We start from the raw sequence: 144,179 nt of genomic DNA, 5'->3' as shown, positions 1-144,179 counted from the left end.
ATAGATAGCTGAAAACTAATTTGTAACCACTGTTCATATGATGTAATTTTTTTGACGTTACTAGTAAAAAAAAAAAAAAAAAAAACATAATTCAATAAATATTTATTTTTGTTATTGCCTGATTTCCTTTACAACATATATGACATTTCACGAAAAAAAAAAAAAAGATGGAACATCACTGATCTTGAACCAATTATTCGATTATCCATTGACACCCCCCCCCCATCCTTTCCCGACATGTACTTGCACGGTTTATTTCATGAATAGTGTATTTTTTGTGCATAAAATACATTTTTTTTTAAAATTTCAGTACACCGTGTTTTTATTTATTTCATTTATTCATATTCTGCACATCACATCGCAAGTTTCATTCCTAATAACTGGATGCAGTATAAAATAATAAATACAAGTGGTCATCTTATAGTTGAACAAATTCGTATCGTAATGATATATCAAACGTATATAGAGTTAAAAATTTGAAAAGGTGTGAATATCACATTAAAAATACTCCGGTGACCATGTATAAAAATATAATTAATAAAATATTTTATGCAAACTATGTTGTGAACCTAATCCTCCCCTTCTCTATAAACCCTTTCTTGTCCCCTTGGATTCTTGAGCTACAAGAAATAGTTCACAAGCAAGTACAATGAAAAAATGTTACGTCACTGAGATGAAAATTTACAGCCAACCAGAAATGACTACGAAACTAACACCAGAACCGGTTTTCTTAAATTAATTGAAACAAGAAGATGTAATATATCGCAATATTTGATTTTAGATGCAGAGTTTTCGAAAGAAAGTAAAAAATATTGTAGTCATACAAAACTTTTGGTCGCCGAATAAATATCTGACTTTCTAATTAATTAACTTGTAATTTAATTAAATTTTTTTTTTATATAACACTTTCGTTTAGGATTTTCTTCCGAGGTTTCCAGCAAACTGTTATCGATGGCTACTTACCGTACGTACCTTACACTATTTATTAATTGATAGTTTTTTTTAATTAAAAAGCGAAAGCTTGAAGTAATTTTAAAAAATGCATATGCATATATTAATCGATGTGGCTAAATAAATAAATAAAATGTCATAAATTAATACGCAGCATTTTCAGAGTAGAATGTTACGCACAGAGCAGACGACCGTGGTGGTTGCTAGGTAACGTATTTAAATATTTGACAAGTAAATGGGCTAAGTATACACTGCATGATAACAAATTACAAATGCAACAATTAATTGAATTATATGAATATAAATAAAATATGCATATTTATCTAGGTCTACAAATATAATGAATAATTTCAAAAACTAAGCCCTATGAAAACGTAAACGTATTGAGTCAAAATAGCAGAGAAATAGAGATATTTGAAAGGCATTGCGAAATAGAAATAGTAGTAGTGGTAGCAGTAGTAGGTGTGATGCAAGAAAGCAATGCAAGAAAGCAAGTGTATGAGCTTATCCAGCATCAAGCCAAAAAAAAAAAAAAAAAATCCCAACTTCTCCCCAAACCAGGTGGATCAACTAATCCAGACTCTAGGCAATCTTTCTTCCCTGAAGGTCGTTGTATCTGGCATTTTTACCCGATGGAAGGCTTTGAATGTCAATGCCAACCAAAACCAGATAAGGGATTCTCAGATTTCACTGGTGAAAATAAAGGATAAATTAAAAAAAAAAAAAAAAAAAATTTATATTTATTGATTTTGTTATTATTTTTTTTATTTTATTTATTATTATTTTTTGATAAATTTGCCATACTTCTTCATCTTATTATTTTTATGTATATATTTTATTTCTATCTACACTAGCTTTTTTATTATTATTTTTTTTAAATTAATTTATTTATTATTTTATTATTATATATTTTTTAAATTTCACAACCGGCACCACGGGATTTTTCCCCCCTCCTCTTCTCTCTTCCCTCTGGAATGGGTCCCCCAGAGGATCCTGGCCCAACTGCTGACAACATCAAGTGGGTCAGAGTCTCTTTTGAGACGGTACGTGTTTTTCTAGGACTGGCCCATCTTCCCGTGGTGTGGATGGAGTATCCAGAATCATCTGTCCAGGTGACTGATGCTTCTGGGTAGCCAAGAGGCTAGAACAGAGGTTCCCAAACTTTCTCAGTTCAATGCGCCCTTGGTGTCCCAGTAATTTTTTCACGGCACCCCTAGGCCAAAAGAAATACCTAACACAGTGGTTTTCGACCTTTTAATATATACCTAACTTAAACCCAAATTACACGACACCCCAAGAATGTTGTTGCGGTACCCCGTTGAAAACCGCTGGGCTAGAACACACAAACCTACATCTAGTGCAGGTTTCTGTGTATTATGTGTGTGGACATGTGTATAAGTCTTAGTATTAGTAAGAAAATAGTAGTGACCTCGCGGACCCCCTGAAAGGGTGTCGGGAAGCCCCAGGGGTCCGCGGCCTACACTTTGAGAACCGCTGGTCTAGATCATTTTCGATCTCAGGCAACCACTGAAACAAAGTTATTGATTTTCATTATATTTTAATTATAGACTAAATATAGGTTTAAAGTTGATAGGAACAATTATCTGTATTAAGGTCAAGACGATTCAGTTTTACCTCAGCATTTGACTATAGGGGATTTCTGAGGTGTTATTTTTTAAGTAAATAAAGTTTGAGTTCTATTACTTTGGTATCACCTTATTCGTTTTTATTACAGTAATTACAAAACTACATTACTATTCGCAATTATAATTTTATTATGTAGATGCTTAATGTATAATAGAGGATCAATATTTAACGAGGAACATTTAAAACAATTACGTCTTCGAAACATTTGACCTTGGATATTGCGCAAGACAGCGCACGTACGTCGTATAAATTACATCATGTCAAACTTCCTATTTATTAGATTAAGTTTTTTTTTTTTTTTTTCATGTGAAAGGTGTTTATGTCATATTTTATTTCGTAATATAGAAGACGAGAGAAATTTCAACGTATCTCAAATAAAAAAAAATCGAAATGATTCTTTTAAGGCAATATTTATCAAGCTTTTTGTACTAAAACCTCTTGAAAGTTCTAATTATGTGACTTTACTCCTAGAGATCAATTTGTTGATATGTGAATATTTCAATAAACATCCCCTAAAATTGTTCTCTGGTAGTATCCAGGCATTAGTTTCACGATGGAAGACATGTACTGTATTACAAGTGGAAGAGACCATATTGAAAAATTAAGAATGTCGTCATTGAACCTCGCAATTCAATTCCATCAGGCAGTTTTTAAATTCTGTACAGTGGGATCGACTGATGACGTTGCCAACAGCAAATTCTTAGTGGGAAGCATTCAAAGAATTAATGGCGGAAACTACTAAAAGTTTAATACCTATTAAGAAATATTGTTCAACGTTTAGGCTTAATTGGTTGTCAGATGAACTAATGAGACTCGTGGCAGAGAAGAAAAATGCATGAGATGCATATAAATTATTAGGCGACACAGAAGGCTATGATAGATATAAGCTAGTCTGTAATGAAGTCACAAAGGAGATTAGGCAGGCGAAGGCAGATTACGAAAAATCTTTGGCAAAGGATGCTAAGAAAAACAGCAAGGATTTCTTTACTTATATAAACTCTAAAAGGAAGGGAATGAATCTGATTGGTCCACTTGCTCAGATCCTGCTCAGATAGCAAACAAACTGAATGAGTATTTTGCATCTACATTCACACATGATGAGTTAATAAGGTTTGAAAATGCCAGAAGGTTATCAAATTTTAGCAGGGTGCTTAATGATCTTGTAATAACTGAGAACAAAGTGGAGGAGAAATTGTTGAAGTTAAACATAAGAACGGTACCTGGGGTGGATGGGATCTATCCAGTTATATTAAAGGAGGCAGCAAAGGAAGTAAGCAAACCCTTAGCCATAATTATGAGAGCATCCTTGGATTCAGGGGAGGTCCCCACGGACTGGAGATGTGCAAATGTATCCCCAATTCACAAAGGGGGATCGAAGGGTGACACGAGTAATTACAGACCAATTAGTTTAACTTCTGTTCTGGGTAAAATAATGGAGTCACTGGTTAAAGATGCATTGCGGGATCATCTAGACAAGACTGCAGCAATAATTCAGACACAGCATGGGTTTGTTAAGGGAAAGTCTTGTCTGACAAATTTGATTGGGTATTATGATGTGGTTACAAAGCAACTGGATGCAAAAAATAATTTTGATATCATATACTTGGATTTCAGGAAAGCTTTTGACACTGTTGCACATGGAAGACTACTGTACAAATTGGAGCAGAATGGCATTAAGGGTAAGTTGCTACAATGGATAAAAGGATGGTTGAGTGGGAGAAGACAGAGGGTGGTAATTAATGGGTGCTGCTCTTTGTGGACTAATGTTATTAGTGGAGTCCCACAGGGTTTGGTGTTGGGTCCACTGTTGTTTTGTATATTTATCAATGATATTGATGAAGGTATATCAGGCTTGGTGTCAAAGTTTGCAGATGATACAAAGATTGGCACGGTTGTTAATGACAGTGTGCTACTGCAACAGAATCTAGAAAATTTGGGTAGATGGGCTGAGAAGTAGCAACTGAAGTTTAATATTGACAAATGCAAAGTACTGCATATGGGTAGAAGTAACTCCAGAGAACCGTACCAACTGTGTGGTACTACACTTCAGGTGGTAGAAAATGAAAAAGATCTGGGAGTAATTGTGCAGTCAGATATGGAGTTTTTTGGGCAATGCAGAGAGGCTGCCAGGGCAGGTCATGGGGTTTTTGTCAATGATATACAGGAATTTTTCTAGCAGGGAAAAGGAAGTGATTGTCCCTCTGTATATAGCAATGGTCAGGCCACATCTTGAGTACTGCGTACAGATCTAGAGGCCTAATTTTTGGAAGGATGTAGATTTGCTTGAGCGCGTACAGTGAAGGACAACAAGATTTGTGAGGGGAATGAAGAGATCCTCTTACCAAGAGAGGCTTAAGTTCTACAAATTGCAGCGGCTGGAAACTAGGCACCTGCGAGGTGATCTGATTGAGGTGTATAAGGCCATGAATGGGTTGAGCACGTTGAATTCTGATGGGATTCTTCCACTTGTTCAGATTAGAACCTAATGGGGCATAAATTCAAATTGAAGAAAGAGAGATGTAGACTAGATGTGTGGAAATTTGCCTTTAGTCAGCGGGTGGTTAATTGCTGGAACAAACTTCCATCCGTCGTTGTGGAAGTTGATAGGTTAAATAAATTTAAGGAGGAACTGGACGAATATTTAGAGGGAATTGTTTTGTATTTTTTTTTTTGGCTGATGCTGCATAAGCTCATACACTTGCTTTCTTGCATCACATGCCATTGCTAATACTACTACTACCTTATACCTGTGTTATGAAGTTAAAGATCGGAAAAGTCTTCGAAATATTCAACCATCGTATAATACCTGTTTGTCCACTTTCAACTTCACGTCATTAGTTGACCTGATATATAAGGTTTTCACTTTCGAGATTTTACACAGCTAAAAAGTTAGCAAATATATTATGTTATGAAAAACATTTGCAAATAAAATTTTATGCTAATTATTGACTATACAGAAATTGGAAAAGATAGTGTTGTAACACAGAAGTAGACCTAGAAATGAATCTGCATAAGACAGGTGTAATTCAGAAACAGACTCAGCGAATTTGAACGTGGAAAATTGGCGAATACCATGGAGTAGGATATACTCCATGAAAGATTTTGGAGCTTACAACGATCCGAAGAATTCTATCTAAAACATATGCAAGTAGAAAGCAGATGGCCATGCTTAAGTTGAATATCGAGGAAGGAGACCAATCCATAGAACATATTGAAAAGCTCTGCATTTTCTCAACTTTGAAGCACAGTGGTAGTGTTGGCAGGCTGATGGTTTCGGCCTATCTTTTTGTAGTGTAGTGCCGGATCGATTATGTCTATGGACGGTACGTATTTTGCGATAGGAGGGATATTATGACATCTAGGATAATAAGGATGAATGTTATGCTAACATGCAGTTTTATGGTATAGGACCTTTACGTTTACCCCAAGGAATGTAAAGGTCCTTCATCATAAAACTGCATATTAGAAGAAAAATACTATAATAATCTAGGGACACAAAATTGTGCTCGGTCTCTCTTCCTGAAATGCTTAAATGGGTTCTATAGTCAGTGGCAGACTAAGGAAAAATCGGACCCTAGGCAAGATTCTCATTTCGGTCCCACCTAGGGTTGCCACCTTTGAGAAATTGTAATGGAGAACATAGTTTAATGGGTTAAAAAAGGTCTTCTATTACTAAATATAAAAATATCGGTCCTGTATTATGTTGGAAGCTAAAAAGAATCCTCTGCCTATAAAAATTTATACTATAAAAAATGTATAATAAAACTATAGTCAGCCGTTTTACGGGTCCCCAAAAAATACGGGACGGGTCCTAGGCAGTTACCTAGTCTGCCTAGGCCAAAGTCCGCCCCTGCCTAAAGTGTGCGAAATTTGATGTAAATATATGTATAATATTGAAATACACTCTGTCATAAGTCGGGTGTATTCCCTTGTAACGTTGGCGTTGATGGTTGCCTAAAAAGGTAATTGAACAGCTTTGTAATGCAGAAGATCAGGAAAATCATTGAAAAGGGTATGGATTTCCCAACGAAGCTTTGGGACTTATGTTTTAATATGTATTTATGAAGATTTAATTTAAAATAAATAAACTTTTGTTAGATTTTCAGGAATGTGTGTAATGGAGGGGAATTGAATAATTATAATATGTACAAATGCCTTTGAAAAGCGCCTGGATGCGGTTGCTTTCAGGCACAAGGTCTCGGGGGCATCACAATGATTGTTAGGAACGATAAAATGAGCACATTATTACTAGGACCTTTTCATCTTTGCAGTCAGGCAATAAAAAAGCCTTGAAACTACCCTGAAATGAAAAGGAATTAAGATAACATTAAAATTACTACGGTTAGTAATATAATTAAGGAGAAGATATAACGATATTTAACATGCTTCTCTTGAGTCCAGAATATCAACTGTGATTATCTTTGTGATCTTTGTGTAGGATAATCTGAGACCTCGTACCAAGGTATATTTTTATAAACACAATGTTTTACGTTACAAAATCGTTCAGCTCTTCCATTGTATTTCAACACCGTTCAAAATTCCTTCCATTGTATTCCAGCACCGTTCAAAATTCCAAAAAATAAAACTCAAATTCTTAATTTGTAGGTCACGTTCCCTTAGGTCTTGCGCATGGGGTTTCCAGGGAGACAAAATATTTTAAACTAATCAAGTTTGCCTTGAAATCACACATTTTTTTTATGAAATGGAATACAAATGTCTCTGTTATCTGCAGTTTTCAATTCAAATATATTTTCTTTTCTTTATTTTTATTTTGTATTTTTCAATGTAAAATTGGATAAACAGAAAGTAAGTGTTAAATATAGTTAACCAGATGACTTAACTATATTTAAGTGAGTATCCATATCCACCCGTTGGTCGGATACAGACACTCACTTTCTGGCAGCACCTTCGCCATTCATTTCTCCACAATCACCCAGCAAGCATCCCAATGCTTGCTGCAAACTGCAACAGCATTATCTGTTGCAGATTGCAACACAGTCCCGATTCACAAAATTATTATTTTCTGAATTGGGACTGTGAACCGAGCAATATTCCAACAAATGTTCACAGAGGTGCCTTTAACTGTCTCCACGGTCCGTAGAGAGCTGGACGGTATTGATTTTTATGTCAGAACTGCTACTCGCAAGCTCCACCTTTGACTAACGAATGCCAGATATCGTCTTAGTAGTCTCTAGTCCATCGTTCCTAGATTATGGAAAGTTGAAACAGTTCCTATTGAGCGACGAATCGCATCAAAATCTTCAGATCAGGCACGGATGCGAATAATGTACTCGGATCGTTGGTTGCAGCGCCAAAATCCATTAATGCTGAGTCACACTCAGGACCAATCCTTAGGGAGGTGCGATGTACCAGAGCCCACTATTTAAAGGAGATAACATATATAGAAATAGATATATAATGTCATCAAAATCGTGGTACGGGTCTCGAACACCAGTATTTGCACCCGGACCTCCTGTGCTCTGTATACGCTAACAGTACGCTGGCAGTTCTATTTAATGCTCCTTACTATACAACAAAAAGTGTAGAAATCTGGTTTGAGGGAAAACGAAATCCAAGAACTCTCTTAGCTGCCCCCCCCCCAGTCTAAACTTGAACCGCATTGGTTGGTTATTGTCAGTGCTGTAGTCGCAAAATTAGCAGAACGTACTGTGTACTCTATGAATGTTACAATAAACATAGAGTATACTGTGCATATCTGGCTTATTAATCGAAATCCAGAGGGTATACGGCGTATACCAGCGTATACTCTCCACTACAGTTCTGGTCACTGTAGGGTTTTAGACGCATCAGGAACTTAGGCGGTATTGCGCCGTATATATTACCCGTGAATTGTGTGTTCTGTGATCGATTTGCTGTTTCACTGGACGAAAAACCAAAGTTTCCAGAAAAAAAAAACAAAACAAAAAAAAAAAACATGCTACCCTTGCCTGAGACCGACTAACTCAACTACGTTGTGAAAAAGGTCCATAAAAATTCCTCGAGTCATTGGCAGGATTCGAATTCAGGTCTTTCTCACCCGGTGTGGGAAGGATTGCGATTATACCAACTGTGCTATCCATGAGAGTGCTGAATCGCATTAAACGAAGGCAAGATGTCAGATCAGAAAGAAGCCACAAGAAAAAGCCTATACCTTTCTTGCACTATATTGCTAATACTAACACTAAACACTTTTGGGACTCCGGATCAGAATGCAGTCAATATGCCCTTCTACAGCCGAACTGGTGATTGTCAATAAAGGAGGTTGTTGTTGTTGTTGTTATTTGGTTTTTAGGAGCATTAGCAACTAAGGTAATATTGCTCCGGGGATATGCGGTGGTCATTCCCTGACCTTTCCGCATCCTCTGTATTTGGTGGTCACGGGTTCGAACCCCGGTCTAATCAAGAAGCGTGTGCTACGCACTGCTGCTCCTGCCCACCTGGCTACGGAGGCGCCCAATGAAGGCGGAACGGACACAAATTCTTGCTGTCTGCTACAAGGAGATTAGGGTGGTGCATGTGTAACATTTTAAATTTAGAATTTGGGTCGAGGTATAGCTACAAATTCTGGATCCTCTAGCGAAGTTTCACAATCATACTTTATATTAACTGTCAGCCTTTCCTGTAAAGGCGAACCTGGCTCTGGATTTCAAAGCCCTATAGCTGATAGATCCGTCTCCCGTCTTACCGATGTCCAAATGCCACTACTACTTGTTCATCGAAACAGTCTGCGTGGGTAGCACAGCAGTATCGTCACCGTCCTCCACACTCTGGGTGGAAAAGGCCCGGGTTCGAATCCCGTCGATGACGCGAGGAACTTTAATGGGCTCATTTCACTCCGGTTCTGAGTTAGTCGGTCTCAGGCATAGATAGAAAGGATTCCCCCTGGCAAAACTGGGGATTTTCGTCCAGTAAAGCAGGCAAATCGACCAGAGAACACACACAATTTACAGACACAATACATATGGGTAGTTGAAAGTATTTTTCCAAGTGACGCTAATACAATAGTTTAGTTTTTTTTAGTGTTCATCGAAACTATCTGCAGGGATAGCACATTGGCCCTGTGTGGGGAGGGTGGTTATAATCACCATCACAAGATAAATTTTTAAGAGAGTTAATAAGGACTAGTGATGGTCCTGGAAAAAATCCCTCTCAAGGGATTTAATCCAATTGTCGAGTACTACCAGATAGGGCATGGATCGGGTATTTCGAGGGGTAATATACAAGCTGATTCTGCTCCATATAGAAGATGAGAACCAATTAGTGAAGGAAGATGAAGCTGTTAGGCTGATAAGATGCTCAATGTATGAAAACCCCCACGTTCTGGAACAATTAGGTTCTAGAAATAGTGTAAATAAAACCCGATTTTGGGTTAGCCCGTTTGAGCCACTCAACAGCTAGCAGGTTTTTCAGATTGGAATGAGCGGCACTAGACCAAGCTTCAGACCAGGAGCGGTTTAAGGTCGGTTGAGGCCCCAGGCGCAGAAGAAAATATTGGGCCTCTTAAAAAAACAGAGAGAGACAGGGAAAAGAAAAATACATGTTAACCATTTTTTTAAATAAATAAAAAATATTATGTACTATTAATGTGTTATTTCCAATAAAATTTGAATATATGTATAATATAATTAATAATAGCATAATAATAATCACAAAGTTTTGAACTAATAGTTGAACTAATTTGTTGGAGTTTTGCGTGGGCCCTTCAGAAGTCGGGCCCAGGGCGCGCCCGCCGTTAAATCCGCCTCTGCTTCAGACTCATATAGAATAGATGAGTAAACAAATACCACGATATATTTTTGGATAACAGCTCAATTGTTAATGTGTACCATATTTTGCCCTAATAGCCTCTACTTTTTAGAGAGGAGGTGTTAAGTTTTTGTACATGAGTATTAAAGAGAAATTTTTAATCAAAGTATATTCCCACGTCTTTATACACAGGGACCTTTGGAATTTTTTGGCCAGAAATATTCGAGGAAATTAAGAAAATAGTCTTCTTTTTGGGGTTAGTGAGATGACACCATTTTTGAGTATTCAGAGTTTTATATATTTATAAATAAGGAATATTTTTTATAATTGCTAAGTAATGATTATTTAACTAGCTGTTGGTAATGCCCTCCTCAAGGGTTGTAGCAGTGGCCCAGATTTTCAAGTCATCTGTGTAGGAGACGAACGAACTCCAAGAAGAAGCAAGAGGGGAATTATGGATTTTCATTCATAATTCCCCTAAAGAAAAGCCAAAAAATCCACAGAATACCATTTGAAATGATTTTATTACACACATCTGACCCAATGGAAAAGAACAGTGATTTTTAGATTACACTCTTTTTTCCAATGTGAACCCACGAGCCTCCTTCGAAAACAAAATTTCTCTCCACTGGTCACTATTAATTACAAATGCTAGCGCATTTTTTAAAATTAATAGTGGTACCCTGAGAATTAGAAACAATGAAAAGTGGAAGTGTATTAATCTTATTTTTCTTGCCAAATATTAAATATTTCGCTTGTTAATATTTTCCAGTTATATAAATATCATACAAGCAGACTTCCGGTAATACGGTTTAACCGAGCTTATCTACGAGAAGCTACACGAATTGCGAAGGATTGCTACGTGAGACTAAACAGAAGCTGACACAATGTACACGTCCATGAGGAGAACAGTTAATTTAAATTATCGATATTTGTAAACTGTCCTACTTTCACTAGAAGATTCGCCTATTCAGTTGCATGAACTGCTATAGGAGTTTTGGAAGAACTATGAGCAGCGTACAGGATTTGTACGCTGCTTAAACCAGCAGACAACTAGTTCATGTTTATATAAACTGCGAAGGATGATAAGTAGAAATCCATATAATAACATTCAAATTAGTTCAGCAGTTATAAATATCACCCAAGTGTCGGTCGGGAGACACGCGACCTTTACTACTGGATCATTTCTGAATCGGTACGTAAAACTTGTTCTACGATTTCCCATAACTCAAAAAAAAAAAAAGAAAAGAAGTTGGTAGGATTGCCGTCCTCCCCATACCGGGTGGAAAACACCTGAGCTGGAGTTCAGTCGATGAAAGGAGAAATTTTTATGGGACTTTTTCACAACGTGGTTGAGTTAGTCGGTGTCAGACGAGAGTAACATGGTTTTTCGTCCAGCAAACAGAAAATCGACCTCAGAACACGGAATTTACAGACAATATACACGGAACAATATGGCTTTAATCGCTGATTCTCCCAAAACCCAACAACAACAACCTGGCTTCACAGCTTGGAGAGCCATTAGCAGACTAGCAAGATAGGTAAAGAGGCATGTGCGCTCTGGATTCATTATGGTAAGTAATTATGTACACGGAACAATATGGCCTTAATCGCTGATTCTCCCAAAACCCAACAACAACAACAACCCGGCTTCACAGCTTGGAGAGCCATTAGCAGACTAGCAAGATAGGTAAAGAGGCCATAATAACTTACCAGACTAGCAAGATGTACAGTAGGTAGCATAAGTATACCAGGTTATCAAAACCATAGGGATACCATACGATAATCACATGATATGTAAAGTATCGACTATGCTAATGATGTAGAAGGCATTATAATAGCGCATTGGTATAACTTTAACTTCAAAATGCATCTTATTCATCTTAATGGAGATGCCAAGTGGAGTGGTGCTTAGTGAGTTCGTACGTGGACAAGTAGTTGGGTGCCATATTGTAGGACTTGTGAAACAAATTTCGCAAAATAAAGTTCCCATGGACCACTGTGTGGATCCTCATACGAAAGTCGAAGACAAAAAATGCAAAACGTTGACTCGCAAAACAGGGGATCATTTATTTTAATAAATAGAGGCCATGCGGAACGGTGAAATGTGTTTCCAAACAAAATCGATGCTATACTTGCAACAAAATCACCCAGGAACGTTGGTGCCTCCATAGCCAGGTGGACAGGAGCAGCACACGTTTCTTGATTAGACTGGGGTTCGAGCCCGTAATCACCAAATACGGAGGATGTGGAAAGGTCAGGGAATGACCACCGCATATCCCCGGAGAAATATGGCCTTAGTTGCTAATGCTCCTAAAAACTAAATAACAACAACAACCCAGGAACGAACAGGAAAGACTATCAGGGCCATCACCTGAAGCAGGGCATTGCATCTAGATTGCGTTTATGGATGCGGCGCAGAAATTCATGATTACAAAAGTCAATTCTCAGATATAGTTAAATTGGTTCCCTGCTCTCAGAAACTGGACGTTATAAGGGTGTAGATGCATTCTCTAGAGTATTAGTATTAGCAGTGGCAAATTATGCACAAAAGAAAGCTCATAAGCATCAACCAAAAAAAAGAACTTCCCACATCACCTGTCCATTCCTTTCTAGAATTTGTCTAGTTCTTCCCTGAATTTATTCAAACTACCTACTTCCACAACAGACGGAATCATAGTATACGTTGTGTTAATCTGACAGAAAAATTTGGGTCTGGAGACAACTAGGACAACATTTGAATACGGACCAATCGCAAACTGTGAGGAACAGTATCGGAAATGTGTTGATGTTCTCAAATTATTATTCAGTCAGTTTTTAACCCTGTACAGCGTTTAAGCTAGGAGGATAAGGCGCTGAACCACTGATTTTTGTAGACAAAGCAGTGAAAAATTGCCCAACCACATACGAGCAAAATACTGCACTTTCTGTGCTGATGGAATTTTTACATTGGAGAGTCAAAATTTCAGCAGGACCACGCTATGCTTCTGCCACAGAACGGAATGCGTGATGGCCAAAATCTTAGCAATATTCAAAGATAAAAACATAAACACCTCACTAGATACATCCAAACGATGCCTATACCTTGTACATCTGTATGTATCGATAACTTGACCTCCCACTCCTCCAATCGCACCTTATAAAGTTCTTCCTTAGCCCTGAATACTGTCAGTGTTAAGGAAGTAATTGAGCATTTGCCAACAGTTCGAATTTGACGCCTTGCAATTTTCATGTTTTCAAAGAATGAAAATATGAAACAGTCGTCACCAATGTTAAAACAATGGTGACAACAGTAACAAAAGACTCTGAAGGGTTTGAAAAATCTGGTGTACAGATGGAATAATAGAGATATAGATTTTTTAAAATAAGTATGTTATTGGTAGCAAATAATTCTTTTCTTTTTGATTCACTCTCATAGCCCAGATACTAGTAAGTAACTGAGCACTGTTTAAATGTGATATAAAAAAAAAAATTATCCCCAGGGGCTCAGATCTGGTGACTATGGACTTGGCACACCCAGGGTCCTGGGCTGGATATCATCATTCTTTTCTTTCTTGGTGATTCCCTTCTATTTCTGACTTTCTGTCTCTCTCAGGGATAACTCAGAATTTTTTTTTTTGGCTGGTGCAGCAAAAGCCTTAGGCTTCCTTGCACCGTATGGCTAATAATAATAATAATAATACAGTATACAAATTAATGCTACGGAAATCAGAGGTTAATATTAGTATTAGTAGTGGCAAATGATGCATAAAAGCAAGCTCATAAAGCATCAGCCAAAAAAACTTCCCACATCACCTGTTCATCTTCAAGAATTTGCCTAGTTCTTCCCTGAATTTATTCCAAATACCCACTTCCGCAACACACAGAAGTTTGTTCTAACAATCAATCACCCGCTGGCTGAAGGCAAACTTCCACATATCTGTCCTACAACCATCCTCCCTCAATTTGAATTTATGCCATCTCATATAATTAGCCTGAGTAAAAGGAAGAATCCCATCAGTATTGAACTTACTCAATTCATTCAAGGCCTTAAACATCTAAATTTGATCTCCTCGCAGGTGCCTAGTCTCCAGACACTCAGTGGCGGACTAAGGAAAAATCGGACCCTAGGCAAGATTCTCATTTCGGGCCCCACCTAGGGTTGCCACCTTTCAGATATTGTAATGGAGGACACAGTTGAATGGTTTAAAAAATGTCTTCTATTACTAAATATAAAAATACAGATCTTGTATTATGTTGAAAGCTAAAAAGAGTCCTCTGTCTATAAAAATGTACAATAAAACCGTTTTACGGGCCCTAGGTAGTTGCCTAGTCTGCCTAGGCCAAAGTCCGCCCCTGCACACACTGCTACAATTTGCAGAACTGAAGGCTTTCTTGCTAAGAGTGCCCTTTTATTCCCTTCATCAATCTCGTTGCCCTTCTCTGAACCCGTTCCAGCAGATCTACATCCTTCCTAAAATGAGGCCTCTAGAGCTGTATATAGTACTCAAGATGTGGCCTAACCATGGCCTTATACAAATGGATAGTCACCTTAATATACCTGCTGCAAAGTTCCTGTGTATCATTGACAAAACCCCATGGTAGCCTGTCTGCACCGCTCAGAGAATTTCATATCTGACTGCAAAATTACCTCCAGATGTTTTTCATTTTCCACTACGCTGAGTGTAGTGGAACGTACACAGTTGGTACGTTACTCTGGGATTACTTCTATCAATATGCAGTACCTTGCCTTTGACAATGTTAAAGTTCAATTTTTGTTTCTCAGCCCATCTGTCTAATTTTACATTCATTTACGATATTCATATTGTTATTATTTGAAAAGGATGGAGGTGGGGAGCTTGAAATTTTGAGTCCCCCCTTCGAATAAGAAAACCAAAATATGGTTACTGATTTTTTTTTAAGGTCTTTCATTTCAAATTGATTACTAATTTAATAGGACACTTACACACTATTAAAGATTTGCAACGTTAACTCTAACATAATGTTATACAGGGTCATCCATCTATCGCGCATCCCATCGGTCGACAGTGTATACCAAGGTAACTATAGCAACGGAGCACTTAATGAAATAGGATATGAAGAGGAATATTTTTAGACAGGTGGCAGAAGGCAGTTTCATTGTGACAAGTGGTATTTGAGGAACAGTACATTTTTTAGAGCACCACATAACATAGATTTTCCATTGAAAAACGTGTGTTAGTTTTTATCACCTCCGAATAATTATTCTTAGGGTGTACTCAAAATATAGGCTTATGCAAACAACTCGCATATTCTGGATGAATAACTAAATGTTGAGAATTGCATTTGCACTATTGATGACATTCTTGGTAGAGTTTCATCAAACGCATTAAAGAGTAAATGCGCTTAAGGTGGACACGTAACTGTAACAAATTCTGTAACTGTTTTAATTAAATTCTGTATTTTAAAAATATTTAGTTGTATTGTAAACTGCTTTTCATATAAATTGAATTATTGAAAACTGGGCTGCATATAAATTGGATTATTGTCAACTAGTCTGGCTGGGCACACAATCGTTGACTGAGTAGTATATTCTTTCTCGTCAGATGACATCGATCTCTGAAGTGCCTTCAAATTCGCGGCTATAATTGCAGTTTAACAGTACGACAACCACGGTAATCGAAATTTTGGTATGTTCCCCCCGGATACTTGCAGTTAGTATGGACAGCTGTAATTTGCATTCAAGATTGCTTGATATGACCTATATGCAAAATTTCAGATTAGGTTTGGACATGACAAAGTTGATGGTTTCCTGGAGGGGAAAAAATAAGAGTTTTAAATGTATAATCATTTTATATATGTAATAGTGATAGTAATAGTAATCGTGGCATGTGATGCAAGCAAGCAAGCGTATGAGCTTATGTATCATCAGCCAAAAAAAAAAAAAAAAAAAAAATTACACAACCATTCCCTCTAAATGTTTGTCCAGTTCCTCCTTAAATTTATTTAACCTATCAACTTCCACAACCACAAATTAAGTTTGTTCCAGCAATTAACCACCCGTTGGCTAAAGGCAAATTTCCGCACATCTATTCTACAGCTGTCTTTCCTCAATTTGAATTTATGCCCCCTTAGGTTCGTAATCTGAACAAGTGGAATAATCCCATCCGAATGCAGCGTGCTCAACCCATTCAAGGCCTTATACACCTCAATCAGATCACCTCGCTGAAGACTAGGTGCCTAGTCTCCAGCCGCTGCAATTTGCAGAACTAATGGTACAATTAGTTAAGTAGCTAATTATACCATTAACTTAACTAATTAATTACAATCTTCAAAGCATTACCAAAACAAGTCAAAACAATGCACTGTCCATATCTATATCAACTGGATGCACTTCTTTTGATTTTATGTTTTTCTTAATTAACAGCATAACAACTCCTCCCTTCCTATCCTGTCTATCCTTTCTGTACACATTGTACAGAAAGGAAAGATGTATACATTTTGACTCACGAATTCAAGTCAAAAACAAAAACCAACGACGAAACGAGCTGTACTTGACCTACTTAATCATGCACGCTCCAGTAAGCTGTTGTGTCCAAAACACAACCGAGTCCTTTCTATTTCCTCAGATCTATTTTAGGTAGGACTCATTACTTTTACCACTTTGAGCCATCTGGATATTACATAAAAATATATCAGCAAAAAAGTTGTTTTGGTTGTCTATAGTTGTTTTTTCATGCTGTTCCTAAAAATCGATTTCAATGTTTAGCAACTAGTATTAGTTAACTTGTAAAATGCCAGTTTTTATTTTTTTAACACACGTTATTACATAGAGTGAGCAGTTACGTTTTTATTTGGATACGAACATTTTTCTAGAGAATTAAGAAGGAACATTAAATGTAACGTTGTTTAAAATTTAAGAGGAAAGTGTCTTTGCTCAGGATTGGACTGGGAAGATTCCTAGGAAAAAAAAAAAAAAAAAAGGAAATTTCTTTTCTCAGGGGATATTTTCTTTCCAGCCTGACTTTATTCTTGCCTTTCCTTCCCTAATGATGCCCACGTTATCCTGCTTTGTATCTTAGCAGTTTTAAAATATAATGTAGTGGGTAATTCACATAATCCTCCCCCCAAGATTTTCACTCTCATTTTTCATTTATAAGGTTGGCAATACAATAATTAAAAAATGATAAGAGTAACGTGATGAGCAAGATACACAAACACACACACACACACTTCATTTTTCAGCACTTATTAAATGTCTATAGCAGTGGTTCCCAAAGTTTTTTTGGCCATCGCCCCCTTAGTTCCATTAACTCATCCTCAGTGTCCCCTACCCTATAAAAAGCATTATTCAGGCCAGCGGTTTGCTCGATTCACTAAGGAAGGCAACAACACAGGTAACATTTAATTGCACAATTATTCAAAATCCATTTAAAATTTTTTAGTTTAATTACAGTAATTCAACAAAATTGACGAATTTGATACAGTGATACCAGCTTTTCAAAGTCTGATAGTCATTTAGTAGAGATTTTAGATAACACATTTAGTAACCACTTCTCTGTTCAATAAATTCTTAATGAGATGAATGGGCTTGATGAAGTGATACCGGTTTCCCAATGTTTGGTTTAAAGTCACTTAACAGGAGTCTTAATCACCACGATTAGTAATCTGGGGAGGATTTCTTTGCTTGAAGAGAAGTTGGATGATCACACTAAAACCAGCATGAAATATTTACATATAACTGCTTACCAAACATGAACAAACCTTCACTGAACACAGATGTACGCTAATTAATCTATAAGAAGATCAATAGCTATTTCCAATAATTGGCTACCTTGTGGCAACTGCAAATCGTAACAAAGCAACCAAAGAAAATAGCTGGAAAGCGATAACAGCATTAAAACTTTTAAATGTCAAGCTAGGAAGGCTCTAGCCTGGTTAATCGTAAAATGCTCCTTAGCATCCCCCTAGGTAATCTTACCACTCCCAGGGGCGGTATCGCCCACTGTGGGAACCACTGGTTTATAGGAAAATAATAAAAAGTACAACTCAAGTTCATTTACATTACTGTATAACAAGGCGGGTTTACACGAGAATCTTCAAAGCATTACCAAAACAAGTCCAAAATAAGTATATATCAGGGGTTTACCAACCAGCAGATTACAGACCGCCAACAATATTGCACAGCCTACAAGCGAATAATTTGTATAAAGTAATTATTTTACGTTTGCATTTTTATGTTCCCCTAATTTATCGTGTGACATTTAAAAATTTGATCATATCTTATACTGAATGCACCTTTCTTTGTGATCGGTAATAAAAGAAACTAAAGATATACTGTATTATCATAATATTTATTTGACCATTTATTAATCTTATATCAAAACCGGACCTGGAGTGTGATGAATAACGTATCTTCTACACGGTTCATGAAGAAAATTAATTGGTAGCCCCTGGTACATGAGAACGAACTCAAGGTCACCGCCATACATAATCTATAAGACGTGGAGGGATCAGTGAACTGGAGATAAAAAAAAAAAGGGTGATACAGATATTATCTTTATATTATAGAGAAAGCTCGAAAAATTAAAATTAATATAAAAATGAAAGTTCCCTAATCATTTCTGTACAGTACTTCTAAAATAGATTGCATTTGTTGGTGACCTTGATTCATTCTTGTGCTGCTACGACTATAGGGAACTTAAACAAGCTCCCTCCCACTGCACTCCGCACTTGCAAAGGGGATTTTATTGAGGCGCGATTGCTGTAGCCTTCCCAAGGTCGCAGGAAATCCCGAGACAAAGCAATTACTGTTGGTACAGTGCCTCTGAGACTATTTTTAGGAATGCTTACCAGGGTCCTAGAATTACCACTGTCCCCATCCACGCGATTTTGATCTACAGGAGCAATAATTGCCATGTTAGTTGGGGATTCCTGTTGATTTAACCGTCGTGTACCCTTGGAACCCTGCGGCGGCGCATCTGCTTTACGGTAGTTTTGTCACTGTGCAGATTTGTTTTTCCAAGAGAAGAAAGGTTAACGGACAGTGATGTATGGAAGAGGTCACAGTTCTAGGAGGCAAGAGTCAATTTCTGCTTTCCCTTCCCTTAATTTCCAGTAGCACTTTCATGCCAAAAGGCAATTTGGCTTCCAACGCTGAGTCCAAGGGCAGTCCCCTCATCTCCGTCGCACCACATCGATCCCTAATGAATATATGTGGGCTGGATATTTCAGAAACCTTGTGCATTACAGAGACAATACAGAGACTTGATCAATCGTTATGGCAATTCAAACACGATTCCATTTATAACACACAGTAGCAGTTGTTGAACTGATTGTCGAGGTTATAAATGATTGCTAAGATCTTTACTGTACATTTGTGTGTGTCGGACTAATAACCAGAAACAGGGTGCAAGTGACGCTGTTAATTACTTATTTCTGAATAAATTCTTAATCATCTCGCTAGGAACTGTTTGCGTTTGTTCCACACCGCAGAATTCTGCTCAAATTTCCCTTCGCCTCAACCATGTTACTAAACTCAGAACGTAATTTTACGAATTTATAACGAAATTAATTGCGTAAAGATAAAAATTCAAAACGAAACATGACGGATTAATGACTGGACTGCTTTGTGTCCAAATAATTTCATCCTACTAGCATAACACTGACAGACACATTATCTAATCACGAGGTTACTGCCCTTCGTACAAAAGATATAAGTTCTAGAAATTTAGTTTGTGTCCACCATGCATGGAATACATTAACAAAACACACTTTTGGAATGATAAGATCGTTGTTATGGAAACGACGTAATATGCTTTCGATTTTTATTGTTTGCTATCACGCACTTTTTCTGCAGTGTGACCGAATTGATGGGAAATCCTGAAGTAGAGTGGGTCGTAAATTATGGCAAAACATGATACACGAAACTTTTAAACTGGCAAATCACGCATCCGTTTATGCTTCCATTTCTTGCTGTCAATTGAGAGCATTCACCAACTATTGGGTGTTAAATCTGTACAAATAAGTGAATACGTATCAATATGCGTAATTTTTGTCTCGTGTGGACTCTGTATCAGAAAGGCTAAACTCAAAAGTGCATGGGTACGCGAACGCATTTTTTATAATTATATTAATATATAATAAATTAATTAATACACTAAAAATATATTAATATAACAGGTCATTTGAGAAAAAAGTCAATATTCCAAATTAAAGGCATTTATTTATAAAAGTACAAAATAAAATTAACTACGTAAATAAATTACAAAAATATAAACTGATCAAACTGCATCCTGAAAAAAACTTGAATTAGAAGTTTTTTCCCACAGAAACTTCGCACTTCCTGTTTCCACTTAATTTATTGAGGTCAGGCTTAATATTTTCTGTAGATACAACTTTAATTTTTGCTATTCGTGATCCCCTTGGTGTCATTTCTTTTTATGAATGAAAATAGCTGTTTGCATAAATGTGCTGCCAAACATGACGTATATTTGACAGGCAAATTGAATCCTTTGGGGATTGTTCTTTAAAAGAAATTCCAGTGGGTAACAATAGAAACTAATGGGGCTCACATCTGGTATGGGCTTGGCACACCCAGGGTCGTGAGCTGGATATCATCATTCTTATCTTTTTTGGTGATTCCATCCTACTTCTCTCTCTCTCTCTCTCTCTCAGGGTATTCAAATCTTCCTTGCACCATATGGCTAATAATAATAATAAAAAAATTATATTTCAAAAGATCCACACCTACCCAGCACACAGCATGTTGCAATTTTGGTGCATTCATCAAGATCATTATCACCTAGGTTGGAGGGAGTGGATTGGTTGGTTATTGTAGGGTTTTAGGCATATCAGTAACTTAGGCCATATTGTGATGTATACACTGATGAGCCAAAACATTATGTCCACCTACCTATGATGTTGGTACTCCACGTGCAGCCAAAACAGCTTGTACCTGGCTAGGCATGGACACTACAAGATTTCTAAATGTGTCTTGTGGTATCTGGTACCAATACGTAACCAGCAGATCCTTTAACTCTTGTAAGGTCCATGATTGAGGTGCCGCAGATCAGAGTTGCTGTTCCAACAGAAACCACAGATGCTCTATGGGATTGATGTCTGAGGAATTTGGAGGCCAGGGCAATACCTGGAAGTCTTCCTCATGTTCCGCTAACCAGTCTCGAACAATCTGAGCAGTGTGGCATGGCACATTATCTTGCCAAAAGACGGCAGAGCCAGAGGGGAAGACTGTTGCCATGAAAGGGTGTACCTAGTCAGCAATGATGTTTAGGTAGGTGGTAGACATCAGCATGCCAGGCACATGGATGACTGGAGTTCAGGGTATCCCAGCAGAACATCACCCAAAGCATGAAACCACCACCAGCTTGGTTTTGTCCCACGGTGCATCTAGGTGCCATTACTTCCCTAGGAAATGACACACATGTACCCGGTCGTCCACACAGGAAACGTGATTCATCGGACCAGATGACCTTTTTCCAATCACTCAAGGTCCAGTTTCGATGCTCGTGTGCCCATTGTATGCACTATCACTGGTGAACCGTGCTTAACATGGGTACTTGGAGCAGCTGGGTTAGATGTACTGTGTTGTGACACGTTACAACACAGTACACATTTTCAGCAGGGTTAGATGTACTGTGTTGTGACACGTTACTCCTATCACCAGCATCCCAATTATCGTGAGTTGAGCTATAGTCGCCCTTCTGCTGTCATGTACCATCTGGGAGAGCCTTTGCTCACCTCGTGGTTGTCCAACACCTCACCGGCAGTTCGTGGGTTCCCCTCCTCGGACTTTTGGTAGGTACTAACCACAACTGACAGTGAGCTGTGCTGTTTCGGATATGCTCTGACCCAGTTGTCTGGCCATTAGAATTTGACCTTTGTCAAACTCACTTAAGTCCGCTGCCTTTCCCATCTGAAGAACAAGAGTAACACTGATTAACGGAGCTCAGTATCAGGAGTTATTTATATCGCATCCCGACCCGTGCTGTAGTTCACCTGCAGTTGCTTCGATTTGCATAACTACTCGCTGGTCATAATGTTTTGGCTTATCCATGTATATCTGTAAATTGTATGTTCTGTGGTCAATTTGTTTGCTTGTTGAAAAACCAGTTTCCAGAGGAAAAAATCATGCTACCCACACCTGAGGCTGTCAGTCATATTGATACTCATAAAAATTACTCTCGTTATTGACGGGATTCAAACTCAAGTCTTTATCACTTTGTGTTGGGAGGATGGCAGGAGTGGATTAGCAGTCAGGCAACCTTTAAAGAAGACAGTCTATTGTGTCCATAAACTGTTTTCAGAGTAGATTTATCAGTGGGTAAATAAAACTGGAGAATTTGTAATAATATCAGTGACATAGTGCAAGAAAGCCACAGGCTTTTCTTGCACCAGTAAAAAAAAATTATGAAAAAAAATAATAAAAATAAAATATATAAAAAATAAATTGCGTATTTCCCTCCTCACATCTGTGACCGTCCAATTTGCCTCTGAATTTACCCAATGAGCTCAAAGTCTCGACCATAAAAGTAGCTTATTCCTGTTATTAAAAATTTTCTGAAAAGAAAACTTACAATCCAGTTTAAATCTCTTTCACAATAATTTGAATTTATGGTCTCTAGTTCTGGAACCATTTATATTAAAAATTTTGCCTTAATTCATATAACTGTTCCCTCTAAGGTGCCTGGTTGCTAAGCTCTGTAGCCCACATATTTTTAGTCTTTCTTCATAATGGCACCCTATTGCAGATCTCTCATCAAGAAAGTCACCCATCTTTGGCCCCTTTCAAGAAGCTTAATGTCTTTTTGTAACTATGGTCTCCACCACACCTTTCATGGTATTCCAAGTGCAGCATTACATTTGCCTTAATTTTTTTTTTCTTGCACTATATGAGCCACATGGTGCTTTCAAACAACCCTGTCCAGCCTAAGAAAGTTCGCTGAGCAAAAAGTGTTGGTAAACAAATGGTCGCTTGTCTCTTCAAAAACAGTGGATTTTTAGATTTTTTTTTTTAGTTAGTTGTTGGCACATCGGTGTCTGTGGCCATAATGCACCTCCAAAGGTTTTTGCAGTACTCTGATCCAAGCCCGAGGCGGGATTCGAACCCGCAACCTTTGGGTTTTGCCAGGCAGGCACTTTACCCACCCGGCTAGACTGGTCGGATTTTTTAGAATTGTAAAGCTAGAGGATCAAAATGCTGTCAACAATGAGTGGTATACTACTAAATGTCTTCCTAAAGTGTTTGAAAAAATCATTCAAAACAGACCCAAAAAAAAAAATCTTACAGGGATCTTTGCTTCACCAAGGATAATGCAAGGGCTTGCACTTCAGCTCTGACAGACTCTTTAGTCACTTCTGGTGTACAGTTAGTCATCTTTCCACCTTATTCTCCAGACTTGGTATCTTGTGATTTCTTTTTATTCCCAAAAGTCAAAATTCTCAAATGAAAAAAATTTGGGAGGGATGAAGAAGCTTGTATAGATTATTAGGGTGAATACTTTTGAGAAAGTGTAAAATTTTGAAGTATGAAACTTATTTAATAAAATTAAATGTCTAAAAACTTTGAGCCACCTTGTATACAAGGTGTCTCAAAAATATTGGTACAAACATTTAGGAGAGGTAGGTAACATCTAAAGGAATGTGAATCACATAGGAACCCATAACCGGAAATGTCACCGTAACTCGGTAGACAGTTTCACCAAGAAAGTGTTCAAGACTTGAATTTTCTAGTCTATGTTTTGTTCACAGATGAGGCTAATTTCACTTGGGAAGGCTTATTCAATCAGCACAATGCTCATGTGTGCGCCCCCATGCGGCACAACATCGCTTCGCAATAAATGTGTAGGCAGGTATAGTCCGTGACTGCTTTTTTTTTTTTTTTTTTTTTTTATGTGAACCCCAAACACGAGAAGTATTAGAACCTATAGTACTTAGTACCGTGCTTGAGTTTGAGGTTAAGAAGACGAAAGAAGATATTTGTTGACATTGGACTTGAACTTCTGTAGATTGTAATTTTCAGGAAATATGTATGAAGGAAGGTTGTTCCAGAAAACGGCAGTTGAATGAATAAATGAGGAAGATGAAAAGTTGGTTCTGTGGGTTTGAAGTTGGACAGTAAATGGATGTTGGCTAGTGGCGGCACGTGTTCGGACCGTTTTGAAAGAGAGAGCAGGAATTATAGAAGCCAATTCAGAAGAACAGTGCCCATGGAAGTATCTGTAGAAGAGGCATGCAGCAGAAACAGTGCGTCTATGAGAAAGCGAGTGGAGAGACTCTGTTAGAGATGAATCATTAATTAACCTAACTGCCCTCTTCTGAATGGAATCAAGAAGCCTGAGAGAGGTTTTGGGGGCACCACCCCAGATGTGGGAACAATATTCCATGGCAGGGCGGATTTGCGATTTATACAGAGTGAGCAGCTGTTTGGAAGAAAAGTAACGCCGAGAGCGAAAGAGAAAACCTAGTTTTTTAGATGCAGAGGAAGCTATATTTGTAATGTGCTTGTGCCAAGAGAGATTAGAAGTCAGGGTAATCCCCAAAAGAGATATATCATTTTGCCTAGAAATCGGAGTGTCACTAAAGATAAGCATAGGAGCAGAAGAATCCTTTTTGCGAGATATAAGACAAGACTGAGTTTTAGAAGGGTTGAAATCAACTAAGTTGTCTTTGCCCTACTGGAGAATTACCTGAAGATCGGCATTTAAGGAATTGGTAGCAGATTTTGGAGAAGTTGAAGCTGATTGAGCAGGACAAGGTTTCTCAAAATGGAAAGTTGAATGCAATGTGCTATCATCGGCAAAACTATGGATAGGATTTCCAGTCAATGGAAGAAGGTCATTGATATACAAGAGGAAAAGAGTGGGGGGAAAGAACTGAACCTTGGGGGACACCGGCATTAGTGGAGAAGTTAGAAGACAGAGAGCCATCTACCATCACCCTCAGTGAGCAGCGATCAGAGAGAAAACTGGATAACCAATTACTAAAAACAGTTGGCAAACCATAAGATGGAAACTTGTTTAGAAGACATTTATGCCAAACATGATCAAAAGCCTTTGAGATGTCAAGAGCAACTACTTGTGTTTCACCAAACCTTTCCATTGAATTAGTCCATAAATGGGTAACATAAGCCAGAATATCTCCAGTGGATCGACACTAATGGAATCCATACTGGTGATCGTTGATCAGACGGAAGGTTTCTAGGTAGTTTAAGAGTTGGCGGTTAATTGATTTCTTCATTACTTTAGAAAGAGTAGAAGTAATTGCAATGGGACGATAATTGGATGGGAGGGATTTGTCACCCTTTTTAGGAACTGGCTGGATATGAGCAAATTTCCAAGCAGAAGGAAAAACACCTTTGGAATAAGAAAGTGAAAAAAGGCGGCAAAGAATAGGAGTAAGTTCAGGAGCACAGGTTTTGAGAACAAGTGGAGAAATACCATCAGGACCTGGAGCTTTCTTAGCATCAAGATTCATCAAAATCCTTCTGATATCCTTTTGACGGAAGACCACAGGAGGCACTGAATGGAGCGTGTTGGGAATGGTGGGAGGTGTTTTACCAAGATCATTAATACATGAGCTGGAAGAAAAATGGGATGCTAGCAGGTCAGCTTTATCCTTGGCTGAAGTGGCAACAGAACCATCTGGTTTCGACAGAGGTGGGAGCAAAGATGGGCAAAAGTTGCGGCCAATAGCTTTGGCAAGAGACGAGAATGCTCGGCTACCATTAGGGCAAGAAGCAAGTTTTCTACTCTTAGCCTGTTCAAACTCTAGTTTGGACTGATTAATAACTGCTTTACAAATGCTGCGAGTTTTGGTGTAGGCAGAAAATGAAACTGAAGAATTAGAAACAAGCCAATTACGATATGCAACATTCTTCTCTTGGACAGCCTTAGCACATTTATTGGAAAACCAAAGTTTAGATAAAGGACGAGATTTTAAAGTGGAGTGTGGGATAAGGGATTCCATTCCTGCAAGAATAATTTCACTGACACGATCTGAGCAAACGTTGACATCAGAAGTTTTGAAACAGTAGTCCGACCAAGGAAAAGAAGAAAAGAAGTCTCGCAGGTCATCCTATTTTGCGTTCTTGTAATGCCAAACAACACGTGGTTGGGAATAGTCATGAGATAAAGGTTCCATTGGAGAAGAGACAATCACGAAGTTGTGATCTGAAGTGCCTAAAGGACCTCTCACTTCGACCGTGTACTTAGAAGGGTTGTTTGTGAGAAAAAGATCAAGCGTATTGGCTGTATGATTAGGATTGTCCGGTATTCTTGTAGGTAAATGAACAATCTGTGCTAGGTCATTAGTAATTGCAAAAGCCTCAGCATCTCGACCTGCTGGGTCGGTGTGACTAGAAAACAGAAGCCAGCTGGAGTTGTGAACATTAAAATCACCAGGGAAAATTACTTCACTGTTAGGAAAGTTGGACTGGAGAAAGTCAAGTTACAAAGAGAGGAAGTCAAAGAGCTCCAAGTGATTAGTGGAGTTGGGAGAACGGTAGAGACAACAGATGAATTTGACACAATGAGGTAGAGAGATTTTAAGTCAGAGAAGATCAAAGAGAGGAGATTCCAAATTGCCAAGTCTCTGACAGGGAATATCAGAATGGATATATGCACAAGTACCACCTTTAAGGCGAAAGGAATCATACAGAGAATAATTTGGGCATCTGAGATGAGCAGTAGATGAATCAACCGATAACTGAGATTCTGTCAGAAAAAGTACATGGGGTTTGGCAGACTGCAAGTGGAAATGGACATCGTTGAGATTAGAATTGAGACCACGTATATTTGTGAAATGAATTAGGAAGACCTTGGGAGGTTTAAATCTTTTCGCAGATAAACTTGCTCTATTAGTTTGACAATTCATGGTGTATTCAATAGTAAGAAAAAGTAGGTGGGCCATGCTGTATGAAGTAATGAAATTTTTGGATATGTCTTACATGTGGTAAGAATATACCCAGATCCTTGACATAATGTGGCCTCGACAATGCTCCCCGCATACACACTACTCGGACTCCCTCCAGTCACTATCTGGCAGAGTAGAGGTAGCAAGATTATACACTAGCTGATCTGGAAGCATTCTAGAGAGTTACCAATAGGTTCAGTCTGGTGTACTAACTAGCGGCCGGCCTGCGAACACCGTTTTAGAGCTGTACCCTCGAAATGTAAGGAATATTGGATCTCGCCACGACGTTCATCATAACCTCAAAAGTCATCAATCATACTGCATGATGGAAGAGAGAGGGAAGGGTTGACCAGAACTTAGCTCTAGAGACTAAACATGTGTTCCACCACTTCAAGCCTCCAATAAGCAAAGTGGTGGTATTTCACCGGTTGATGAGAGTCATCTACCACCTAGTACTGCCTGGTAACATAGAGGAGCGGCGTTCCTCCATGTGGTGTGGGCGCCACACCTCGACCCCTGCTTACGTTGGTTCACACCTGGGTGGTCACCCACCATGTACTTGTGCATGGAGGTTATACCCAGGATTACTAACAGTCCCACCATCGTGAAGGTGCAAGCAGAGGATTTGGCTGTCAGAGACCGTCCGGACTTCACCGAAATTGGGTCCACTTGACTTGAGTGTCACCCGAATATCAGTTCCATCAGCGTTTTAGACTCCCGGGTAGCAAGTACAGCTTGTCTGGCATGTCTGAGAGAATGTCTGTGACAACCTCAAGGACCTTAGTCGGCCCATACCTGTTACCATCCCGTATGAACTCTGCTAAATATTGGATCTTTCTTGAACAAGTTCTACCAGGGTTACTTGACAATGTTCCAGCAAATGTGAGACGTAACATTTGGTTTCCACATGACGGGGTGCCTGCCCATTACGGAAGGTGTTTGTGACCATTTGAACAGGTGTTTTGGGCATCGATGGATTGGCCGTGGTGGACCCGTTGCCTGGCCCCCATGCTCACCTGATTTATCGAGCCTTGATTTCTTTTTGTGGGTGCCCTCAAATCTATCGTGTATGAATTGCCTGTGGAGACGGAAATGGATCTCGTGGCGAGACTCGTCTGCGCTGCTGCTGTCAAAGAAACTCCAGGTGTGTTTGACCGTGTCCACCAATCCATGCTGTGGTGTCACGCATCGCATCTCATGGTGGAACCTTCGAGCATCTGTTGTAACATCATGAAATGCATCCATCTCGTACTTCATTGTTAATATGTCAAATAAATGTTTGCCACTAATTACTGTCTTGTGTCATTTCTGCTTCTTGTGCCTCTGCTACTACTTTCCCGTGACGTTTCCAGTTATGGGTTCCTATGCAATTCACATTCCTTCAGATGTTACCTAGCTCCCCTAAACGTTTGTACCAATATTTTTGAGACACCCTGTATATATGCATTTATGGCTTCCATGACTATTACTTTAAAGATATTCCCATAATTCTAATTCATCCTCCTCCTATCTACCCAGTTGTCGGAGGCGGTGTAGCATCTTAAAATGTCACCAGAGTACCCTTTTCTGAAATTAAAACCCATGCTTTTATCATTAACTGCTATTTCTTCATCTTTCATCTAAAAACTTTGTGATTACTTTCTCTTAACGGTTCCTGTATTGCAAAGCCCTATGACATCATCTGGTTTATGGGTGATGATCAAGTCTAGAATATACTTGTTCCTAGTATTTTCTCTAATGTGCTTATACATATAAATAATAATAATTTACTTTAAAATTGTCTCCCCCCCAGTTGCTCCAATCGATAAGGGACAAATTGAAATCACTCACAAGACATTCATACTTGCTTGCTCATTCATTTGCATATAGAGGCTCTTCACAATCTTATGGTCTAGGGTACTCCCACTTTACTTTTGCATCCAACAACTTCATATCACACAGATTTTATGCTGGCATGTGCAATCTAAGGAAGCTCTTGTCATGCTTAGGTTGCTTTTAAAGCTGACCCCACTAACCCTATTATCTCACTATCCTTTCTAAATATCGTACAGACCAAAGTGAAACTCACCATCCTTTATTTTTTGTAACGTTAGCCCTATTATTTCAGCATTAATTGTCCTAACCAGGAGTTTGAATTGACCCATTTTATCAATAGCATTTGTGACATTTACTGTAGACACAGTTAATATTAAGTGTTCTTGTAAGGTCACCACTCTGACAAAACCCTTCAAGTTATTTAAGCTTGTTTCCGTAGCATTAGTTTCCCATTTCATTATTCATGCATTAAGGATTTGCAGATAAAAGAACCACTGGGTTGTTGTTGTTGTTGTGTTTAACGACAGATAGGCTGCTAGGGCCATATTGTGTCTTTCTAATAGTGGATATAACTATATTTTATGATATATTCCGATACGATTTAGGAAAATAAATAGTTCTTTTTCATTAGAATCATCACCCAGAATCTGTAATAAATTTATTGATGACTGTGTATTAGCTATTGATTTAAAGGTGTTTAAGCGGATATTTTGAAAGTGGGGACAGTCCACTAATAAATGGCGAATTGTCAGTTGTACTTGACAGAATGTACATTGTGGAGCGCTGTCATTAGTTAATAGATATAGGTGAGTGAGGTGCGTATGCCCAATCCTTAGCCTTCCTAAAATTATTTCATCTCGCCTGTTTTTGCTGAAGCTGGATTGCCATAGCTTTGGTTCCGGTTTTATTTGGTAGAGTTTATTTCCTGGATAACCTTTCCAGATTAATGACCAACTGTTATAACATGCTTTACAGATAATGTGTTTGTAATCTGTATATGGAACTTGAAATTTCTGCGTAATGGTGGTTTCTGGTTGTTTGGCTGCATGATCCGCTCTTTCATTGCCAGCTATTCCAGAATGTCCTGGGATCCAGCAGAATGTCACAGTTTGTTTCAATTCCTTACAGGCAAGTAGCTTAGAACGGATCTGTTTTATTACAGGGTGAGAAGAGTTGTTACCACTTATTATAGCAGTGACAGCACTGAGTGAGTCGGTGTATATTAAAGTGGTCGTAATTAAAAATTCAGTTATCCGGTCGAGAGCTAAATTAATAGCATAAAGTTCAGCAGTAAAGATACTGCATTCTATTGGTAATGAAACAGAAATGGTGACTGAAGGGAAGACTGCTGCAGCACCTACTTGGGTCTCAGTTTTTGATCCATCTGTATATATTTTGCAGGCCTCTGAGTTAGAAGAGTGAGTTTCATGTAATTGTGCAATATTGGAGGGCGACAAGGTGTTCTTACCCCACTGTTGAAAATAATCGTCGTAATTAACAGAAATATTTGTCCAAGGCGGATCAGGAAGTGTCATGTCCTGAAATATATCGCTGATGTCTATATTCCATGCTTGAGTGAGTTCTCTAAGTCTAAGTGCAGCAGGTCGGTTTTCATTTGGCTTACTGTTGTAAAATGACTCCCATTCGGTATTATACAGATATTTCCAACTAGGGTGGGAGGGCAAACTGCGAATTTTTGCGGCAAACATCAAAAGTAATGTTTTCCTCCGAAGATGTAAAGGTGGCTCATGAGCTTCGATATAAAGGCTCTGAACAGGGGAGGTTCTGAAAGCTCCTAGAGAAACTCTCAGCGCACTGTGCTGGATCGTGTTCAATTGCTCTAAAGTAGTTCTTCTCGCAGAGTCATACACTGGAGAGCCATAGTCTAAGCGGGATCTGATGAGGGCTCGATAAAGATGGATCAAGGTATGTCGATCAGCACCCCATGACATAGATGACACACACCGGAGAATATTCAACTTTTTCAAGCAGATAGTTCTAAGATAAGCTACATGTGCTTTAAAGTTCAGTTTCTTATCCAGTACGAGACCAAGAACACGGACAGTGTCAACAAGAGGAATTGAAATGTTATTGATCTTTAGCTCAGGATCGGGATGCAGTGACCGTAATTTGCAAAAATGAGTAGTGGTGGATTTCTGCTCAGCTAGGCGGTATCCATTACGTAAGGTCCACGATTCTATTCTGGAAAGAGCAATTTGTAACTGTCTTTCAACAGTATTCATACTTTGTGACTGGCAGGATATGGTGAGGTCATCTGCATACATGTATATTTGTATGGATTTTGGAAGTTCTTCCAATATGTGGTTGACCCGAACAGCAAATAGGGTAGCACTCAGTATGGAACCCTGGGGAACACCCTCTTCTTGAATGTGAGTTGCTGATAGCATGTTTTGGTATCGGACTTGAAAGGTGCGTAATCTTAAAAAGTTCTGGATGAATTGTGGAAGGTAGCCTCTCAGCCCCAACTGATGTATATCTTTAATAATACCATGACGCCAAGTGGTATCAAATGCTTTCTGAATATCTAGGTTCACCATCACCAGATGTTGTCTCATGACAAAAGCGTTACGTATGTTAGATTCAATTTTGAGTAGTAAATCTAGGGTAGATCTGTTTTTACGGAAGCCATATTGGTGATCGGAAAGAACGTTTTGGGAGTCTAGCACCCACATGAGCCTCTTATGCACCATCCTTTCAAAGATTTTGCCCAAACAGCTTGTCAAGGATATTGGTCTGTAATTCTCAACTATGGAAGGATCTTTACTTGGTTTTAGAATAGCACAAATGTAGGAATGACGCCATGAGAGAGGATATGTATTTTCTGAGAAGATCCGGTTGTAAAAGAGTAATAGTATGTAGAGATCAGCTTCACATAAATTCTTCAGCATACTGTAGTGAATGCCGTCCGGTCCTGCTGCACTATTTGGAGATTTGCTCAAGGATTCTTTGAGTTCAGCTATAGAAAAGGGTTGATTATACGGAAGTGAGAGTCTAGTTGAAAAATTAAATTTATGACGTTCCTCAACAGATTTAATGCGTTGAAAGGAGGTGACATAAGAGGAGGAGGCGGAAATGTTATAGAAAGATTCTGCTAAAGCATTTGCAATGTCAGTAGAAGAGGATAGGTCCTGCCCATTCCATTGTATTATCGGGGACTGCTGAGGAGGAAATTTTCCATTGAGAGCTTGTATTTTTTTCCATATAATTCGAGTGTCAGTATTTTTGTTAATAGTTGATGCAAAGCTTATCCAGGAGTCACGTTTTGCTTTCTTCCTAATTTGCCTTGCTTTGGCTCTGAGTTTTTTGTATAAAATTAGGTTGGCAGTAGTTGGGCATTTGCGGAACCGGTTCCAAGCACGGTTTTTTTCTACTTTTGCTTTAGAGCAATCCGTATTCCACCACTGGTTTTTGTGTACATGTTTGCATTGGTCTGATTTTGGGATGGAAATTTCTGCTGCATATAGGATTTGGCTGGTAATGTGGTCAGTTACGTCATCAATATGTTGATGTTGAACATATTGAGTGTCGAGAAGGACACAAGCTGAGTAGTTTACCCAGTCTGCTTTATAAAAATTCCAAGAAGTACGGCCTTTTGGACATGACACAGCCTGGGTTTCAATTGAACTGATAATAGGAAAATGGTCACTATGGAATGGGTCATTCAACACTAACCATTTCATGCTTGCAAAAAGAGATGCTGAACAGATGGACAAGTCTATGGCTGAGGTAGTACCTGTAGGTAGTTGTATATAAGTCGGAGAGCCAGAATTCAGCAGAGTCAGGTTATGGTTATCCAGGAATGATTCAATTAATTGGCCTCTCCTATCCATGGTGGAAGATCCCCACAATGGATGGTGGCCATTGAAATCACCGAATAAGCAGACAGGAGGTGGCAGTTGTGCAATTAGATTGTCAAGTTCAGCCAGGGAGCAAGGATAATTGGGCGAGATATAAATGGATGCAAGCGTTAATGATATTCCCAATGCCATCCGAACTGCAACAACTTCTAAGGAAGTTTGTAGCTGGAGATGTCTTGATGGTATAGTAGATTTTACAAGAACAGCTACGCCCCCACGGGCAGGACCATCAGAATCTCTGTCTCGTCTAAACATGGTGTAATTTTTGAATCTGAGAGAGACTTTTGGTGATAGAAATGTTTCCTGTAAGCATACACCTACTGCATTTGTTTGAAAAAGTAAATCACTCAGGTCATCAAAATTACTACGTAATCCTCTACAATTCCATTGTATGAATTTATTCATTGTTTGGATTTGATTGAATAAGATTGATCTGACTGTTTTTTCTGAGAAGGTTTCAGTCTGCTTTGTTTTGATTTTTCATTCTTTGAAAAGGTTGGGCGTCCTGTTTCTATGGTATCATTAGCATATAATTCTAAAACTGACTCTTCATCCTCTGGTTGAATATCAATTTCCATTTTCCTATTGCATTGTTTCCCTTTTTCTTGGTCTTCAACATTTGCTGATTTTGCTGTTTCGGGCAATGATGAGATAGCATCAGTTGGGATACTAATTGGTGTATTGTTGGTCTCATTGACTGTAAGTTTCTTTTTGGATGTTAGCAGTGCAGTTTTGGCCCAGGTGGAAAAAGAACTGCTTGGTTCTATGGAGACATCTGTTTGTGTTGCAATTGAGCGGCTACTTCTGGTCACTGATGCGTATGATCTGCTAGGCATGGTTAATAGCACTTGCTTTCTTGCTTCAGGATATGTAACTTTATGCTCCACTTTATATTTCTGGATTTTTTTTCCTGTTTTCCAGAGGTCACATGCTTTAGAAAATGCAGGGTGGCTTCCTTTACAGTTTGGGCAAGTAGGAGTGGAAACTGTACACTCTCCTTGGGAATGCTCCTTAGAGCCACAAATAGGACACACAGCATCGCCTCTGCATGCAGTCTGTGCATGGCCGTACTTCTGGCACTTAAAACAGCGAATGGGATTCGGGATGTAAGGTCTAATCTTGCAGTTTAAATAACCTGCTTTGACAGAAGATGGAAGATTCGGAGTGCTGAACGTCAAAATAATAGACCTAGTTGGTAGTAGGTTGCCATCTTTTTTGGTCATTATTCTCCGTGCATGTGTCACCTTTTGTTCGCTAAGCTCTTGTACTATTTCTTCTTCAGAAACAGTTAATAGGTCCCATTCACTGATAACACCTTTAGACGAGTTCAGGGTGTTATGGGGCGTAACTGACACTGGAATATTGTTGAATGTTGTTAAATTTAACAATTTTTCCGAATGAGATGTTTTTGAGGTTTCAATTAAAAGGTCTCCTGATTGGAGACGCTTCACCATTTTAGGGGATCCAACAACCGATTCTAAACATTTCTGTATCAGAAAAGGCGATAGCTTGCCGACAGGTTGTGTGGACAATGAGTGCATTATAAGAAATGCTGGCATATCTGAAATCTGTTTTTCCGTCCGAAGTCTCTTCGGACGATTGGACTCGTGTTCTGAGACAGAGTTAACAACTTTGCCACCTGTGGGCTCCAGAGATGGATATTCATTACAATCCATCGTTGCTCCTTTCAGCCCTGGAAGAGGGAATTCCTTCTCCCAGGTTACCGACCCCGCCACGTGGAGGCAGGAGCAGTGCCAACCAGTGACCAAGCGATCAGCAGAAGAAGAGAACCACTGGGTGACAGTGATCACAATGTACTGATGTGGGAATTACTTAAAGATATAACTACCATCAAGGCTAAAGGGAAGGGCTTTTGTTTTCGTAAAAGTGACTACAGGTCTCAGACAGTTTTTAAATTCTGTACAGTGGGATCAACTGATAATGTTACCAATGTTGAATTCTAAATGGGAAGCCTTCAGGGACTTAATCTTGGAGGCTACTAGGCTTTTCATTCCAACTAAGAAATACTGTTCAAGGTTTAGGCCTAAATGGAAGTCAGATGAATTAATGATGCTTGTGGCAGAGAAGAAAAATGTATAGGATGCATATAAAGTATCAGGTGACACAGAAGCCTATGGCAGGTATAAACTAGTCTGTAATCAAGTCAGAGGTTAGGCAGGCAAAGGCAGATTACAAGAAATCTTTGGCAAAGGATGCAAAGAAAAACAGCAAAGAGTTCTTTACTTATGTAAACTCTAGAAGGAAAGGAATGAATCAGATGGGAACACTTAACATAGATGGGTTGACTATTGATGATCATGCTCAGGTAGCTGATAAACTGAATGAGTAATTTGCATCTACATTCACACATGAGGAGCTATTCAATGAGGGGAGTGCCAGACATTTATCAAATGCTAACAAGGAGCTAAGTGATTTTGTAATAACTGAGAGCAAAGTGAAAGTGGAGGAGAAATTGTTGAAGATAAACATAAGGCACTTGGGGTGGACAGGATCTATCCAGTTATATTAGAGGAGGCAGCAAAGGAAGTAAGCAAACCCTTTGTTGTTTTGTATATTTATCAATGATATTGATGAAGGTATATCAGGTTTAATGTCCAAGTTTGCAGATGATACAAAGGTTGGCAGGGTTATTAACAACAGTAAAGACAGTATGCTACTCCAACTGGATCTAGATAAGATGGGAAAATGGGCTGAGAAGTGGCAACTGAAGTTTATCATTGACAAATGCAAAGTACCGCATATGGGTAGCAATAACCGGAGAGAAATGTATCAACTGTGTGGCACTACACTCAGGGAAGTGGAAAAGAACTGGGGGTAATTGTGCAGTCAAATAGGAAGTCTGCTGAGCAGTGCAGACGGGCTGCCAGGGCAGGTCACGGAGTATTGTCAATGATATATAGGAATTTTGCTAGCAGGGACAGGGAGCTGATCATGCCGTTATACAAGGCAATAGTCAGGCCACACGTAGAGTACTGTGTACAGGTCTGGAGGCCTCATTTTAGGAAGGATGTAGAGTTGCTAGAACGAGTACAAAGAAGAGTAACAAGATTGGTGAGGGGAACAAAGGAGTGCTCTTACCAAGACAGTCTTAAGTTCTGCAAATTGTAGCACCTGGAGAGTAGACGCCTGCGAGGTGATCTGATTGAGGTGTATAAGGCCTTGAATGGGTTGAGCAAGCTGAATGCTGATGGGATTCTTTCTCTTGCTCAGACTGAAAACCTGAGGGGGCACAGTTTCAAACTGAGGAAAGATAATTGTAGAATAGATGTGCAGAAATTTGCCTGTAGCTAGCAATTAGTTGATTGGTGGAACAAGTTTCCATCTTTTGTTGTGGAAACTAATAGCCTAAATAAATTTAAGGCTGAGCTGGACAGGCATTTGGAACAAATGGAGTTTTTTTTTTTGGCTGATTCTGCATAATCTTGCATTGTATGCCTCTACTAATGCTAATTTTTTGAAACATAGCTACCCTAGGTAGATCTTGCCAATATCAGTTGTTGTAGCAACAACTCTTAAGATATATGCAAGTGTTACTTTGACCCATATCATCAAATAAACATGCATCTATATTACTACTGGCCTCCCTAATTAGCCATTTCCATGAACCTTTATTAAGCCCTCCTCAATAATATTGGCAAAGACCCATACATCACCTTTGTTCATATGTATTCCACCTTGACCAAACATTGATTTTACCTAAAAGAGTAGACTAAGATGATAAAAATTTCACCACCCATGTCTTTCATGCATATAATCTCTCCTGTCATGCTTGGGAATACTTGCAGACACCCACATTCTGACCAAACTTGGTGCAATTTTTCAGCATGGTCCTGTATTTATTCAACAAATTGAGTTCATTTAATTTCATTAGTCCCCACATGAATAGTAATGCTCTTTTTAACCCCCCCCACACAAAATCTGACAATCTTGTATTGTAATCTTACGATAATCAATTGTAAAACCAATTGTTGATCTTGGCAGATACATCCTGATCCTAGTCCACCTATCCTCATTAAAAAAAATTACCCATTTCCCCTGACATGCTTGAGTTCCCAATGAGTCTCCAGTTTTGTCTCAAATGATCGCCCACTTCTTCAGTGACTCAAATTCATCTAGTAATGCACCAAGTTTTAATTTGAGATCAGTACACAACTCCTTACATTGGGAACAAAGATAAGACTTGCCAGTTGAGCTAGTTTTATCTATTAGACCAGTGGTTTTCAACCGGGGTGCTGCGGCACCCTAAGGTGCCGCAACAGCATTCCAGGGATGCCACATAATTTGGGTTTAAGTTACATAAACGTATTATTTTTTAAAATTTATATGTTTATTTCATTATAAAAAGGTGTACAGTATCTTTTTAATTTTGTGGTGATCTATAATTGATGTTTACTTCATACCTCTATTTTATTAAAGAATAAAATTATTATATACTGTATATATATATATATATATATATATATATAAATATATATATAATTTGTATTATGAAATTTAATTTATTATATTATTGTAATAACTATCATATAACATATATATTTTTTAATATTAGATATAGGTGCGCGCGCGCGCGCACACGCACACACACACACACACACACACCTAACAAGCAGAAAATTGAGTAGGGTTGGCGCAAAATAAAATAAATTACTTAGGGGTGCCATTTTTAAAAAAAAGGTTGAAAACCACTGTATTAGACCAACCTTTGAAGATATGCCACAGGCTATACAAGTGAAGAACTCATGCCTCACATGGGAATCACCCTACAGCCACTTCAGTCTGAGTCATGATGTCTGTGGACAAAGTATTGGAAGTGGATCTTGTAGCAATCGGTATTAAGGTAAGAATTATACTAACACAATATTATCTCCCCGGCTGCTAATTAATAAGCGGAGAAGCCAGAGACTGAGTCTTTGGCTTCTCCAGTTTTATTCTCCAGATGAAAAGACTCCAATAAGTTTATTGCATTATCACCAGCAAAATTTTAGCTTTTTCCAAATGGGTGTAAAATAAAGTCATATAATTCTTAATAGAGGTTTAATGATGCTTAACACTAATTTCATAATTATTTAAAAATTTTATATATTTTATTTTGCCACTTTTCTCTCTGTATACCACGTGAAAAATGAAATACAAAGAAATACATAAATTAAGAATTTATAATCTTCACTTCTCAAAAGTATACAAAAATGTTTCGGAAGATAATTTTCCCCAATCAAATCTGAATTCTACATAGAACACTATCTTGCAACATGCATTCATGTGCACTCACACCTCAATGTGAGAGTTTAACATTAGTGATAATAACTCCTTACACAAACACACTAGCAAGCAAAATGTTTTTAAAACTTTATTACAAAAGCACAAATATTATGTTAAACATAAAATTCATGTCACATAAATTTTATAAAAGGGCAATGTTTACAATAAAATTAATAAGAAATGACATTTAATTCACAGCTTTTAATTCCACTTCAAAATGTAGTGTACTATTAGGTGGAATCGCAGTGTTCTGTTTGTTACCGTATCTGTCAAAAAAAATAATAGAAAAAATAAAAGAAATTTATTTAATACCATGAATAACAAGGTAAAACTCAAATTATATATGCAAGTAGGAAATAAGAATAAATAAAATATCACATATTCTGGCATATAAGCCAATTTCTATTTTTTTTCCCATGAAAATTTGTGCTCAATCATATTTGAAATGTTACAGTAAAATGTTTTAAGAACTACAGGAATTTTAATTAAATTATTTTTATTCCTTTTAAAGGTTTATATTGTAACATTTTATTACAGCTCATAGAAAACTAAGTGTATACAGCATCTATATATATAAAAGGTCATGAACTAAATCCTACAGGCATAGGTGATGCAATATCATTTATTGATTATGGTGTGTGTGTGTGTGCGCGCGCGCGCACGTGCTTGTACAGTGGACCCCCACTTTACGATATTAATTCGTTCCAGAGACACCATCGTATCGTAAAAATATCACGTGAACCCAATAACACATTGTGTTTTGGTAATTTGTTCCAAGACCTCGGAAGTTGAAATTTTCATTATATAACTATGCTATTTATTATATATAACTTTCATTATATAACTAAAAGGTGATTTTTATAATGGAAAGTGTACATATTGATTAAAAAAATTGATAAAAACTAATATATTGATTAAAGCACAACACAAAAACTAAAGAATGCAAACTTCAACTAAATGATACAAAAACAAAACACGTGGCCAACTTGTTTCCAAAGGCTGCTGCTAATGGCTGAAGGGAAGGACCACGTGGTCTGGTCGGAGACAATCTTAAGTCCATCCCATTGTAAAGTGAAATAAGTAGGTTAATAAGTGAAATAAGCCGGTTAACGTGATCACTGGCTAGTGGAATCAGTCACTTTAATTTCAAAAAACCAATTCAAATCATTAAAATGCACTACACTTTCATCGTTATCACATGTTTGGTTATAAGAATCAATTTGGTTATTTGAATTGCATTTGCAATAATACTGATAGTTGGAATCCTATGGGTTTTTACATTATTATGGTGAAACATGTTTTCCCTTTCCATGAAATCTTCAATCATATAAAAAACAAATTTTCAGAATCTTCTCTTCATTCCTATTTTTTAAGCTTTGTAAACTTGTTACTCTACTCTGAATCTCACTTGATTTATCGTGTTAGTTGTTGCAATTTGTGTGTGCTGTGTTCTTTGTTATTGATTGTAAAATTTAAAACAGTAAAAAAGATAAGCAATCTCCTTTCCCCACAAAATGTCAGTGAACAAAAATAAACTATGTATATATATTTGTTAGTATGTATATATATATATATATATATATATATATTTGTATATTTGATATTACTGTACATATTACTTAAGCTATGTACGTAAGCGTAAATTTATTATTTTTTCCTTAACCTGTGGAAAATATTCTTCCGATTTTCACATATTTAATTTTGTTAATTGGTAATGTAATAAAGTGTAAATTTATGATCTTTACTTTTATAGCCTGTGGATAATATTCCTCCTATTTTTGTTTATTAGAATTGCCATTTAATAGAATTAAAATTCAATTTGCAAACGTGATCACAATGACCGGCACTTATCATATATCCTATAGTGAACGGTATTTTATTATAGCAAATCCATCGTACAGTGAACCAATCGTAAAGCAAGTTTGTTTGTTTCAGGATCTATTAGGCACATCCGCAACTATGGCAATAGTATGCCACCATAAAGCAGGGGTCCACTGCATGTGTGTGTGGGGGGGGGGGACCGAGGCTTATATAACTGAGCAATTCCTTGTTGCCTATTTAGTCTCCTGAAAAATAACTCCCAATGAATTTATCTGGCGAACAAATTCTTGGGTTTTAAAAGGTTGACTTTTATACCACCACAGTATGTGGCATTTTTCATAAAATAAAGTTATGATAAAAATATCAAATAGCGAAAGGCCTAATTACAGAGAAAATATTCCTATAAAATACACCACTCTGCATTTTAAATAAAATTCATTGATGTTTTCTCAGAAAAGGGCATTTCTGAATCATTTTCTAATGTTGATTTCAAAAATGACTTGTTTAAGTCAAATTTCTTTCAAAATTGCAAAAGAAAATTTGATTTTTTTGCAAATTTTATGTGCAAAAAAATTATAACAAAATGCTACTTTTAACAGACTTTTATATTTAAATACATGTGGAAAAGGGCAGTGTGGTAAAAAGTCTACTAAATACTCACCTCTCATTATAACCGATCTATGATGTGTCAAATTTTTGTTTCATTGATTTTCCTGCAGATCTATTTTACAGTCCCTCTTCACCATCCAGTAATGGTCAGCCATTATGATAACATTCCACCGACCCAATACCCGTGTCTTTAATGTTCTGGTGAAACCTCTCATGCTGTACTTCACTAACACTTCCTAGATTTTCTGGAGGAAGTCAATATGGGAATTGAAAAAAAAAAAAAAAAAAAAAAATGTATCTTGACACATGTTGCAGCCCAGCTTCTTGAAGTTTGTCAAAATATTTTCAACAATATATTCTTGTAGCCAGGATCCTTGTTGTTTAAGTTCTCAATAACAGACCAAGCTAATCTATGCCTGTTCTCTTTATTCATAGTTTCCTCAAAATCTCGGTCCTGCATTAGTTTGCAAATTTGAGGTCCAACGAAATTACCATGTTTTAGTTTCTATTGGGTGATCGATGGGAATTAAGTACAGGTAGTTGAAGCAAGGCCCTTCCTGAGGTAAAGCTGTCAAACTATTTCTCAAAACCAGTTTGATGTGCAAGGGTGGAAGGAAGAAAAGGGTTTTATGGTCTATCAGTGGTTTATGAACTATGTTCTTTGATCCAGGCAACAAACTACCCCTCTTTGGCCAAACATTGACATTCCAGTGCTTACTCTTTGGCCAACTTTTTCACTCACACAAAAAGCAAGACATTTTTGTGTAGCCAGATTGCTGTCCAAGGAACATGCCTATCACTTTAAAGCCAGCACAGACCAACCAACCATGTTCTTCATACTTAATATTTGGCAACAACTTCAAGTTCTCATACATTCCTTTCAATTCACAGAGTGAGCTACTGGAATCGACGCATATTTATTTTCATTGTGGAGGAACACCCCTTTGAATTAATAAAAAAATCTACAGTGTATAGGGTTGTAACTAATTCTTAAGTAGTTACTTAAGTCATTTATATTACTGCAAAAAACCACGAATCGTTCTCAGAAAAGTAGAGGACTAGTTCTATTTCTTTGAATCTGTATCATGAGAAAAATGCCCCATGTGCTTGAAAGTTTTTTGACTCAAGTCTAGAACCAAGGAGTTCTGCAGATTCCTTTGGTAAATTTAAATCTCTTACCAGATCATTTGAGTTCATGCTGTGAAAACAGTTGAGGACTGGACTCAATGTCTTCAGGTGTGTAGACTTCAGTTTTATCTTCAGAAGTTTCACTTTCAGCACTTTCTTCTGCTATATTCTCCAATATAAGTGGAGAGCATGGAATTGGCAGTTTATCTCCACGTGGGACTGGTCTAATGGCAGATGAAATATTAGGATACACAATGCTCTTCTTACTCTTTACATTGAATCCTTCTATATTAACTAAGCAAAAGTAACAGTCATTACAGTGGTTTTAGGCTCCCACTAAATCACGGGAACTGCAAATGGCATAGCCTTCTCTTTTTCCATAATCTCAATGCTTCAATACAGGTTCAGCATACTTTATTTGGAGCAAATTATTTATCTTGGTCACTGAGTTTCATTCCAAAATAAGCACAATTGCACAGTTCTTTAAACAAATTCTGTAATATCTTGTGTTTCCTGAGGACTACATAACTTCCACAAATGTAACAAAATAAGTTCAGATTGTTCAAACACTTGCGTGAAGACATTTTATTAACTGTTCAGCACATGTTGAACATAACCTCAGAAAGAAATTTAACTCACACTGTTAAACACTGCTGCACGGAGCTCTCTAGGTCAAGAAACAAATGACTGAAGGCAGTGTTGCCAACAGTTACTCTAACTTAATACATTCAATAATAATAATAATTCAATTATAACGCGGTTCGCTTTATGCTGATTCGCTACAACGCTGTTCTTATATTATAACCCGTATCTGACTATAACACTGTCATAGGTCACTATAATGCTCTTTTACAGATTGCATTTTTGGCATATTTAATGAAATCGTTTCATTTGATGGAGTCGATAGCTTGAAAATGAATAGCAAAACAGCATTAAAACCTTTCACACGCCGACTTGAGAAATTCCCATGCTCAGTGAAATTTTCTCGCACGCTAATTTAATTGCAGTACAGTGACTTGTTACATAGTTCCAAGATCAACATTTTAAAAAAATGATCAAGTATATTGCTTGTAATATTTGCGTTATATGCATTTATCCGAAGTCTAGTCATCACTCAGTACCGTATTAGACATCGTGCGAAACGGACAGTTTACTTGAACATTGTATCATAATTAATGCAACCAACGCAATTACATTTTCGAAGAGTTAATAATGGCTGATAAGAATGAAAAAGCAACAATGTCTGAGCACAGTACGAAGACTATAAATGTAAGAAAAAGACTGAATTTGAAAATTAAATTAGACGTTTTGAAGCGAATTGATTCCGATCAAAGACAAGCGGATGTGTGCCATAATTTAGGACTTGCAAGTTTAACTGTAAGAACAATTATAAAAAAAAATAAAGAATTAATTTTAGCAGTGGGAAAGATAGCTGTTTCACTGCAAGAAACTAGGGCTAGGCCGGCTATTAGGATTGAAATGGAAAGACTAACTAATTTTTATTGAAGATAATATCCAATGCAGAATTCAGTTAAGTTAAATATTATTAAAAAAAAAGGAGAGAGAGATTAGCCAATATGATGATCTGAAGAAAACTCACCTAAAAAAAATAATGTGGAACCATTTAAAACTAGTAAGGGCTGGTTGAATAGATTTAAAATCCAGGGAGAAACCGCAAGTGCAGAAGCAGCCGAAATTTTTCAAAAAAGAACTTGTTAAAATTATTGAAGAGGGATATTACGTGTTATACTTCAAGTTTTTAACATAGATGAAGGGACTTTTGTAGAAATGAATGCCTAAAAAAAGTTTCATATTGAAATAAGAAAAAAGCATGCCAGGTTTCAAAGCAGTAAAGGATTGGTTAACTTTATTGTTGGGTGGTAATGCTGCGGGGGATTTAAAATTTATAGCCCTTTTAGTTTATTTGGAAGAGGGCCAAACTTCAACCCAAAATCGACACATTTTTCATGATTAAATTCATCAATTAAATTCATGATTAAAATTGGAACTGTAAGTTTAATTTTGATATGTAAGTAGTTAGCACATAATTATATACGTATGTAATGCAGAATATTTTATATGTACAAATATTTGAATATTAAATATTTTGACCGACATTTGTGTATCTTTTCACTACCGTTTATTATTGATTAGGAAATATCCTATGGCACCGACCGCAACTCAAAAATACATATGTTACCTTATGGGAATGCGGCGCTCGCTTAGTGCGGATTCACTTAGTGCTCTGTTTTTATGGAACGAATTATCAGCATTAAGTGGGGGTCACCTGTACATAACATCAACTTAAGTGATTTGTGAAAAAACAGTATGTGATAAAAAAAATGAATAACATTTCTGAATTTAGCATATATCGAGTTAACATTGTTTAACTTATCAACCAAATTTTAATATTTTTAAATAAGAGTAACCAAACATGGCTCTACATTGCCTTGCCAAAAGTATTTGGATATCACCACCATGTTTGGAATATGTTTTCAAAATAATGTGAATTTTGGTGAATGGGGAGGTATGAATGATAATTTTTTTTTTGGCAGATGCAGAAAATCATGCTGCCTTGCATCAGTTGTGTAACACTTTCAACTAGTTCATTGTAGCAGAGGGCAGGAATTTATCCCATTCCTTCTGTGCAGTCACCAGTTCAGCCATAATAGAAAGCTCTGTTGGTCACATCCTGGTCTGATGTTCTAATTCATCTTAAAGATGTTCAACTTTAAGGCAAATCATTACTGTTGGCATTCGAGGTGGGTGGACATGCTTCATCAGGGCTCTTCAGTTTAGTGGATTGGATTACTGTTGATTATTGCTTTTTAAATATTTGATTTATTTAGTATATTGGATTATTTTATTATAGGTTTTCCTGTAACAGTTTGATTTTTATAATATTATAGATATCATTTTTTAAAGTTAATTTTCATTGATATTTAGCTAATTTTATAATGGTAATTACGAGATCTGCCTTATACACATCACAGGGTATCGTGACTCACACAGAAATAGCCGATGGCGATTTACGTGTGAGTCATGATTTAATCCGTTGTGGAACCTGTGGAATGTTTTCCAAGGTCAACCTGGTGACTAATCATAGCTCACCTGGGGATTCTTTTCTTTGTGATCGATGTAAGGAGTGCACCGATCTTAAATTACAATTTGGTGCACCGATGGAACAATTTGAGTCACTGAAAAAAACGGGTGCTTGCCCTCGAGAATAATGCATCTGGGAGCTCGTCAGGGACTCAAGACTCCAGCAATCTACCAAGTGATGCGCTCCTGATTTGGGCCTCAAAACAGAAAAACCAAGTGCAAACTATTCTGATTCAAAAGGACTTTACATGCAAATGGAATGGGCAAGTAAGCATCAATGTCTTATTATGGGTGATTTTAATTTGCCTCTAATTGATTGGAGAAAATGGGAAGGAAACTCAACATGGGAAACAATTTTTAAATAAACTAGATGATTGTTATTTGTATCAACATGTCAGGGAAATTACTAGAGAAAAGAATATCCTAGACCACATCATCACCCATGAATCAGATGACATAACAGGGCTGACAGTAGAGGAACCAGTGGCAGGAAGTGATCATGGAGTTCTACAGTGGATGATGAAGAGAGAGGTAGCAGTAGTAAAAGGCAAAGGAATGGGTTATAATTTCAGAAAGGAAATCACGATGCCTTAAGGTGCTACATGGCCTCTAACTGGGTAGATATCGCACAGAGAACGAATACAATTGAACTGTGGTATGCTTTTAAAACATTAATCACAGACACCTTGAATGCATATTTATCATTAAAAAAAAAAAAAAAAAAACTCCACGAGGAGGGTTCCAAGTTGGATGAATAGTGAAGTTGCTACATTACTTGAGCAGAAAAAGGTGGCATGGAAAAGTTACAGAGCAATAAAAAGTACTGAAGCCTATAACAGCTACAAGATGATCTGTAATAGAGCCACAGAAAAGGTTCAACAGGCAAAGGCAGTTTATGAGAAATCACTGGCAAACAGAGCAAAGAGGGGGGGGGGGATAAGGAATTCTTCACATATATAAATGCTAGGAAGAGCAGGACAAACCAGATCGGACCTTTATGTAAGGGAAAGGGGATAGTATTAAATACACCAGCTGATGTTGCAGATGAACTCAACAGTTATTTTGCATCGATATTTACAGAAGAAAAACCTTTTGTAGCAATGGGAAATTGTGGGAGCGAAGTAGAAAAATATGTAATTAATGATATTGAAATTTCACAAGATTATTTAATGAAAAAAAAACAACTTTCGGGCCTACAGGCCAGTAAGGCTCCTGGGTGGATGGAATATACCCTATAATCTTAAGGGAGACGGCAAGTGAGTGCATTGAACCATTGAGGCTAATTATGCAAGCATCACTAGACTCTGGGGAGATTCCGTTGGATTGGAAAAGTGCCAATGTATCGCCCATATATAAGGGTGGTTCTAAGAGTGAAGTGGGAAATTATCGACCTGTCAGTCTGACTTCAGTGGTAGGGAAAATCATGGAGGCAATGATCAAGGGTGGAATTCAGGATCATTTGGATAGAACTGAAATTCTCAAGGATACTCAGCATGGTTTTGTAAAGGGAAAATCATGTTTAACAAATCTGGTTTGCTATTTTGAAAGGGTCACTCATGAGCTGGATTTAGGGAATAATTTCGACATTGTTTATTTAGATTTCAGCAAAGCTTCTGACTCAGTCCCATGCGAGCGGTTGCTTTATAAGCTGGAATAGGTTGGAATCAATGGTAAAATCCTTAGATGGATATCAGGATGGCTTCAGGGCAGGAGGCAGAGGGTTGTGATAAATGGCTATTCCTCAGAGTGGGTTGATGTAAGAATCAGGGTTCCGCTTCTTACATCAACCAGTGTTAGGACCACTGTTGTTTTTAATTTTCATAAACGACATTGATGAAGGGATAGAGGGCGTGATGTCTAAATTTGCAGATGATGTTAAAATTGGTAGAGTAGTTAATGTTAGTTAGTTATTTGGATTTTAGGAGCATTAGCAACTAAGGCCATATTGCTCTGGGATATGCGGTGGTCATTCCCTGACCTTTCCTGACCCTGGCATCATGTAGATGGTACAGGAAAATATTCAGTTGAATATTTCAATTTTCTCTGAACTCAGAGACAAATTAGCTTCTTTCAAAAGTTGCAGTATTCACCTGAGAGTTGATAATAAAAATTAAGTAGTAAAATGAATTTAGAAAGTAAAGATGCACAGCTAACAAACTAGTTGCTGAAACATTAGTTACAAGATGTGTATGGAAAGCATGTATGCAGATGGCAATGGAAAAGAATATTATGAATTTTGAGTTCTTCACTGAATTATATTTCAAATCCAACAGGGAAATTAATTTATTTTTTTAATATTCCTACTTGAATTGGAATTGTCTACTTTGGTAACTAAACTTTAGAGAAAAATATCACTGTTAATAGTACTAAACTTTGAATAATGCACACTTTAGTTTATAATAATAATTCTCACTTACCCTAATGAAGGTGGAACTACGATTTTTCGCTTTCCTCCAACTTTCATACCTAAAAACCAATTAACAAGAGTTAAAATGATTTTAATTTATTAGGAAGCACAAAAGGATTAACTTCAGACACACATATGAAGTTAAGTCAATAATGAGAGTAAATTTCAGTATACCTTTAAATGGTTTATTCCACTGACATAGAAAATTTTGCAATTCCGTCGGGGAAGAAAGCGTTCGACAGATACAGACAATTATGCACTATATTTTGAACTTCTTCATCATTCATTAACTTGCATGCCTGAACAGTAAAATTTAAGGCTCTGCCTATGGGCTCTTTCCTGAATCCATACGCAAAGCAAATTTTTGGGTAAATGATCTCATTATGGCACTATTACAGATCAGATCAACCTGCAGCTGTTATAGGCATCAATACTTTTACTCGCTCTGTATTATTGACATCTGATCTGTGGGTGATAATCAGGTCTAGATTATTCTTTTCCCTGGTTGACACAAATAATAATAATCTACTTGATTTAAAAATTGTCCCCATTTGTTGCCATAAGGGCAAACTAAAATAATCCATAATAAGATATTCACATTTACCTGACCATTCCATTTGCATTTTCATCATACTCTTCAATCTTTTGGTCTGTAGCATACTCTTATTCTCATTTTACATTGGCACATGAAAGTTCTGAATGTTGGGGTTTTGCTTCTTATCAAAAGCAGCCTTCCTTTTGATCATGGTAATGTAAGTGCTTAACTCTAGCACTTACATTACTGTAAGTGCAGTTAAGACTAAGTGTTTTTGTACAGTTTACTATTTTAACATGCCTCTTAAAGTTATTAATAAGCTTGTTTCCCCTTGTGTTAGCTTCCTGTCTGTTTGAAACATTGCTACCTTCTGCACATCTTGCCAATATTGGTTGTTGTGGCAACAAAAAAGAACTCTTGAGATGTGTGTTATTTTGATCCATATTATCTATCAGATAAACACATCTTATTTCCTCTTCAAATAAACAAGCTCAATTAAGTGTTTTCAGTTGTTATGTAGCAACATCAATCTCATATTGTGGAGGCACCTTGCCATGAGTTGCCTTGGTATTGCATTACTTTAAATAAAAAGCACTGCTCCAATGGAGAAATATATTGCTTTTTATTTGAAGTGTATGCCACCAAGACTTGGGTTTTGATCCTTTTTGGGGTCTCACTGATGGGCATGTATTCATTTATTTTATTGACAATACTACTGTGAAGACTTGTACAATTTAGTATCAAGAGATATCCATAATATGCAAGATGGTGCAGGTAAGTGATACAGACATAATTAAGTTTGGGACAATATGAGATTGAAGCACTAAGTAGCAAAAACACAGTTTGCTTGAAACTGGGTTTTTGCTACTTAGTGCTGATGTCACTCCATCATCCTGCATCTCACATATTGTGGATATCTCATCATTGGTTTATTCAGGTCTTCACAATGCCTACCTGACCACCAGTGAGATTATAAAAAGGATTAAAACCCAGGCCTGGGCAGTGGTACACACTTTAAATAAAAAGTAATATACTTCTCCACTGGAGCAGTGCTATTTATTCAGAGTAGTGGACTCTAAATAAATAGCACAAATAAACTAAGGAAACTTGTGGTGAAGCTCCTCCACAATATGAAATCGATAAACTAAGTAGCAAACCCAATTTCTCAAAGCTATGTACAGAAAGAGGTCACACCCAACATGTACTCAAGAGATTTAAGGAATACCATCAATGGATGCAGGAATTATTTTATGGTGGGAGAGCTCTTGGAATCTCATAGGTTTATCAGTTATTCAAAAGCAAAATAATAGCAGGAGTGAAATATTGTAGTATAACAGCTTTTGGATATCAAAGAATCTGTTGAATAATGTAATTGAAAAGCTAATATTTTATTGTGTTTTATTATATATATTATTATATTTTGTATATTACAAAGGTGAATATATTTCACAAAAAAAAAAAAAAAAAAAAAATTTAGAGGAACCAAATAGGTTTGAGTTTTAACAGAAGTGAAGTTATAGTGATTATCCATACCACACTGAATAACAATCTGAAGATTGCTATATAAGGAGCGAGTGATTATCGTTTAAGGTTTGGTATGTAGTACAAAAGTTTGCAAAAATCATTCATGATTTTTGAAATATTTAGAATGCAATTTAATTAGCTTACCTTCTATGCCTAAATCCCATCCTCTGATGACTTCATTTCTACCCAGTCGGAAAGAGAATGGCTTTTCTCCTTGAGTCACTGACTCAATTTGTTTGTTGTTTGACAACCTAAGAACATAATATACATGTACCTGGAAAAGTAAAATTTATAGGGTAAGACAAGTAGCTCTTGCATTTAAAATTCATCAATAATAGAAAGTGCACAGTTGTATTTTCATATAGAAACATATCTGTTAATTTTGTGATCCACTATTAACAAACTTGCCACCTAACCAAATTATCATTACACACACACACAGTTTCAATTACGTGTCGGTGGGCTTACCTTCCTTTAAATTAGGTTATTTATTTTTAGACTTTTTTTGTCATATTTAGGGTACAATTTTAACATGGTTAAAATTCACCCCAAGTATTACTGTTTAGATTTTAAATTATACCCAATCAACTGCTTTTTTCCTCAATGGGAAAGTTGTTTCTCCCTTCTCAATTTAGTCTAGCTACCACTGATTTTTTTTTTCCTTTTTTTTTTTTTTTTTTTCAAATTTAATTCTTTTACTTTTGTTTCAAAAGTACAGAACTTCCATGACCTGCCCTGGCAGAAAGGCTGCCAGGGCAGGTCATGGGGTTTTGTCAATGATATATAGGAATTTTGCTAGCAGGGAGAAGGAGGTGATTGTCCCTCTGTATAAGGCAATGGTCAGGCCACGCTTTGAGTACTGCGTACAGGTCTGCAGGCCTCATTTTAGGAAGGATGTAGATTTACTTGAGCATGTACAGAGAAGGACAACAAGATTGGTGAGGGGAATGAAGGGATCCTCTTACCAAGTTCTGCAAATTGCAGTGGCTGGAGACTAGGCACCTGTGCGGTGATCTGACTGAGGTGTATAAGGCCTTGAATGGGTTGAGCACGCTGAATTCTGATGGGATCCTTCCACTTGTTCAGATTACGAACCTAAGGGGGCATAAATTCAAATTAAGAAAGGACAGATGTAGAATAGATGTGCGGAAATTTGCCTTTAGCCAGCGGGTGGTTAATTGCTGGAACAAACTTCCATCTGTCGTTGTGGAAGTTGATAGGTTGAATAAATTTAAGGAGGAACTGGACAGGCATTTGGAGGGAATGGTGTGATTTTTTTTTGGCTGATGCTGCATAAGCTCATACACTTGCTTTCTTGCATCACATGCCATACTACTACTAGTTTTTGGACTAATAAATGATGTAATTAATGGTTGTTAAGCACATCAGTAGCATATATTAATCTAATAACTAATTTAATAAAATGTAATATAGATCCATTCATTTTATATGGACATACCTCCACCACTTGAGGGCTCTGAGTGGACAAATGCCCAATCAAAATGAATAGCTCATGTACATCAGTTTCTGTTATTTCAATATCAGTTTTACTAACTAATAAATTTTGTCTGGTGGTTAATGGGGCCAAATATTGTCATTTTTGGAAGGTTAATGGCCAAATATCAGTTTTAGAGCTTTAACATTTTAAATAACAATGAATACAGTTAACTGGGATCAGAACACAAAGCCTGACAGGTATATGTCACACATAAAGACATACCAAGCTAGACATTCCTAAAGGAGACCATCATTCATTCAGCAGCCAGAAAGAAATGAACGGATTAGTAATGGCTGCTGAATAAGTTTTTGCTATCAAAGTACAACTTAGCATTGAACAGGGCATGATTAAGAACAAAAATAAAAATAAAATTAAAAATAAAAAAGTGAAAATAATACAAATTATAAATGTAATGAAGAATGTGTTATAAACTCAGCAAGGACTGGTACAACTTTTCCATAGTACAATAAATAACCTATTTACACCCTCCCAACTAAACGTAAGCCAAGCCATAATGTGCCGAGGAAATCACTTAATTTTTTTTTTATTATTCTATTTTCTATATTGTATGCAGAATTTTGAATAATAATAATTTGCACAATTTCAGATAAATTTTTGATGCAGTTATAGTGAATTGTAACAGTTACAAAAATTACTGTTGCATTAATATGCAAAAAGGAAGTCAGAAAATTTTGTTCGTGCACTTTATAAAGTAGAAAAGTTCAAGTTGAGGGAGGAATTCTCATCACAGTGCAGTCAGACAGAGAGCCCTATCTGATCAGAAATGAACCCAGGAAATCTCATTAAGCAAACACACAAAATGGTATTATGTATGTCAACTAGCAAGTTCTACTTGTGATAAAACCAAGAGAATCAAATCAAGATTGGTTCGGTATGGTTTGATGTTTACTGGCATATTAGCAACAAAGGCTAAGTGCACCAACAACGGTAAAATCAAATCAAGAAGGCTGCTAAATGCCATCAATAACATGACCCCATTTGGATTAACAGCATTTATTTATTGCATTTATTATTTATCACAGCTCTAATAGCTACATTCATGTAGTACTCAATGAATTTTATAGACATTATTTATCATTAATCTAATTCTTAACCTAGTAACTTTGATAATATGCTCTCGGTGATTGAAGATATTTTATCAGAGCTCTCATGTAAATTATGAACATTAATCTAATTCTTAACCTAGTAACTTTGATAATATGCTCTCGGTGATTGAAGATATTTTATCAGAGCTCTCATGTAAATTATGAAAACAATTCTTGAGTAACAAATGTAATAGTCTTATTGTACAAAGCACTGGAATAAAATATTTGCCCTCCTGCACTTTATATGTCCATTATATTATATGTCTCATTTAGTCTCTGATGGACAGAGATTTTTATCTTGTGTTCTGTGCACCATGGGATTCCACAAATGTTCCATAACTTTCTTTCATTACTGATGTTTTCAGACACCAAATAAGACAGTGATCAGTGTAACAAACATGAATAAATAGGCTAGCATATCAGAAAATCTTATGATAGGATTAGAATTAAAGTTTATAAAATTACATGAATGTGTCTGATAAAGATGGGGGGGGGAGAGAGAGAGAGAGATGGGCTTTGATCAAGAAGCATGCAGATTCATAAACGGCATCCTCAACAGCTGGCATATAATGTAATACTGAGACAGTATAAGTATTGACAGTATGATAATATTATAAGCATTGGTAAACAAGAAAACAAAAATGAAAACCTTTTTCAAAAACCCAAGTTTTCTGTGAGATATCAATATCTTTAAAAACAATAATATGCATTTACAAATTAAATTAAAAAAAAACCCATCAATAATGAAAGAAATTTATAGAACATTTGGAATCCCATGATGCACAGAACACAAGATAAAAATCACTGTCCATCAACAGACCAAATGAGACAGTGATCAGGATAACAAACATGAACAAATAGGCTAACATATCAAAAAAATCTTATGATAGGTATAGAATTATATGGGTATGAAAGCATGGTTCCATTAAAAGGAATCATGCTTGACTAATATGTTATGAGGTTATCAGCAAGGATTCATCAGATATTAAGAATATTCAAGTAAAGAAACCAGTTACAGTGAGCAGAGTTTATTAAAATGTCAACATCAGCCTACATATGAACTGCCCTGCATTAATATCTAGGCACCCTTCTGTTGATAGCTGGTCACGTCGTACCCAGGTATCACATCTCAAACAACTATAAAAATGCTTGTAAGCATTCAAGGCAACAGTAGTAAGATTATGAATGTGAGATGCCATGATCAACAGAGCTAAGCCTTCCAGAAAGATAACAGGATGTAGTAGTAGTAGTGGCATGTGATGCAAGAAAGCATGTGTATGAGCTTATGCAGCATCAGCCAAAAAAAAAAAAAAAAAAAAAACACACCATACCCTCCAAATGCCTGTCCAGTTCCTCCTTAAATTTATTCAACCTATCAACTTCCACAACGACAGATGGAAGTTTGTTCCAGCAATTAACCACCCGCTGGCTAAAGGCAAATTTCCGCACATCTATTCTATATCTGTCTTTTCTTAATTTGAATTTATGCCCCCTTAGGTTCGTAATCTGACCAAGTGGAAGGATCCGATCAGAATTCAGCGTGCTCAACCCTTATACACCTCAATCAGATCACCGCGCAGGTGTCTAGTCTCCAGCCACTGCAATTTGCAGAACTTAAGCCTCTCTTGGTAAGAGGATCCCTTCATTCATCTCACCAATCTTGTTGCCCTTCTCTGTACACGCCCAAGTAAATCAACATCCTTCCTAAAATGAGGCCTCCAGACCTGTATGCAGTACTCAAGGCGGCCTGACAATTGCCTTATACAGAGGGATAATCACCTTTTCCCTGCTAGCAAAATTTCTATATATCATTGAAAAAACCCCAAGACCTGCCCTGGAAGCCTGTCTGCATTGCTCAGAAAACTTCATATCTCTGCCTGAACAAATACTCCCAGGTCTTTTTCATTTTCTACCACCTTAAGTGTAGTACCACACAGTTGGTACGTTTCTCTGGGGTTACTTCTACCCATATGCAGTACTTTGTATTTGTCAAGGTTAAACTTCAGTTGCCACTTCTTAGCCCATCTGCCCAAATTATTTAGATCCTGTTGCAGTAGCACACTGCCATTACTGTCATTAGCAACCCTGCCAACCTTTGTATCATCTGCAAACTTCGACACTAAGCCTGATATACCTTCATCAATATCATTGATAAATATACAAAACAACAGTGGACCCAACACCGAACCCTGTGGGACTCCACTAATAACATTAGTCCACGAAGAGCCGCACCCATTGATTACCACCCTCTGTCTTCTCCCACTTAACCATCCTTTTATCCATTGTAGCAACTTACCCTTAATACCATTCTGCTCCAATTTGTACAATAGTCTTTCATGCGCAACAGTGTCAAAAGCTTTCCTGAAATCCAAATATATGATATCAAAATTATTTTTTGCAGCAAGTTCCTTTGTAACCACATCATAATATCCTATCAAATTTGTCAGACAAGACTTTCCCTTAACAAAGCCATGCTGTGTCTGATTTATTGTTGCAGTCTTGTCTAGATGATCCTGCAAAGCATTTTTAACCAGTGACTCCATTATTTTACCTGGAACAGAAGTTAAACTAACTGGTCTGTAATTACTCGTGTCACCCTTCGATCCACCTTTGTGAATTGGGGATACATTTGCACATCTCCAGTCCGTGGGAACCTCCCCTGAGTCCAAGGATGCTCTCTTAATTATGGCTAAGGGTTTGCTTAGTTGCTTTGCCACCTCCTTTAATATAACTGGATAGATCCCATCCACCCCAGGTGCTTTTCTTATGTTTAACTTCAACAATTTCTCCTCCACTTTGCTCTCAGTTATTACAAAATCATTAAGTATCCTGCTACAATTTGATAACCTTCTGCCATTTTCAAACCTTAATAATTCCTCATGTGTGAATGTAGATGCAAAATACTCATTGTTTGTTTGCTATCTGAGCAGATCATCAACAGTCGAACCATCGATGTCAAGTGGACCAATCAGATTCATCCCCTTCCTTTTAGAGTTTATATAAGTAAAAAAATCCTTGCTGTTTTTCTTAGCATGTCACAAAGTAATCAGTTTGTATGTGGCATTTCAATGGCACTTAAGATCCCTAGGTCAATGATCGGTAATGTGATCTGCAAATGAAAGTGGACTGGTGCTGAAACCATCACAAAACAATCTGGAAAACTTCCAAAGCTGATGGAACATGATAGGAGAGCCCTGAAAAAAAGCTGTCCAATCAGAACACAGGCCAATGTTGCAGTGCAAACAAGTACTCAAGTGAGACAATCAAGATGCATGTCAGCACCAGCATGGTGCACAAGATTGCATGATATAGGTTAGCATGGTCACGTAGCTAACTGTTCACAAGCCACTAATCGCCCCAAATAACACCAGATGCAGTCTAGACAGATGCAAGTGTAAGATCTATTGTTCTTGGACTGTACACCCTACATATACATAGACAGCTGTGCTTTGGAGTGTTGAGTTATGGTACATGGTCTACCATGTCTGATGATCATGATTGGGTGTGGTGGTGGATACCTGGAGAATGCTACCTGCCAGATTGTATTCATCCTGATGATGAAGTTAGCTGGAGACGGTGTGGTGGCCTGGGGCTGTTTTTCATGGTTTGGCCCAAGTCCATTGGTTGTTTTGGACAAAACCATGAATGACGAGGTCTATCTGCATTTGACAGCACATTGGGGAAGGCACATATCTATTAACATTAGTGGGACAACATTCCATGTCATACTGCTTGCATTGTGATAGACTGGTTTGAGGACACGAACATCAAGAAGCTGGATGCCAGCCAAGAGCCCTGACCTAAATCCTACAGAGAACCTGGGGGATGAATTGAATTGTTGGGTGCATGCAGGGAGAACCTGAAAAAAAAAAAAAAAAAAAAAAAAAAAAAAATTGATTGAATTCATCACAGCTTCGAAGGCCAAATGACAGAAAATACACTTACAAAAAACTGGTAGAAAGTATTCCACAGAGGTTAAAGGTTTCAGCACACAATTTTTTTTGTAAATAAAGATTATTTGTAGATATGTATGTGTCTGGATATTATTAAGGTTGTTGTTATTTGGTTTTTAGGAACATTAGCAACTAAGGCCATATTGCTCCGGGGATATGCGGTGGTCATTCCCTGATCTTTCTGCATCCTCCATATTTGGTGGTCATGGGCTCAAACCCCGGTCTAATCAAGAAGCGTATGCTACGCACTGCTGTTCCTCCATAGCCATAATAATGGCTATGGAGGTGCCATTATTAAGGCAGGACAGTGTATCTATGTACATCTTATTATATGATTATATATTTCCAAATGCATACATCAATAAAATTTTTTACTTGAATTAAATTTCAATGGCTAGTTTTTGAAATATTAGATTCTTACATTTATCACTTAAATCAGTCTCATATTGGAAACTTACAATGGCTATTTAAAGCAATATTAAAACACAGAGTAAGAAGTTTTTAAGAATCTGAAAAGACTAAAATAAGGAAACAATTCATACTCAAAAAAAGTTTTAAGATATTTTTAATAATAGTTAAATTAATACTTAGTATTAATTATATGACATGAATTAAATCATGAGAATATCCAATTTTCTGTCATTTTATTGACAAGATCTGCATAAGAAGCAATTCAATTCTGGGTCAACAGATAGTATATACACAGTATATATATATATAAAAAAAAAAGGGCAATATAAGCTGGTATATGTTACAAGTAGCAGTAAACTTACAAATTTTCCAGGTTTTGCTACAGGCCCATTTCCTATCCTCAGTTCTTCAATTTCTACTCCAGCTTTCAACTTTTTCTTTTCTGACTGCGGAGTCTGTGTCTTCTACAAGAAAACAAAATAAAACGATTATTCTTAATCCTATTATTTAGTAATATGTTTGCAAAATTCTTTGTACTTGTTTATTGAAATGTAATTCTCCATGTGATCCAACAAACCAATTTTTAGATTGTCAGAATTTTGATCAACAAAAACAAAAAACTTTTATTAAGAAAACAAAGTGTCTTGGAAAGATCTAGCAAAGCAACACTCATCTAAAAACAGTTTATACTTTAAATATTCCATTTAGCTTGATTTTAAATGTGTTAGTTTACATTTTCTAATATGTTTTGAATTTATATTTCCAGATAGATGTTAAGTTTCCTTCACTTTTCCTCAAGAAATGCTGAGATATATTCTAGTTGTGTTCTTTCACTTGTATATCAATGATCTTCTTCTACTAACCTAGAACTCTAATGATAATTATGCTATTCGTGTAAACAACTGAAACTATTTGAAAATTCACCACTGTAGTTATATACTTGTTATCAACAATGACATCCAGATACCTAATTAGGATATTTTACTTGATTTAGTTGTAGTCTAACTTTTATTATCATAATAATATCACAAATATTGCTTCCTGTTTGTTTTTTACTTTAGGCTTTATATTTCTTCCAAGCAGCTCTTACTTATGTACAAATATATGTTGCACTTATGGAAAACTGGCAAAAATCTCTACAAAACCTCTTCGATTCTATTAAAAAAGAAGTCAGGGTAATAAATAATTCCTTTACACTCTCACTCCCTTCCCCCACTACCTGGACATATTCATTTTCTGCTTAATGATACTGTTTTGATGAGTACAAAACAGTAGTAATGATTCAAGAGTACTATTTCGTACCAGCATCTGTAATTGAACTTCATTCTTCCAAACCAGTTCAAATGGGCACATTATTCAGCCATACCAGATCAACTTCAAAATAACTTTTCTTCTTTGAAGGTGCCTCCATAGCCAGGTGGGCAGGAGCAGCAATGCATAGCACACGCTTCTTGATTAGACAGGGGTTCGAGCCCGTGACCACAGCATATCCCCGGAGCAATATGGCCTTAGTTGCTAATGCTCCTAATAACCAAATAACAACCTTCTTTGAAAACTTACAACTTATAGAAATTCAAGTACAGTGTTAGTATTTTCTTCTTGATTCTCAATCTATAGTAAGTATTTGCCATATAGTGCAAGGAAGCCACAGGCTTTTTCTGAACTGGGAAAAAAAAAAAAAAAAAAAAAAACAAACCCAAAGTAGATAAGAAAACTTCCTACAATCTAATCTAAATCTAAACCTTTGTAATTTGAATATATGATGGCAAGTTCTGGGATTCTCTATAATAGTAAGAATTTCACCTTCATTCATTTTACTAATCCCTCCCAGAGCCTTATTAACCTCAATCAAGTCACCTCTGAGGTGTCTAGTTGCCAAGCTCTGTAGCCTGCATAATCTGAGTTTTTCCTCAAACGATCATCCTTCTGCCAATCTCACCATTTGATTTGCACGTCTTTGGATTCTTACAAGATTGATTTGGTTTTTAATGGCGCACTGGCAGCTAAGGCTATAATGCACTAAGTCAACCCTTACAAGAAGCTCGATGTCTTTTTTCAGATGAAGTCTCCATACTTGAACACAGTATTCCAAATGTGGTCTTACAATTTGTCTTATACCCTACAGGATTTTTTTTTTTTTTTTTTTGTCCTCTCCTTTATCCCATTTTATATATATATGAGGTCAGCGTTTTTACTGTTTTGGCATGAAATTTTTATGGCTGCATGCCCTTCCTGACGCTCACCCTTTATCTGGGCTGGGGATATGTGATGGTCATTCCCTGACCTTCCAGATCCTCCATATTTGGTGGTCACGGGCTCGAACCCCGGTCTAATCAGGAAGCATGTGCTACGCACTGCTGCTCCTGTCCACCTGGCTATGGAGGTGCCCTACCTATCTCTACAGGATAATGTTTGATAAATCATCGATAGGACACCCATGGGCTTTCCTGGCTGCCTGCTGCTTACACTGTTCAGAAAATTGTAACTCTCAGATCCCTTTCCTACTCTGTTTTTAATTTAATCCCATCAAATGTATAATATTTTTGTAGGTTGCTATTCCCCAAGTGTAACATCTTGCATTTAGCAGCATTAAAGCACAGCTGCCACTTCTCAGGCTATGGTCCACATTATTAAGTACTACAGGGTTCAGAAATCTCATGTCTAAGCTCTCAAAAAAAAAAGTGTTGCTAATAACAAGCAACTGCATGCCTTCTGCCTAATACAACTATTTATCAGTCATTACACACACACACACACACACACACACACAAAAAAAAAAATGACTTTCCTGTTAAAAGTAGAAATATAAAATAAAAATGGCTTTCCAGTCTACTATAAAAATCTTCAGATTTGATTATTCTTACTTATAAAATAATTGATAAGAGGATCATGCCAAAAGAAAAGAATAAAATTTATTTAAAAAAATCCAGAGTATCACTGAGAATAAGAACATTACATACTTTAAACAGAATTAACAGATGAGTCAACAAACACTACCCGTGCTGCAAAAGCTTAAATTCCTGTGTGATTAAGAAAAAGTCTCTGCTCTTTACAATTAGCCATGTGCTTCCTTTACAAGTTTTATAATTTCCATAGCACTTGCATCTCATGAAGTTCAATGGCCTGAATAGCTGACAGTCTGTAGGGACAAGAATCAGAGTACATAAAGAATGGGTGGGAGGGCAATAACAATTCATGGCAGATTGTTTTCTGGAATTATATATGTCAATTTCCTACCACAATGGGAGCAACAAACATGATATGCTACATTGAAACACTTTGTATTGTCATTCAATATGACAATGTCAAACCTTACTGCTCTTCCCTGACCTCCATAAAAAAAAAAAAAAAAAAAGATTCTCCTTTAAGTGTAAATAGTAGACACAGATGAAATAAATCCCTATTTGTTATGTGCCCTAAGAGTTTGAAATGTATCACCCTAAAGTAGTTTTCCTAGCTCACCACCCCCATCCTTCACACACAGTTCAGGACCATCAACCATTTTAGCAGTAAGCAAGTATATTGTAAGTATGAAGTGCTTTGAAAATTGAAGAAAGAGATCACAATCATTAGCCTTAATTAACTGATTACCACCAGAAATTGAACCAAGTGATAAAAATGGCCCACAGTGTTCTACTGATGATTTACGAAACATTTGCTTGTAGACATATTCAGTCTCACTGTATAAGGGAAATTTTAAAATTATACCAGATTTTATAAGAAAGAAAGAAAAACATTTTAAAAAAGACAGAGCATCTTGAAAGTGTCCAAAGGCAGGCAACTTCCTTGGCAAGATCTGCAACAGGGTACTCACATGAGAAGACTTCAAATATGTGGGATAGAGCTTGGTGACCAAGCACCTTACATGGGACCTGATTAAGGTCTACATGGTTTTGAGAGGAGATAGTACAATCAAAGGTGAATTTTTTCACTGCTATATAAATGATTCCAGAATCAGGGCAGCTAAATTCAAATTACAGAGAAAGTGGTTTAGACCAGATTGCAGAAGCTTTCTTTTAGTCAGCAAGTTGTTAATTACTGGAAAAATTACCTCATTTGATAATGGTGGCATAGTACTTAGGGTCACAGGTGCCACCACTAGTTCCCCACATTGGTACAACCTCATTTGGTAGTTGAAGCCAACGATTTGGAAATTCAAAGGCAGGCGTGTACGCATGCATGCAAACACACAAATAGTTCATTTTCTTTTAAGGTCAACTTAGCCAAGTGGTCGGGAACAAGAGTACAGGAGTGCAAGCATTTGAGAGACAATGGTTCAGGCCCACGTGAATACTAAATATTAGTGATGGGCATAATTGAGAGTCAATCAATTATATAAATTAGGTGATTACAAAATTGACAAGGAATAAAAAAATGACAGTAGAGGGATTCAATCTGATGTTAGCACACCTAAAGATAAAGTGCTGTTACCACTCAGACAATTGTTCTAGTCATTCACTATTGTTTTCTATTTTGTAATAAACTAAGTTGCATATAATTGATTATGAAACTGTGTTCACAGGCCAGCTTTCACATTGTGCAGACTGAAAAACCTGAAGTAACCTTACTCTTTCTTCTTGAGATCAGCTGACTACAGCTCAGAATTCTTAGGAGCCTTAACTGAAAGATTTTAAGAATTACTCTAGCTGAATTTGAATCCAGATCTTTCTAAGCGAGTGACAAGTGATGAATCCAGTATAGTGTCACAGGGAATAATTCTTTTATTAATTAAAAAAAAATAAATAAAAAAATGTTCTTTTTATACTCTGGCACAATCATATAGGTCAGAAGAGTTTATAACTAATCATTTTACAAGAATACAATCATTAATTGTATTTAACAGTTGTCAGCTTAAATATATGCTACTGCATTTTTATTTTATTATTTTTTTTTACTGTCAGGATAAAAAATGTCAGCAAAGGAAACAACTCAATTTGCTATCTAATAATATTAAAATAAGTGGGGGAAAACAAAATATTTTATAAGAAAGAAAGAAAAACAACTGAGAAAAACTGGCAAATTTAGAAATATCACTAATCAATGTAGTTTAAATGAATTTTGTGCAAGATGATTTTTAGCCTCAATGATAAGTCATATTTCAGTATTTTTGAAAATTGGAACCCTCAATATGAATATTATAAGAAAGACCTTTCAGCAGTTTTCTCCTAGTCAAAATATTCTGCAAGCTTGAATGGTATAATTTACAATAGAAATTCTTTTTCTAGTGATCACACACACACACACACACACACACACACACACACATTTTTGGTGCCACTGCACAAAACCTGGCTGTGGTAAGTAATTCTTTTTTTTTAACATAAAACGATATTACTCAGTGTTTGGTTGAGTAGCATTGCTTTAGAGTAAGTGCCATGGTGTCAGTATATTTATGTGGATTCTAAGATTGATTTTTCTGTTTGCAAAGGGAAACAAAAAACATGCACTCCTTGTTTGAAACAGACCATGTGGAAAAGTGTTTGGCTCTGACAGAAGTCAAACCCACACATTTTCTCACATTGTGTGGAAGAAAAGCAGACATGGCCATCATGCTAGTCATAAAGACTATATTACTGAGAAACTACAACATAAGAACCTCAAATTTATATTTAAACAAATCAGACATGCACATTCCTCTCAACATTATAGATAAAAATGTAGAAAAGACTAGTCACAAGAATAATGTGGCTATTCTCATTTTTGCACTTTTCATTTCTTAAGAAATATAACTGTTTCATATGGTATTGATTTTGTTGTATAACTAATTTACCATATATTCTGGCATACAAGTTGACCCCTGAAGCAAAAAAAAAAAAAGAAAAAAAAAAGAAAAAGGAGCCAACTTAAAATAAGATATGGCAAGTATAAAATCATTAAGTCTGAATTAAAGGCAAGCAGTTAAGATTAAAAAGACATGAATTAATATCAATATATTTGCAATTTATTACATGTATTTTTACACAAATATACATTGTTGTTCACATTTTTTAAATGAAAACAGTTCATAGAATTGCTGGGTATGTTTTTTTTTTACTTTGAGTTTTTGAAAAGTAAACTTCTGAGATTGTCGATTTCTTATTGCAAAAGTGCTTTGACATTGCAAATTGTTTACTGAGAAATAATTTAGAACCATTCCTTGTTACTAAACAGATAAGGAATGGCTCAGTAACATAACTGTAGCCTTTCGTGCACACATATAGCATCAATAAGAGTGATGCCACATCGTCATCAACACTTCTAGATTTTGGTGTAGTGACCCCCACAAAGGGCAGTGCTGTATACATTTACCATTTTCTTTACAGTTTACTGTGCATTAAATGAAATGTCACAATATAAATTTTAAAAACAAAGAGCAGAAATAAATGAATTAAAAGGGAGACAATGGTTCTTAATGCAAATTTCATTGTATATTTTATAGTCATCTTTCACAAGATGTGAAAAACGACTTAAAAAAAAAAAGGTATAATTTTAAATTGTGAACATATGAGCGAGTGTGAATTTAAGACAGAAAACATGGAAGCCAACTTGTACACGTGTTTGACACAAATGCCAGAATATATAGTATATTATATAGATTTCAATATCAGTTGATTTAAAAATTCACAAAATTTTAAGCTAGTTATATCGTGATTAAATTTCTTATTAAAATAAGACAACTTGATATTAACCTTTGCACTTGCTTGATTTCCTTGTACTGTAATCAAACCTTGCTTTCCTTCTTTTCTGGATATAATTTGTTTTTTTGCTTCTATGTTTACCTTAAACATAGTAATAAAAAAAAAAAAAAATTAAATATTTTCCCTGAGACTCCAGCAAAAATGTGAAGGGGTTTTTCTATTTTGACTTATTTAAGAAATCTTTAGCTATTCTACTAAAAGAGATAAAGTTAATGAAATACAACAATACTACATTTTGTAGGAACATAAAATCCTTTTATACCAAATGATCAACACTAAAATGAGAGAGCCTTATGAAGAAATTAGAAAATGGATTCAAAGTTAAGTCACTTTCCTGAGACACTGCCTCGAAAAGAATTTTTAAAATCAATTAATTTTTTTCAAATTTTGTTTAAAGTTGAGGAGGTCTGTATATACAGAAAATCTAAAAAAATTACAAACTTTTAAAAATAATTATGATCTATTGCTCTCCTCTCTCTCACAAAGAATGATGTGAAGTTCGCCATGAAAATAAAACAGTTCAGTTGTGCACATGCTTTTAACTGGGAAGATAAATTAAAAGAAAGGGAGGTATTCAGCAATAGTACAGATAAAATGATGTGGAAGCCAGCTTTTAAAAAACAAACCTACCATTCTGACCTTTATATTTGCAAATTTCGCATCATTCAAGAAAATCAAAAAACATGTGGCTCCAGAACAAAAACTTAAGAAAGTCCACTTATGCTGGCACACTCTGAACAATGACCATTTATAACAACTATCTGCTTTCCTGTCCAACTACCTCTCAATCTGCCTGTAATCCTGATATAGTTCCACTTTTTTAAAGTACCTATGTTGAACCAGGTCAGATGCTTTGCTAATGCAAAAGTACATACTGTCAAAACTGTTTCTTGCATGTAACTCCTGTATGACAGTGTCAATAATATATAAGGTTGTTCAAGCAAGATTTTCCTTCTCCACCAGTGAGGTCGCCCACCTCACCCCTAGTTCTCCCTTTTGTCAATCAGCAAGATACTGGTAGTTCTCCAGTCCAAGGGGGGATTACCCTTGAATCTAACAATGATCTCATTATCAACTGTAATGGTTTGCACTCCTTCATAGTCTTTGCCAGTATGAGTGGGTAAATTCAAATTACATCAATGTAAGGGGTCCTTAACCACTTTCAAGCTTGATAGTTTTTCTGTTAGTTATTGCTCTACAATATCAATATCACTCATCCTACAGTGCTGAGGTACACTAGCACAATGTCCACAGCCCTAAAGGGACTTTTCACTGTAAAACTGACACAAAGTATCTATTCAGGTCATCGGCCACATCAGTTAGATTATTTATGATTGTACTATTTCCACTACAGTAAAGTCTTACCTAGTTTATTTTCCTATTTATGTTTATATAGGAATAAACCTCCTTGTCACCACAGTTGATTCCTTTGACTAGTGATTTGTTATACTCTAATTTTTCCTGCCTAACCCCATATGTGATTTTGTTACAAATCAACTTATAATTATTGTGTGAATCAGTTTCCCATAAACTCTAACTGTCTCATGTGCTCTCTTCTGTCAAATTTGCTAAATCCCTTTTTATCCATCTTTGCATCCTCCTTGTGTAATATTTCTTAAATGAAATGAATACACTCATGGCTTTGGTGATATGCTTTGAAAGTTCCACATAATACGGTTGTTATTTTTCTCTTGTATATTTCATTTCATTCCATTCAATAGCATCCAAGCAGTTTTTTAGTTCACAACAATTGTCTTCCTTGAAATTAACATCATTTTCCTTACTTTTGGCTATGAAATCTTGCACCTGTTATTGTCCACTTTATGAAACTATCACCAGCAGTTGGGTAATATGATGGTACAGAAACCATTAGCAATGAGTAACCCCTATATTATCCAACTGCTGGTGATGACCAGTCAAAGATACTGGTGCTCCCTTGTACTTTCTCTGACATATAATAACAGGCATGAAGTTGATTCAAAACCTTTATTCCAAAGGTCAAGTTAGCAGTCCATGATTTCCAATCAATGAACACACCGACAGTCCCACTTCACTTAGGTAACTATCCAGTTCACTTTTTGAATTTCCCCAAGCTGTCAGCCTCAGCTACTCTCAGAGGTAACTTATTCCAGCAATTAACAACCCAGATATATATATACAGCAATACCTCACTTAGCATGGCTTCAAACAGCACAGGTTTCACTATAACATGGTTTTCAATTAAGTTTAAGTCGAAAATTTATTGTACATATTAAAACTCATTCAATAGCCTAGACAGGTACTGTACATATATGCTGTGGTGTCAACTCTATTGTCTACCATGCACATGGTACTTTAGCTCCTTTCAGGCAGTCAGCTGCAATGTGCAACAGTGTTCAGTATTCTTAATTCCATCCTGACAAGATGGCATGATAGTTTTTCAAACTTTCATTTCAAAATTTATTTTTTACCCCTTTAAACAATCGAAAATATATCTGCATCTTGGCTAGAAATCACTGCCAACAACATGCATTCTGTTTGGCAGCATGTTTTGCCCCATTTGATAAATGATTTCACTGGTTTTGTATCGCAAATTCAGATAATTTCCAAAGAAACTGTGAAGGTCGGAAAAGACTTGGGATTTGAAACTGGACACTGCCAATGTATGTGACTGCATTGACTCACATGCAAATGACTTAGATGATGTAACTCTCCTTGAAATTGACGAGCAAACTGCATATGCAGAAGAGGAAAACAATTCTGAAGTGGATAACACTGAAGTGCCACCAAAACAATTTAACAGAAGAACTGTAGAAAGTTTTTTGGGGGGGGTTGACATGGCCTGTGAGGTGATTAAGAATGGAGATCCAAATTTTGAATGTAGCATCGAGATATGGCAAATTTTACAAGATGGGATTCGATGCTACAAAGACGTGTTCGCCGAGAAAAAGAGATGGCTTCACCAGACTTCATTATTGAAATACCTAAATAAACAACAGCTTTTTAAAGCTTTTTTCTCATCTCTCATGATGTTACCTTTTTATTAATAAAATTTTTGCAATATTTTTTAATTTCAAATCCTTTTAATTGGCTATCAAGTGAAAATTGTTTATAGATTTATTATAATTTGTTTGTAGACTGTTTCTCTGGTACGCATTCAATTAAAACCCATTATAATTATACCTCAATCAGAAAGGTTTCACATAACACGGAATAGTTTCAGTACCAATTATCAGTGCTATGCGGGGTATTGCTGTACCTCAAAACGAAAACTTTTAAAATAAATATTACCTGTCACTGATCCTCTGAGAGTGAATGATGAGAAATGCATTATGAAAATACAGTAAACCCTTGATTTAATGGACTTCAGAGCTAATGGATGGTGTTCACCGAACAAGGATTTTTACCTGCATGGGATCCAGTGGCATAACTGCCTCAGACTAATGGTATTTACCATTAGTTAAAACATTTTCAAAATAAAACAGAATGCCAGGATTGTCCTCACCATCACCTTTCATCAGTCTATTAAACGTGTTCAACATTGGTAGAGAGCCATCTGAACTTCCTGCAATGATTAGAGCCCTTCAGACAGTCAGTTTAGTGGAGGGAGGAAAGGGGGAAAAATTATTCATCAATATATGTATCTGGGTTGAAGGCAGAGATTGAACACCTGTTGCTAATTTTTGTATAAAATATCAATTAATTAATAAAGAAATGTAAATAATAAAATAAATCAATAGCTTTAATTCAAGCATGACAGTAGTTTTGATCCACATTCATAAGAATCATTTTCTTTATTTTTGACTTTACAAAGTTTGAAAGGAGAACTCTGAATCATCCTGGTGTTCTATGATTTATCATACAAATTTTAAGGAGTATACAGAACCTTTACCAAAACTTCATGTACAAATATTGAGAGAAAAGAAAATTAATATTAATTTGCATAGCCAGAAAAAAAAAATTCATATTACACCATTAAAAATCTAAGTTTAAGTCAGATTACAGTAAAAATTAATAAATTACTTCAACAAAGCATTGAATTTCTTATCATTTTAGATCCTCCTAGGAATGTGGCTATATGCATAAACTATCTACCTTATGTGATGATGGAGGGTCCCCTTGTCCTTTTTCTGATGATCCTGAAACTTGGGTAAAGGATGTTTCTTTATTTTTCCATGGTGTTTTTAAAGTGGATTCCATTTTTGTTTTGCTTGTATTCAGTTCTGATGTTTTCTGTGCTTTTTTTGGCTCTTCCTCTTTTAATTCAGGTGATAATCGCCTACAGATACTCTCATTATGAGCACCTTTAGATTTGGGTACTGACAGTGTATGAGGTCTTAAACTGTTAGGTGATTCATTATCATTCAAAAAAGTTGCCTCTTCCTCACCCTCACCTGCAAATTAATTAAAACTGAAATATTAAGATAAAGTTGTTATGCAGATGCAAAAACTTAAAAATACAAAGAAAATTTTATGCTTTGCAATGTAATATAACTAATGTAATTTGGGAGAGAAATTACATTATAATTTCTCTCCCAGTTCTTGCAACTGGGAGATTTCTGTTGGTTGCTTTGTTTAGTAGTAGGATTGTAATATCCATGATTACCAATGGTAATGATGTTAAGAATGTATTACAGAGTTATTCAAAACTGCCTTAAGTTTTTTACACATAATGACTTGGTGCTCCAATCCAGTGATTAGTGTGCATGGTCAAAAGTAAGGAGGTTGAGGATTCAAGCTTCTTATGTTACTACAAAAAATGCCCCATTGTGAACTGTGGAAATGAAAATAAGGTTCCCTTAATAATTCAGTATATATGCAGTCACAACGAATGGGTAAACTCTTATGGACTCAACCATCTAGAATATAAATTGAAGTTCACAAGAAGTTGCGTGAATTTCCCCAATGCTCATCCACCAAGGATTCCTTGTCTCCTGAAAATGCTTTTTAGCAGAACGTGCTAGCACACACCATGCTTTAATCACCATAGGTGTCTTGATCATATGGAATATTTATACCATATGATTGGTCCACTTGACATCGATGGTGCGACTGTTGATGATCCTGCTCAGATAGCAAACAAACTGAATGAGTATTTTGCATCTACATTCACACGTGAGGAATTATTACAGTTTGAAAATGGAAGGTTATCAAATTGTAGCAGTGTGCTTAATGATTTTGTAATAACTGAGAGCAAAGTGGAGGAGAAATTGTTGAAGTTAAACATAAGAAAGGCACCTGGGGTGGATGGGATCTATCCAGTTATTTTAAAGGAGGCGGCAAAGCAACTAAGCAAACCCTTAGCCATAATTATGAGAGCATCCTTGGACTCAGGGGAGGTTCCCACGGACTGGAGATGTGCAAATGTATCCCCAATTCACAAAGGTGGATCGAAGGGTGACACGAGTAATTACAGACCAGTTAGTTTAACTTCTGTTCCGGGTAAAATAATGGAGTCACTGGTTAAAGATGCTTTGCAGGATCATCTAGACAAGACTGCAGCAATAATTCAGACACGGCATGGGTTTGTTAAGGGAAAGTCTTGTCTGACAAATTTGATTGGTTATTATGATGTGGTCACAAAGGAACTGGATGCAAAAAATAATTTTGATATCATATACTTGGATTTCAGGAAAGCTTTTGACACTGTTACGCATGGAAGACTACTGTACAAATTGGAGCAGAATGGTATTAAGGGTAAGTTGCTACAATGGATAAAAGGATGGTTAAGTGGGAGAAGACAGAGGGTGGTAATCAATGGGTGCTGCTCTTCGTGGACTAATGTTATTAGTGGAGTCCCACAGGGTTCGGTGTTGGGTCCACTGTTGTTTTGTGTATTTATCAATGATATTGATGAAGGTATATCAGGCTTAATGTCGAAGTTTGCAGATGACACAAAGGTTGGCAGGGTTGTTAATGACAGTAATGGCAGTGTGCTACTGCAACAGGATCTAGATAATTTGGGCAGATGGGCTAAGAAGTGGCAACTGAAGTTTAACCTTGACAAATGCAAAGTACTGCATATGGGTAGAAGTAACCCCAGAGAAACGTACCAACTGTGTGGTACTACACTTAAGGTGGTAGAAAATGAAAAAGATCTGGGAGTAATTGTGCAGTCAGATATGAAGTTTTCTGAGCAATGCAGACAGGCTGCTAGGGCAGGTCATGGGGTTTTGTCAATGATATATAGGAATTTTGCTAGCAGGGAAAAGGAGGTGATTGTCCCTTTGTATAAGGCAATGGTCAGGCCACGCCTTGAGTACTGCGTACAGGTCTGGAGGCCTCATTTTAGGAAGGATTTAGATTTGCTTGAGCGTGTACAGAGAAGAGCAACACGATTGGTGAGGGGAATGAAGGGATCCTCTTACCAAGAGAGGCTTAAGTTCTGCAAATTGCAGTGGCTGGAGACTAGGCACCTGCGCGGTGATCTGATTGAGGTCTATAAGGCCTTGAATGGGTTGAGCACGCTGAATTCTGATGGGACCCTTCCACTTGTTCAGATTACGAACCTACGGGGACATAAGTTCAAATTAAGAAAGGACAGATGTGCGAATAGATGTGCGGAAATTTGCCTTTAGCCAGCGGGTGGTTAATTGCTGGAACAAACTTCCATCTGTCATTGTGGAAGTTGATAGATTAAATAAATTTAAGGAGGAACTGGACAGGCATTTGGAGGGAATGGTGTGATTTTTTTTGGCTGATGCTGCATAAGCTCATACACTTGCTTTCTTGCATCACGTGCCACTACTACTACTACTACCACCACCACAGTTTTCTTCAAATGAACACAAAACCTAATTGGATAACATTTTCTCATAGTTAATTTCATTCTTATTTGTGTGGGCAAAAATTCAACACAATCTACAGTCTGTTCCTGTTTACATAATCTAACAAAAATATATGTAGCTGACAAACTTCTTCATTGGTTAGTTTGTTAAAAATACATTTTTTAATAGGAGTTTCATCAACCATGTGTATTATGTTAAAATAAGAATGAACAAAACAGAACAGAATTGCATATACTACCTAGAAATTTACTCAACTGACAATACAGAAAATAGGTGACACTGTATCACAAGAGAGTTGATTCTTGCAATTCTCTCTCTCTCTCTCTCTCTCTCTCTCTCTCTCTCTAAAATAGACTAGTTTTGATCAGTCATTACTTTTCGAACAGGCTTGTATATATTATAAACCAAGTGTGCTAAAAGTTCTTACATTTGCATTGAGACTAAATTAATAAATTAAAATGTCTGCCTAAATCAGACATTTTAATATTAATTTATTTTAGAGCATAAAATTGTAACAAAATAGAATGAAAAGAAAAAGTACAGGTCAGTTCATACATCTTCAAACTAATTTCCATTCTGATTATGACAGGGGACGTTGATGAGGAAGGTTGACCATAGCTTTGTCCCCATGTTAACATCCTTTCTGGTGTAAATGGAGTTGAACTAAAGAATGAAAAATGCACTTTTTTTGTATACTCTTCTTTTAGGAAATCCCATAATTGGTAATCACAGACTGAAAGGACAGGAGATCATTTTAAGTCATTCATGTGTCCCTTCAGTCTATTCACTATGCCCTTTGGCTGGCCTGAGTGAAGTGGAAAGGCATGCCATCTTGATGGTGTATTGATACTAAGCATTAGTTAGGCAGGATATGGAGAATATCTGTCAGTATTCTGCAAAATTCATTACATCTTCTAGGAAGCAATGTCAGTCCATCCAATCAGCTCAAAACAGTCATCTTATGGCAACCAGATTTCTCACAACAATGTGAGGGATGATAAGATCCCAAATAACAACAGCCATTAATGGAGACTTATTACTACCAGCTCATCCAAATGATAAACTGTTAGTTTAATGATAAACTAACAGTTTATCATTAAAAATTCTTCACTGTTGCCAGGGTACTGCTTATATGAATAAACCAATTCACTGAACTAAAGTTTTCAACCAGAATAATTTTAGCTATTACTGTAATGATCATAAACAAATATAATGGTCTAAGCTGCTGAATTCCATCCTTCACAATCGAAGCCAGTTTTTTTGTTTAACGACGATGTTAATCTTTTTATATTTTCTTTACTTGTTTCAACTCAATTTTCTAACCACTTAGTGGTAACAGGATGTTGAACCTTTTCATTAATCCTTTCACAAATGAGTTTTGTGGAGCAAAGCTAATGAATATTTTGTTTTGTAAAAATGACACTTTGTACATAAATGCTTTTAAATATTAATTCCTTCTTATTTTGATTCAATTGCCCACCATTTAAATAAAATTGTCAAAAATAAAACCAGAATAAAAAAAATTATCCCCCCCCCCACACCTTTACATCTACTTGTGTATCACTTAATTTTATTTCACCAACTTCTGGTACTGAATTCCAGAAAGCTTTTGTAAGCCAAAATTAACAAGAATGGCTAGCAGCTGTGCAATGTTGTCATCTGATTTTCAAATCCTATTTTCTCACTTCCACTTATTAAAACTATTGCCTAACCATTAACTGGAAATAATAAGGAAAGAAATGTAATGAAAATATTAAGAAAAAATGTTGTGAAGGTTTGTACATAAATCATTTATTGCATGTACAGTCCAGCTCAGAGCCAAGGATAGGGGCAAATTTCAAAAATCTGTAATATGTTAGGTGACTAATAAGATACATTAAAGTCTGTCTTATCAACATAGTTTCTGACCTTGACTGTAGGCATTCAAATTTTCACATTTGTGTAGAGCTGTACATTTTAGTGGTTGGTTTTAATATTTTGAAACGGAGATTTCTTCTCTGTAAAGCTTGCTAGTGGTATACTGCAGGCAATGAACTTTGAGGAGGTTAATTAGCTGTGATGCTGAATTGGGAAGTGATTTGTTCATTTGTTGCAGACTCTTAAGGCAAATTCTTTACAGTGGAGTGAACCTGCCACTGTTTCTCAATGTTCAGGTGTTGACCTGATGTTAGGGGGATTCAGTTGTTTCAGTGATTAGTTTAGCCAGAAGGGCGATAGTGACTTCTTTAATGCAAAATCCAAGATTCTGTTGTTAAAATTACTCTGAATTGTTGTTAAGGGATAAATGGTCACTTTATTTAAAATGTACTTGAAATGACTTAAGTACATTTTAAACCTGAAATTATATTGTAGATATGCATGCATACTCCCCAGAAGCCCCACACAAAATGTAGATCAATGTATTCACGCCTGAAATGGTTAAAATATTAACACAGGAAATGATGCCTAACAGTAATGTACTTAAAAATTGTTTCTGTAGGTATAAGAATTGTTAACTACATCTGTGTCTTGTTGGTTTTATACATTGTCTACACGAAACAACACTAGACAAGAATTAAATTTACTAGCATAAATTCAATTGATAAAAGATTGTAAAAATGTACACACTACTAACCTTCAGACTCGTCTTCATCGTTATTTGTTTCAGCTTCCTCCTCCTCTTCTTCATCTTCTTCATCATCTTCATCGTCGTCGTCATCCTCATCAAATGTATCAAATTCATCATCCTCCAATTCATCTTCACTTTTTGGGTCTTTTGCTGTCACATTCTTTTCCTTTGTCTTTCTATCAGCATTACCCGATGATAGTCCCAAATCTCCAGTTATGGGAGAATTCTTTTTTAATTTTGTAGGTGACTGCAACTTAACTTTCATTGGACTCTGTGATATTTTTAATTTTTTATTTGCTCTCCTTATCGAATCAGTATTTTTTCTCTTTTTTATGTTCACTGTAAAACAAAATACATTTTTTAAAAAGAAGTACAAAAACTAAGTAAAATACTTTACAATTAGTTCACTGTACGATCAAATAACTTTACAACGGACTCTCTATAATAAAATACCATTCATTATATGATATGTGGTAAGTGCCAGCCGTGATCATGTTTGCGAATTGAATTTTAATTATATTAAACAGCGATTCTAATAAGCGAAAATAGGAGGAATATTATCCACAGGCTATAAAAGTAAAGATATTTTTACACTGTATTACATTACCAAATAACAAAATTGATATGTGAAAATCGAAAGAATATTTTCCACATGTTAGCAAAATAAAAATAAATTTACGCTTTCTTACATAGCTAAATTAATGCGTACTGTAATATGTACACACTAACCAATTGATATTTCTGTTCACTGAAAATTTTTTTTTTTTTTTTTTGGTATTAAAATTTAAAACAGTAAAAATGATAAGCAATCAATAGCAAAGAACACAGAATGCACAAATTGCAACTAACATGATACACACAAGTGAGATATGGAGTAACAAGTTTATTAAGTTTAAAAAATAGGAATGAAGAGAAGATTTGAAAATTTATTTAATGTTTTTTATATGATTGAAGAGGAAGGGGAAACACATTTCACCATATTAATGTAAAAACCTGCAGAATTCCAGCTATCGGTATTCTTGAAAATGCAATAAGATCCAGTTTATTACCTGCTTATAACAGATTGCACTAATAAACCAGAAACTGCAAATTGTTTTTATTGTTTTGTTTGAAACCTGTAGAAATGTGCTTTAGAAAAATATCACAAGGATGTTCAAAAATTGATTCTTATAACCAAACATATGATAATGATGAAAGTGAAGTGCATTTTAATGATTTGAATTGGTTTTTGAAATTTAATTCCACTGATTTTGCTAACCAGTGATCATGTTAACAGATCCAGTGCCTACTTTTTTCATTTTACATGGGATGGGCTTACAATTGTCTCTGACTGGACCACGTGTTTTGTTTTTGCATCCTTTAGTTCAAGTAATTTTTTGTGTTGTGCTTTAATCAATATGTACAATTTCCATTATAAAAAAATCACTTTTTAGAGAGGTAAATAGCTCAGTTATATGACAAAAATTTCAACTTTCTAGGTGTTGGAATGAATTACCAAAAAACAATGTGTTATTTATTGGGTTCAACATTACAATATTTTCATGATACGATGGTGTCTCTGGAATGGATTAATATTGTAAAGCAGGGGTCCATTGTATAATGCATTTGATGTTTTGCTCTCCTTATTTCTTTTTTTGTTTTGCATAATGCTTTATATATATAACGGTCACTAATAGAGTTATTTACCTTAGTAACACAGTATTACTAAGGTAAATAACTTTCGTTAAACAAGTTTCTATACTCTGTATTACTAAGCCTAATGTTTTTACCCTTCAACATATATCCCCTTGAGAGTTCAATACATGTCCTATACTTAGAGAGCAAAAAGGAAATACCTAAATAAAACCTTCATTCTGCTCTATGAAAAGACAGTTACAGTTCCTTGAGAAAAAAAATGCTTCTATGGGCATTGATTTTCAATGCCCATAGAAGCATTTTTTAAAGAGAAAATAATCATTGGGCCAGGTTTGGACAGTAGATCAGGTGGTTTAACTCTTGGAATCTGCAATTTCTCAGAGAAGCATTTGTTGTACAGGAGCATTATCATGAAGGAGCAAGAAACCTTGTGTCAATTTCTCTCTTTTCTGTTCCTTTATGGCCCCACTTGAGAGGCCATAAAGGAACAAAATTATTTGAGAGCAAAAACAGTAGCCATTATCTTTCTGGTAGAGGTTAAATTCTGAATTTTTGGGCAGTGGTGACCCATGGTGTTTTCACTGCACGGACTCCTGTTTTGTTTCTGGATCTCCAAGATGAATCCAAGTTTCATCACCAGTAACAATTCTTGAAAGAAAACCTTGTGGAACAGCATCATGCATGTGTAAATTTTCCTTACAAATGTGGGCCCTGCACTGTTTGTGAAGAGGTGAGAGCCCAGTGGGAACTGATCTTTGAGATAGCCAAGTGCTCGTGGAGGATAGTTGGTACCAACCCATCAGAGAATGCTCCCCACATCACAGAAATCTTTCACTTCATTTCAAGTGAAAGTTTTCTGTGCACTTTAATATAGAGAAGTCTGAAGTTTTATACTTCAGACCTCTATATTAAACATAATGCCTATAAAAACAAGCAAAAGTGGTTCGAAAACTTTCAATGGTTGGGAATATAATCAACAACAGTCCTTGCACTCATTGAATTTGGCAAAATAAGATTAATGCTATACTGTAAAAAAAAAAACACCTTGTTAAAACACTTGCTGAAAAAAAATTCTGAAATTTCCAAAGGTTGTTGTTTTTTGTGCACAGTTTAAAATCCTTTAATTTTTTTTATTTTCACAATTTTAATTAATTTCACAATGCATGCGAGAATTGTGACAAAAGCAAATAATCTGGCAGTGTAAACAGAACAAAGATAATTTAACTAAACTTCAAATGATCTTCAGTTTACTATACATGTCACATGATGAAAATGCATATTACACATTAAGAAAACATCCTTTATACCAGGCATGTTAAGCTGGTAGCCTACGGGCTGTGTGCAGCCCTCAAACATTTGTTGTATGGTTCTCACATGTTATTTCACATGCTATATATCACAATTTCTAACCAGAAGATATTAGTACAGTCATCATCATCATCAGCCATTTTCAATCCATTGCAGGATGAAGGCCTCTCCAGCAACTTTCCAGTTCCTTCTGTTTTCAGCACTGGCCATCCGTTTACTACCCACAAACTCATGAATTTCATCTATCCATCTCCGCCTTTGTCTTCCAGGTTTTCTTCTAGCTACTCTTGGGTACCATTCTGTTATTTTCTTAGTCCATCTGTCATCATGTCTTCGAGCTATGTGTCCTGCCCAAGACCATTTTAGTTCTTTAGTTTTGATAACAATGTCCTTTACTTGAGTTTGCTGCCTAATCCATGTGTTTCTCTTCTTATCTAACAGTCTAATTCCCAATATAATTCATTCCATTCTTCGCTGTGTAGTTCTCAGCTTCTCTTCCATTCTTTTGGTGAGTGCCCAAGTTTCACTTCCATTCTTTTGGTGAGTGTCCAAGTTTCACTTCCATGGTGGGGAGCATACATTGGTTCATTATTTTACATTTCAGACAAACTGGGATATTGCTCTTCAGTATGTGACTATATTTCCTGAATGCCATCCGAGATTTCTTCTTCTCTTGACTTCCAGCCATTTATCATTATTACAGCTAATAACTTGTCCCAGATAAGTATATGACTCCACCTTTTCAATTACTGCTCCTTCAATCATTATTTCCCTTTCTGTGGCATACTTGTTCATCATTACTTTTGTTTTAGCCATATTCATCTTTAGGCCAAAATCCTTACTAACTGTGCATAACTGATTAAGATTTCCTCTAATTCTTTGGGATCATGGCTTATGACCACAATGTCATCTGCAAATCGTAAATGGTTTAGATACTCTCTGTTCACATTGACTCCTTTCTGCGACCAGTCTAATCTTCTGAAAGCTTCCTCAAGGGCAGCAGTAAACAGCTTCGGAGATATTGTCTCCTTGTCGAACTCCTTTCTCGATTTTAAATTTCCTACTGTCTTTGTCTAGTCTAATAAAGGAGGTAGCACTCATATTTTCTTCAAAATCATAATATATGGGGTATCTATGCCTTGTCTTTCCAGTGCCCGAAACATTGCCTTATGCTGTATGGAGTCAAATGCCTTTTCATATCCACAAATAACAGGCATAATGGTGTTTTATATTCATTTGCTTTCTCCATTAGCTGTGATATTACGTGAAGGTTATCCTTAGTTGAGAATCCTGTCCTAAAGCCAGCTTGCTCTTTCTCTTGATTCTCATCAAGTATTCTTTCTAATCTGTTAGTAATGACCCTTGTGAACAACTTGTAGATATGGGATAACAAGCTAATTGGTCTATAATTTCCAATTTCTGATTTATCTCCTTTCTTATGCAGCAAAACTATGATTGCATTATTCCACTGCTTAGGCGTCACACCTTTTCTAATGCACTTTGTGAAAAGCCTTGCCAGTTTTTGTGTTATGTCTCTTCCTCCCAATTTTAACAACTCTACAGTAACTTCATCTTCCCCCGGGGCTTTCTGATTCTTCATTTTCTTCAATGCATGTTCTACCTCATCAGGAAGAATATCGGGTATGTCGTATGTGTTGCTACTTTGCAATCCATCTTCCCCACTGCTGGCATCATTTCCTCACTCCTTGTATAATTCTCTATAGTAGTCTTCTGCTATTTGAATTATGCCTTCTCTGCTGTTTATAAGTACACCATCGCTATTCTTCAGTTTCAGTATCATTTGTCTTTCTGTATTACTGCTGATTTAAATCCTTTGTTTTCCCTTAATGCTTGTTCTACTTTTCTTGTGTTAAATCTCTGAGTCTCTTCCTAATAGCTTTGCATAACTCAGTATACTCAATTTTCTCCCTGTCAGTGTTTTTATTGCTCTTCATTTGTCGTCTTTGGTTCATCATGACAAGTGTTTCTTGACTAATTTTTTCTTCTTTGGATTTCTTTTTCCCTATAGGTTTCTTGGGCTTTATCATTTTCAGAAAGTTGTAATATTCCTCATTGATATCTTGGTCCTGAGCAGTCTGCAGAAGCTCAAACTTGTTCATAAGTTCCAGTACATATTGCTTTTTCTTCTCTTCTTTTATCTCAAAGACCTTTGTATTATTTACTTGAGTCAGTTTTTTTCTTTCCTTTCCTACATCTATATCAAGTGTACATCTTACCATTCTGTCATCACTTCCAACATTTACCTTATTCAGGACGGTAACATCATTCACAATATATCTTCTGTTAGTGAGGATGAAGTCGATTTCATTAGTTGTTAATCCATTTGGACTCTTCCATGTCCACTTTCTGTTCACCCTTTTCTTGAAAAAAAGAATGTTCATTACTGACAGTCCTTGAGATTCTGCAAATTCCACAAGTCTTTCGCCTCTTATTTCTTTCACCAATTCCAAAATTTCCCATAGTTCCTCTTTCTGCGCTGTTTTGCCTTTTTCCAACCTTAGCATTGAAGTCCCCCATAATAATAGTGTAGTAGGTTTTCTGCTCATCTAGAAGACTCAATTTCGGTGTACATTTCTTCAACCTCTTCATTATCATGGCTCGATGTTGGTGCATAAATCATTATAATCTTTAGTTTGTACCTCTTAGAAATCTTGAGTATTAGTCTTGACACCCTTGGTGATATACTTTTGAATTCCAAAATGTTGTTTTTAAAATCTTTATGGACCAGAAACCCAACTCCACCTTCACTCCTTTCACTGTTTCCATTGGTGTACAGCAGATTTTCACTTGATAAACTTATAAGTGATTCATCTCTTCTTCTTGTTTCAGCCAAACCGATGATATTCCAATTCACATTTTCTAATTCCTTTTCCAGCTCTAATATCCTGTCTTCACCGATGAGTGATCTTACGTTATAACAGGCCAAGGCCAAGTTCAGTTTCCGTGCATGGCAGCCTGGTCGTACCCAGAGATTCTTAGCACCCTCTGCTTCCACTCTGATCCTCTCGCTGCCGTAAGAGGGAGAGTGAAAGCTGCTGGGGACTGAGGGCCATTTATTTTGTCGTGCTGTCATATGCTGGAGGGTTTGGTCTTTTCCTCTTCACGCTGACCAGGCGTCTTGAAGAGAACCACTCTACACGTTCGTTGCCACCTCAGTGACATAACGGGGCTTACCATCGAGAAGGTGTTCATGAGTGGATTTTAGGGAGGCAGGCCAACCGGAATTCTCCTAAATCTTCTGTAATAGAGAGATATTGGATCCATCAGTGTTTTAGGCTGAGTGTCTGATAACACACAGGATACCTGTTCCCCTCTCCCGCTACTCACAGTATCTGTATTTGCGGTCGCTGATTTAATATAAAATGAAACCTACAAAAATGTGAATTTTAAAGCGCCGTGATCATTTTCCGCCATAAAAAAACATGGGCGTGGCTAAAATTATCTTTCCTGGTCAAAACAGTGCTCAGCAGGTGGGGGAGAGGGGTGACAAAATCGCGAGCGTGGATGTTTCTCGTCAATCCTTGTTCAGTATGTGTTATGCGCTTGTCATGGAAGGTTTCGTCGTTCGCTTTTAATTTATATGTTTATAAATTGATATGCTTACAAAAGTGATAAATCTACCATTTTGCAGACTTTTTCGAGTGTGTTAACGGAAGAAAGTGACTTTATTGTGGACAAGTTCTTTCTAACCCATACAAAAATATGGCTACGAATAACAAGGGAAATGTGAAAAGATCAAAGAAGGTGATGACATTAGCGAATAAAATTGAGTTATTAGACAAAATTTCTAATGGTGAAAGTGTCTCCTCAGTGGCAAAACATTATAAAATCAATGAGTCAACGGTACGATCAATCAAAAATTTGGAAGAAAAGATCCGCCGTAGTGTCCGTGAAAATGCGCTAACTGCTTCAAAAATTTGCTCTGAAACTCGTGATGTTAAATTAGAAAAAATGGAAAAAGCTTTAAATCTGTGGATAGAAAACAGAACTAAAAATAAAATTCCGTTAAGTTCACTCATCATTTGTGAAAAGGCAAAACTCCTTTATCAACACTTTAGCAAAACTGGTAATAGCACTGGCGGGATAAGTTTTTTAGCTAGCAAAGGCGCTGGTTTGAAAAATTTGTTTGAAATTTCTAATAAATATTACATTTAATATTAAATTGTTTCTTATTTTCATTTCGATGCCATATGCTTGCATTTCACTATGTACATAGTCATATTATGAAGGTACATATAATATATACATAGACAAAATTTTAGACTAGTTTTTCTTATATATTTCATACTTTGGAACGGAACCCCTTTATTACTATGGGAGCCATAACTCAGTATTCGTGGCATTTCTCAGGAACGTAACCCCCGCGAATAGCAGGGGTTTACTGTATATTCACTGGGGAAAGAACTGGCTTCAGCAATTTTAGTGAAATAACATGTACAAAGGAAAATAATTATTCATAAGGGAAGTTTTTTTTTTTACTTAATTTGCAAGAAAGCTCTATTACACATACCTAATATTTTTCTTCTTCCCAATTTTATTTTGTTTATACTTCAGCACGACCAGCAGGTCAGTAGAGTTTACAATAAATTAATCAATACAAACATTAATCGTATTTAGCAGTCACGGGCTTGAACCCTGGTCCACTCAGAGAGTGTGTTACTACAAGTGCGCTCCTGACCACTTGGCTACGTCATCTACCCACTACTAATCTCCCCCCCCCCACGCAACACACTGTGTATTATGCCTTTTCTCACATTTTTATTATTACAGTAAAATCTCCCAAATCTGGTAACCTCAAGACGTGCCTTGTCAAATCTTGGAATTTTCCAGACTTCAGATAATAATATTACAGTTAAAAGAAAAACTATTTCTATACTGTAGCTTTACATGGAAAGTACAGTGCAGTAAGTGTACACTTGTAAAAGACCATATAAATAAAATTAAAATTGATTCCCCTTATATGCCCAACGTTGAGCATCTTTGACAATATCACCTTTTCCACAATAAATAATGTAATGTGTATACTTTCTGAAAGGCCAAAACTTTCTGGGTTACTTATTTTCTATTAGCCCAGGGGTGGCCAACGGAGTTGACCGCGGCTTTAATTTTGGTTGATCACGACGAATTTTAAATATACAGTCATCCCTCAATTTGCACGGTCAGGTATACTAACAAAATTTTATATTGCGCAGAGGGTTTTGCTACCTGCGTGTTATTTTTTAATTTTTTTTTTTTTAATGAAGCTTCAAAAATAGGAATGAAGAGCAGATTTTGAAAATTTATTTTTTTATTTTTTTTTGCATGATTGAAGATTTCATTGAAAGAGAAACACATTTCACCATTATAACATAAAATACCACAGTTTCAGCTGTAGATATTATTGCAAATGCAATAAGATTTGAGTTTACTACCTGTTTATAATTAAGATTGCACTAACAGAAAAGTGCAAATTGTTTTTATTGTTTTATGGTCGTGACCTCCAGAAATAGCTTTAGAGAAATATCACAAAGGCATTCAAAACTGATTCTTATAAGGATATAACCAAACAGAGCAATAAACAGTGGTGTGTTTGTCCTGTTATTTTGGAAACAACTTCCTCCTTCGAGAATCCTCTTCATTAATTATCCTACGTTAGCTGTTCAGACAGAATATTTTTCTGGTTCGCGCAACTTAATGGGTTATAATCAGTAAGCATTGTTTTGCTGATTTAATAACTGGACAGTACTTATATGTTAATTTAATACCTTTTGATTTAAAATGTATACTACAAAAAAGAGTAAAACATATCATTTTCATCAAGAGTGAGAACTAGAATACTTTTTTTGTAATGGTGAAAGAAAAATGTTGCTGTTTTATTTGCAATGAAATAGTGACCTTAGAAAAAATAAATTAGAACTTAAATCTAGATTATTCGCGCAACAAAATTTCTTCATGACACCTAATTTACAATCTAAAGCAGTAACTGTAGCATCATTTAAAGTGAGTCATCTTCTTTCAAAAAAATGCAAATAATTTTCTGATGGTCAATTCATCAAAGACGCATTTTTAGCAATAACAGAAAATTTTCTCTTTTTGAAAATTTTAAGAACAAAAATGAAATTAAAAGTGCCCTTCAAGATCTGCAATTATCTCGAAATACTGTGATGCGATGCATCAAAAAAATGAGTAAAAAGTATCGGTCCGGTACTAACTAGCAACCGGCCTGTGAACACAGTTTTAGAGCTGTACACCCTTGAAATGTAAGGAAGATTGGATCTTGCCATGACGTTCATCCTAACCTCAGAAGTCATCAGTCATACTGCAATGATGGAAGAGATGGGGAAGGGTTGACTGGAACTTAGCTTTGGAGACTAAACATGGCTTCCCCCACTTCAAGCCTCCAAATAAGCAAAGTAGTGGTATTGCACCAGTTGAGAGTTACCTACCACCTAGTATTGCCTGGTAACACAGAGCGGCGGCATTCATCCATGTGGTGTGGGTGCCACACCTTGACCCCGGCTTACGTTGGCTCACATCTGGGTGGTCACCCACAGTGTGGTTGTGCATGGGGGTTATACCCAGGATTACTAACAGTCCCACCATCGTGAAGGTGCAAGCAGAGGATTTGGCTGTCACAGAGTCTGGACTTCGCCAAAATTGGGTCAACTTGAGTGTCACCTGAATATGAGTTCCCTCAATGTTTTAGACTTCCAGGTAGCAAGTACAGCTTGTCTGGCATATCTGAGAGAATGTTTGTGACAACCTGAAGGACCAAAGGACCAAGTTACTTCATAAGCTGGAAAAGGTTGGAATCACAGGAAAAATCCTTAGATGGATAGCTGGATGGCTTCAGGGCAGGAGGCATAAGGTTGTTTGTTTGTTTGTTATTTGGTTTTTAGGAGCATTAGCAACTAAGGCCATATTGCTCCAGGAATATGCGGTGGTCATTCCCTTGACCTTTCCGCATCCTCCGTATTTGGTGGTGACGGGCTCGAACCCCGGTCTAATCAAGAAGCGTGTGCTATGCACTGCTGCTCCTTCCCACCTGGCTACGGAGGCGCCGCATAAGGTTGTGATAAATGACATTGATGAATGGATAGAGGGCGTGATGTTTAAATTTGCAGATGATGTAAAGATTGGTAGAGTAGTTAATGATCGCTGCCAAGCAGAGCATCTTCAGAATGACCTAGACTTCAGGGATGGTTAGAAAAATGGCAGCTATGCTTTAATGCTTAGGTTGTCCATTTACTTTTCTCTTTTTTATTAATCATTATTATATATATATAAATTTTTTTATTTTTTTGTTATTTTATTATTATTATTTTTTAATATTTTATTTTCTTTTTTTTTGGCTGGTGCAGCATAAGCCATAGGCTTCCTTGCACCATGCAGCCATTACTATTACTAATACACCATAGGCAGCCCAGCTAGCTGCATTCTAGCTAACCTTTACCTATACTTCTCAGAAACTGCCTTACCTACAGATTTATGCATGTATAGATACATCGACGACCTGCTGGTTATCAACTGCAATAATTTCCTGCAAGACTTTGTTCACATCCAACCTCCAGAGCTCACTCTAGAAAAAACTAATAGCAATACCCTTGCTGCACATTATCTAGACTTGGATATCAATCTCCATAATGCCAAGACTACCATAAACATCTACAAAAACTCAATGCATTCAACTTCAAAGTAGTCAATTTCACACACTGGCACTCCAACATTGCAAAGAAAATTCATGCTAACATCATCCTCACGCAATGTATAAGAATAGCAACTATACGTAACAGCCACAACTTAGTCACCCTAAACATAAGATACCTCTATAACAAAATTGCTGGATAACAAGTTTCCAGCAGCCTACCTACACTTTCATTTCAGTAAAGCTCTCCACATTTTATTTTACAAAAAATTAATCAGCCACCCTATTAATATAAAATGTATAATATAAAGCAGCCATCCTCACCTGTTAGGCTGTGTAAATATGTACAGCATATACCCCCTTAGCTTCTTTTGTGTCTCACAGTCTGAAAACCTTATGCCAACCGATTGGTTAATCCAAAAAAAGGGGTTTACTTATTTTAAATTTGAAATATATTTTCTTAACTTTAACACATTATTTTATTTTTTTAAACTCCTTATATGCTTAGATATGTGGTTAATTTTAAAACTTGTTACACATTAAAGGTTTTAATCCTAAATGGTAAAAAATAGTTTTTCCACCATTTTCAACACAATTGACTTAAACACTTGTAACCTGCTCCCAGAACTTTGTTCAGGGTCCTACTAGAGCAACGTGAATCGTAACCTCGAACTGCCCGAGCACTACCTTTGTCATTATTCCTCATTATACTATTTGCTATCCTTAACCCTATTTACTTTCCTTCTCGAGCGCAATTAGGTTTTTGAAAGCAATCAAGATGCTATTTTCTACTATATTCACCGTTTTCACCTTACAATAAGTTCAGCGTCTATAAAGCTACTTTACAGTTAGTTCTCTATGCTTTCCTGGGATGCATTTAATATGTTCTCACCCAATCATAATTCTATGTTCTATTATTTCACTTTCCTACACATGAGGTCGCTTCACCTCTACATATACACGCCAACAATTAACGGAAATCTCTCTCATTTGGAATCTCCTATGCTGCCTTCGGGCGCGCACTCCACGCGGCCCTCTCCCTACTTCAGTATGCCATTTTAGTAAGTACTACCCTGACCCACAAATTTATTTTAATTCCATTTCATTCTTGCTTCTCATTGCTTTTCTTTCTTTCTTCGAATATTATTTTCCTAGTATTTTCTTAGTTTTTTCACTTTTACGGCAGTTGTTATTATTATAGTTATTATTATTAGCATTTCTTCTGCCTCTGTAGGGTCAGCCGCGAGATACATCTCAGTCTTCACACTCTTTCCCACTTTTGTTCACTCTGTTATTACAGTAATTTATGCTGCATTGAGTATATCTCTTGTTTGAAACAGAAGCCCTTACTCATTTGTTGCACTTCCCTTGGTTTTGGAGGCTGGCCTCTGAAGAAATCACCAAAATCATCGTAATTGCAACGAGTAATTTCACATTACCAATTTCATGTTTTTTACAGGTATTTTCTTGCAATTTTCTTTACAGGTACTTTCTTGTAATTTCACTATAGATTCAACAGATAGTTCTTTAGACTACTCTGCACCCTATAGGCTCTATATATTTTATCTATATTTCTTATAGTTGCTAGTTTCTTCTACTATTAATGTAGTAATCTAGAACTACAATCCCTTATGCCAGTAGCATAGCTACCCTTTTTCAGGCCCGGAGGCAAAGAACATGTTCGGGCCCCTACTTAATTAATGAAAATTGCAAAAACAGGAGACAGCCAAAGACAGAAGACCCTAAAGGGCCCGGGGGCCCTTTAGGGTCTTGCCTGCCTACATGGTAGCTACGCCACTGTCTTATGCTTTTCATACTCTTTTATAGCTTTCATACTCATTACCCTCTCTTAAAAACTTAATATTATTTTCCACAAGACTTGTCAAGGATATGCTGCATATCTGCCTTGCCTGTATTCGAATTTTATCTAAATATGTTCCCTATATCTGATGGCAGCTACACCATTTTTTATTTTATTTGTATTATATTTTACTTTATTATTAATAATTTTACTTTACAGTTCACTTAAATCCTCCTGGCTTTGTAATTCAGCCCATAATTTTCTTAATTCATCATAACTTTTAGGATATTAACATTCTTTCACTTATTACATATCTACTATACTTCTTTTTCCACTATCCTTACCCTTCTAGTCACTGGCAACTTTGTGTAATTTTCACATTCATCTACACATACATACTTATATACATACAGAGGTAAGCCCCATATAACACAGTACTTCTACAACATGGTTTCACTCTAACACAATTAATAAATTGTGGCAATCTTCGCACATGGTACTTATATAACACGATTTTAGAATTGTGGGAAATCTTGCATAACACGTTATTTTTGAGCTTTTGTGCTGAGAAGACCCTGCTTTTATGTTAGATGTAATTTTCAAAGTTTCCATTACTTTTTGTGAATCCTTACTGTTGACTTGCTAGTCGTTATCACCATCACGGTATTTTTCTAAAGCACATTTCTGGAAGTCACTACCATAAAACAATAAAAAAATTTTGCAGTTTTCGGTTTATTGGGCTTTTCTGTTAGTGCAATCAATTATAAACAGTAGCTGGAATTCTGTGGGTTTTCACGTTATTATGGTGAAATGTGTTTCCCCCTTCCATGAAATATTCAATCATATAAAAAACGAAATTTTCAGAAACTCATTACTCCATATCTCACTTGTGCATATCGTGTTTGTTGCAACTTGTGCATCAATGTTCTTTGTTATTAATTGCTTATCATTTTTACTGTTTTAAATTTAACAACAAAAAAAAAAAAAAAAAGAAAAGTCAGTGAACAGAAATATAAATTAGTATGCACATATTACAGCATGTATTAATTAAGCTATGTATGCAAGCATAAATTTATTTTTATTTTGCTAACTGGAACATATTCTTCCAATTTTCACATATCATTTAAAGCAGGGGTCCATTGTATTTTGTTGGGAGATCCCTCAGTCAGATTCTGTGCTATTGAACTTGTGCTTGTTTGAGACCATAAAAATTTGTGATTTCAGAGAGTGCAGTTCATGACTTTTAAAGGGAGCAGAAGGTACACAAAATTTAGATATTGCAGGAGAGATTGTGCTTGGCAATGATAAAGAGGAAGAAAATTAAATGAATGTACATTATCTGACATATAATGTATCACAGTTTGTAAGGTAAGACTGTTTGTTCAGTTATTACTACTATAAAAATTAAGTTTCCGATAGTTAAATAAGTGGTGTATTTTTGTTAGTTTTTGGGATGTAACCCCCTTTTTGTACTGGTTCTTAGTCCTGTATAACACAGTTTTGCATTACATGAGATTTTGTAGGAACCAAACTACCATGTTATACCAGGGTTACCTGTATATATCTCTTAATGATTTTGACGCTCAGTTACCTTTCTTGAAATTAAAAGTCAAGACTGACCTAACTAAATGATTGTTATGGCCAGAGCACATTCTATTTGTGATATACAATGTTAAATTGATTTAAATACATTAAAAACTAACCATTTTCATCTTCTGATTCATCTTCAGAATCCTCTTCATTAGTAGTACCAGACAAAACTATATCACTACTCTCATCTGCAGAATCTTCTTCCTCGTCTTCATCCTCCTCTTCTCCTTTATCATTACTTTTGTTTTGTTTCTTTTTCTTTAAAGAGCCTTTTTGGGTTTGTTTAAGAGTAGAACTAGTCATTCCATTTGTCCAATGATTTTGATATAAAGCTGCATTTTTATCAATCTGGATATCTTTAGGTTTTTTTTGTCTTACTCTTCTTTCGCTGGGAATGTCGACACTTACTTCATTTCTAGAGTGGTATGGTGTTCCTTTTCTTGCTGTATACTTATTTATAGAATTCTGAAGCTTTTTCTTTTGACTATTTTTTTTCTTCAACTTTTGAGCTAAAAAAAAAAAAAAAAAAAAAAAAAGAATGAATTATTTTTGATTGACATAAATTAATATCACCAAACTGATTTAACGAAGCAAGTCTATGTAGCAACAGGTAATAAAAAAAAAGTACCAATTTCTTTTCCTCACTTTACCTATTATTTTTTCATACATTTTATAAAAAACTTCCAAATTCCACAACAGTAGGTGGGAGTTAACTCCAATAGTCAATCACTCTTTGACCAAAGGAAAAATTTTCAAGCATTTTCTACAATTATCCCCCTCTCAATTTAAATTTATGTCCACTGTGTATATTATGACTAAGAAGATTCCCACAGTATTTAGTATACTCAACACTTTTAAAGGCTTAAACACCTTGATCTGAATACTCTGCAGATGTATGGTTTCCTAAAATGGAGTTTACGTCTATATGCAATACTTCAGATATGGCTTAATGCAGAAATTTTAGTAAACAGCATAAGGACTAAGATAGGATTTACATAGGTGAAATCCAAAAAAGAAATGAAAGATATGGCAGAATAAATTTCCTCCATTCAGAAAACCAACTGTGAGAAATAAGCAGTGGTTGTCAGCATCTGGGATTCTCACCATAACATCAATTCAAACATTAACATAGAGAGCTGAATAGTCCTTTAATGGTAGAGCAGCAGTGCATAATCCCATTCACATGGTCACATATACAAACTGTGGTGTTTTGAGTGTTGTTTCTGACATTCCTGGACAATTATGTTTTGTTTCTTGAATTTGAAACATGCATTGAATATCCAAAGGATTATTTTTGGTTTTGAGTAAAAGGAGGCAGGAAATACCACAACCTTCTTCTACTGACCACTTGTGGGATGAACTGGAGTGGAAGATTAGGCTGCAGCCAAAACAGCCATTTTCAAAATTGGCTCTGCAGCTGCTTTGCAAGAGCAATGAGGTGGCACCTAGTGAATGTTGGTAGAAAGTACACACAAGATAGTTAAGCCTATCACATAGGCCAAAGGCAAACCTGCTATGTTTTTTAATTAAAGGACCTTTTTTGCAAATGTCTGTGTGTGTTTGAACACCTTTGGTCATACAGTGTAGTTCTGAAACTATCACCAAACCAAGTTCATACTTTCAGAAACTAATAACATTTCGCAGAAAGTAACATACCCAGGTTATAAGAGATTATCAGACAGACGACTTGAACATAAACAACACGCTCTCTTGTGTACTCCTGGGTTTGAGCTTAGTGCTTCAGTCTGACCAGAGCACATGATACGGCAGCACACAAATTTATACTGAAGAAGGCATCAAATAGATCTCAAAGCTTTACAATTTTAGATTTCTATAATTATATATTGCTACTACATTCAAGTAGTCAATAATATTTGATCTGTTGGTGTTGTGCACTTTTTTTTACCTGTTTACTCAATACAGAATCAGAGAAACCAAAGGCTAGCCTGTTCTTAAAAGATGCTGTAAATTACAACTACTTGGGCATCATGCTTGTAGAACAGGCAAATTTTGCAGAAACAAGTTTTAATAAAACAAACCTTATGAAGCATTAATGTGAAGTAAGAATAATAATAATAAATCTCACAAGTTATTAAGTGTTGTTAGGAAAAGGATTACAGTTTACCATTAGTAAACTCAAACACAATACAACTTAACTGGCAATGTTTCTGGATTGCATGCTGAATCCTTTCATCAGGCCTAATCAAGAAAGAATGAAAGTTGAAACAATATATACAGTAGGATACACAATTCAGAATATGTTAAAAACAACAAGTAAGATAAAAGAATGATGGGCAGCAAAGTAAATTGAAACATACAAAAGTGTGGGAACAACAAAGTCTGAAATAGCGAAGGTGCAGTCATGTGATAACAAAATAACTAGAATAGACCAGAAATGACTGTTATATTAAACCAGAGAATGCATGGGAAACAGTAAAGGCTGTTGGGTAAAACATGCTGTATGAGGGGGGGGGGGAGAAAGATGATGGGGAATAAATTTGGTTGAGTTGAATCCCAAAAGTAAGGAAAGGAAGTGATGCTATAAATGTGGGACAATTTAGGTCATTTAAGGCCAAAACTGGATAGTAAAGTAAAGAACACAGATGAAGGGCTAGACACTATCAAACTGCTGGAGTGAAATACATACAACATCCTTGTTGATGCTAACCAGACTGGAAATGTATTGAAAATGTTTTATTTAAAGCAGTAGAATAAAGTCTGCCTTTTGTAAAATGATTGGAAAAGGACAGTTCCAAAAAGCCAGTGAGCTGGTATGTCTCTTTGCATGTTGAGAATTTTCACAAATGAAGAAAAGGAATGAATGGAAGGAAATTTTCAGAATAAAAACTCAGGAATGCCATTGAGATGATGTCTCCCTGACTGGCTAAAATTGCCGCAAACTGAAATAAACTTAGAGAGAATAAAATGAAGGTCATCTAATGAAGAAGAGATGGAATACCTGGTAAAAAAAAAGTAGAAGTAATTTGGCCACTAATCCCCCATTTCTTGGGGGGGACCTAATGCCTCCCTACAAGGCACTCCAGTGGACAAAGGAGAATGCATGCCCACACATTCTCTAGTTTAATATTATTATCTTTTCTAGTGTAATCTGGTGATTACACCTCCACCATTTCAGATTTCACTATTTGCACACTTTTATTTTACCTGTTATTTTGAACATATTCTAAATTTCTTAAAATTCAATTTCATTTTAATCAATTTAAACTATAGTAATTATGGGGAAACCTTTACTATTTAACACTTTTGCTGTCAACTTTTCCAACGATATTTTTGACCTTGGATCAAAAACCACACGAGTGAGTTAATCTGGATTGAAAAGGGCAAAGACATTTTTGGGCTTTCTTCTCACTATGACTAAATTAGTCAGCCTTACTTGCTTACAAAAATATCTGGTTTTATTTCTGTCAGATTGGAAGAAAAAAAGTTATAAAAGTAGGGGGGTTTCCTCTCCAAGTGAATTAAAAATCTGAAGCCGCATATTTGCAAGAGGAAGCTTGTTATTATTTTTGGTGCAAGGGCTGCTCAGGATGTATTGCACCTATCAGTGATGTGGAAGATAATCATGATGACTGTTATGAGAACAGCCAGAAATGATCATAAGTTTATCTGTTTGAGAAAGGAGAAAAATTCTGTGGGGTTGGCATTGTTACCTATGATATGACAGAACCTCAAAGATCCTTTAAGATTAGGAAAAAAACTGAATGAGAGTTGCCGGGCATGAGAGTACAAGGTGCATTCAACAAGACTGTGCTTCATTGTGAGTTGAGAATTGTAGTGTGTACACTGTGGAGGAGAAATAGGCGAGTAATGTGACTGTGACCAATCCTTGCTCTGGCTAGGATTAATTCTTCCTTTCTGTTTTCCTGGAAGCTAGAGGCCCATAACTGCGGATCTGGTTTTATTTGAAAGAGTTTATTATCTGTTTCAGTTTGTCATATAAGTGTCCATTGTTCCTTACATATTCTTCATATATTAGATTTGTAGTCAACATATGAAACGAGAGAACATGATAAAGCTGGGTTAGATGGACGTTTGGTGACAGTCTGGTGTGAGGAAACAATGAACATGTTAAAGTGTGAAATATCCAGTACTTTCCCTCACTAGATGCATTGTCTTTGAATATTTATATTTTGTTCACACATTTTCTATTTTATTTTTCACAGCTTGAAGTGTTTCGCCAGTCAGGAATGTGTTTGCTTACTGGCTGTCATAGTGTAGGGACTACAGCAACTCAGACAGTTTTGGGTTGAGGGGTTATTGAAATATTGTTGGTCCTTTACCTGATGGAGTGCCTTGTAGCTTTATCTTTGAAGAGATGGTGCAATGGCAGTCAAATTCCTCTTCCTGCTTCTTTCCCAAGTATTTCCATTTATTCTTCATTAGGTAACCTTCATTTTATTCTCTCTAAATTTTCACTTCAGTTCATTACAGCTCTTTAGACAGGCAAGGAAACAGTTTCAGTGGTATTCAAGTTTTCACTTCTAAAAATTTTCTTCCATTCATTCATGAAAACACTAAAACTGCAAATAGACAATACCAGCCCACTGACTTTTTTGGAGTTTTCCTCATTTCCAACCCTTCTTTCTGCACAGACAGACTTTATCTACTTTATAAGGAAAAAAAATCCAAGCTACATTTCCTATTTGGTTGACATCAACAAGAATATTTTATTTAAATTACATTAACCTGGTGCTGGTTGTGTCATTGACTGTAACAAAAAAGGTTGCACAAAAAAGTTTTTGGTTTATTTGAATTCTGTTTGAAAAACATTAATGCTTGATTTTTCCTAATGGATTAAATAGTACTTATTAAACGTGATTTTTTATTTTTTAATGAGAATTTTCAAAATTAAAAATAATTTTTTGATGTGTTATTCTCAATGAAACAAAACTTAATTCTGCTGTAAATAAAAGTTATAGTCAAAATATAAACCTGAAATTACCAGTCACTTCCATCTTCAGCAATTCAGAAATCATTAAACATGCAAAAATTCAAACTTGCTTGCACACATGCATGTATTAATTTTTCTTCAAATAAACAGAGGAATAAACAGATAATCAAAGCAAGAAACCATATTACATCAATAATTAAGAAAAGACAAGAAAATTGGATGGCAAAGGGTATATAACTTCTGTAGCAGATGCATCAATCAATGAGTGAGGAATGTACTTGCTTACAATATGTTGAAATCAAAAGTAGCACTATGAAGTTGAAGGCAAAAATATAAAAAAAAAATAAATAAATAAATAAAATAAATAAGTTGTCAGTTTCAGCTAATACCTTGAACCAAAAATTAATGTGCAATAGTTGTTCTGGAGAAGAATCTGTCAGGTCTGGCATGACCACCACTGTGTTTAAAATAATATTGTCTGATGGCTTGGCATAAGAATAAGAGCAATTAAAAAGTCAGTTATGAAGAATCAATGACATCACATACTTTATCATACAAACATAACACATAATGAAATGGTTTTGATTACAGGACTGCAGGAATAAGAGAATGCTTTAACTAAACTACCTTTCTCAGGTGTCCAGTCCTCTCCTTCACTTTCATCTTCATTGTCTAATTCCATTACTGCAAAACAAAATAGCACTATATTATAATTAGAATAAGTACATAAATAACTCACAATTCTTGGAAAACTTTAGTGGGTGAATTATTTTTTGTTTGAATTCGTGTAAGAAGTACAGAGTATAATATAATTCCATAGACAATTCTGGAAATTTAGTGATAGCAGAAATCAGTCTACTGCTAAATGAAAATTAAATATTGGCATCCTATTTACATACACTAGAGACTACAGAAATTCAATACAGATGGAATCAATTTTGGGGCTCACATCTGGTGAGTATGGGCTTGGCACACCCAGTGTCCCGAGCTGGATATCATCATTCTTCTCTTTCTTGGTGATTCCTCTCTCTCTCAGGGTAACTCAATTTTTTTTGGCCTGTGCAGCATAAGCCTCGGGCTTCCTTGCACGGTATGGCTAATAATAATAACAATTACAACAAACAATAATTACATTTTTTGAGGCTCTCATATGAAACACGTCCTTGTTCCATAAAATGATGTACAATGGAATTTTGTTGATTAAATTCATGGCAACATTAAAAAAGAGGGAAGGAAATTTCTTCAGTCTATACAGTAAAGAACAGATCTGTGGCATGGAATATAAATTCCTACAAGGAATTCATGATACCAATTTGAAAGAGATTAAGCTATCACATTTTCCAGTTAGAATGTCAATGGCATAATTCAGCTCTGCACTTTTCTAACAGTACTTTAAGTCATAAATGGCTAAACTGGAAATCCAGATTTTACAGTTGTCCACTTTAAGAGCCAAAATTCAGCACCAGTTATTAGTCTAATGGTAAACAATGGAGTGGCAGCTCACACTGATGATGCATGTTTGTAAATAAAAGTTATAGTCAAAATATAAACCTGAAATTACCAGTCACTTCCATCTTCAGCAACTCAGAAATCATTAAACATGCAATGTATGACAAGAGGTATTTCATGATGATATCTGGTTTGAGTGTGATAACTTGTTTGTTTGTTGTTTGTTATTTGGTTTTTAGGAGCATTAGCAACTAAGGCCATATTGCTCCGTGAATATGCAGTGGTCATTCCCTGACCTTTCCGCATCCTCCGTATTTGGTGGTGACGGGCTCGAACCCCAGTCTAATCAAGAAGCGTGTGCTACGAACTGCTGCTCCTGCCCACCTGGCTACAAAGGTGCTGAATTATCCTGTAAACCAAAATGATGAAACAAAACCAGAGATCAACACTTTTTTTTCCAAGAAACCACAGACAAAACACTAAATGGACCAGACTTGAAATCAAAAATGACATCCAAAATCATCCTTGATTGATTAAACTTCAAAATATGAGCAACTCCTTTCTCAAAATTTAGGGGAACAATTGGCATCCTGGATAACAGAAATTTAATATATATATATATATATATATATATATATATATATATATCACTCTTACCAGTTTTTTATTTATTTTCAAAACTTGACATAATTCTTAATCATGATTCTCTTCATGGTCATAAACCTACCATGCGCCAACTTGTATAAATTAAACATCGAGCATACATCACTCCTGGCGTAATGTACTTAGAAACTGTGAGACTGAGCCCATACATTGCCACAAAAAATGCACAGATAATTGTTAACTGTTGCATTGGTTTATGGGCTGCAATGAAGCAGTTACAAAAAAGCACAGAACTAATTTCCTGAGGCCATACTAGAGAAAAAAATTGAAAAATATCATTAGTTGGTGCTACGTCCAAGTCTTTGATCCTTTATTTTTAAATTAAAGGAGGCAACTTGGGTTGGTCAATGAAGATTGTTATTCTACATTGCATAGTAACTGTTACATAATAAATAAAAATTAAAACATTCATATTTAATTATCTGCAACTGCAGAGACTATGATAATATGAATCATTTTGGAGAAACAGATCCTAAGATTTTTAAAACTGTCAACGTCACTCATCATAACAGCATTAATTTTTAAATAAATGAAGAACTTACATTGCTTACTACTACACTGTTCATCATCAGTTTCTGTTGTTTCTGTTTCTTCATTGCTTTCCTCCTCCGATGCATTTGAACTATCTGTGGACAATTTTGTGCGTTTATTCTTTTGATGGAAGTCACTAATGTGACCAGTGACATGAACCGTACCTTTAAGTATAAAATTAATATGTAAAGAATTAACAAAAATATGCAGGGATAGGGATAATCTCAATCTTAATAAAACTTTTAAAATCTGTAAATAAATAACTAAAATTACAAGAACAATTCCCATATACACTTGTGTACATACAATTGGACTCTCCAACACCCACTGCAAATAATGGTAATAACAAGAAAAATAGCTCCTTTCCAAATCTGGTCATCAGTACATAAATAACCTATTCAACTAGCTAAATCTCAGAAGTTTAGGTGCACTTTTTTGACTCAAAATTACTCATTACAAGTCATAAGTATTAGTATGAGCCATATAGTGCAAAGAAGCCACAGGCTTTTGCTGCACTGGCCAAAAATAAGTAGATAAAAAAAGAAAATACAAATTATGCACTTCCCTTCTTATATAGGTAACTATCCAGTTGACCTTTGAATTTCTTCAAACTATCAGCCTCTACTTGCAGAGGCAAGTTGTTCCAGTAATCAAACAGCTCGCTGGCTAAAAGAAAATTTCCTACAATCTAGTTTAAATCTCTTCCCCTATAATTTCAATTTATAGCCTCCAGTTCTGGAATTCTTTATAAAAGTGAAAATTCAAGGCATTGAGTGCAAGCTGTGAATTACAAGCTCCAAAAAATCATAAGTGTTTTGCCATTTTATTTACTTAATTGTCATATTATATTGTACTTTATAAGTAGCTTTATAGTCCTAGTTACGCTTGTTATTTTTAATTTAGATAGATTTTGTAGGTTACTATATAATATATGTAAAACCGTTGTTTTGTTTAAGTCTTGCTGCCATTGTTATAGTATACAGATAGTTGTAGGGAATTCAAATTTTTAACTGTGGTAAAAAGGTAGCTCTACCATAAAACTAGACAGTGCAATACATATCACTGCATTTAAGAATGTATTAGATAGTGTAGTATTGATAATTAAGTAATTAAATTTAATAATCTTATTGATTTTCATTGTTAATCAATAGTATTCAATCTGATATCATGCTCCAAACTAGAGCAGCAAAGCAACGGGCACAAAGTAGCAGGAGTGCTGTGACTCGGGGGAGAACCGAGGGGGGCAATTCTCCAATGCATCACAGCCTAAAAAAAATGTGCAACTTGTGAAATGTTTGCCGAGCTCTCTGAAACAGGACATGATCTAGCCAAAGAGGATGTCTTTTTGTGTGCTAGGTGCAGAGAGCATCAAGAAATTAGGCACCAACTCAGCTTTCTGATGGGCACTTATGAGAGTTTGAAGAGTTGGGTAGATGCCCTCAAAGGTATTAAAGTGGGGGACCCGTCAAGCTCTCAGCTTCCCAACTCAACACCAGAGCTCACTCTTGTGCATCAGGCAACACAGTGGCAATCTCCAAGGCAGTATGTGCTGGTCCCACAGGAGCTAGTTATTGTTGGTAACTATTGTCAGGGAGATGGGCAATATAATGTGCAAAAAGGATAGGTGGAATAGGACATGGGTATGTCTGCCAGCGGCAAAAGTTGATGATGTAGAGCAGATATTATCTTTTAAGGGAATTCTTTTGTTACTTTATAAATGCACAGCCAATAATATCAATTGAAAAAAATTATTTGGGTCTAGTATAGAAATGTACCTTCTTTTTTCAATGTGGTTTTCTACAGAAATTGGCCATATACTTAATTCTTTAATAATCATTGTTAATCTTCCTCTTTGCATAGGATAGCTGCACAAATAGGAAGACTGATAATGAATAACATATACTATATATAAAAAGTCGAATCAAGTTCTTAGAGTCTATTAAAAACACTTACCTTCACCATTGAGATAAAAACTTACTTCTTCCCCTTCTACAAATGTATGATCTAATGGAACTTGCATAACTCTGTTATATTCCAAAGTGCAAAGTAAAAATTCTGATTTTCCATGTTCTATCATTAAGGAGACATACTTGTTGCTAGGTATAATATCTAGAAATAGTGAGAATGAAAAAAGGAATTAACATTTAAATGGTATAATGTATATAGCAATGTAAAAATGATTAGGAAACATCTATTTTGTTTATTGTTAAAGTCTAAATTCATTTTATTCAAAGTGCATTATTACCACTCCCCAGTGCAGTATATTATGCACATATATCTGGAAAACTTTTATAGCCATCAATATCAGTTCATTCCAGTTTTTTCATTACCAAATAGAAAGCTGGTGATCTATTATGGGTGGCTTCAAGCATTTGATCTCTTAGGTTCTACTCTTCTGTTTCAATCCAACAACTGCATGTTTTCGTATGTTGTTGTTATGGAGGTTTAATGGCACATAAGCTGCAATGGCTATAATGTGCCTAGTTTTCATGTGTATACTATTATTTATGCTCAAAAGTCGGACAATATGCATTCGTAGATTGCAAGCATTTTTGCCACTGTTTAAACTTCTGTTTGGACCAAAATGTAGCCATGCTCTCTATTAAAAAATTGAGAATTAGAAAGTTTTCAAATTTTTAATAGAGAAGCAAGGGAGAGGGAAGAAAATTTTCTTAAATGTTCTTGTAAGTATAGCTGGATAAGGATGGATAATTTTAGGCCACAAAAGAACTGGAGGGAGTGAAAATAACACACTTTTTTTGTACGCAAAATAAAAATGCAAGTATAACACACGGTAGAACTAAGATAATTCAAAGTTGAAGGATTGACAGAATTATTCTGAATTATCAACCCCCATTTTTATTAAGCATGTCAAATAAGCATGGGAATTTACCTTGGTCTTAACCATGTACAATATGAATTTTGTAAATGTGATTTCTATTGGAAAATTAGCAAAGTAATGCTTACCTTTTGTTGCAAGTCACTGTCTGTTATATTTTCCAAAATAAACTTTTTTTTGTATGAGAAAAAATTTGACATGTCTACTTTCCCATATAGCACAGTAATTAATCTAAAATTAATTTTGTTTATATCATAGTTTACAAGCTATTATTGTTCCAATTTAATATGCACTCAACTCTCAAGGAATATTGCACCCTCCCCTCCACTTTGCTGGCAAGTGTTGGGCCACTTACTGCACTTAGTCATATTTGCCAGTGGACATTCAAACTATGGAGAATACTGCTTATGCTGATTGACAACATTCTCTGATAGAAAAGTAGCATTCATGTTTATTCTAGTGAGAAATTTATAATCAGGCAAATAATATAGAATAGAAAATTCTAATGTAAAAAATAACTGACTGACTTTGAATTAAGTGCCAAAATTTGAATTAAAGATACATTTCATACTGATCTTTACATTATATGGAATAGGAGATTCAAGGGGCAAAAATATAATCCAAACTAACCATATTTCAAATTAAGCAATTTTGAATTATCCAAGCTCCACTGAACAAAGAAAATAGATGGAAAGTGGCAGCGATATTGTCCATAATAAGGATTCAAACTGATAGTCATTATAGAAATTTCAAATATCAAAAACACAGATTTTCAAAAGCACAGATTGGTTATCCTTTCCCCCACATGTTCATAATGGTGTACCCATTTAACCCTTTCTTAGTTTCACTATGATGACAATTTGAAAATGAAGAATAGTGAATAGCTTTCTATTCCTTGTAGTAAGCACAATATACATGCCCACTATTTTATTCTTTTTCTTTTAATTGTCAATTCAAAATTTTATTATTTGAAAACTACAAACCCAGTGTTCATTCCCATTTTCTATGTTTTCATTTCATTTTCAGGATAATCAATAATTAAATAGGATATTCCTGTTTAATTATTTATAATTTAATAGTTTTAAGACTTTTTACCAATTGTGATATATGGTTAGCTAGTAAAGGTTAAAAATACTCAATATCTGCATTTAGATAATTTACTGCTTTACATTAATGTCATTTACTGCTAGTTTGACAGAGCATATATAGAATACATTTAACCTTTTTTCACACGTTTTAGATTTATGTAGGCAATGTTTATCAGAATCTTGAATTAACAGATTACAATGTACAATAAGAAGAGCAAACCCCTTAATTTGCTTTTATTTAGTATGTACATTTTAAACATTAATCTCAACGAAATCCTGAGTTTACAATAAAATCTTGTAACATTAAACTGTACTCTAAATTAAAGTCTTCAGGCTTTCTTATTGACTAGGCTGACCACACATCCCATTTTTTTGCTATGTACCAGCTGTCCCGTTGTTTTAATAAAAATATTATTTTTGTCCTGTTTAAAAAAAAAAAAAAAACACACTTAAATATTGGCACAACATAACCTATAATCATGATTATATCACAGGGTGGTTGCCATTGTGGGTAGTCACTCGTGTAACCACAGGTAGAGGCACGTTGATAGAATCCCGAGAATTTCATCTGCCGGTGGTTATCACTACGACTGAAATAGACCAACGATTTTTATCATAGGCCTTTAACATCAGTTCGACAATGTGTTGTGTGTCAGTAGTCTGTAGTCGGCATTTGTTGTGTGCTTGTCAGTTATCACACGCATGCACACTTGAAAGTTTTTATTTTATAATTTTAAAAATTAAGCCTCAAAATTTAAAATGTCAAAAAAGAGAAATTGCACATTTAATGAAGACCTACAAAGAGAATTCAAATTTATTAAACTGGACAATTGATATTGTGATAAAATAAAAGTGGTTTTTCAACATTGTAATGTTCATTTTTCTGTTGCTCATGGAGGTAGGAGTGACATTAACCTACGTAGCCAGAAACATAAGGATGCTGAGAAAACTTTGAATTTGGTTCAAAGCATCAGTTTGTTCATCATAAGACGTGATGGAGAAAGTGATAAAATTGCAGCATGCAAAGCTCTTGTTGCCTATTATAACGTGCATCACAATCAGAGTTTTCATACAAATGACTGCTGTCAAAATTGATAAAAAAGATTTATCAACCAAAATTTTCTTCTGCATGTACAAAACCAGAAGCAATAATTACTATCATTTTATCACCATACATACTGGATGAAGTAATAATGGATTTGAATGAAACAAAAAACATTACAATAAGTTTAGATGTATCAAACAAAAAGACATGAAACTGTTTCTGATTGTAGTGCGGTACTTTTTGCCAAACTGTGGTGTTAAAGTTAAAATTATAGATGTTGCTGATTTACCTGATGAAACATCCAAACTACAGAGTATTATGTTGAAGAAAATAACAGATAAATTCTCCTTCCAAAACAAAATCGTTGCTCTGTGTACCAATAATACCAACACAAATTTTGGAGGTTGTAAAAGAGTTGGTAAAAACTGAAAATAAGTTGGAGGAGAGATTATTGGTTGTGATGCACATATTATTCACAATTGTCTCCAGTGTGCTGTTGACTGTCTATCAATCAATATTGACTGTTTTCCAGTTAAAATATACAAATACTTTTTTATATACACAGTCACTCTTAAAAATTGTGAATTTACAGGAAAAAAAGCCACTTTTTACACAAAAAATGAAAGCCCAGCATCTAAAGTGAGCAAAAGAGCACTTTAATTGGTGTGAGAATCAGTGAAATGGTGTTATGTTCTCTGATGAAACAAAATTCAACTTGTATGATTTGGATGGCCAGCATATAGTGAACTTCAGGAGATGAAGACTGGTAGATGAAAAAGAGAAGAATTCCATCCCGACTGTATTGTCTCCACAGAGAAACATTCTGCATCTCAAATTATACGGGGCTCTATTTCACATACAGTCGCTAGATGTCTTGAATTTGCGAAGGGTAGAGTGAATGCTGAGGTGTACAAGGACATTCTTGAGACAAAATTACTTTCCACAATTAAAGATTATTTGGGGACACTGTCAATTGCATTTTTCAGGATGACTCTGCTGCATATCATAGAGCCATAACCAGAAGTACTACTTCATAAAATTAGCAAAGTTTTAAATTTATGAAACATTGCACTCTTGCTTAATAAATGTATTTTATTTTGCTGTCTTTGCTGTGTACAGGTGCAAAAATGGTTGAAGGGTAAATCATTTGCACAATAACATGGACTGGGAATAGCCCAGACCTCAATCCAGTTGAAAATTGTTGGAACAAAATGGGTGTTTCAGTAATAACACTTAGTGAGCTGTGAGACACATTAATCCCTGTTTGGTACCATGAAATTTACTTGTCCAGTCAATGCAACCATGATGATATGCAGCAGTCATCAAAGCAAGGGGTGAGCCAATGAAATAATTAGTGTGCATTTTGTTGTTTTTGGTTATAAATGCCTGTCATCCTAGTATTAGCCACACAATGAAAAAAAAAAAAAAAACTACTTTCACAGAATTTTTGTGATTATATGAACATTGTTATTTTGGAGAAAAGTACTTATTTCATTGAATATTTACCCATAAGTCATAAAAGAAAAAACAAAAGCAATACAATTTCAGTTATTTCTAAAAGATTAGCTGCCGCTATAAGAACAAACAAAATTAGGTGATGCAATTTTTTTTGAGCACTCACTGCTGCAGATTTGCAAGCTTCATTTTAGGAAAAATGTGGATCTATTTAAATAGGTACAGAGAAGAGCAACAAGATTAGTCAGGGGCACAATAGAGGATGTTTGAAAACCCTGTTGAACTTAGCAACATGAGATACCTGCAGAAGGATTTAACATCAAAAGAAAACCAATATGACATGAAATGAGTTAGTAAATATATGCATTGCATTTTTCAGGCATGTTTGGTTTTTTCCTTAAATTAATTAAATTTTGTTTTCTTTATCATAAGAGAAATGAAAAGTAAATACAGTTATCTTATCAATTAAATACTAAGATATAACTTCATAGAACACTTAATAAGACTATAGTTTTTATGTTCTCTAAACTTAGTCATTCAGTTTAATTACAACTGTATAATATTATTACTCTTCTACCACATACTTTTTTTCCCTCTCTCTCTTTCTCTCTCTCAAGCAAAACCATATTCACAAGTCTTTCATAACAATACATGCAAAGTGTGCACAAGCTTGGCAAGGTTTGCGACCATTAATAAGTCATTAACTAACCAGTATTAACATATTTGCTGCCCCTTATATTTGCGAGGATCCTTCCTAAATACCTTTAATTATAACAGAAATGTTATAACTAAAGATTAGATTTTGATTTAATATCATTCTTCAGTAAGCATTTTAGGAATGAAGTGTCTTTTTCCACACAAAAGAAAGTGTTGCATATCTACATCACTGGCACAGAGAATGAACTTTGCTGAATGCATGTTATTGAACATGCATTCAGTAAACTAACTGATCAGTTAGTTTTGTCTTTTCACTCAATGTCATAATAAGGAACTGGACTAAAATCCTGGAAACACTGTTTACATGTTGGGGACTTTTTTTTTTTTTTTTTTTTTTTTTAATGCCATGGCTGAATCATGCAGGGCAAAAACCATGCAACCTTGGCTACCAAGCACATGTTGTGTGTTTTTTCACCTTCGGAAACTGATTTTTCATCTGGCAATGCAACCATAGAATACATGCAAATTTAGAGACACAATATACTGATGCACTGACTGTAGGCTTAATTGCTAAGGCAAAAAAAAAAGTCCACAAACATTGAATAAAATCACCAGGTTTAGCAAGAAAATATTTCTAGTTTATATCAGTTATATTATGTACTCAATTTCACTTTAACTTTCATTGTAGTTCTTTATGATAACCTGCAAAGTAGTAAATTAAAATTCAGCAAACAATCTTCAAAACATTTTACCTCTTCTTCTTGTGGAAAATACTAAACTAGATAAAATAACTTCAATATAAGCAAAGAAGATATGAAACTGTGAACCATGTACACAGCTTTTATAGTGCTATAGTGCTCTCTAGTCAATGCAATTGATGCTAAGCAAAATCCCAGCTGTAATGCAAATATCCCATCAATCAGTTGTCCATTTCATGTGTCTTTTCTTTCACAGAGTTCATTTATTGACCACAACTGAATGGATGCATATTTGCATTCAGGCAAAACACTTGTGGTTTGTTTTGACACAAGTTGTGTCCTAACAGCAAACATGTTAATTTGAATCAAAGCAGCAGTCCAAACAATAGAAGCATCCATGTTCACCTTCAAAGAAGGCAAAAACTAGTTCCACTGACTGGTAGGGTGATGGCAACAATCTTTCGAGATTCTAAAGGCATATAATAATGGTAGAATATTGCTCAGCAGGTCAAACTAGAACAGAGGTATACTATGCTAAATGATTAACTAAAGGAATTTAGTTCCATTTTAAATTATTTCTTGCCTTTTTTCCATAAATACTGGTTGATGATCAGCATACTATAAGACTGTGGGCTTTTTTTTTTTTTTTTTTTCCTCTCTCTATTTGACATATCATAGAGGATTAAAAATTTTCTTTTTTGATATTTCACGATTAGTTTGGCATAATTATACAGGATATATTAAACACAATTTTATGAGTTTATTTTTCCCGTCTCCAGTATTAACTGAGCACTAGTTGCACAGAACCTAACATGTGTCCTCCAAAAATCTGAATTTTTTTCTGCTTTCCTAAACACTCAAACTTTATTTGAGATTATTTGGAAGTGAAAAATTGTTTACTTAGAATTAAAAATGCAAAGAACTTGTCAGGGTCTGTGTGATTTTTTGTTTTTGTCTTTCATTTCAATGCATTAGTTTTGCTTTCAGCATCTCATAAGCAACACATTGCTTACATATCTAGTTTCAAAGTGGTATGCCAGTGTCTATGGAAAATAGTTCCTCTTTGTGTTATGTTTAATGGTTGTATAAAATGTGTTTTTTGTTTCACCTGATGTAAAATGTTTCTTGCTTTGATTTTTTATCTTTTTTAATGAAATCCCCATGCATGAAAAGGTATGAGAACCTATAGTACGTAGTACAGGGTTGTTAAAATTAAAGTATCCCTATGTAGAGGGCTCTGGAACAAGTTGTAAGGCTTGTGCTGAACAGAAATTTGGACAACAGGTACAATAAAGAATGCGCTCAGCATTTATTGGAAAAAAAAATTAGCTACAAAATTTGCCACTGTATGGCGCATAACTATCTTAGTTACGATTATGCAAACAACTTACATTATTTGCATAATCGTAAGTTGTTGCCACAGCACCACTACTCAGCTCTACTGTACTGAATAAAAGCAAAGCAGTCTCTTCAAAATCATACAGTAGATTTTGGCACTATTAGTGAAGCTGTACTATCAGAATAGCAAAAATGCAGCTGCGACTATCAGAGAATTCCGGTGTCAGAAGCACACAAGGCACGGACCTATGACTGTTTGTGCTGTCTGCAAAATGAGTGCAAAATTTGAAGTGATAGGACATCTTGGTGTTCAACCATGTAGAGGTTGAAAACGAGTGGACTCCTCTCGTGTTGAAGATGTGGCTATAGCTTTATAAATTCAATCTCCATATGGTAGTGCAAGTGTGCCAGCTGGCACACTTGTGTAAGGCTAGTAATGTGTCAGTGTTGCGGTACTATCCTTACAAGATGCGCATGCTACATCAGCTAAAGCATGGTGATGCAGATATTTGTTTCACATAAGCACTTCAGTTTCTGGCACGAATGACAGTGGATATCACTTGGCCATGGAACATCCTTTGGAGTGATGAAGTCTACTTCTGCTTAAATGGACAAGTGAATACACAAAACTGTTGCATTTGGGCAACAGAAAACCCTCGAGTAATCCAAGAGGTCCCATTGCATTCTCCAAAAGTGAATGTGTGGTGTGGATTTACAGCCACATTCATGATTGGGCCATTTTTTTTGAACAGGTAACACTGACTGAACCCGCACCTGTTCCGTCACTGGACGGTGATATTATGAAATGATGGCAAATTCCGCAATAACAGAGCTGCAACGATGTGGGTACCTTCAGGATACCATATTCATGCAAGATGGTGCACTATCCCACAGCCACTGTTGTGTCCAGAGATTGCTAAGGCAACACTTTACAGATGAATGGGTCATCAGTCATTGTTTCCAGACATCTTGGCCACCCCGATCACTGGACCTCAACCCCCATGTGACTTCTGGTTGTGGGGTTTTTTGAAGAACCAGGTATATCAGGAAGGATGTTAAATTCTGGCTAATATGAAGGACAGCATTAGACGTCATGTGCTGGCTACTCCAGTTGACATGTTACGTTCTGCTGTAGAAAATGCTGTTCTTTGAATGGAAACTGTTAGGTTGACCAAAATGAAGGACATACTGAACAATTGTAGCACTGTTCAAGTGATTTGTATTGCCACAGCACCATATAGTGACAAATTCTGTAACTAATTTTTTTTTCCCAAATAAATGGCGAGTGCATTCTTTATTGTACCTGTTGTCCAAATTTCTCTTCAGTACGAGACTTAGAACTCGCTCCAGAGCCCTATACATAGGGATACTTTAATTTTAACAACTCTGTACTATGAGTGGGTTGAAGGATGAGAAGATACTTGTTAACATTAGACTTGAATTTCTGTAGATTGTAACTTTCAGGAAATACATATGAAGGGAGGTTGTTCCAGAAAACAAAAGCTGAAGGAATAAATCAGGAAGAAGAAAAGTTGGTTCTGTAAGTTTGAAGTTGGACAGTAAAAGGATGCTGACTGGTTGCAGCACTTGTTTGGGCTAGTTTGGAAGAGAGAGAGAGGGGGAATTATAGAAGCCAATTCAGAAGAACAGCATCCATGTAAGTATCTATAGACAAGATATGCGGCAGAAATAAAGTCAATCTACAGAGAGACTTAATAAGAGATGGGTCGTTAAACCTAACTGACATCTTGAATGGAGTTTAGAAGCTTGAGAGAGGAGGCACTGCCTCGGAAATGGAAACAATAATCCACGGCAGAGCAGATTTGACATTTGTATAGAGAGATGTTTAGAAGAAAAGTAACACCGTGACTGAGAGCAAAACAAAAAAAAAAAAAAAAAAATCAGATTTTTAGATGCAATGGAAGCAATATTTGTAATATACTTATGTACAAGAGAGAACAGAAGTCAAGGTGATTTCTAATAGGGATATGTGATCTCGTTTACAAATCCAAATGTCATCAAAGATAAGTATAGGGGCAGACGAATCTTTTTTGCAAAATATAAGACAGGACTGAGTTTTAGGAGGACTGAAATTAACTAAGTTATGTTTTCCCACTGGAGAATTACCTGAGATCAGCATTAAAGGAATTGCTAATGGATATTGGAGAAGTTGAAGCTGTTTGTGCAGGGCAAGGTTTCTCAAACTGGAAGGTAGAATACAATGTGCTATCATCTGCAAAATTATTGATAGGATTTCCAGTCAATGGAAAGAGTTCACTAATATACAAGAGGGAAAAGAGAGAGAGAAAGGACTGAACCTTGGGAACATCAGCAGTAGTGAAGAAGTTAGAAGACAGTAAAGAAGAGAGGAGAGAAAACTGGATACCTAATTACAAAAAACAGTTGGCAAAACATAAAATGGTTGGTTGATTTATTTAGAGATTTCTTAGGCACGACGGCAACTATGGCCATAGTGTGCCAACATAAAATGGAAGCTTATTTAGAAGACTTATGCCAAACATAGTCAAAAGCTTCTGAAATGTTAAGAGCAACTGCTTGAGTTTTACCAAACTTTTCCATTGAATTTGTCCACAGATGGGTAACATAAGCAAGTACATTGCCAGTGGCTCAACACTGATGTAATCCACATTGACAATCATCGATCAGATGGAAGATTGAGATAGTTTAGGGTTGGTGGTTAATAGATTTTTCCATTACTAATCTAGAAAGAGTAGACGTATGCACAATGAGATAATTGGATGGGAGGGATCTGCCACCCTTTAAGAAAATGGCTGGAGAAAAATTTCCAAACAGAAAGAAAAACACCACTGGAATAAGCTTAGGTTTTGGTTGTTATGGTGCATGGGCAACTAAGGCCATGATGCACTAGCAAGCTCAGAAGCACAGGTTTTGGGAACAAGTGGAGAAATATCATAAGGACCTTTTTCTTGGCATCAAGATTGATCAAAATTCTTTTGACATCCTTTAAGCATTAGCATTAGAGGCAAACGATGCAAGAAAGCAAGCTTATGCAGCATCATCCAAAAAAAAAAATAAATAAATAAAATAAATAAATAAATAAAAAAAAATAACCTCCCATTTCACCCCTTCACTCATTCCAAATGCCTTTCCAGCTCAGCCTTAAATTTATTTAGGCTATCAACTTCCACAACAAAAGATGGAAGTCTGTTCCAGCAATCAACTACCCGCTGGCTAAAGGCAAATTTCCACACATCTATTCTACAACTGTCTTTCCTCAATTTGAATCTGTGTCCCCTCAGGTTCTTAATCTGAGCAAGAGGAAGAATCCCATTAGCATTCTGCTTGCTCAACCCATTCAAGGCCTTATACACCTAAATCAGATCACTTTGCAGGTGCCTACTCTCCAGGCGCTGCATTTTTGCAGAACTTAACCTTTCTTGGTAAGAGCACCTGTTTGTTCCCCTCACCAATCATGTTGCCCTTCTTTGTATTCATTCTAGCAACTTTACATTCTTCCTAAAATGAGGCATCCAGACTTGTACACAGTACTCTACGTGTGGCCTGACCATTGCCTTGTATAACAGGATAATCACCTCCCTGTCCCTGCTAGCAAATCCCTATATATCATTGACAAGACTTCATGACCTGCCCTGGCAGCCCCTCTGCACTGCTCAGCAAACTTCATATTTGACTGCACAATTACCCATAGGTCTTTTTCACTTTCCTGAGTGTAGAACTATACAGTTGGCACATTTCTCTTGGGTTATTGCTACCCATATGCAGTACTTTGCATTTGTCAATGTTAAACTTCAGTTGCCACTTTTCAGCCCATTTGCCCAACTTATCTAGGTCTAGTTGGAGTAGCATACTGTCTTTACTGTTGTTAACAACCCTGCCAACCTTTGTATCATCTGCAAACTTGGACATTAAACCTGATATACCTTCATCAATATCATTGATAAATATACAAAACAACAATGGGCCCAACACCGAACCTTGGGGAACTCCACTATTTGTCCACGAAGAGCAGTGTCCATTGATTATCACTCTCTGTCGTCTCTCACTCAACCATCCCTTTATCCATTGTAGCAACTTACCCTTAATGCCATACCTCTCCAATTTGTACAGTAGTCTTCCATGTGCAATAGTATCAAAAGCTTTCCTGAAATCCAAGTATATGATATCACAATTATTTTTTGCATGCAGTTCCTTTGTGACCACATCATAGTATCCAATCAAATTGGTAAGACAAGACTTCCCTTTCACAAACCCATGGTGTGTCTTAACTATTACTGTCATCTTGTCTAGATAATCCTGCAGTGCTCCTTTAACCAGTGATTCCATTATTTTCCCAGGAACACAAGTTAAACTAACAGGTCTATAGTTACCTATGTCACCTTTTGAACCCCCTTTGTGAATTGGTGATACATTTGCACACCTCCAGTCCACGGGGACCTCCCCGGAGTCCAAGGAATCTCTCATAATTATGGCTAAGGGTTTGCTTACTCCCTTTGCTGCCTCCTTTAATATAACTGGATAGATCCCATCCACCCCAGGTGCCTTTTTTTATGCTTAACTTCAACAATTTCTCCTCCACTTTTCTCTCAGTTATTACAAAATCACTTAGCTCCCTGTTAGTTTGATAAAACTTCTGGCACTCCCCTCATTGAATAACTCCTCATGTGTGAATTTAGATGCAAAATACTCATTCAGTTTATCAGGTACCTGAGCATGATCATCAATAGTCAACCCATCTATGTTAAGTGGTCCAATTTAATTCATACCTTTCCTTCTAGAGTTTACACAAGTAAAGAACTCTTTGCGCTTTTTCTTTGCATCCTTTGCCAAGGATTTCTCATAATCTGCCTTTGCCTGCCTTACCTCCTTTGTGACTTGATTATAGACTAGTTTATATCTGCCATAGGCTTCTGTGTCACCTGATACTTTATATGCATTCCATACATTTTTTCTCTGCCACAAGCCTCATTAGTTTATCTGACATCCATTTAGGTCTAAACCTTGAACAGTATTTCTTAGTTGGAATGAAAAGCCTAGTAGCCTCCAAAATTAAGTCCCTGAAGGCTTCTCATTTAGAATTCAATGTTTGTAACATCATCAGTTGATCCCGCTGTACAGAATTTAAAAACTGTCTGAGACCCCTGTAGTCACCTTTATGAAAGCAAAAGTCCTTCCCTATAGCCTTGATGGTAGTTACATCCTTAAAAAAGTAATTCCCACATCAGTACATTGTGATCACTGTCAACCAGTGGTTCCTTTATCTGCAAATTCTTAATGCATGAATAATCACTGCTGATAATCAGATCAAGAGTATTACTCCCTCTGGTTGCCTCCCGAACATGTTGCTGTAGAAAACAGTCATTCAATAAATTCACAAAAGTCTTGCTAGTGTGCGAGTGACCAACTCACAAGTTCCAGTCATTATCTGGAAAGTTAAAATCCCCAATTATAAGACATTCTGATTTACTGGCCCACTATTTCTCTGCACAAATGCTCATTATACTCATGAGATAGGCACAAAACCACAGGAGGCACTGAATGGAGTGTACTGGGAATGGTAGCAGGTTTACCAAGATCACCAATACAAGAGTTAGAAGAAATGTAGGGTGCTAGCAGCTTGGCTTTATTGTTAGGTGATGTGGCAATAGAACCATCAAGTTTTAACAGAGATGGAAGTAGAGACAGGCAAAAGTTGCAGTCAGTAGCTTTGGCAAGAGACCAGAATGCTTGACTACCATTTGGACAAACAAGTTTTCTACTCTTAGACTGTTCACAAAATCTAGTTTGGACTGATTAATAACTGCTTTACAATTGTTATGTGATTATTATTTACCTGTTTATTTCTTTATATGTTTGAAAAAACACAATGTGTGCAAATTTAAGTTCATTCCTAAGACACTTTAGACATGTAGACACTCACATGTCATTTTTAATGCTACAAATGGATTTCTACTCTCTAGCAGTCGCTGAAAAACTGTTATACCCAATCAGTCATTCTGATTAATTATTGTACAGCAACAATTGTTTCATATTGAAAGCATCATATGATCTTTTATACCTCTGATTATTTTCAACAGATTTAGCCTCTTTAAAATTTTGTACCAACTAGTTATTGTAGTTATAATGAGGGATGTTTTATTTATAAACATTCAGTCTTTTGTTCATAACTTTGAAACATTTCTTTCTAAACAAAAATTTGATGACAAATCTAAATTCTTGCTTTGAGGTTGCCATTATCCTTCCATCTCTATTTACCTGTTAGGTAAAAGTGGGTCTTAAATCAGTTTTGTATTAGCTGCTGAACAAGTAAGCTTAATGTCTAAGAGGAAATCCTTGAGCGTAGCGAAAAAAGCGAAGTGCTTAATAGTATAGATCAGATTTATTTAAAAAAAAAAAACCACCTTTTAAAAATTGATATCCTTCCTAGTGTGTTGTCAATGATTTTGAAAAACTATGTTTTGATTCTCAAAAGGCTTGGAAAAACTGGATCTAGCTGGAAACATGCAAAATTACATCTGTATGAAGATGTATATGAAGCCATTTTTAAATGGGCAAAGTTGATTCAAGACAAAAACATGCCAACATTGGGACCATTAATAAAAGAAAAGGCTATGGAGTATGCATCTTTTCTGGAGAAAATATATTCCATGCAAGTTCTGGTTGGCTGGATAAATTTAAAAGGCACCATGGCTTAGTTGAAAAAGTTTTCTGGTGAAAGTGGAGGTGTAACCAAAGAGGCTTGAACCCAGTGGAAAGAAACAGTCCTGAAAAAATTATGGAGGACTTAGAGCCCAAAGACATACTCAATATTGATGGAACAGGTATATTTTTTAAATGTTTGCTGAACAAGGCACTGACTTTTAAAGGTGATAAATGTTTAGGTGGTAAAAAAAAGTAAGGAAAGAATTACAGTTTTGGTTGTTGCAATTATGGCTGGTAAAGAAACACTAAAGTTTTTTTGGTAAAAGGGAAAATTAAACAACCCAGATGCTTCAAAGTAGTAAAGTCATCAGTATTGAACTACATCTACATCGAGTAGAACCAGGGTATGTCTGCCGGGAGCAACTATTAATGATGTCACCAACAGATTGTCAGATTTTAAGGGGGGTAAAGAGAATATTATTCATGTGGGGACTAATGATATTAAACCTACACGATCTAATGATTTGTTGGAAAAAAAACGGACCATGCTGAGGAAATGCCGTGAGCTAGGCCACAATGTCTATGTGTCTGCAATTCTGCCCAGACACGATAGGAGGGATTATATGTTAAAAGCCTTGTGGATTAACTCAAGACTTGAAGGACTCTGCAAGGCTTTAGGGGGGAAATTTCTATCAGCTTGGCCCACACTTGTAGGTAGAAGGAATTTGTTTTGTAGAGACGGGATACACTTAAACAAAGGTGGTGCAAAAGTTTTTGCCAGTATTATTGAGGATACCTTAAAGGTTCGGAAACTGATAGTTAGGGGGGGGATATGGGTAATACTGCCACACATTTATCTGATAATATTGGTCAAATAACTGATAATATTGGTAACTCTTGCACATACCTCAAGAGTTCTTATCTGTTACCCCAAATGGACATTATCTAGATGTTCTGGGGACAGAAATGTTTCAAGTGAGCAGATAGCTAATGCCAGGGAAGAGAGCCTAAAAATCTTCAATGGTTGTGTTAGGGTTGTTAAATATACAAGAACAGTAAGTCTTAATTGTTTATAGAGTAATGTTAGAAGTGTCATCAATAAAATGAGCGAATTCGAACTGCTGGTTAAAACAAGTAACGCGGATATTAATAGGGCTTACGGAGACATGATGCCACCCGGAAATTGGGGATGATGAGTTTCAGTACGGCTTGTATAATGTATTTAGGAAGGATAGGGTAGATAGAAGGGGTGGTGGGGTAATGCTTCTTACCAGAAGCAGCCTGAGTGCAACGATAGTTTTCCCGGATTAAGGCGTTTCACATGCTAGTATATAATCTTTTCAAGGTTATAAATGACAGGTTATCAAGGTTATCATTTATAACCTTTTCAAGGTTATAAATGATGCTAGAACTAGGGGACATAAATTCAAGTTATGGGGGAAATGTTTAGACTGGACTGCAGGAAGTTTTATTTTAGCCAATGAGTTATAAATTAATGGAATAAGTTGCCTACATGGGTGGTAGAGGCTGACAGTTTGGGGAAATTCAAAGGTCATCTGGATAGTACCTTCGGGTCAGGGAAGCGCATAGGATGATAGGTTTAATTTCCTTTTCTTTTATTAATTATTATTATTTATTTATTTTATTATTTTTTTTATCATTGTTTTATTCTGGTTTTTTTTTTTTTTTTTTGGCCGGTGCAGCACAAGCCATAGGCTTTCTTGCACCATGCGGAATACTAATACAACAAAAAATCTTGGCTGACAAGTGAAATTTTTGAACAATGGATTTTAAATTTAGTTAGAAAGTTGAAAGAAAATAGAAAAATCACATTGACTGTTTACAGCTACCCTGCCAGCCTCACAAATGTAAAACTTGTCTCCTTCCCTCCAAATACCATGTATAAACTACAGCCGAAGGACCAATATATGATCAAGAATTTGAAAATGCACTACTGAAGATACATACTGAACAAAACTATATTGGGAACAGAAACCAACCATGTTCAGGCTGTGTTACATTTGCAGATGTGCATATTAGAATTGGCAAAAGTTTGAGTTAAGATGTGACAGAAAAAAACAATTAAGAATGGTTTTGCTAAAACATCACTTAACATTGATGAGCTATTAGACACTGAGCAATCTTGAGATGAATTTCAAGCAAGAAGTTTGATCAGTGAAAAAATTGTTTTTGCTGAATTTTTAGGAGTTGATAATAATGCCACAGTAGCTGAAATTCCAAGTGACTCTAGCATTTTGGACAGTATTCAAAGAACTAGTGACAATATCAATGAAGTGGAGGAAAATGAGGGCAATGAAGATATTAACCTTCATCGAGGCCTTCAGTGCAAAAAAAGTGTTCCTGATAAATATATTTTGGTGTTTACACAAATGTGAAAATTTTTATGAACACTGTACTCTAAAATACAGTGTACAACAAAAAACAACCAAGTATTTTTCAAAATAATAAAAGTGTATTAATAGTGTGTCCAGGTATGTATGAAAAAAATAATAATTTCTTAATATGTATGTATGTATTAATAAATTAATTGTTTTAAAATGTCAGAAAATTTATTCCTGTTTATTTACAACTTATTTCCTGTCTTTACTATATTTCTGCATGTTAATTATTTACATTGTTGAAAAGGTCATTTCTTTATAATGAAATTTCTGTTTAAGAAATTTTTTCAAGTGAACAGTCAACTTTGTTATATAGAGGTCTGACTGTATCATGCAAAGAAATGTAGCAATCTTATTCACATATTTACTTTGTTAACTACTCTATGTCATTAAAAAAAGTCAATTAATATACAAATTGAACCTTTGAAAGTTTCTAAAAATTAACCGAAGGCACAATACCGATCAGGTGTACTTCTGTTTCAGCATACAAAGAAACATGTTATCAATCAATCTGCTTCCCAAATTAGTCCAGTACTAAACATTATGCATTTTTGGCAATTTTTTAAATGTTTTGTTTCCATCCTTAAAAATGACAGTTAAAAGGAAACATCAGTATCCAAATGATGGACATCAGTATCCAAATGATGGAAGTCATAATGAAATGTAGCAGAAAGGCCATTATCTTAAAACTAAAGAGAAAGGTTGTAATCTCAAGTATACCACTGAAGTAATTATATTATAATTACTATTATTACATACTTTACAGATGATTTGTTGCTCTGATTAAATATGCAATTTTTATTCATACTTAAAAAAATTTGCTCAGATACTTGGCTTGGTGAGGAACATATCCACTATTATATCATTGTTGCAATGGGGAGAGAAATGCTTTTTACTTTTCTTGCCTTTTCTAAGACATCCAAAGTCTCTGAAAATTGCCTATACAGTACTTTCAATAAGTACACAGATTTCATTCCTCAACCGTCAAAATGCATTAGTTGGTGGAAACATAAGAAGAAATATTAACATAATCTAATCTTAAAGTTCCTAAACATTCATGAATATGCTATATTGAAATGCCCTGACATGACTTAACGATGTTAAGGGCGATGTGACCTTAAGATATAATTTGATTTGTTGTACATTCATAGAAAACTGACCTCTTGCAGGGGGTTCCAATGCAGCCATTGACATGTGGTAGGAGGTCTCCACCACTTGGGAATACCTTTTCCCACTTTCTAGTGTCACTCCTACACACAAAAAAAAAAGAAAAGAAAAGCATTATAGTCAATTAAAATTTCTACAATGAAAATGCAATTTTATTTTTTTAACAGCACTGCATGTTACAAAGGCAACAACAAAATCCCTTTTTGTCTGCTAAGGTTGGCATGTCTTCTGCAAGTCATGAACAGGTTATAAAAATTTGTAAATTAAAATAAAACAGAAATCAAAAATAAATGAGTCAAATGTAAATTCCCTAACTGTTAACAAAATTTCATCTTTGGGACCCTATTTCAACAGAATAGGAACCACAAAATATGAGACAGATCTGGCAACTTTGTTTTGTGATTTACAGGCTTCTAATCAGATAACATGTGGTCTCAATGTATTTCACCTTGATGAGGAGTGACAAGTCTCAAAACAGGCCACCACAGCAGTATCTAAGATTTTAAATAAACAGCAGAAGAGTCTTTCAGCAATGCTATTTGTTTAAAAGTAGTGTACTTCAGGAGAACTTGCAGATATAGTTTTTTTTTTTTTTTAATCAAGAATATTAACACCACAGTGATTACTTATGGTAACCAAGAATCTGCTGGTCACTAAACAAAGAACAAGATAGCCCTCAATTTAATGCATTTATTTCTATGGTTCTATAGCTTCTGCTATATTAAATATTTGAAATCTCACATCTACTCCTTGATTTAACAAAACCAGGCAATAGAAAAAATCCTTAAAGTTTTAACAATTATAATGTAATTGGCTGACAACATAATTGGATAGTCCAACTGAGAGGCTGTATAGATGCAATGTCCTACATTTGGTGTAGCTACTCCAAAATAATTTGTACATTTGGTGGGAGCAAATTAACAACAGTAGAGAAAGAAAGTGATTTGTGAATTATGACAAAGCCAGGAACATGAAGTTATTTGTGCTGTGTAGACAGGCAGCAAAGGAAGGCCCATGGTGTGCTAGCAATGATTTTTTGAGCATTTGTTTGCAGAGACAGGGAGGTTGTAATTGCACTATATAAGGCAATTGTAAGACCACACCTAAAAATGACATTTAGCTTCTTGAAAGAGTCCAGAGAGGGGCATTCCATTTGGTGAGATCTTCAAAAGGTATACCCATATGAAGAAAGACTGGGCTATGGAGCTCAGTAACCAGGCATATTAGAGGGCCCTGACTGAGGTCTATAAGTCTCTGAGAGGGGATAATAAAATAAATGAAGGAAAAATTTAACTATTATAAATGATTCTATTCCAGAACTAGGGGCCACAAATTCAAATCATGGGGAAAAGGTTTAGAGTTTAGAAAGTTTTCTTCTAGCCAGGAAGTTATCGATTCAAAGGTCATTTGGATAATTACCCACACAAAGTGTTGGTAAATATTTAGCTTCCTTGGTTTTCTTTCTTCTTGAAAGAAAGACTCAGGTTTTTCATTCAGGAATTTTTAATTATTATTATTATTATTAGCCAAATAGTGCAAGGAAGCCTGAGGCTTATGCTGCACCAGCCAAAAAAATTGAGTTACCCTGTGTGTGTGTGTGTGTGTGTGTGTGTGTGTGTGTGTGTGTGAGAGAGAGAGAGAGAGAGAGAGAGAGAGAGAGAGAGAGAGAGAGAGAGAGAGAGAGAGAGAGAGAAAATCAGAAGTAGAAGGGAATCACCAAGAAAGAGAAGAATGATGATATCCAGCTCAGGACCCTGGGTTTGCCAAGCCCATACTCATCAGATGTGAGCCCCTGGGGTTACATGGAAGTAATAGTCAAAGAAGTAATGCAAGATCATCTCGATACAGGTGGAGCTATAAGGTAATTACAGAATGAGTTTGATATAGGGAGATTATGCATCACCAGCTTGATTAATTACTATGTCACAAAGGAACTGGATGCAAAGAGTAATTTTGACATCACCTGCTTAGATTTCAGAAAAGCCTTTAATACTGTACCACCTCATATGACTGTTATCTAAACTAGACAAACATTTGGAGTGACCGGATGGGTGAAATGGGAAGGCTTTTTTTTTTTTTTTTTTTTTTTTTTGGCTGATACCATATAAACTTGCATTTTTGCATCATATGCCTGAAGTAATGCTAACATAAATTAGAGTAATGCGGCATTAGAGGAAAGTTACTACTATGGATAAAGGGATGGTTCAAGTGGTAAGAGACAGTGGTTATAAATGGCCACTGCTCTTCTTAGCCTAATGTGATGAGTGGGTTCTACATTGGTTAGTGTTAGGCCTTTTCCTGTTTTTAAAATTTATAAATGATACTTAAGTAGGCATTTCAAGCATGTTTAAGTTTGCTAGTGATACAAAGGTGGGCACAGTGGTTAATGTCAATAATCAGGGTATGCTACTTTAAGAAGATCTAGATGAATTAAACAGATGGATTGGAAAATGGCAATTGAGGTTAAACTGATAAATGCAAGGTGATACATCTGGGTAGCAACAATCCCAGAATAACACACCATTTGGGTGACACCACACTGATGGTAGTGGAGAATGAAGACCAAGGGATAATTATACTGTCTGACATGAAATTCTGGGATGCAAAAATGAGCTACTAGAACAGCACATGGAGCTCTGTGTTATGATATATAGGACTTTGATAGCAAGGAGAAAAACAATTATTCTGCTGTATAAGGCAACAGCTAGACCCCATGTGTGGGTTCAGAGAAGACAGCAAAAGATTAGTTGGGGGCATAAAAGGATATTGTAACTAGTAACTTGTAGTGTATGGTAAAGTGTAAAGTAAAGTGTGTTTGGTGTCAAGCGGAACCAGGGGTTCCCCCCATCTCCGTATTGCTTGCATTGTGATAGGCGTGCAGTTTACTGGAAATGCCAGAGATTCAAAAGTGTATGGATATTGCACATGTGTAGTGTCGTGTACCGTTGTTCATCTGGTCATTTGGCTGCTGGACCCCTACTGAGGCCCAACGTTACCCCACTAGACTAAGATTTACTCTGGCAGGTCCTGCCACCTAATTTCCTGAGATTTCAGTGGCTAGGATCTTAAAAAAAAAAAAAATGTATATATACACACAAAAAAAAAAATACATACATACCCTTTATGTGCTTGTGTGGCAGGGAGGCGCTAGGAACGAGAGGCCAAAAGTACTGGGTGAAGGTGATTTTAGATAGTTTAATTTAGATTGGGTGGGGCATTCACTTGCGTGCAGGTAGAGTGGGGGGAGTAGATTGAAGACTGGGGGGGAAAGGCAGAGACATGGAGCCGATAGAGAAGACAGCTCCAGTTTACAGTGGGGCATGCCCATGCCCCACCAGAGAGTAAAAATGGGGGTGGTGGGTGGGGGGAGATGGCAGAACCGTCACACTCCCCCCTTGCCAGGGAGGGGGTGGAAAAGGTGAGCCAAGCAAGGGAGCTAGCTCAGGTCGCCAATACGGCGCTGCGTGCAGAGACTGGGATTTGTCCATGTGGCATTTAGTATAGACCAGTAGGATTGAGTCTCTTCTAGGATTTAACTCCTCTTCTCTGATGTCTGTGTGTGCCAAGTTTTGCAGCCAATTTGGAGGTCGCTCATTGGAACTGGGACTCTTCCTTTTTAAAATCATATTTTAGGGTCCATAGGATAATGTATAGAGGGCTGCTCGCCGTTTTTGGTGCATACTCCGTCTGTAGGTCAGGATTGAGTATTCAAGAAGCAAGTCCAGGTCCATTTGATGCTGGAAATGTAGGATCAATAAGTCCAAGTCAATACAGTGCAGTTAATGCAGCAATTTGTTGAGTAGTTGCTCGTGGGAACCATGTCCCATCCATGGATATTTGGAAGAGTAGGATTTATTCGTCATTAGGGTGGATTCCGTTGTTGTTTGGGAGAATGGAGCTTCAAGCAGAATGCAAGTCCGGGTGGTATATTGTGCACCGAGCCTGTGCTTGCTCTTTTCTTTGGAGGTTGCCCTTGGGAGCCATGTCCTGTCCGTGAGTCAATTTGCGGTGGAAAGTAATTGAGTATGGTTGAGATGAGTTCCAGTTCTGCCATGATATCCAGTGTTATCAACGGGGGTAGAACTGGGAGGCTCTCCTCCATACTCTTTCTGTGATATGTGTTCCGTTTGATTATAATTGGTGATGAGTTGGGATATTTAATGGTCCTACCCCAGTAATCTGGTATTGATGAAATTATAAGTTTCCACCACCTGATCATGGAGTTTTCAGGTTCGGGGTGTGTGGAGTACTAAATTTGTCCTTGTTGTTTGTGGTTTGCAGGCAGTGGAAGGGTTATTCGTCTAGCATATAGGCTCTGAGCAAATTCAGTTAAGGCTTTGTAGGTTGTCCCATCCTCTAGCAGGTGGTGATCATGGTCTTTAAGGTTGCAATGCACTTGCGTGATCAGCTGGGCATGTAGGTCATCATACAATTCACACTCATGCATCTGGTGATCCCAGGTCTTGGGGGAGTCACAAGCACATGCAGGGTTGTTTGTGATTCCAAGGAGATGAAGCTTGTGACGGATCACTCCATCCTGTAAGAAGGTAGGTGACATGCAGTCCTGGGCAAAACAATGTCGGAAATATAGGGTACACTTGCTCCACATTTGGAAGGAACTTTCACGTGACTTCCCCTTGTCAGAGCTTGTCCAGCGCTGTTGCCAGATTGATCACAGGTAGATTTGAAGCTTGTTCTTCTCGGCTTTCCAATTGCTTTTTGGATCTGTTGTGTGGTCCAGATATGTTGTAACCTTTCCCCGTCCAAGCTGCTGCAGCATGCCTGTTTGGGTAACCTCAAAACCTGAAGGGGAGAGCCCCTGTAATCACTTGCAGCGCGTGGGTCAACACTGTTTTGCATGCTCGGGTGAGGGTCAATAAGATGGGTCTATGTATAATTTCGAGCCGTCGGCGATTTACCACGGTTGAGGCCTTGTGGAACCATGCGCCGATCAGATGCATATGTGATTGCCGGGATGATTGCTGCTTTATAGAGGATCGCCAGAGTGCGCCTTTTCAGCCCCCAGTCTCGGTGTGTAACTCTGGTGAGCATGGCTGCATAATTTTTAATCTTATTCTGCACGTACTTTAGGCGTGGAGTGAACGACCGGTTCCGATCCAAGATAACTACCAAGTATTTCAATTCAGTAACTAGCTTGATGGTTCTGTCTTAGATTCTAATTTGTGGTGGTCTAGTTGGGGTTAGGTTCTGTCTTAGATTCTAATTTGTGGTGGTCTAGTTGGGGCCAGTGCTCAAAGCAGAAGGAACTGGAAAGTTGCTGGAGAGGCCTTCATCCTGCAGTGGATTGAAAATGGCTGATGATGATGATGATGATGAACCCTTCAGCAGGACAGATTGAGTTTTGGTGGGTGAAATTGTGAGACGGTGCCTTTCTGTCCATTCTCAGAGTTTGGTTAGCGCTGTGTTTGCACGAATTTCCATTTGAGCTCTTGAGTCTGTGGTTAGGACCAGGGAAAGGTCATCAGCGTACGCCAGTGCTTGTACATCCCCTAGGTCAAGTTGGAGAAATTCGTCCAACACATAGTTCCACAGGAGGGGACCCAATACAGAGCCTTGTGGGCATCCCCAGTGTACTTGGCGCTCGACCTTGCAGTAGGGGGGCCTGAACTAAGACCTTTCTTCCACTTAGGTAGCTTTTTATGCAGCTGTAGAGATTTATCGGCAGATGAGCTGCCCTGAGTCTTGCGAGGACGCTCGGCCACCAAAGGGCATCGAATGCCCCCGCAAAGTCGATAGAGATGAGAAGTAGATATTTCTGTGGACAGTTTTCTGCCATGTTGAGGATGCGCTCCAGTGGGTCCAGAGTCGATTTTCCTGACTTGAAGCCATATTGCCCGTTTGCAGGAAGATTTGCTGTAGAGTAGTGTATTTCGATTCTCTGTTTGAGCAGTTGTTCTAGCACTTTACTCAGCATAGAGAGGAGTGCAATTAGTTTAGTGTAGTAGTCTCAAATTAAATTGAATTTAAATGGAAATCATGCACAAGACTAGGGCAGCAAAGCAAAGGGCTCTCAAAGTAGTGCAGTGGCTTGGGGGAGAGTGGAAGGGGATAGTCCTCCTATGAACTACAGCCTTACAAAATGTGCTACTTGTTTTGATGTTTGCAGATCCATTTGGAATGGGTCATGAGATGGCCAAGGAGGATGTCTTTGTGTGTTTTCGGTGCAAAGAAAGGAAATTAGGTGTGAACTCAGCATTTAGATAGGTGTTTATGACATCTTGAAGAACAGGGTGGGTGCCCTCAAAGCAAGTAAAATGTAAGTCCATCAAACTTTTAGCTACCCACCTCAACACCAAAGCTTATACTTGTGCATAAATATCCAAGACAAAATGCACCTGTCCCACAGGAGATTGTTAGTTGGTGACTTCTATTGTCAGGGAAATAGAAAATAAAAAAAGATATATGCTCTATAATGTCATCAACTTTGAAGACCATGAAAGATGATATTGTACACATCGACACTAACAGGAGATCAGAGGACTTACTTAACAAGTACAGGGCAACATTGAGAAAAAGTCATGAGTCAATATTAAATTTGAAAGTGTTAGCAATTCTGCCCAGACAATAGAAGGGAGGACACGAGGAGAGCCTTGTCAATCAATTTGGCCCTGGAGAGACTGTGTAAGGCTCATAGGGTAGAATTTTTCACAGCATGGTCTGTGCTTGTTAACAGGAGCAACTGTTTTTACAGGGATGGGATACACTTAAATAAAAGTGGTGCAAAAATATTTGCTGACAGTACTGAGGCAGTGTTAGGTGGGTCAGAAAACTGCTAGCTTGGGGAGAGGATACACCCACACTAATAGATTAACAACAGTTGCAGGCAGAGGTGCAAGCAATTCTTGCAATGCAAGTAATTAGAACAAGGAGCAGCATGGAAAGTACAGTGCCAAGGATTTAAAAACCTGCTGGGGATCCTTGTGGAACAAGCAAATACATGGGCTGAGTTAGGATAACAAAGAGTAAGAATAGGTATTTCATCCTTGCAGGTGCATGTATAATTGCAATGTACACCAGTGGTAGGAGTACAGTAAATAAATTACATGCATTTGACCTACTGATTAAGTGATGAAATGAACACGTGGGTATATAGGAGACATGGTGTAACTCAGACATAAGGGATGAAGAATTTGAATATGGGGAGTACAATGTGTACAGAAAGGGCATACAGGACAGGAGGAAGAAGGATTATGCTCTTAGTTAAGAAGCACATTAAAACTTAGGCAGTGTATCCAGTGGACATAGGTGGCCAGAAATAGAGTGGGCCATTAAATTAGAATGTCTTATAGTGGGGGATTTTAACTTTCCAGATATTGACTGGAACTTACAGCTTGGTCACTCGCACACTAGCAAGACTGTGGATTTATTTTCCAAATGTTTTCTACAGCAGCATGTTAGAGAGGAAACAAGAGAAAGCAATATTTTTGATCTGATTATTAGCAGCAATTCTTCATGAGAATTAAGAATTTGCAGATAAGAGACCCACTGGGTAGCAGTGATCAGTGTACTGATGTGCGATTTACAAGATATAACGACTGTCAAGGGTAAATGAAAGGTCTTCTGCTTTTGTAAAGGTGGCCAGAGTGGTCTAACACAGTTTAAGTTCTATGCAGTGGAACCAACTGATGGTACCAACAGAAAATTCTAAGTGAGCAGCATTGAGGGAAGTAACCAGAGAAGCTACAAAGCTTTTAATAACAATTAAGAATTACTGTTCAAGGTTGAGACCTAAATGGATGTCAGATGAATTAATGAGACTGGTGGAAGACAAGGAATATGCATGGGATGTACATAAATTATCTGGTGATACAGAAGCCTGTGGTGGATATAAACTAGTCTGCAATCAAGTCACAAAGTAAGTTAAGCAAGTGAAGGCAGATTATCAGAAGTCTTTGGCAAAGGGTGTAAAGAAAAGAACAATGACTTCTTTACTTATGTAAACCTAGAAGGAAGAGTATGAATGATGTTGGTTCACTTGATATTAACTTTATAATTTTTGATGATCCTACTCAGGTTTCTGACAAACTGAAAAGGTATTTTGCAGCTATATTCACACACAAGGAATTCTTCAGGGAAAGGAATGCAAGCATATCAAACTCCAACAGAGCTAAATGATTTTGTGAAAAGTGAGAGGCAAGTGGAAGAAAAATTGAAGCTAAAAGTAAAAAAGGCACTTAAGGTGGATGTGATTTATCCAATTATATTAAGGGAAGCAGCATAGGAAGTAAGTAAACCCTTAGCCCTAATTATGACAGTATCATTGCATTCAGGGGAGGTCCCAATAGACTGAAGATGTAGGAATGTATCCCCCATTCACAAAGAGGGATCAAAAGGTGACATAGTTAATTACAGACATGTTAGCTTAACTTCTGTTCCAGGGAAAATAATGGAGCCACTGATTAAAGAAGATGCAGGACAATCTAGACAGGAGTGTAGTTATACTGCAATCACATATAGATTTAATGGGCAGTCCTGTCCGACCAATTTGACTGGATACTATGATGCAGTAACAAAGAAACTGAATACCAAAAAATAATTTTTATATCATATACTTGGATTTCAGAAAGCTTTTGATACAGTTTCACATAAAAGAATGCTGTACAAATTGGAGCAGTGTGGCATTAAGGGCAAGTTACTGCTAAAGGATGGTTGAGTGGGAGAAGACAGAATGGTTATTAATGGGCACTGCTCTTTGTGGACTAATGTTACTAGTGGAGTCCCCCAGGGTTCAGTCATGGGCTCATTGCTGTTTTCTACAGGGTGTCCTATAAGTCTGGAACCATTGCGAAAAATAACTAACTCATATTTTCATTTTTCCAGCCTGAAGATGTCTTTGAGTAAGGAAGAATGAGTCCAGGTAATTCTTCTTGGAGGGGGAGAGGGAGAGAGAGGTCACTGCAGAATTTAACAGACTGAATCCAGACAGCAAGCCAATAACATAGAGCCATTAGCAAAGTTATTGCAAAGTTTACGAAAACAAAATCCATAAAGAATAAACCATGTAGTGGACCTTCCAGAAGGGCCACAAATGATGACACAGCCACTGTCATCCTCGCTTATTTAAGCAAAAATCCCAAAAAGTCTCTTCAAAGATTGTCTTCTGAGATAGGAGTGTCGAAGAGCAACATTCACTGCATCCATTTTATTTTTCCCTATGATTCCAGGCTTATCGGACAACCTGTATATTTAATCATGATATTCACGATGGTACATCAGGTTTCTGACAAACCTGATGTACCATCGTGTCAACTAACAGTCTAAGTTTGAAGACGATACAAATGTTGGTAGGGTGGTTAGTGAGAGTAATCAAGATATGCTAATACAACAAGATATTGAAAAATTAGGCATATGGGGTGAGAAATGGCAGTTGAAGTTTAACATTAAGAAATGTAAGGTACTGCATATGGGTAGCAGTAATCCCAGATTACTGTACCAACTGTGTGGTACTACACTTGAGGCAGTGGAATATGAAAAGGATCTGGGGATAACTATGCCGTTAAATATGAAGTTCTCTGAGTAGTGCTGCCAGGATAGTTCATGGGTTTTGTCAATGATATACAGGAATTTTGCTAGCAGGCGATTATTCCATTGTATAAGGCAATGGTTAGGTCACATCTTGAGTACTACATACAGATTTGGAGGACTCATTTTAGGAAGGATGTCAATTTGCTGGAATAGGTGCAGAGAAGGGCAATGAGATTGGTGAGGAGAACAAAAGGATGTTCTTACCAAGAAAGGTTTCAGTTGTTCACAAATGAAAGATGAAAATATATGAATTAGTTATTTTTCCCAGTGGTTCCAGATGATCTGATTGAGGTATTTAAGGCTTTGATGGGATCAAGCAAGCTGAACGCTGATGGCACTCTTTCTCTTGCTGAGACTACACATGTGAGGGTCACAGATTCAAACTGAGGAAAGATGGTTGCAGGATAGAAATGTGGAAGTTTGCTTTCTGCCAGCAGGTGGTTGATTATTGGAACAAGCTTACATCTGATATTGTGGCAGTAGGTAGTCTGAAGAAATTCAAGGAAGAACTAGAAAAATTATTAGAAGGGGTAGACGTGATGTGAGAAGTGGTTTTATTTTTTTTTTGCTGATGCTGTAAAACTTGCTTTCTTGTGTCATTTACCACTAATAACAGTAAATACTAATATTCTTATAAAGAAAGAGTGAAATTCTGTAAATTGTAGTCTGTAGAATCTAGGCATTTGGTAACCTGATTGAATTGCACAAGGCTTCGAAAGGGTTACATACACAAGAAGGCATAACTTTAAATTGAAAAACAATGGTTACATTGTGGAAGTAGGTAGTTTTAATACACTTAAGTCATGATGTTGCCAATAACAGTATTAATTTTTTCCCCAATAAAAAATAAATTTGTTAGCAAAATTTAAAATAGGAAAAATAAAAATGTGTAATTCTAACTTTCGGACAAGCCTCGATATTATATGAGCAGATATCCTAAGAACAATCTATCAAAGAACAACAAAGGGTCTTGTATATTTTCAAAAATTCAATACTTAGCAATTAAGACTACTGGTGCATTGTACTTTGTAACACTTTGTTAGTTAATATTTTAATCACAAAGAAAAATGTTCCTCTAAATATCTTCTGCATTGGCATTAGTAGAGGCATATGATGCAAGAAAGCAAGCTCATATACAGCATCAGCCAAACAAAATTGTGTGTGTACCCCGAATGCACAAAAGATGTGATTGCAATGTGCATTGTGCAATGAAGTATGATTGCAATGTGTATTGTTGTGGTTAAATATATTTGACCACAACAATACATATCTGTCTCACATTTTCGTTACATTTCATTAATAGATGCTGCTAAACATGTTTCACTTAAAAAAAAAAAAAAAAACTTCCATTTCACCCATCCATTCACTCCAAAAGTTTGTCCAGTTCTTCCTTGAATTTATTTAAGCTATCAACTTCCACAAGGTCTGATGGAAGTTTGTTCCAGCGATCAACCACCCACAGGCTAAAGCAAATTTCTGCACATCTGTTCTACAACTATCTTTCCTCAACTTGAATTTATGCCCCCTCAGGTGTGCAATCTGAGCAAGAGGAATAATCCTACCAGCATTGAGCTTGCTCAAGCCATTCAAGGCCTTATACACCTCAATCAGATCACTTTGCAAGTGCGTAAGTTTCCAGATGTTCCAATTTGCAGAACTTAAGTCATTCTTGGTAAGAGCAACCCTTTGATATTCTTGGTAAGAGTAACTCCCTTATCAATGTCGTTGCTCTTCTCTGTACTCATTCCAGTCAATATTTATCAATATCATTGATAAATAAAGTAAACAGCAATGGGCCCAACATTGAACCATAGGGGTGGGGGACTCCACTAATAACATCAGTCCACGAAGAGCAGTGTCCATTGATTATCGCTGTCTTCTCCCACTCAACCATCCCTTTATCTACAGCAGTGACTTGCCCTTAATGCCATACTGTTCCAATTTGTGCAGCAGTCTTCCACGTGCAACAATATCAAAAGCTTTCCTGAAATCCAAGTATATGATATCAAAATTATTTTTTGCATCCAGTACCTTTGTGACCGCATCGCAGTATCCAATCAACTTGTTCAGACAAAACTTCCCCTTAACAAACCCATGCTGTGTCTGAACTATAACTGCAGTATTACATGCCTATATAAAATAATCAAAACACCACAAGTATTATTAACTTTTTATTTACAGTCTCAGGTAGACCTTATTTTCAAAATTTCACGAAATGTGCATTTAAATGTCTTGCAAAAAAAATCCAATTTATACGAGTCTATCTTAATCTGCATACCCATTAAATATGTAGGCCCTGAAAACAATGCATTGCAGTACTGCCCAGGCTTAAGTTCCTCTGCTGTGCAGAGAGAGGATCCTTCTGTAAATATGTCAGATTCAATTTCAAGAGAGAGAACTATAATGGAATGAAATATTTTTAGGGTTCAATTAACTGGAGTGACTACTGTATGGAGTCAGATACAAATATGCTATGGGAAATGTACAAGGAATTTATCCTTGAAGCCACAAATTCATACCAGTGGAAAAAATTCCATAAATGTAAGATGCCAAAATGGATGATTGGCAAAGTTAAAAAGCATGAATGACAAAATAAATAAGTATGAGACGGTTATTGACAATTATGTAATCATAGTTTGTATGACTAGAATCACATTATTGTGTAAGGATCACATGACTATGAGAATTATAAGAGAATGTAGTAGTAGTAGTGGCATGCGATGAAACAAAGCAAGTGTATGAGCTTATGCAGCATCAGCCAAAAAAAAAAAAAAAAACACACCATTCCCTCCAAATGCATGTCCAGCTCCTCCTTAAATTTATTCAACCTATCAACTTCCACGACAGATGGAAGTTTGTTCCAGCAATTAACCACCCGCTGGCTAAATGCAAATTTCCGCACATCTATTCTACATCTGTCCTTTCATAATTTGAATTTATGCCCCCTTAGGTTCGTAATGTGAACAAGTGGAAAGATCCCATCAGAATTCAGCGTGCTCAACCCATTCAAGGCCTTATACACCTCTATCAGATCACCACGCAGGTGCCTAGTCTCCAGCCACTGCAATTTGCAGAACTTAAGCCTCTCTTGATAAGAGGATCCCTTCATTCCCCTCACCAATCTTGTTGCCCTTCTCTGTACACGCTCAAATAAATCTACATCCTTCCTAAAATGAGGCCTCCAAACCTGTATGCAGTACTCAAGGCGAGGCCTGACCATTGCCTTATACAGAGGGATAATCACCTCCTTTTCCCTGCTAGCAAAATTCCTATATATCATTGACAAAACCCCATGACCTGCCCTGGCAGCCTGTCTGCATTGCTCAGAAAACTTCATATCTACCTGCACAATTACTCCCAGCTCTTTTTCATTTTCTACCACCTTAAGTGTAGTACCACACAGTTGATACGTTTCTCTGGGGTTACTTCTATCCATATGCAGTACTTTGCATTTCTCAAGGTTAAACTTCAGTTGCCACTTCTTGGCCCATCTGCCCAAATTATCTAGATCCTGTTGCAGTAGCACACTGCCATTACTGTCATTAACAACCCTGCCAACCTTTGTATCATCTGCAAACTTTGACACTAAGCCTGATATACCTTTATCAATATCACTGATAAATATACAAAACAACAGTGGACCCAACACCGAACCCTGTGGGACTCCACTAATAACATTAGTCCATGAAGAGCAGCACCCATTGATTACCACCCTCTGTCTTCTCCCACTTAACCATCCTTTTATCCATTGTAGCAACTTACCCATAATACCATTCTGCTCCAATTTGTACAATAGTCTTCCATGCACAACAGTGTCAAAAGCTTTCTTGAAATCCAAATATATGATATCAAAATTATTTTTTGCATCCAGTTCCTTTGTAACCACATCATCATAACCAATCAAATTTGTCAGACAAGACTTTCCCTTAACAAACCCATGCTGTGTCTGAATTATTTCTGCAGTCTTGTCTAGATGATCCTGCAATGCATCTTTAACCAGTGACTCCATTATTTTACCCGGAACAGAAGTTAAACTAACTGGTCTGTAATTACTCGTGTCACCTTTCGATCCCCCTTTATCCCCCTGCATATGTAACAAATCCTCTAAAGGGACAAGATGGGTGGAAGCTGGTTACAAGAAAGCACTAGCAAAGAGCTACAAACAAGGCTAAGGAGTTCTACTCAAATATGAGAGGGATAAAAAGTAAATCCAATATGTAACTGGCTGCAGTGGGTTACAGAAACCCATAAGAAACAGCAGATTGCTGAACAAACAGACAGACACCTCTCATTGATATTTACAGTTGAAAGCAAGCTTTAAAGTCTGAGGAATGTTAATGAATTAGGCAGCTATAAAATAAGTGACAATGATCTCAGAGAAGCATCTGTTTGGAGATGCAAGGCTTGAGGGGAATCTGGTATATATTCAGTCGTAATTGAAAGGCTAATGAAAGCCCCACTAGACTGCAGAAAGATTCCCTTGAATTGGAAAAGCACTAATATCTCCCCAATCCACAAATGTGGTGCTAAAGTAGAGGTAGGTAACTACAGACCAGCAAGTTTGACTTCTGTGGTAGGGGAAAAAACTGACAACTAAAGTTTAATTCTTCTAAATGTAAGGTTATGATTCAATCCAATATGAAATTTTCTATACAGTGTAAACAGGCAGCTAGGAAGGTACACTGTGTTTATGATTTATAGCACCTTTGATAATAGGGAGAGGGGCATTATTATTATTATTCCTCTTTACAAGGTGATGGTTAGACAATGTATAGAATATTGTATTCATGTCTGGAGACTGCATCTAAAAAAGAGAACTTCTGGAGAGGTTTCTAAAACGTGTTATCAGATTGATTATGGGTGTAAAGCAATGCACATATAAAAATCAACTTAGAAGGTGTGAAATGCAAAGTTTGACAACTAGACATCCAAGGGGAGATCTAAATGAGGTGTATAAGATACTGGAGGGATTGAATAAAATAAAAGAGGAAGGTCTGTTCTCTCTTGCATGTGAAAAATGAACCAGAGGACATAAATAGAAAATCTCAGGGAATAACAGAAGATTGGATCTCAAGAAGTTCACCTATAGGCAGTGAGTCATCAAAAATTACGATAAATTGTCTCCCAACATGAAGGTAGTGAGTCTGGGCAAGTAATAGTAGTATTAATCAAGGCATGTGATGCAAGAAAGCAAGCTTATGTAGCATCAGCCCAAAAAAAAAAAAAAAAACCGCACGTCCATTCCCTCTAAACATTTGTCCATTTCCTCCTTGAATTTATTTAAGCTATCAACTTCCACAACGACAGATGGAAGTTTATTCCAGCATATCAACTACCTGCTGGCTAAAGACAAATTTCCACACATCTATTCAATAACTATCTTTCCTCAATTTGAATTTGTTCACCCTCAAGTTTGTAATCTGAGAAGGGATCCCATCAGAACTGAGCCTGCTCAACCCATTCAAGGCCTTATACACTTCAATCAGATCACCTTGCAGGTACCTAGTCTCCAGACACTGCAGTTTGCAGAACTTAAGCCTTTCTTGGTAAGTTTAAAGCAGAATTGGATAACTAACTTTTGGGAATGGGAATACTATGAATATTCTGTTTTAGCTTAATTTATTATTATTATTTATTTATTTTTGACTGGTGCACAAAAAGTTTGTCCTTGCATAATTTAGTCTACTAATCTCTGCCTTTCACCTCTTCTTTCCAATACCAAGGTTATTTCAAAAGTACTTAACACATTATTTCTAAACACAAGTTCCATATACTGTGACTCTCCACCCTACACCCAAGATTGGGTTTCTCTTATTTTTCTATTCTGTTAGCCCTAAAACACGAAGGGTGGACCTGCCCTTGGACAAGCATAGCATCAAATGGAGTAACTGCACAAAACATAAAATAATTCAATAATAGTAAATTAATACAAAAGGACAGAAGAGCCTACCAAGAGATGACAGTCAATCTACTCTTTCAGTATTATTCTCTAATTGACAGTTTTTAATTATTATTTTATGTTGAAAATTTTAACTTTGTTAGGAATACTGATAATTAGAACAAAAGCTTTGACAGAAATACTTGATTTGAATCTCTTCTGGCATTTTTTTTGGAAAAATTATAATAATATTATTCAAATTAAAAGTTAATAAATAATTATAAATTGTTATGAATTTTTTTTATGGCTGTAAGCTTTGTGACAATAATAATCAAATCAAAACTATAATGCAAAGGTTCATGGGGGGGGGTTATCCCTCTATCCACTATTTCCATAAAACACGTTACCTTGTTTTCATTAAAAAAAAAACGTCATGTATTATCCCACCATAAAGTCTGCTCCATTTTTTGCTTCATCCTTAGTCACTTTAAAGTGATTAGTTTTGAATGCTCAGCATTAAGTGGTAAATCTTTATTTTGAATGCTTTTAGTTTTAGACCATTACAAGGTTATTTTATGAAGGTTACAAGTGTCTCATTGTGATGTGTTTGGCACATGCCACATGTTGATCACCACTGCTGTAGACTGTTTTGTTATTGGTTTCATGGAGCATCAGCATCTTAAGCCATTTTGCTCCAGTCTATTGTTTCTGTAGAAGTGCATATTCATAAACCAATTTGCATGTTATTCAAGCTAAAAAACCCAGAATTACCTATGGAGTGAACCTAGCTCCCTCTTCTGAGATCAGACAGACACAGTCCTCATTGACTAGGCCTTTAAGAATTCCTCCAGTTTCCAAACCGAGATCTCTCCAAATGAGTAAGTGGTGAAACCATTATGATGTCAGCATTAGTAGAGGCACATGATACAAGAAAAAAAAAAAAAAAAAAAAATTCCCATTTCATTGATGAATTTATTCCACGTTTGTCTAGAATGAAGAATACAACAGAATGAAGTTTGTTCCAGCAATCAACTACCTGTCTTTCCTCAGTTTGAATCTATGCCCCCACAGGTTTGTAATCTGAGCAAGAGGAAGAATCCCATCAGCACTGAGCCTGCTCAATCCATTCAAGGTCTTATGCACCTCAATCAGATCACTTCACAGGTGCCTAGTCTCCAGAAGCTGCAATTTGCAGAATTTAAGCCTTTCTTCATAAGAGCACCCCTCTGTTCTCTTCACCAGTCTTGTTGCCCATCTCTGTACTCTTTATGGCAACTATGCATCCTTCCTAAAATGAGGCTTCCAGACTTGTACGCAGGACACTCAACATGTGGCCTGACCATTGCCTTATACAAGAGGATAATTACCTCCTTATCACTGCTTGAAAAATTCCTGTATATCATTGACAAGACCCCCATGACCTACTCTGGCAGCCTGCCTGCACTGCTCAGAAAACTTCATATCTGACTGCACAATTACCTCCAGGTCTCTTTCATTCCCCACTACCCTGAGTGTAAACACCACACAGTTGGTACATTTCTCTGGGGTTACTGATACCCATATGCAGTTCTTTGCATTTGTCAATATCAAACTTCAGCTACCACTCCTCAGCCCATTTACCTAACTTTTCCAGATCATATTGCAGCAGCATACTGTCATTACTGTTATTAACGACCCTGCCAACTTTTGTATCATCTGCAAACTTTGACATTAAGCTTGATATATCTTCATCAATTTCATTGATAAATATACAAAACAACAATGGGTCTAACACCGAACCCCGAGGGGCACCACTAATAACATTAGTCCACATAGAGCAGTGCCCATGGATTACCACTGTCTTCTCCCACTCAACCATCCTTTTATCTATTGCAGCAACTTGCCCTTAATGCCATTCTGCTCCAATTTGTACAGTAGTCTTCCATGTGCAACAGTATCAAAAGCTTTCCTGAAAACCAAGTATATGATATCACAATTATTTTTTGCATCCAGTTCCTTTGTGAACACATCATAGTATCCAATTAAATTGGTAAGACAAGACTTCCCCTTCACAAACCCATGCTGTGTCTGAATTATTAATGCTGTCTTGTCTAGATGATCCTGCAATGCTTCTTTAACCAGTGACTCCATTAATTTCCCTGGAACAGAAGTCAAACTAACATATCTGTAATTACTCATGTTACCCTTTGATACCCACTTTGAACTGGAGATACATTTGTGCATCTCCAGTCCGTGGAGACTCCCCCCCCCCAAGTCCAAGGATGCTCTCATAATTTTGGCTTAGGGTTTGCTTGCCTCCTTTAATATAACTGGATAGATCCCATCCACCCCAGGTGCCTTTCTTATGTTTAACTTCAACAATTTCTTCTCCACTTTGCTCTCAGTTATTACAAAATCATTTAACTCTCTGTTAGAGTTTAATAAACATCTGGCCCTCTCCTCCTTGAATAACTCATGTGTGAATGTAGATGCAAAATACTCGTTTAGTTTGGCAGCTATCTGAGAATGATCATCTACAGTTAAACCACTGATATCAAGTGGACCAATTTGATTCCTCTCCTTCCTTTTAGAGTTTATATAAGTAGTCTTTGCTGTTTTCTTTGCATCCTTTGCCAAAGATTTTTCATAATCTGCCTTCGCATGCCTAACCTCCTTTGTGACTTGATTACAGACTATCTTGTATCTACCATAAGCTTCTGTGTCGCCTGACAATTTATGTGCATCCCATGCATTTTTTTTCTCTGCCACGAGTCTCATTAATTCATCTGACATCCATTTGGGCCTGAACCTTGAGCAGTATTTTAGTTGGAACAAAAAGCTTAGTAGCTTCCAAAATTACTTCCTTGAATGCTTCTCATTCAGAATTTGCTGTTGGTAACATCACCAGTTGGTCCCACTGTATAGAACCTAAAAAATCTGAGACCACTGTAGTCGCCTTTATGAAAGCAAAAACCCTTCCTTTTACCCTCGATGGTCAGGGCCTGATTTCCCATTAGGCACAGTGCCTAGAGCCTACGAAGGTAGGCAAAAATTAAAAAAAAAAAACAGCTCACTCTTTTCCTTGTGGCTAATGAAAACGAGCTGAGAAAATGTGCACAATCAGCTCTGGGAGCTTCAATTCAATACGCATATGCTATCTAGCGACTGTTCTCGAAACTTGAAGAATTGAAGTGATGGCCACTCTCTCAGTTGAGGTGATTTGTCATTTATTATAGTTGGAACTTGAGTTGCGTTAATCAACATGATTCACAGTCAAAAGTGTTAAAATTTTACCCCTTTCATCCCTTTTTTTTAGCACATTTTGGAATAAAGGTGCCTAGGGCCTACAAACACCAATATTGAGCCCTGCCAACAGTAGCTATATCTTTAAATAAATCCCCAATCAGTACACTGTGATCACTGCCACCTAGTGGTTCCTTTATTTGTGAATTCTTAATGCATGAATAATCACTGCTGATAATCAGATCAAGAGTGTTGCTCCCTCTTAGTATAGTAAATTTATCTAACAGAGCAATAATATGAGCTGTTATGAAGAATATAAAAATTCAGTTGCTTATCTGCTTATGAACTACTGCTAGGAATAAAATAAATATGATTACCTTCAATCTGCTTAACTCTTTAAATCCTTCTAACATAACAAAAATTAGCATTAGCAGAGGCATTTGATGCAAGAAAGCAAGCTTATGCAGTATCAGCCAAAAAAAAAAAAAAAAAGAAAAAACCACTTCCACTTCACTCCTCTGTTCGTTCAAAATACCTGTCCAGCTGAGCCTTAAACTTATTTAGGCTATCAACTTCCACGACAAGGGATGGAAGTCTGTCCACCAACCAACCACTCGCTGGCTAAAGGCAAATTTCTGCACGTCTATCCTACATCTGTCTTTCCTCAATTTGAATTTATGCCCTCTCAGGTGATTATTCTGACCGAGAGGAAGAATCCCATCAGCACTGAGCATGCTCAAACCATTCAATGCTTTATACACCTCTATCAGATCACCTCGCTGGTGCCTAGTCTCCAGACACTGTAATTTGCAAAACTTAAGCCTTTCTTCGTAAGAGCACCCCTTTGTTCCATTCACTAATCTTGTTGCCCTTCTCTGTACTCGTTCCAGCAGCTCTACATCCTTCTTGAAATGAGGCCTCCAGACCTGTATATAGTACTCTAGGTGTGGCCTGACCATTGCCTTATACAAGTGAATAATCACCTCCTTATCCCTGCTAGAAAAATTCCTATATATCATTGACAATACGCCATGAGCTACTCTTGCAACCCGTCTGCACTGCTCAGAGAACTTCATATCTGCCTGCACAATTACCCCCAGGTCCCTTTCATTCTCTACCACTGTCAGTGTAGTACCACAGAGTTGATACATTGCTCTGGGGTTGCTGTTTCCCATGTGTAGTACTTTACATTTGTCAATGTTAAACTTCATTTGCCACCTCTCAGCCCATCTGCTCAACCTTTCCAGATCCTGTTGCAGCAGCATAGTATCAGTAGTGTCCTTGACAACCCTGCCTACCTTTGTATTGTCTGCAAACTTCGACATTAAACTTGATATACCATCATCAATATCATTTATGAATACAGAAAACAATAATGCACCCAACACTGAGCCCTGAGGGACTCCACTAATAACATTAGTCCACGATGAGCAGTGTCCATTGATTACCACTCTCTGTCTTCTCCCCCTCAGCCACCCCTTTATCCACAGCAGCAATTTGCCTCCAATGTCACACTGCTCCAATTTGTGCAGCAGTCTTCCATGTGCAACAGTATCAAAAGCCTTTCTAAGATCCAAGTATATAATATCAAAGTTATTCCCTGCATCCAGTTCCTTTGTGACTGCATCATAGTATCCAATCAAATTGGTCAGGCAAGACTTCCCCTTAACAAAACCATGCTGTGTACGAGCTATAACTGAAGTCTTATCTAAATGATCCTGCAGTGCTTCTTTAACTAGTGCCTCCATTAATTTTCCTGGAACAGAAGTTAAACTCACAGGTCTATAATTGCTTGTGTCAGCCTTTGATCCTCCTTTGTGAATTGGGTACACATTTGCACATCTCCAGTCTGTGGGTACCTCCCCTGAGTCCAAGGAAGCTCTCATAATTATGGCTAAGGGTTTGCTTACTTCCTCTGCTGCCTCCTTTAATATAACTGGAGATCCCGTCCACCCCAGGTGCCTTTCTTGTGTTTATCTTCAACAGTTTCTCCTCCATTTTCTCTCAGTTATTACAAGATTCTCTAGCTTACTGCTAGAGTTGAATACACCTCTGGCTTTCCCCTCGCTAAATAACTCCTCATGTGTGAATGTCGATGCAAAATATTCATTTAGTTTGTTAGCTACCTGAGCAGGATCATCAACAGTTGGCCCATCGATATCAAGTGGACCAATCTGATTCATCCCCTTCCTTCTAGAGTTTACATAAGTAAAGAACTCTTTGCTGTTTTTCTTTGCATCCCTTGCCAAAGATTTCTCGTACTCTGCCTTCGCCTGCCTAACCTCCTTTGTAACTTGGTTACAGATCAAGTTGTATCTATCATAGGCTTCTGTGTCATGTGTTAATTTGTATGTATCCCATGCATGTTTCTTCTCTGCCATATGCCTCATCAGTTCATCTGACATCCATTTTGGCCTAAACCTTGAACAATATTTCTTTGTTGGTATGTAAAGCCTAGTAGCTTCCAAGATAAGTTCTTTGAATGCTTCCCATTTTGCATTTGCTGTTGGTAACATCAGTTGGTCCCACTGTATAGAATTTAAATACTGTCTCAGTCCATCGTAGTCGCCTTTACGAAAGCAATAACCCTTCCCTTTACCCCTAATGGTAGTTACCTCTTTGAGTAAATCCCACTTCAGCACACTGTGATCACTGCCACCTAGTGGTTCATTTATCTGCAGATTCTTAATGCATGAAGAATCACTGCTGATAATCAAATCAAGAGTATTCCTCCCTCTAGTTGCCTCCCGAACATGCTGATGTAGAAAACAATCATCCAATAAATCCACAAAAGCCTTGCTAGTGTGTGAGTGACCAGCCCCCAAACTCCAGTCAATATCTGGGAAATTAAAATCTCCCATTATAAGACTCTCTGATTTACTGGCCCACTCTATTTCCCTGTACAGTTTCTTATTATACTCATCAGAGTCATTAGGCCTATAGCACACTCCTACTCTCAATTTTGATCTCCCAATGCTTATGTCACACCAAACTGACTCGACACTGCACTGTCCAGCGATGTCCACTGGCTTCACTTCCTTGGATTTTATGTATTTCTTAACTAATAGCATAACCCCTCCTCCCTTCCTATCCAGTCTATCCTTTCTGTAGACGTTGTACTCCCCAAATTCCAGTTCTGCATTCCTTATATCTGTGTGACACCAAGTCTCTGATATCCCAACAATATCTGCCTTTGATGTTTTGAGCAATACCTCAAATTCATCAAATTTATTTACTAAACTCCTAGCATTGGTGTACACGCAAGTATACATGCACCTATTTCTATTCTTAGCTACCCTAACACAACCCATGTGTTTACTTGTACCGCAATGACTCCCAGCAGTCTCTGAAATATCCTGAATCTTGTTTTTCAGGCTTCTGCTCATTCCAATAGAAGCAGTGCAAGAATCTCTTTCACCTCTGCCAGTGGCTACTGTTAATCTATTCGTCTTTGTATCCCCCCAAGCTAGCAGTTTTCCGACCTACCTAACACTGCCTCGATAGCATCAGCAAATATTCTTGCACCCTTTCTATTTAAGTGTATCCCATCCCTGTAGAAGCAATCTCTCCTGTTAACAAGTACAGTCCAGGCTGAAAAAAATTCTACCCCTTAAGCCTTGCACAATCTTTCCAGGGCCGAATTGATCGACAAGGCTCTCATCATATACTCCCTCCTATCATGTCTGGGCAGAATTGCAGACACTTTCAAATTCAACCCTATTTCACGGCTTTTTTTTCAACAGTGACCTGTACTTGTTAAGCAATTCTGCCGGTCTCCTACTCTTGATATCATTAGTACATGTCTATACATGTCGATAAATGTCTAAACAGTGTGCCATTCTGACAAACAAGCTATAGAATATCTCTCTATTAAAGATATGACATGGCTGGCAGATAAGAACTGTTGTCTCAACATTGTCTGGTGTTTAAGCAATGTGAAAACTTTTCCCACACACAACAAATTACTTTAATGGATCAAATGGGTAGAATTTCACAAAAAGCAAAACTTAAACCAGTTCCATATATAGGTAACCCTCGTATAACATGGTGTTAGGTTCCTATAAAATCTAGTGTAGTGCGAAACCATGTTAAACGGGACTAAGAACCAGTACAAAAGGGGGGGGGGTTATGTTCCAAAAGCTAACAAAAGTACATAATTTTTTTATAACCATCGGAAACTTAATTTTAATTAAAAAAAAATAATAAATATCTTACATCTTACCGAACAAACATCTTATAAACTGTGATGCATATATGTCAGATAATGTACATTCATTTAATTTTTTTCCTCTTCACTGCTGCTAAGCACAATCAAAAGAGAGCATTTTCGCTGTTGCAGAATACCTTCACCTTCTGAACTTTCTTCTGCAGCATCTAGATTTCGTGCTCTTCTGCTATCTTTGAAAAAATTGGTAATCTGGGTTTGTTTACTTTTGTTTGATAGATCTTTGTAAGTTTCATGGTATGGAGTTAACCATTTTTGAGGGTCCATTTTGAACTTTGGGTTCCTTTCAGTCAAAGGATCTGCATTCAAAAAATAACATTCGAATTTCTTGGCTAAGTTTATGCCTTCCCATATGCTTTTAGTGCAAAATTTGGAACTTCAGAATTTTCATCTGTGCTATCATCCTCTAAATTGATTTGGTTTACCTCTAATTCCATTTCCACCAAATCCACTTTGCCAGCCTCTTTTTCTACCAGTAATTCTTGAACATCTTCAGTAGTCATATCATCAAAACCAACCCCTCCTGCCAACTTCGCAACTTCTACTATCGCACCAATTCCGTTTTCTGCCAGTTCAACCATATTTCGTGAATGAACTGATTCTGGCCGTATATGTTTCCAACACGCACGTGTTGACAGTGTTATTTCTTTGAGCGATAAAGCTATAATTCTGATACAGTCCACAAATGAAAAATGTTTCCATGCTTCCATCACTTCAATAAATTCGGAATCAATTTTTTTCCAAATCCATTGTAACAATTTTCTGATGTAATTAGTTTTAAAGGTAGTAATGCCTTGATCTAATGGCTGAATTAAAGAAGTTGTATTAGGTGGCAGGAACATTACTTCAACATTTTGGATGACTTAAATCTTTTGGATGGCCTAGCAAAAAGGATAGGTGGAATAGGACCAGGGTATGTCTGCCAGGGACAAAAGTTGATCACATTGTAGAGCAGATATCTTTTAAGAGCACAAAAGGTGATATCGTTGTACATGTTGGCACTAATGACATTAAGCTTAGGAGATCTGCAGATTTACTAAGCAAGTACAGGTCAATGCTGAAAAAAGTCGCAAGTTAGGGTTAAATTTGAAAGTGTCTGCAATCTTTCAGACACGATAGGAGGGACTCCCAGACACGATAGGAGGGAGTATACGATGAGAGCCTTGTCAATCAATTCGGCCCTGGAGAGATTGTGCAGAGCTCATGGAGTAGAAATTTTCTCAGCATAGTCTGTACTTGTTAACAGGAGAGATTGCTTCTACAGGGATGGGATACACAGTTCAAGAATATTTGCTGATGCAATCGAGGCAATGTTATGTGGGTCGGAAAACTGCTAGCTTGAGGGGATTCACAGACTAATAGATTAACAGTAGTCGCAGGCAGAGGTGGAAATGATTCTTGCACTGCTTCTATTGGAAAGAGCAGCAGCCTGGAAAGCCAGTTGCTGGGGGTCATGAAACAAGTAAATACATGGGCTGTGTTAGAATCAGTAGTGTAGCTACCCTTTTTTGGGCCCGGAGGCAAAGAACATGTTCGAGCTCCTACTTAATTAATGAAAATTGCAAAAAGAGGAGACAGCCAAAGATGCCTACATGGTAGCTATGCCACTGGTTAGAGTAACTAAGAGTAAGAACAGGTGCATGCATACTTGGTTGGTTGGGTTTTTTTTTTTTTTTTTTTTTTAGGAGCATTAGCAACTAAGGCCATATTGCTCCGGGGATATGCGGTGGTCATTCCGTGACCTTTCCGCATCCTCCGTATTTGGTGGCTCGTGGGCTCGAACCCTGGTTTAATCAAGAAGCATGTGCTACACACTGCTGCACCTGGCTACGGAGGCGCCTACATGCATACATAAATAAATTTGATGAATTTGAAGTGCTGGTTAAGATATCAGAGACATGGTGCCACTCAGATATAAGGGATGCAGAATTGGAATTTGGGGAGTACAATGTGTACAGAAAGGACAGGAAGGGAGTAGGGGTTATGCTGTTAGTTAAGAAACAGCAAAATCTAAGGGAATGCATCCAGTAGATGGACAGTGCAATGTTGAGTCAGTTTAGCTTTTGTCACAATTCACTAACTGCGTTAGAGTGAAACCGGGTTATGTAAGTACTGTGTTAGCGTTAGCATTAGTAGAGGCACATGATGCAAGAAAGCAAGCTTATTCAGCATCAGCCAAAAAAAAAAAAAACACACCACTCCCATTTCACCCCTCCGTTCGTTCGAAATACCTGTCCAGTTGAGCCTTAAATCCGTCCAGGCTATCAACCTCAACAACAAGTGATGGAAGTCGGTTCCACCAACCAAGCACCCGCTGGCCAAAGGCAAATTTCCGCACATCTATCCAACATCCGTCCTTCCTCAATTTGAATTTATGCCCTCTGAGGTGATTATTCTGAGCAAGATGAAGAATCCCATTGGCATTGAGCATGCTCAAACCATTCAAAGCCTTATACACCTCTATCAGATCACCTCGCCGGTGCCTGGTCTCCAGACTCTGTAATTTGCAAAACTTAAGCCTTTCTTCGTAAGAGCAACCCTTTGTTCCATTCACTAATCTTGTTGCCCTTCTCTGTACCCGTTCCAGCAGCTCTACATCCTTCTTGAAATGAGGCCTCCAGACCTGTATACAGTACTCAAGATGTGGCCTAACCATTGCCTAGTGTTGTGTGAGGATTGCTGAAATTTATCTATTGTGTTAAAGCGAAAACCATGTTGTAGAAGTACCCCGTTATACAAGGGTTGCCTGTAACAAGTATACTGGTAATTTTTCTAAATTCTTTATTGAATTTCATTATTGGGCCTAAGTACGATTTCTAGCTTAATTTGTGCTACTACATTAACATGTCTAGTGAGAAGCTACTTAGATGCTAAAGGTAAAGTATTCTAAACTAAATACATATGTAGCTGAATATGATAATGAGATTAACTGTTAACTTGATAATTAGCATTAGCATTAGTAGAGGCATTTGATGCAAGAAAGCAAGCTTATGCAGCATCAGCCAAAAAAAAAAAAAAAAGTAAAATAAATAAATAAAAAATAACCACTTCCACTTCACCCCTCCGTTCGTTCAAAATACCTGTCCAGCTGAGCCTTAAACTTATTTAGGCTATAAACTTCCACGACAAGGGATGGAAGTCTATTCCACCAACCAACCACCCGCTGGCTAAAGGCAAATTTCCTCACGTCTATCCTACATCTGTCTTTTCTCAATTTGAATTTATGCCCTGTCAGGTGATTATTCTGAGCAAGAGGAAGAATCCCATCAGCATTGAGCATGCTCAAACCATTCAAGGCTTTATACACCTCTATCAGATCACCTTGCTGTGCCTAGTCCCCAGACACTGTAATTTGCAAAACTTAAGCCTTTACTTGTAAGAGCAACCCCTTGTTCCATTCACTAATCTTGTTGCCCTTCTCTATACTCGTTCCAGCAGCTCTACATCCTTCTTGAAATGAGGCCTCCAGACCTGTATACAGTACTCAAGGCGTGGCCTGACCATTGCCTTATACAAGGGAATAATCACCTCCTAATGTTCTGGAACCTGAACAATGTAAACATACTTCATCAATTACAGCATGTGATGTACATCTTTCTCTAGCCATATTAAAATATATTATGCTAATGGAATGCAAACTGTGATCCACAGACTTCACGTGGGAGGGGGCCAAATCCATTTGGATCTGTAAGTGCACTTTCTGCTCATTCTGTGACTAAAGTGGGTTACATAAAAGCTCAGCTGTCATATCAATTCTGAGAAACAAATTGTTGAAAATTTCTTTTCTTTTGATTTCTTTTGATTATGTATCAAAAGACTTCATATAGATATATTTTTAAATCTGTATACCATGAAATGCAGAAAGGCAAATTTTGAAGATGGTTTAGAAATATTTTTGTTTGTCAATCACACAATGTTCTGTTGAGAACAACAAAAGAATATTTTAATTTGGGGGCCTGCTGGTAAAGCTAGAAATCAAAAGGAGTCCGTGGTCAAAAAAAAAAAAAAAAATTGTGATACTGGATTAGGCTATAAACAAGCTATAGCTTGATGATCATGAAAATGATTATTATCATTATAATAATTAGCCATATGGTGGAAGGAAGCCTGAGGCTTTTGCTGCACCAGCCAAAAAAAAAAAAAAAATAATAAAATAATTCTGAGTTACCCCTGTGTGTGTGAAACAGAGAGAGAGAGTCAGAAATAGAAGGGAATTACCAAGAAAGAGAAGAATGATGATATCCAGCTCAGGACCCTGGGTTTGTCAAACCCATACTAACCAGATGTGATCCCCAGGGGGTAAACATAGAAAATGGAGGAGACAAGTAGAAAATGAGATTTTGGAATTAATTAACTATGGCAAAAATGGATCACAGTTTCGTATAAAACAGCGGTGCTCGCAGATTTACTGCATTTTTAAAAAATTAATTATACGCGATACAGCTGTATTCATTGAGAGGTTGATTAGCTATTTCAGCTTATTCCATCTAAGGTGACCTACCAAAACATTATGCAGGTGCTGGCACCTATCCAAAAATTAATAATTTACCGGCTGATTTATTCTCAAAAGTCAATACCGTATTCATAAATACGAGTGCTGGTATTCCCATTATTTAATTATTTATATTACCGGAAATATGCTGTATATACCAGATTACTATACAAATTAATGTTTGCTTCAGTAAATAATAATAAAATATGTTCACATCGTATATGGCTTTATGCCCCAGGGTACATGGCATTTAAACGGAATACAACAGATTCCGCCTATAAATTAATAAAAGACGTTACAATATCATTTACTATACATGTATGTCGCCTTACTTACACTTACCCCAAAACATTTTTATTCAAAGGAAACGCTACTAAAACAATTTCTAATACACACGTGCTCGAACTAGCTTACCGCAATGACATTATAGCATATATAAGCATACCCGCCCTCTGACGGTAGTAAAATTTAATGATAGAATGAAATATCTATTGAACCAACTGCATATTTCACCAAGTAACCCTGTGCTTTTCATCTTTTGAAAAATGAAAGATGAAATGCATAGGAAAAAGCAGATGCAATTAGCATTTCTAGCCATTTAAGACGCACTTTTTTTTTTTCAGAAATATACTCAAATAATCCTGCGTTTAAGGTTCATACTTGTAGTATGTTAAACTTTCTTTGGTCAACTGGTATTTCTGGTATTCCCTCGCTAGCTGCTGATGTATTATTCTGGCTACCTGGTCGTGTCTATGAGTGTACTCAGTCTGGATGATCACCTTGCACACCGCGGTGATGTGTTGGATCGTTTCTGAGGCCAAGTGGCATCGTCATGTGTCATCTGACATTCCGGGCTCCTTTGCGATGTGTTTTCTATAGTTTCTGGTATAAGCCACTAGATAATGTCAGATCCTACCGCCCCATAGACTTGCTCTCTCACCTGGGAAATATGTTAGAGAGACTAATCGCTAATAAAATTACCACACTGCAGGGAGCTACAAGCTCCACATCCTCTCTTCAATACGGTTATAGACAAGGGCTTTAATGCGAAGACGCCTTATTAGAACTTCACCATCTTATTGATAGCTCCACTTCCAAGTACTTTATGGCGATCTTTATCGATTTTGAGGGCGCTTTTGATACTTTATAGTGGGAGAGCGCCCTCAGTAGACTCCGTTCCAATCATTGCTCTCTTCAGCTTTATAAACTTGTTGGAAAGTACTTTGCCGATCGCATTATCACCTTCATCACTAAAAGCACGATGATTCACAGATCTGTCTTCCGTGGTTGCCCCAAGGATCAATTTTGTGTCCCTTGATTTGGAACCTAGTTCTTGATGATTGGCTGCTTAGGACGACTGAATTTCAAAATGTGCAACAACTAGCGTATGCAGATGACCTTATCATTTTGGTGAATGGAAACTCAAGATCTGATTTAGAACTCTATGCCAATAAAGTACTCTTTGAATTATCTTGGTCCTCTAAGAACAAATTGAAATTATCCCCATCCAAATCGGCGATCATGATTTTTAAACACAAATTAGACTATGGCCGACCACCAGTTGTAAAACTTGACAAGAAATCACTTCCACTTGTCCGAAGCACCAAATTTTTAGGAGTCATCATCGACGACCGCTTTTCCTTTACTGCACATATTCAACATCTGTCCGTCAAAGTTAAGAGTTTTACCGCAATGCTGCTCCAAATTACCAGACAAGACTGGGGATTGAACACTAAAACCCTACATCTATTTTATAATGCTGCCATAATCCCAATTACAACCTATGCTGCCAGCCTTTGGTTTAGACGTACTGCACTTAAAACTGTACAAACTAAGTTATCCACTATTTAACATTGTTTTCTCCTTAGCCTACTTCACGTTTGCCGAATAGTATCAACTCCAGCTCTACAGACTCTTTCAGGCACCATCCCACTTGACCTGCATGTTGTGTTTAGAGGGCTTTGCTTTTACATCTGCAGAGGCATTTCTACGGAATTTCAGGGAATCATTGTTAACCTTCAGGCTGATCCCAAAACTGAACGAACCCGATGCTGGAATTTGTTAGTGAACACCTGGCAGAATAGATGGAATTCTACCGAAAAAGGAGCTATTAACAAAAAATTCGTTCCCGACGTAACTGCACTATTTTCATCATCCACCAGAAAATGGTTTTCACCCTCCTCTTTACCTCCTACATACTAACTGCACATGATTCGCTTAACGCAAAGCTCTACTAATTCAGACTTTCCAATAGAATCTCCTGTCGATGTGGGCTACCGGAAGACTCTACTCACGTACTTTTTGAATGCTCTATTTACGAGGACCTAAGATTGGCTCTTAAGGCAACTGTACCAAACTTGTGTCCCGGAGATGAGAAGATACTCATATCTCTCAACAATTTCCAGGTCCTTCAAACCTGCAATGCTGCTTTTAATCGCAGGAAGGCTTTAAACCTCAATGTTAATTCAAGAAATCAAACTGAAAACACATTATAAATAATAATACAACCTGTTGCCTCGTCTGTCGTCCTCATGACGTCTTATACAAAATTGTTGGGGTTTTCAAGAACACGCAAAGGTTTTAGCAAATGCTGCACTTTTCTGACTCATGCTTTATCAAGACTCTCTGCAACTAAATCCTTCCTCTGCTCAGTGATACCGTCATTGACCAGACTTCTGACAGACACCCTCCAGATTAACAGAATTCAGAATTATATCTAGAACTTGTTCCTGCTGATCTTGTTTGAATGACATTACTACTTTTGTTTGACAATACACCTTTTCTCTTTGTAGACTACTTTGGGCAGCACTGCACAAAGACGTGGGCAAAGACATGGATAAAGATTTTATTTATTATTTTTATTTTATTTTTCATTTGTTTTATTTTATTTTATTTTTTTATTTTTGTTTTATTTTATTTAATTTTTTATTTATTTATTTTTTGAAATTTATTCTTTTTTTATTTATTCTTTTTTTTACTTTATGCTATTCTCGTCCTTATTTCTTCGTCTTCTGCTGTCATGTCTCCTGGGAATGACTGTGTGTGCGCGCGCTGTTGCCGGCTTGCTGGCACGGGGTTCTTTTGAATGGCTCCAAACTCGCTTTGGACATTCAATACATTATTATTATTATTATTAGCCATATGGTGCAAGAAAACCTGAGGCTTATGCTGCACCAGCCAAAAAAATTTCTGAACCACCCCGAGAGAGAGAGAGAGAGAGAGAGAGAGAGAGAGAGAGAGAGAGAGAGAGAGAGAGAGAGAGAGAGAGAGAGAGAGAGAGTCAGTAGTAGAGGGGAATGACCAAGGAAGAGAAGAATGATGATATCCAGCTCAGAACCCTAGGTGTGCCAAGCCCATACTCACCAGATGTGAGCCTCTGGGGTTGGTCATGGTACATGCGTAGTTGTGGCCTACCTTTCCGTGGTGTAGACGGACACTGGGCAGGCTTTCCAGGTGATCGTCTGCCTGGTGACAAAACGGCGAGAAACAATTAACCAACACACACACACACACTGCACGAACATAACATTACACACATTTCTGGCCTGTTACAGTGCTCTGTAACCTTCACAGTGTACAAAGACGGAGTTGAACTTTC

At 36.7% G+C, this 144,179-nt stretch overlaps 1 protein-coding gene across 1 annotated transcript; it reads right to left on the bottom strand.

Annotated features, from left to right (window-relative positions):
* Positions 1-38,366: 38,366 nt before the first annotated feature.
* On the bottom strand, positions 38,367-141,010 carry LOC150088806 (uncharacterized). Its single transcript, XM_090370328.1, has 13 exons — positions 140,924-141,010; positions 113,212-113,301; positions 95,844-95,999; positions 93,902-94,054; positions 91,875-91,931; positions 86,449-86,844; positions 72,363-72,695; positions 67,056-67,354; positions 62,973-63,062; positions 56,667-56,768; positions 49,481-49,610; positions 47,288-47,336; positions 38,367-38,476 (listed from the first exon to the last, which is right to left on the bottom strand). Exons 1-13 carry the CDS (start codon positions 140,931-140,933, stop codon positions 38,398-38,400), a joined length of 1,944 nt encoding a protein of 647 aa, XP_090226454.1. The 5' UTR covers positions 140,934-141,010; the 3' UTR covers positions 38,367-38,397.
* Positions 141,011-144,179: the final 3,169 nt, after the last annotated feature.

Source organism: Mastigoproctus giganteus, chromosome 3, assembly GCF_048544385.1.
Source record: "Mastigoproctus giganteus isolate SK-2022 chromosome 3, ASM4854438v1, whole genome shotgun sequence".
NCBI lineage: Eukaryota > Metazoa > Arthropoda > Arachnida > Uropygi > Thelyphonidae > Mastigoproctus > Mastigoproctus giganteus.
Note: the sequence above shows the minus strand (reverse complement) of the source record. Positions and strands in the feature narration are given on the sequence as shown.

Coding starts and splice junctions, on each gene's coding strand:
- LOC150088806 (XM_090370328.1), bottom strand. Junction 86,845..91,874: donor GGACTGGACACCTGAGAAAG/GTAGTTTAGTTA, acceptor TTTTTTTTTTAG/CTCAAAAGTTGAAGAAAAAA. Junction 56,769..62,972: donor GAAATCAAGCAAGTGCAAAG/GTTAATATCAAG, acceptor GTTTTCTTGTAG/AAGACACAGACTCCGCAGTC.